Here is a 144,179-nt window from a genome sequence, read left to right on the forward strand (position 1 = left end):
GCATTAGCATTGATTTAAACACAGACTTCCCAGACTCCCTCAGGACAGAAGAAGAGCGCTGGTCGCCCACGACAGCAGCAAAGCAGAAGAGAAACTCATGCATGAATCTCAGGACAGTTTCAGAGACAGGAGCAGCGTTTCAGAGGGACAAATATTGTCTCATCTCTGTGAATACACGCCATAAAAACACAAGTATCCTCCGGTCCTTGGAGAGCAAAGAGCCAAACCAGCTCAGATTACTCAGACAGCAAGGGCACTTGTGTTCATCACAGGGACAGAGTGTGGATCAGGGCACCGTGTGAGCTGTTTGGACGGGATATTAGAGTGATATTTCACTCTCCTCCTCTTACTTTTACTTTTTAGTGCGATATGCAGGAGCACATCTCTCCAGGTGATGAAGTTTATGTCATTCTCTGCTATTACAGCCATCCGTATGAGCAGATTTCTGTTTCCTCAATAAAGGCTGCAATAAAATACAAGCTGTGGATGGAAAAGGATGCATCTGTCATCTGATTTACAGAGAATCTAAGTTTAAAACAAGAACCTGATTAAAAAGAATGATTGCATATTCTTGCATCTGCTAAACCTCTGAAATGAGTGTTAAAAATCATCCAGTTTGCAAAACGTGAATTATGGACTACATCTAAAAAGCCCTGCACTGCTTTTGCATGTGCTAAACCTGTGCAATCCACAGAGTGTGCAATCCACAGAGTGTGCATCCACAGAGTGCAATCCACAGAGTGCATCCACAGAGTGTGCAATCCACAGTGTGCATCCACAGAGTGTGCATTCCACAGTGTGCATCCACAGAGTGTGCAATCCACAGTGTGCAAACCACAGAGTGTGCAATCCACAGAGTGCAATCCACAGAGTGTGCATCCACAGAGTGTGCAATCCACAGTGTGCATCCACAGAGTGTGCATTCCACAGTGTGCATCCACAGAGTGTGCAATCCACAGTGTGCATCCACAGAGTGTGCAATCCACAGTGTGCAAACCACAGAGTGTGCAATCCACAGAGTGCATCCACAGAGTGTGCAAAGGGGAAATTGTCTCTCAGATCTGATGTCGTCAAACCTCTGCATTTGTTAATTAGTGACTTGTAAACTTCTTTTCCTCTGTAGTAGAGAAGTGGTTCCAGGACGAGGGAAAGGTCACATCAGCTATGACAGAGACCCCCATACTTCCCCTTGATCAGAGGTGATCGTGCACACGTACTGACATTTAAAAAGGAGAAGTGACCATTGGGCGAGTTCCTGGCATTTCTCTGCACACGTGGGGTCTGATTAAGCCGCCTGATGGACAGGTCATTTGGGTGTGAACAAATTGGAGGCTGAGGGTGGCATTAATGCTCCAAAGTCATGCAGAGAAGGTGACATGATGGGGATGGGTGAGGGGAGAAACCAGGCACCTGGAGACTAATTAGATATGACATCCAAAGCCTGCTATCAATTTACACCCTACACACAAGCTTCTCCAGGACCGACCCAGACCAAGGGCACGGCAGCCAGGTAGGAAGACGACGAAAGGAAGGACTATTGAAGTGTGAAAGAGAGGGAAATTAATTACTGTCCTGTGATAATGAAGACCACCGTACTTTAGAGAGGAAGTTAGATCTGAAAAAAACTCCACAAGGACAGAAAGTGCTGAGACAATCAGGACATGAATCAGGTCTTTTACTTTCTTTGATTGCAGCTTTTGAAGTTTGAGGATTTTCTATCTTTAATATCATTGAAAATTAAAAATCTGAGTTATGTTTGAAAATGAAAGGAGTAATAAAAGACAGAAACTACAGATGTTAGGAAGATTATCACAGAAATATTCAACAGAAAAGTGCCTTATAACCTGCAACAGATGCAGAAGTTTCAAACCCAACCATTTTTTAAGTTATGGCAAAGTTTCCCCTTCATTACACTGTTGTTTTTAAACATGCATCATGCATTCATAGTCAAAAGGGTCTTGTCACACCTGGTCCCAATCAGGATCGATCAGCAGCACACACCTGGCTCTGCTGTGGCTGAGTGACCATGCTGATCTCACACACACACACACACACACACACCCACCCCCACACACACACACACACACACGTCAGAATGTAGACGAGGCGTGGAAATATAAATGAGGTTTAATTCTGAATGCCTTTCCATCAGGTCATCAATCGGAGCATGTTTAATAGACATGTAGTCAGACATGGAGAACTGTCAGTCCAGTATCTGTTTGGTATAATTTTCCTCATATTTTAAAGCTTTCTCTAAAGATTTATTTCCTGTTTAAAAAAAAAGTCACATGAAAGTTTGCTGGTTTGACTCAGACTAAGAAGATCTACAAACCTGGGCTATGAAAACACCAGCGTTAGATCTTTGTCCTTAAAGGTGTTTAGTGTTGGATCTCCCATCTTTGGATGATTGGATCAGGTCAGCTATTGAACAAACCGGGCTTTTGATCACAACCCCAATTTCCAAAAAACCTGGGACACCGTGTAAAATACAAACAAATCATCCATCCATTACCTTTACCACTGATCCCACCCTGTTCATCAGGGTCATGGGGGGCTGGAGCCGATCCCAGCTGTCGTTTGGACTGGCTGCCTGTCAACAGGAAGTCTAAAGTCCCCGGTTTATCTAACAAGCCTGTTTTTCTTTCTTTCTTTGCCTGTGGGAGTAAACCTGAGTGCTCAGAGATTCCACTGATGCACTCCACAGAAAGGCTGTCTGACCAGGACTCAAACCTTCTTCTTATGAAGCCAAAGGTCTGCAGCACCAAGCAGCATTTAGTCTCCAAAAACAAAGAAAACTGAATTATCCCTCTCATGAGGAAGACAGCTATGCAGAACTTTGCTTGCTGCTTTGGTCTTTTTTGCATATACTGTATATTTGTTTTTTTTTGTTCTGAGTGGAGGACAGTAGATGGAGTTGGACAGGGATGAGGTCATAGAGCAGGGGTCATCAAGAACATCTGCACAAGGGCCAGATTTATTCTCCACAGACGCCCGGGGGGCCGGACTTTCAAATACACAAATATTAAAGAAATATTTAGGTCTGATTGAAATATTATTGTAGTAGTATTTGGATTTTCTTTCAAAACACAGGACATTTTTAGTCATTACCAGTGAGATCTATCCCTATCCATCCCCCATTTTTAAAACTTTTAACCCCTTTTGATACTTTTTGCCCTTTTTTTCCCCTTTTATCAATTTTTGCAAGATTTTAACCCCTCTTAAACCACTTTTCCTGCATGTTTTACCCACTCTTATCCATTTTTGCCACTTTTAAACCCCTTTTCATTACATTTTTCAACAATGCAACTTTTAAATCAATGTTCGCCACTTTTCAACCATCATGCAGCTTTGCCAGGTTTTTTCTGCTGTTTTTGCCACTTTTAACCTAGTTTTGATACTTTTTGCCTCTTTAGCTCATTTTTTGAATTCTTCAGCCCATTTTAATCCACTTTTTCTGCATGTTTTATCCTCTTTCTGCTACTCTTTTATCCATTTTTGCCACTTTTCTTCTATTTTCCACTTTTTAACCCCTTGTCATTAATTCTTTGCACTATTTTTTGCCATTTTTTCCTCTTTCACCAATTTTGCAAGATTTTAAACCCTCTTAACCCCTTTTCCTGTATACTTTACCCACTTGTACCCATTTTTGCCACTTTTTAATCCCTTTTCATTATTTATTTTTGCACTATTTTTGACACTTTTAATCCATTATTGTTAGTTTTTCCCCTTTTTTTCCTGTTTTCATCACTTTTTTTAATCAAATTTTGTCCCTTTGTGCCACTCCACAACCCATTTTACCATTTATCACCCATATTTTTGTAACACTGTTGCCAACCTTTCCCCTTTTTTAAAAACATATATTAATATGACTAAAAAGTAAATTTCTGTAAAAACAGATCAAATGTTGAGTCGTTCTAAAACTATTTCAATATTAACTGTTTGTTGGATGGATTTAACAGCTGCAGACATTTAAAGCCAAAGGATACTCTTAAAACCACAACATCTTCTTTTCCTCCTTTTCTGAATTTAATGATCTTGGGCCAGACAGGAAGCTCTGGGGGGCCTGATTTGGCCCCCAGGCCGCCAGTTGATGATCACTGCCTTAGAGGAAAGGAGCTGCCTGCATACATGGGGCCATCTGCAACCTGCAGGTTCTTTTTGAACCTGCAGCCACTCAGGCTAACTTTCCCAAACATAACTTTGGTGCATTTTGTGAGTCTATTTTCCAGACTTATCCCCTGCTGGAACCGACCGTCTTTGAGAATGCTAGCAGAAAATAAAGGTGACGATGTCCTTGAGCCTTCCCTCCCTCTCCTCCTTGTTTCTTACCCTCTTTTAGCCTCACACCAAGCTGTAGACCAGAGTTTTTCTAAAGGGTAAAAGCCTCAGGCCCTCAGAGAAACACCGGTATTTACAACAACAAAAGCAGAGTTTTGCTGCAAATGTGCACGGCTGGGGACGACGTCGGAGGCTGCAGCAGAGGAGGACGGAGGCTGGAGGGACAGATGGCTTCAGACGAAAGAGACGGGGGGTGTACAGTATGTCATCAATTCATTTGAACCGCAGCCTGAATCCCAAATGATGCTCCTGTAAAATTTCAAAGACGCAGCAACAGATTGAACACCGAGCCTGTGAGGAAATCCAGGCCGCCAGAGTTTAATTGGGAGCACAAACATGCAAATCCACAGCGGCATCAAAGGTGGCTCCAATTTCTACAAACTCCTCTGTTCACACTGTTGATGGTGGACCGCTGCAGAAGGTTGGATATGATCACTCTGACCAACATCACAGCAAACATCTCTGAGTAAAACAGCTTCTAAACTTCATTTTTAAATCTAAAGGCATCTTAAAGGGTGAATTCAACTAATTCAGAATGAGTTTGCTCTAACGGTGAGAAATATCTGTCTTTATATTCATGTAAACACTGACATTAATGGTATTTACCATGCTAATTAGTTCTTTAATTCTAGACTCTTTTCAAAGGTGTAAACGGTGAAATGTAATTCTGCTCTGTTATGATGTAAATATGAAACACTTAGCCCTCCTGGCCCAAAAGGAGCTGTATGAATAAAAATACATTTTGTTATTGCCAGCAGCAACGTTTCATCAGTTAACAAGCATCTGATGAAAAGAGAAGCAACGTGTCATGTCTCCTGCACTTCAAACATGCTTCTGTCTGCTCATTTCCTCCTGTGACGGCGCAGAGAGAGATCAGGACCGACTGACAGGATCGACACACCGAGCTCACACCTATTCTAAACCCAGCAGGACCTAGCTTTAAAAATAGAGGTTGTAAATACGCTGCCTGTCTCCTCCAGACTTCAGACATCATCATTTTCATTTCTGATTGATCCAGGAGAAACTAACGATGTCTGCGCTTCAAATTCCCAAAACCGGAATAGATTTCCAAACTAAAAGATAACATCCAAGCTTGTGTGTGTCTAAGGCCGGCCACACACTACACTGCACCATTTCTCATTTAAAACACTTGGAAATGTCTGCAAAACATGGGAACTTTGGGTGGTGGTTTGTCGTTAAGGATATGGTGGTGGGTCCTGATGCTAGACCAGCTGAGAACCACTTTGACCTAAGAGTAAGGGACGTAGCCGAGCCTGGAGTCAGCAGGGACAAGAGGAAGAAATGTGTTCATGATTTGGAGAGTTGGAAGAAAAAATCTAAATGAAAAGACCAAAAAAGGAAAAAAGTCCAAGCGAACCTCCCTTCTCAAACTCCCGCAGTTCAGAACAACAGCGAGTCAAACTGCAGCCAAGACGGACCAGTGGAAGTCCCAGGTTAGCGTCCATGCAGGCTGCATGGGCCGGGTCCTTCTGAGGATGCTGCCTCCAGCACGGGGACGTATCGGCAGTCCAGAGTGTAAAAGTAGAGTTTTTGGAGTCAGTGTGGGACCACGGCGGCCTCACGTCCCTCTGCCGTCCCTCTGCGCCCGTTTCAGCATCATCACTCTGCAGACGCTGACACTTTGCCCACTTTGCATTCTGACTGAGTCCTAATGAGGAGGTGACTCCCTGACCCCCTCCCTGCCTCGCTCTTCAACCACATCAATCCAAACTTTGTCACTGAACCCTCGGCGGGCGCTCTCACAGCAGAGCTGCATCCTGATGGAAGCTTCTGGATGGAGAGCAAAACAGAGGAGTGATGGACTCAAAACTCACAGAAAGCAGACGATAAAGAAGGACAGAGGTGAACCGACGGCCTGGGCCGGTTCACGGGTAATCGATCCACCAGGAGGACAAACATAGGAATGTAAACAGGAAATACGATGGCACTCAGAGGACCAATCACAGGGCACATCTGAGCCGGACTAACACGATGAACTTAGCGGACGTGAGCAGAACTTTGTCTGAAAGCATGACCCCCAGAACGAGAGCTGTGGTGAAATAACGTCACATTTATATTTCCGGAATCATTTTAATAAATCTTTGGACTGTTTTTCCAGTTTGACTCGACGCCATCTCTGCCTCCCAGCGGTACACGCGGCGCCCTGCTCCCCCATAATGAGGGAAGAAGACGCGGTGAATGAAGATTAGCCGTCGCCTCTGTAACCCTCAGGAGAGCAGCTAAATATTAAATCATTAACTCTGCCGACCTTCTCACAGGTTTCCTTCAGGTGTGGCGCACATCTCACCCCGGAGAGCAGACGGGCACGAGGACGAGAATTTTAACGACCATGCTGTTAATGACAGAGACTCAGAGAGCTGGACCATGAGCAGTGATCAGGTAACTCCCATAAACACTAACTGATAGCAGCATTAATGATTTATCAGCCTGATTAGAGCAGGATTTACGGACATTAAAGGCTCATTCAAATATTAAACGTTTGCAAAAATGTAATCGTCTGCACAACGTCACCCTGGGGCTCAAAAGTGCTGCAGATTTCATCTGTCAAACCTCTGCTTCATTACTGAAAAGGAAGTAAACATTTAAAACTCAGAATGCACCCATGATTTAGCAATGATTTAGAAATGCCTATTGAGTTGATACAAAATCAGATGAAAATAGAAATAAAATAACCCAAAAGAGCTGCAGCAGAGGAGAAGAGCACGGATGAATGAAAGAGGAGACAGAAAGGCTAAAATGCCGACATGTTTTTGCTGATTGCTTTGAGATTGAATGCAGAAACATTTAAGGAGAATGAGTTGAAAGTGTGGCATTAAGGCAGATCAGAATCAGATACAGGTGATCCTTTAGCCACGCCCCCTAATGAATATCAATGAAGTTCACCTGTTTCTGTGCTGAAGCCTACTTGTGGTGTTTTAAAGAGCCTGTAGTGAAAATAAATCTGTATTTAGGTTTGTTGTATGGCAGCTCACTGTGTTATGAACCTCCAGGTGAAATTTCAGTCAGATAAAACATCTCTAAGTTTGTAAAATTAAACTTCAAAATCATGAAAAATGAGGCAGCAAAGTCGTATCCAGGATGGTGTGGGCGTGTCTGTTGAATGAGCTGAAGCCACGCCCACTCAGGAGAAATACGGTCCTCTCTGATTTAAAAACAAAAACTCCAATCTGATTGGAGGAAAGCTCTCACACTATTAGCCCCGCTCCTTGACCTTACGTTGACCTCATGGTCAGAGCACAGCTGCCTGGCACTGTGCCAGCCTCCAACTTATGTGTTTGTAGCATTTCATTTAAAATCAACATTTGGCATGACATATATAATTAAATCCTTTTTTTGGTTTTATTTGGAGCAGCAACCAATTCAGAACTATCAAAATATTTCTGATTCTTGGAGTCCAGTTTTATTTTTCTGACTTTAACATTACGAACATCTTACTTCTCCTCTCACTCCTGTACAACTTTTGTGTTTGCACACAAGCCCTGCAGTCTCATGTCCTTATATGGGCATAAAATGGGCGTGTCTCTGGGCTACTTTGGAAGAATGGAGGTTGGAAGTTTCTCTGAGAAACTTCAAGAAAAAATGCAAGAAAAATACTGTGAACGAGGCCCATAAACTGAGCTGTAAAAGAATGCAACAGTGGCGTGAGGACACTTCCTGGTGTCTCTTTGAAGATATCGTTGGTTTCCACTGGAGGCAGACGGACCAGGGATCAGTTAAAATTCATGACTGTGATGTGAGTACCAGCCAAGCCTCAGATAAGGCGGCCCAGCCCTCCTCCACACGTATGACTGTTAACTCAGGGGACAAACTCAGGCTGAAAATCCTCGTCTATAGCAGCATTACTCAACCAAAGAGCCAAATCATTGAAAAAATACCTTTGCAAGAGCCACAACCTAAGTGGTGAAAAGTACAGTTCTGTCATCAAAGTAATTCCCCCTAGAAAATACGTTTCAACGGTTGGTTCCACAGTTTTTCCTCTGGTTGTCTTTGTACGGCGGTAGAGCCGTGTTGTAGAGCTCAGGATGTTCTGACACCAACATTATGAGCTCCTCCACTGTTTGCTTTGACCCGCGAAAGCCTGCTGTTTCCGGGTTCTCTCCCTCCTTCGATGTGATCGGCTGCTGCCGGAACGTTCAACACGCTGAACTCCAGCAGGGCAAAATCTGTGCACGTTCACGTGGGCGGCAACCGCTTCTGGGTCCTACCGCCACGCAGCGGTGTGAAAAAGACTTTAGGACAATGGATGAAATTTAGCCATTGTGCTAATGCCAGGATATTTACATTTGACGTGTATTGCTAAATGTTGATTGATGTTCACTGTCCTAATCGAATAAATAAAATAAATTAGAAAAAAAAATGGTCAAAAAGCAACAAAAAAGTGGCAGAAAATGGCATACGATGGAGAAAACTGGGTGAAAAGTGGCAAAATGGGTGCAAAGTCATGAAATATTGAGTTACAGGAGGTCAAAAAGCTGCAAAAAATGAGTGCAAAGTGACCAAAATGGGCAAAAAGCTGTAAAAAGGTGGGAACTTTGAAAAAATTTGCATTAAATAGCAGAAGGTAGCTTAAATGTGTGAAAAATTGCAAAGAAGCAGGATATAAGTGGCTGAAACTGATGAAAAAGGGCAAAAAAGGATAAAAATTACTACAAGAGGTGGTATCAATGGGATTAAAGCAGCAGAAATGGATTAAAAGTGGCAAAACGTGAAAAAAAGAGAGAGACAAAAAATTGCAAATAATGGCATGACATAGAGCAAAATCAAAAGCTGATAATTATGTTCGACCATTTAAACCTACTGTATAAGCATGGGAAACAAACTGATTAATGTGATGATTTATGGGTAATTTCTGAGGTCAAAGTTTCCATTTTTAAGATTTTCTGGGGAATATTTCAAATGAACACATTAAAGAGCCACACGTTGAGTTTCACTGATCTAAAGTCAGCCTTTGTAATAAAATCATGAATTTAACTAAAGAAATGTTTAAGTTTGGTCTTTTTAAACCGTTATAAACATATTTCTTGTATCTAGAGCACATTTCCTGCACAGCCAGAGTTTTTTTGTTTACTTCCCATTAAAATCAGAGTCTCTGACAGATCAGGTCTACATCCTGACTTTGTTTGCGGCCTGTTTGGCGTGTTGATAGCCTCTGAAGGAGCCATGATGAGTCTGTTTGTATGTGACGGAGTGACGGCTGACTGCGGCGTGTTTCACACATCAGAGAATCTGCTGATGGATTTGGAGGCTTCAGACGGCTCTGAGGGAGGAAACAAAGTCTTATCCCTGGGATCAGATTCTCAGCCCGTCTGATACCCACGCGGCGCCCTCATCCCCCGCCTCAGCGGCACGGCGCCGTCATGTTTCAACCATCTAAAAGTAAACAGCTCCTTATTTATGGACTACAGCGGAGTTTGATTGTGTTCAGTGAATTCTGCTGCATCAAACTGCCAACATTAACATCCTAATAATTTGATGTGATAACAGCAGCTGGCAGGAAGTCCTTAAAAGGTTAAAAATGAAATGACAGGAGCAGGAGAATAAAACATAATTCCTCTGACTGTTTGCATTTGTCTGGACGATGATCCCCTCTGAACAGTGAGAAAATACCAGCAGCAGGTCGATGACACCCGCTCTGTCTGCCACTGTTTGCTCTCTGTGATCCTCTGACCACCGAGGCTGCTATGAATTCTGGGTACATACAGGCAGAGAGAGTCAGTGTCGACTCAGAGCTCTGCAAACAGTCCGCACTGAGGAGACGAGGGCTGCAGGAACCTCACTGAGGGCTACCCACTGCTGTTAAACAATGCTGTTTATCCTCCACTCTTATATTTAAATAATCAAATCCTCACAGCACACATGGACACAGGACCACATCACAGACTCTGAGGACCATCACAGACTCTGAGGACCATCACAGACTCTGAGGACCACATCACAGACTCTGAGGACCATCACAGACTCTGAGGACCACATCACAGACTCTGAGGACCATCACAGACTCTGAGGACCATCACAGACTCTGAGGACCACATCACAGACTCTGAGGACCACATCACAGACTCTAAGGACCACGTCACAGACTCTGAGGACCACATCACAGACTCTGAGGACCACGTCACAGACTCTGAGGACCACGTCACAGACTCTGAGGACCACATCACAGACTCTGAGGACCATCACAGACTCTGAGGACCATCACAGACTCTGAGGACCACGTCACAGACTCTGAGGACCATCACAGACTCTGAGGACCATCACAGACTCTGAGGACCACATCACAGACTCTGAGGACCACGTCACAGACTCTGAGGACCATCACAGACTCTGAGGACCATGTCACAGACTCTGAGGACCACGTCACAGACTCTGAGGACCATCACAGACTCTGAGGACCATCACAGACTCTGAGGACCACATCACAGACTCTGAGGACCATCACAGACTCTGAGGACCATCACAGACTCTGAGGACAATCACAGACTCTGAGGACCACGTCACAGACTCTGAGGACCACGTCACAGACTCTGAGGACCATCACAGACTCTGAGGACCATGTCACAGACTCTGAGGACCACATCACAGACTCTGAGGACCATCACAGACTCTGAGGACCATCACAGACTCTGAGGACCACGTCACAGACTCTGAGGACCATCACAGACTCTGAGGACCATGTCACAGACTCTGAGGACCATCACAGACTCTGAGGACCATCACAGACTCTGAGGACCATCACAGACTCTGAGGACCATCACAGACTCTGAGGACCATCACAGACTCTGAGGACCACCTCACAGACTCTGAGGACCATCACAGACTCTGAGGACCATCACAGACTCTGAGGACCACATCACAGACTCTGAGGACCACATCACAGACTCTGAGGACCACGTCACAGACTCTGAGGACCATCACAGACTCTGAGGACCATCACAGACTCTGAGGACCACATCACAGACTCTGAGGACCATCACAGACTCTGAGGACCATCACAGACTCTGAGGACCACATCACAGACTCTGAGGACCATCACAGACTCTGAGGACCACATCACAGACTCTGAGGACCACATCACAGACTCTGAGGACCACATCACAGACTCTGAGGACCATCACAGACTCTGAGGACCACGTCACAGACTCTGAGGACCACATCACAGACTCTGAGGACCACATCACAGACTCTGAGGACCATCACAGACTCTGAGGACCACATCACAGACTCTGAGGACCACATCACAGACTCTGAGGACCACATCACAGACTCTGAGGACCATCACAGACTCTGAGGACCACATCACAGACTCTGAGGACCACATCACAGACTCTGAGGACCATCACAGACTCTGAGGACCATCACAGACTCTGAGGACCACATCACAGACTCTGAGGACCATCACAGACTCTGAGGACCATCACAGACTCTGAGGACCATCACAGACTCTGAGGACCATCACAGACTCTGAGGACCACGTCACAGACTCTGAGGACCATCACAGACTCTGAGGACCATGTCACAGACTCTGAGGACCATCACAGACTCTGAGGACCATCACAGACTCTGAGGACCATCACAGACTCTGAGGACCACATCACAGACTCTTAGAGCTACATCACAGACTCTGAGGGCCACCTCACAGACTCTGAGGACCACATCACAGACTCTGAGGACCACCTCACAGACTCTGAGGACCACATCACAGACTCTTAGAGCTACATCACAGACTCTGAGGGCCACCTCACAGACTCTGAGGACCACATCACAGACTCTGAGGACCACGTCACAGACTCTGAGGACCACATCACAGACTCTGAGGACCACGTCACAGGCTCTGAGGACCACATCACTGACTCTGAGGACCACATCACAGACTCTGGGGACCACATCACAGACTCTGAGGACCATCACAGACTCTGAGGACCACATCACAGACTCTGAGGACCACGTCACAGGCTCTGAGGACCACATCACAGACTCTGAGGACCACATCACTGACTCTGAGGACCATCACAGACTCTGAGGACCACGTCACAGACTCTGAGGACCATCACAGACTCTGAGGACCATGTCACAGACTCTGAGGACCATCACAGACTCTGAGGACCATCACAGACTCTGAGGACCATCACAGACTCTGAGGACCACATCACAGACTCTTAGAGCTACATCACAGACTCTGAGGGCCACCTCACAGACTCTGAGGACCACGTCACAGGCTCTGAGGACCACATCACAGACTCTGAGGGCCACCTCACAGACTCTGAGGACCACATCACAGACTCTGAGGACCACATCACAGACTCTGAGGACCACATCACAGACTCTGAGGACCACATCACAGACTCTGAGGACCACATCACTGACTCTGAGGACCATCACAGACTCTGAGGACCACGTCACAGACTCTGAGGACCACATCACAGACTCTGAGGACCATCACAGACTCTGAGGACCACGTCACAGACTCTGAGGACCACATCACAGACTCTGAGGACCACATCACTGACTCTGAGGACCATCACAGACTCTGAGGACCACGTCACAGACTCTGAGGACCACATCACAGACTCTCTGTCTCTCTTTTTCTCCATTGTGAGCTCCCAGGCCTTCCTCATGATGATCTGCACAGCTGTTCACCCGTTGACTCTGTCCGGTAGCCGCGGCCCGCTGTAGCTTCATGTCGGAGCAGTTCTGCTATGAATGAATGACAGAGATCTACGAGGCGAGGCCGCACGCTGACTGTCATGGACTGCATCTGTTAAGCAGACAGGTGTCGGGGTCTCCTGCTCCGGTAAAAAGGTTTCTCAGTGAAGCGGCGAGCAGCAGACAGCAGTCAGACGCTCGCTGACCCGGCGGCTGTAATGGAGAGCCGAGCAGAACCACAATCTCTCTTTGTCTGCAGAGCCAAACGTCTGTCCTCTCTCTGATCTCCTCTAAAGCAGGATTCCCAGTATTTACGGCTACGTTGTTGGACGTCTGTGGAGCTCATTTAGCTGCTGAAGGTTCAGAGACATAATGCTGCTGGATTAGGATTAGACAAATATGGCTTTTTGAAGGCTGATACAGATGCTAGAGTCAAAGTATTTAATATTAACATGCATCCTCCTGCCAAAAAAGTAAAAGGCTGCAGGGATTAGTGTTTCCCTCAGGATGGAAAAGCCTTTAAAGCAGAATGTAGACGATCACGTGACGATGAAGAGTCTCAGAAATAGGTTTTATTTTTAGGTAGAAGGGCATTTCCAGCAGGCAGAGGGATGGAAATATGCAGAATAAAACAGTTTAGAACTGGATACACATTTATAATGAAATAAAATCAGCTGTCTGTGTCCGTCCGAGCCGCGCTGATAGATGAACGTCTGCCGGGTCGATGGGGTCAAAGACAGAAGCCAACGCCTCCTGAATGTAAACGCCATGTTAGCGGCGACTCATCTGCATGTTTGGTGAAATGGTGATAAATCTTTGTGTGACACTCTCACCAGACATGACGTCTGCAGAATATTCAACCGCCGCTGCTGCCGTCGACACACCTGAGAGGAAGAGGAGAGAAGAGCGGGAATAAAAACCAGGCTGAGAATGTCAGACATGGTGGCAGAGAAAGAAAACGGCATCTAAGGCCAGAATAAAAGCAGTGTTTGAGAGCGAGATGACCTCAGCACTTCCTGTGTTAGCCATCGTTTAATCACGGCGCCGTATCCTCCGGGTGTATCGGATGGTTCTGCACCTGAAGATTTACGTCTCCTGCCAACATTAGGAGCCGATAGACAAAGTTTCTTTTCTGCAGAGCAGGGGAATAAAGGTTTGGAGCTGAGGGCGGCAGGTGATGGAGATGAATAAAGGAACATTACACCTATTTTAGATGACTTTAAAAGGCAGTAATAGCTGTGTATCCTGGCAACAGTGCAGAGTGTGTTTACCTCTAAAAGATGTTTTGGGTTCCTGATAACATGGGATGACATGAGCTCAGAGATGTATTAGTGCCTGCATTTTACATAATAAATCACTATGGCAGGTTTCTATCATGGAGTCCAGTCCCACCACTATGAAAGGCAAAATGTGAAAGGTAGGAAATCCTAAGGAAAATAAAGAAATAAACCATAAGTCATAACACTAATAAGATAAAAAGTGAAAATTATGAGATGAAAAGTCCCAATTATGAGATAAAACAGAAATTATGAGATAAAAAGTCAAATTTTGTGACAAAAATGTTAAAAGTATGGGATAAAAAGTTAAAATTGTGAGATTAAAAAAATCATAATAATGAAATGAAAAGTCATTGCTATGAGTTAAAATGTCAAATATATGAGATAAAAAGTCAATGAGACAAAAAGTCTAAATTATGAGGTAAAAAGTCAAACTTTTGAGATAAAATGTTAAAATAATGAGATAAAAGCCAAAATTATGAGACAAGAAGTAAAAATTTTGAGATAAAAAGTTGAAATTTTAAGATAAAAAGAATAAATAATGAGATAAAAAGACAAAAAATGAGATAAATCTAAATAATTAGATAAAATGAATAATTAATGAGATAAAAAGTCAAAATTATGAGAAAAAATCAAAATCATGAGATAAAAAGACAATGAGATGAGTTTAAATTATAAGATAAAAAGTCAAAATAATTAGATAAAAGTCCAAATTATTAGATAAAATGTTAAAATAATGAGATAAGTCTAAATTATCAGACAAAAAGACAAAATAATGAGATAAAAGCCAAAATTATTAGATACAAAGTTTAAATTATTAGATAAAAACTTGAAATTTTGACATAAAAAGAATAATGAGATATAAAGTCAAAATTTTTAGATAAAAAGTTAAAATTATGAGATAAAAAGACAAAATAATGGGAAAAAAAGTCATATTTATGAGCTGTTTTTCATTTCTTGACTTAGGATATTTTTTAAAGAAAGGCCTAAATTTCACATTTTTCTTTTTGTAGAGGCATTAATGGGCTTCCATATTTTATCTATCCTATTTTAAAGGTGAAGCCGGTGAATCATCTGCATAGAAAGATACTGTGCTTAAAGAAAGTAGAGTTTGACATGAAGGCGGTGTTTTAGTGGATATAAATGCAGGAATCAAGGCTTGGGGCATTTATGACAAAGGTGGTGTTAAATATAATCAAACCTGCAGTCTGACGGTCTGAGCTTCATCTTTCTATATAGCTGAGAATCAAGAGCAAACTACAGATAGTTAAAAATACTTTTACTATGATTTTTAGGAACATCCTTCTGAGCTTGTTTAGCAAGGAAAAATCATTTTATAGAGTTTAATACAAAGTAAAGTAACGAGTCTACAAGATAAAAGTCCCTGACGGCTCCATTAGGAAGGAAGGAGGACCAACACAACCCCAGCAGTGCTCTGGATGTCCGTGCACGTGCAGGGGTATGGGGAAATAGTAAAAAAAAAAAGTGCACACCTTTCGGGTGGAGTCAGGGTGGACGTGGTGAGTAAGCACGGTCTAGGGTACTGATAGAGCAGGTAGTACTGTTGCTATAAGCTCCTGGTCATGCTGTTGATGTCCTAAGGGCCTGAAAACCACTGAAGAGGAGAGGAGAGAAACCACTTTGACTCTGGCTGCCACCCCTCTCCTGCTCTGGGATGTGGTGAATCAGGCTGCAGGGTGAGTCCTTGGCACCCTACACTCCTAAAACTTTAGCACAGGACTGTAACTGCTCTCTTAGTTTCACCCAGTCTGAAAAGTTCTGGTGTTTTTGCTCCAGCTACCCCAGACTTCTCCTTTCCTCCTGCTGGAACTTTCCTGTGGCCTCTTTGTTTTTATCTGACTTTGCTGCTGCCGCCAGAGTCTGCTCCTAAAAAGTCAGGAAGTTGGTGTTTGTGGCGTCGTGCCCCTTCACTGAGAGTCTGTAAAAGCTGCAGGATGATCAGAGAACGACTCCCATGTTTGTCCTTGGGAGGAGACGGTAACTCACACTGAACCATCTGTGGTCAGAGCCATTCTGCTGCACGGCTTTATTACTCCATTTATTCACTCTGGCTGCTTCAGGAGCTTCTCTGAGACCTGCTGTCCCCCCCAGGTGAGCCCCGGCGGTGAGGGCGATTATGACTCTATCAGCCGGCCTTATTAAGTGTCAGCAGAAGCGGGACACGTTGAGCCGCTGCAGACCGGACTCACAGTCGACGCCGCTGAGGGAAACCGGACACGGCGTCCCATTTCAGGCCGCTCGGCGCTCATTAGCGGGTGGCGCGTTTCCTGTCTGCTGTGCACCCGTCCCGTCAGGGAGGTTGTGTTCACCTTGGTGATGGGAGTCATTCCAGGCAGCGGCGGTAAGCACAGCGGCTACGAGATAAGACGTGACCGCATTTATTTAAGCAGCGCCGGGGGCTTGTTTACTGGCAGTATCACTAAGTACCCCGAAGAATGAGCGAGATGGAAAAGAGGCATTAAAAGTTAGCATCCACGTCATCTGCCAACTGCCTTTGTCTGTTTCCAGCATCATTCACTGCGAATATTTCCCTGCCTGAGGTTTGCAGCACATTTGGATCTCATTAGCAGCCAGGTGTAGTCTCATCTTGTTCTGACAGATGGCTTTCTTTTAATTCCAGACAGATGCTTCCCTTTTTTTAATGACCTCCTTTTTCTCCGCTCGTGCCTCGGCGCTGAAAGGTTCATTAGCACAAACGGAGCTTAGGAGGAGTCGTGGGGAGAGATTAGGGTCACAGTATTTTAGGGATGGTGGCCAAGGCCCGACCGGGCGTCTCTGACAGCTCGCCGGGACAGAGGTGGACGTCCGTCTCTGCTGATACGGGACGGTTACTGGACTGAACAGACCGGTGTGGAGGAGGACGGAGCCGGTTTAGGCTTTCAGGGTTTCTCTACTTTTCATGAAGTCCTCTAATCCAGGGTTCTCAACCTTTTCGGCTCGCGACCCCAAAAATAAAAGTGCCAGAGACCGGGGACCCCCACTGGACCTGAAGGTGGCTCAACACAGACTTTCACAATCAAGAAGCTACTTGTGCAGACAAATCCACCCATATGAGGGAAAAATGGGGGCCCAGCCACACTGGGGGATCATGGTGTAAAGTTAGGCTGAGGTATCCATATCTTATATCGAACCTGAAAAATAACCACTATCAAAAAAGAAAAGGTCCTTTTTTTATTCATTTGTGTGGAAAAAACAGCCTTCTTAAAATGTAAACCCCCCCCCCCCAAAGAAAAAGAATTAAAATGAGGTTAAAAAATGGCTAAAATGGGAAAAAATGGTAGAAAAGACAGTGAAATTAGATTTTAAAAGTAGCAGAAGGGTGTGCTGGTAGTCGAGTGGTTAAGGCGCGCTCCATGTACGCCGGCAGCCTGGGTTCGAATCCGGCCTGAGGCCCTTTGCTGCATGTCTCTCCCCGACTCTTGTCCTTGTTTCTGAGTCCATCCACTGTCCTCCTTTATCTAATAAAGGCGAGAAAAGGCCCTAAAACAAATCTTTGAAAAAAAAAAAGTAGCAGAAATTGGATAACAGTGGCACGAAAAAGCAGAAAATGGCAAAAAAATGGGTATAAGTGGCAAAAACAGGCTCACACAGTGGTAAAATGGGATTTAAAAGTTGCTGGAATGTCTTTAAATTGGCAAAAATGGGTGGAAAATCTGGTGAAATGGAATGAAAAATTGATTTAAACTGGTAATAATGGGTCAACAGAGGTAACATTAGGAGTAAAATAAACAAAAATGGGTTTTAAGTGGCAAAAATGTGATTAAATGGGAAAAATTGTTGGGAAAAAGTGATAAAAACAGGTTAAAATTTGGCAAAATTGGTATAAAGTGGCAACAGTGTAATTTAAACTAGAAAAGCTTGGAGAGTGCAGACTTCTGCCATTAGCTCTATCTCCCAATAGTAAAGAATCCTTTAAAAAATTCCTGGATCCAGACAGTGATCCGGATCAGTCCCAAAATCTAATCTAATCTTCCTTATGCCATTTCTGACATTTCCTGAAAATTTCATCAAAATCTGTCCATAACTTTTTGAGTTATGTTGCTAACAAACTAACAAACAAACCCAACCAATCACAGAACCTGCTTGGCGGAGGTTAAAATTTTTAGGGCATCTGGAGACCCCCTCTCAGTGTATCATGACCCCCATGGGGGTCCTTTAAGAAGGACTCGCTGGTTGTACCGGTCAGGAAGCTAGAAACAGACGGGTACGGTTTCTCTGTAGAATTTAGTGAGTTTCTGGTAAAAATGGACCACAAAACAATCTTTGCTCAAACTTAGGCACTAACAAAAAAATGTTGAAGCATGTTATTTTATACCCAGAATGCCTCTGTGTTTTTGTCACTATTTTGCAATGCAAGCACATGTAACTGGTAGCCAAAGCCTGCAGCCCTCTGAGCCCTCAGACCATCGTGTCTCTCCTGGACTTTTTGTCTTAAAAGCCTGTCAACCCTGTGGTGAACAGTCAAGCTCTGAACATCCGTTTCTTCAGGACAACCTGGGTTTAAGAATCTGTGAGCTGCAGTAATGTCACTGGAGGTTAAAATAGTTATGGGACTATAAAGTCAAAAGAAAGAAGCTTGAAATTATTTTAAAGATTTTTACCTATTAAACTCAGTAAATGAGAACTACTAGGGTTTTTTCTTTTTTGCACAAACTTTTTCTACTTTCTCTTTGGGACCAAAAAATAATTTAAAAAAATCATTCAGTGACAAAAAGTCTTCAAAACATCCACAAAAAACCTCCTTGTACTTTTGGGAATTTGAGTCATTATTTGAAGCATTTCCTGTCTGCAGAGACGCTGAGGGACACGTCACGGCCTCTCTGTGTCTCTTTCTCTCTATTAAGAGTCATTCAGGCTCTCTTCTTCAGTTTCTGTGTCACATGCTCTGTGCAAATAGCATGTTGTGACAACAACATTGGTTGTCACAGCCCGTTGCAATGCATTCTGGGATACAAATAGACAACATAGCCATGGGCTAACACAGCTAGCTGCCAGACGATTAAAAAAAAGATTATAAATGGTTAAAAAAAGACTCCGATATTGGAGTTACTGGTGTGGATTTCATCTTTAGAGACCCTGGAAGGTCAGCCAAGTTCCAGGCTTGCTAGAAAATACTCTGTAAGAGATACGAAGGTATGGAGAGCGTCATTAGAACAGCACAACTGAGAGCTTTCAGAGGAAGAAAACAGTCGGGTTAAATAATAAACTCTTTCTACTTAAACTGGTGTAAACGTGGGCTGGTTCTCCAAAAAGCACCAAGGTTCTGAGACTCCAGAACGAAGGGAAGTCTGTGCACAGAGCGGTCTTCCATGTTTTATAACCGGTCAGGATTCCTGTTGAGCTCATTACTGAGAGATTAATTTCACTCATTATCTGATCAAGCTGAAGGTAGCTCATCTGTCTGATTACATTTTTATGAAAAAAAGACGAGTTTTGGAGAAAAATGTCTAATTTTCTCAGCAGGAGCTCAAATATGTGCAAACAAACATCAGGCAGCACCTGCTCTCTGTTGAAACCCAGCATCATTAAACACACACCAGATTAATTACCAATCCCAGTTTGTATTTCCCATTAAACCCCCCAAACACAGAGAAAGCCCCCGCCCCAACATCCATGCAGAGGGGGTATAAAATCACAGCAGAGCGAGAGAGCATCATAAAAACAGAGATCTGTGTGTCAATAAAAAACCACTCAGCTGCTTCAGCCAAGATTGAGGTGAGCGGAGGTGTTAGAATCAAAAAAGACGCCAATTACCTGGAGAGCAGGTAGAAATAGAGGCTGTGAGATAGTAAAGGGCTACGACTGAACACCAGGGTGTGAAAGCAGCGCCACTGATTCATGCATTCATCCCTCAGGAGACAGGTTTTCTCTTTATTGGCAGCAGACGGAGGGAGCCGGATGTGTTTCTGAAAACCAGCCAGACGATGATCCATCAGTGAGGAGGAGGAGGAGGAAGGATTTCCTCCTGTTGTTCAGCTGTCATCACAACTCTGACGTTAAACAGCAGCTCTGAGAGCCAGAATCAATTAGACAACAGAAGTCTGTGAACACAGTGACGAAGATTTCTGCAGGTGAGAGCGGCGGTGTAGCCGTTAGGAGAATACTCCAGCTCTCTGCCCAGCTTTAGGGTCACCTAAAGTTAGTCCAGTAACATCTAGGCGCTGCAGTACTCCACATCATCGCCATTATTCAAGTAATTTTATTTCTGCTGAGTGTGCACATTCTACTTTAGCCCACGATATTTCAACCAATTATGCATCACATTTTTACTTGGATTTCCACACTTGTCTCTCTGATCAAAGGCTGTTTGCAGTCTTGTCATCCTGACAACACATGAAAGTCATACATTATATTGCCAAAAGTATTTGCTCACCTGCCTTGACTCGGATTTGAACTTCAGTGACCTCCCATTCTTAATCCATAGGGTTTAATATGATGTCACTCCACCCTTTGCAGCTATAACAGCTTCAGCTCTTCTGGAAGGCTTTCCACAAGGTTCAGAAGCACATTTGTGAGGTCACACACTGATGTTGGACGAGAAGGCCTGGCTCTCAGTCTTCGCTCTAATTCATCCCAAAGGTGTTCTATGGGGTTGAGGTCAGGACTCTCTGCAGGCCAGTCAAGTTGATCCACACCAAACTCTCTCATCCATGTCTTTATGGACCTTGCTTTGTGCACTGGTGCACAGTCATGTTGGAACAGGAAGGGGCCATCCCCAAACTGTTCCCACAAAGTTGGGAGCATGGAATTGTCCAGAATCTCTTGGTATGCTGAAGCATTCAGAGTTCCTTTCACTGGAAGTAAGGGGCCAAGCCCAGCTCCTGAAAAACAAGCCCACACCATAATCCCCCTCCACCAGACTTTACACTTAGCACAATGCAGTCAGACAAGTACCGTTCTCCTGGCAACCGCCAAACCCAGACTGGTCCATCAGATTGCCAGATGGAGAAGCGTGATTGGTCACTCCAGAGAACGCATCTCCACTGCTCTAGAGTCCAGTGGTGGCGTGCTTTACACCACTGCATCCCATGCTTTGCATTGCACTTGGTGATGCAGCTGTTACCATGGAAACCCATTCCATGAAGCTCTCTACCACTGTTCTTGAGCTAATCTGAAGGCCACATGAAGTTTGGAGGTCTGTAGCAGAGCATGTGAGCAGAGTGGAGCGATGAGATTTCCCACTCCTCGCTCACAGAGCTGTTCCTTGCACCCGCTCGTCCGCTCAGAGGGGATTCACGCCGCTCCGCTCATTATCGCTCCACTTTCCACTCAAATTTCTACCCGCTCCACTCCAATCACTCACCGCTCACTCAACGAAAACACGGAAGCGCATTACCATCATTATCTTCTCGGTTTCAGACACTGGAAAATACTGATGTTTTTAAAAAATGACGATGGTGTTAATATTAGTATATCAACACTGTGCAGGCATCTCAAGTCTCTCGGATTATTCCGGCGGAAAGCCCAGTCTGACGTGCTGGATGTCGCTGTCTCTCTGCAGGAGCAGTGAAACCAACACGGGATGCTTCACGGATACAAATTCTTGCAGATGCATTCTGGGTGAGACATGCTGTGTGAGCGGTACCGGAGCGAAATTGGAGCAGGATGGAGCGCAAGATAAGGTGCCGGTCCAGCTTTTTAAAAAAAAAACGCTCCGCACTTTGGCCAAAATCCTTCCGCTCGCTCCCGCTCCACTCCGCTCACATGCTCTGGTCTGTAGCCATTGACTCTGCAGAAAATTGGCCACCTCTGCACACTATGACCTCAGCATCCGCTGATCCCGCTCCGTCATTTTACGTGGCCTACCACTTGGTGGCTGAGTTGCTGTCGTTCCCAACGGCTTCCACTTTGTTATAATACCACTGACAGTTGACTGTGGAATATTTAGGAGTCGGGAAATTTCACCACTGGACTTGTTGCACAGGTGGCATCCTATCACAGTACCACGCTGGAATTCACTGAGCTCCTGAGAGCGAGCCATTCTTTCACTAATGTTTGTAGAAACAGTCTGCATGCCTAGGTGATGATTTTATACACCTGTGGACATGGAAGTGACTGGAACATCTGATTTACATTATTCGGATGGGTGAGTGAATACTTTTGGCAATATATGTATGTGACGCAGGGAGTGAGGAACATTATATGTTGTGCATTTAAAACTATTTTCATTCTGAAAGCAGAAAACTGGAATCTGATTGTTGATTTTGATATTTAAAGTCTAAAAAAGTAAAAATGAAGAAGAAAAAAAAGTTCAGGAGACGTCCCAGGATTTTTAAGAACTCCAACATCCCTTTCAGTAACTGAGGATCAGAGTTTCAGATGAACATAAAGCTTTTATTCTTTTCTTTGTACATCATTAAAAATCAATCAGAACATCAATTAAAGCAGTAAACATCCAGAAAACAAAGGAGAACCACAGGCTGGCAGAGAGAGTGTAAACAGAAACAGGAAGAGAAAAGAAACAAAATTATAGAAAAACACAAAAATTATAACGCTTCACAGATTGTCAGTTGAAAAAAAAAATGGCCGACATGCAGAAGAAAGAAAGAACAGTAGAGTCGATAAATCCAGGGTAGAAAAATCCCCCCGTTCATTAATAAAGGCACATTTCAAAAAACTCCAAACAAGAGTCATCAGAATCAGAAAATTTCACATCCTATCATTCACTCACACACAAACACACACAAACACACGTCTTTGTCTCTGGACTACGTTATAAATAGAAAACCCAGGGTGGACGTGTTTGAGTCTTTACTTCAAATGTTCAGAAACATCAGAAAGAAAAAAAAGAGGGTGAGAACCAACGGCACACCTGCAGGAATGTAAACATGATAACTAATAATAATGATCGTTTAGATTTACACCAAGCAGCCACCTCTGCAGCTCAGAGAATGACTGCAGTACCGTTAACGGCCATTTGGGGCTGCCTCCAAAGGTGAGCTAATCCCCATAGAGCCCCATGTTAAAATGCAATACAGAAAGGCTCGTTTCCAACAGGACAGAGAAAAAGTTTAAGTCTAAAACAGAACAGGGAATTCAACGATTAGACCCACATCTTTTATTCTAACAAAGACTTTATTTATGAAAAATAAGGGGCGTGGTTTCTGATGGCGTTAGCTCAGACAATGTAGTCGCTAAACTTCAAACCATGCTTTTGGTTTTTGGTGTCTAGTAAAGAATTATCAGGGAAAATTTCAGACTAACAATACGACCTAACAGGCCATGCTAGCACTAATTAGCAGGTAGCTGGAATTGATATATCTTTTGCTAACCGCTTATTGGCTCTTATGTAGCGGCGCATCGCTCAGGACTGCACATGAACGATGACATCATGGCATCCTTTGCCTGTGGAGAATTTTAGGAGCTTCTGAAAGGACGACAGCAGAAAAAATGAATTCTAATATTTAAATTTGAGTCTAGAAAGCTCTGCATCTACGCCTGAGAGTTTCTGCTGTTCTGTCTCTAGTTTATTATTGTTTCTGCATCAGCGTTAAATCACCACAGCCTTATATAATTCCTGGTCTGTTACTGTCATAGCTGTGACTTGCTAACTCCTGTAGAACTCCCTACAGGCAGAGCCGAGCAGACACGAAGCTACATCCCCTCTGGCGTTCCTCCAGCGCTACATGGACGCTACAACACTCGGGCAGCAGTCCGACAGTACCTTTGAAACGCTGGAGTCACAGCACATTAGCTTTCAATCTAAACTGAATTCCAGCAGTTGATGAAAACGCCGCACAGCCTCACCAACCGCTTTACGACCCACTGAACTGCCGCCCGCCCGCATACCGCGTTTGCATTTTAATCGACCACAACAGTAGAAGCATTTAAATACAAATATGTGAAGAGCAGCGAGACACAGTAGCACAAAGCTTTCACTAGTTAAGGAGACATAAGAGGTTTGAAAGAGGGGCTGGTGAGAAATATGACATGAAGCCTAATCTTCACTTCCCCCCTCATGTTTCTAACTGATCTGTGTGCGGAGGTTTGCCTGCAATGATTAGAAATTAAAATAAAAACTGATTAACATTGGGTGTGCAGAACATTTGCAGAGGAAAGTGGGTGGAACAGCCAAGAAGCTCTTTGCCCGTCATCCACTTTTCCAAATGTTGGAAATGCAATTCAGTCAGAGCTCATTTTAGAGTTAAAATCTGAAATTTCTGCACTTTTTGGTACCACTGATGATTAAAATAATGCAGATTTGACCATTTACACCAGGAGTCATCAAGTACATTTGCACAAGGGCCAGATTTAGTCTCAACAGAAACTCTGGGGGCCAGGCTTTCAAATACACAAAAATTAAATAAATACTGTGGTCTGGATGACATATTATTGGATAAAACGCAGGACATTTTCAGGCATTACCAGTGAGATCTATCCCAGATCTATAAGCAGCAGGCCACAAAGAGACAGGCCTGAGAACAGAACTGGCGGGGGCCCTGAACATCCCAGAGAGCGCGCCCTCCACAATTGTGAATAAACACCAGCATTAACACATATTTTTGCCTCTTTAACCCCTTTAATCAACTTCTTCTGCATGCTTTATCCCCTTTGTGCTACTCTTATCTATTTTTGCCAATTTTTAACCTCTTTTCTTTATATTTTTTCAAAAATAGTTTCAACTTTTAACCAGTTTTCGCCACTTTTTACTTATTTTGCCACTCTTTAATCCCCTTTAGAAAATTTCCTGCCGACTATTTCTCTTGTGTGCCATTCTTGAACACCTGATCACTTATTTCCCAGGCCATTTTTACTGTATTTTGCCACTTTTAACCCATTTTTGATACGTTTTTGCCCCTCCTTGCTTCCTAAACCAAATTTCTGCCATTCTTTAACCCATTTAAACCACTTTTCCAGCATGTTTTATCCCTCTTTTATCCATTTTTTGCCACTTTTCTTATACTTTTGCCCATTTCTAAACTATTTTTGTTCTTTGTAACCAATTTATGATACTTTTTCCCCTTTTCCCCTCTTTAACTACTTTTTGCCATATTTTAACCTCTTTTCACCACTTTATCTGGTCTTTTCTTTTCTTTCTTTTTTGCAGCACTTCTGCCAACCTTAACTCTATTTTTTAAATATCTACTAATTATGACAGTAAATTTCAGTAAAAACAGTTCAAATGTTAAGTCATTCTCAAACTATTTCAATGTTAATTGTTTGTGGGATGGATTTAACAGCTGCAGACATTTAAAGCCAAAGGATAATCTTAAAATCATCTTTTCCTCCTCTGAATTTAATGATCTTTTGGGGGCCAGACAGGAAGCTCTGGGGGGCCTGATATGGCCCTTGAGCCACAGTTGATGATCAGTGATTTACACCATGCATTTGAAAGGACATCAACCTCAGTGTACAGAAATGTGGACAATGTTTTTGAATGACCTAAGCTGGGCTTGCACTGCAGCTTCGGAAACCATTTTCCACTCATACAAGCATGACTTTCAGCATGATAGTGCGCTGGTTGCTGTGCAGTGAAAAGGGGGATATGACGGCCAATCAGGGCCCGATCAGCTGCACTAGTCAGCAGACTTTTTTTGCAGTTTCGATCGTACGCCTGCAGAAAGTCAGTGAGAGCAGAAACATGAGCAGTTACCCTACTTCAGGGCTTTTGTTTCCTGTTTGATCCGTCAGACAGCGTCTAAAATCCCAGTGGCACCAGCACGCATGTCTCTTTGATGAGCAGGAAAAACCTGCAGACTTCCAGCTGATTGAAGTGATGCATGGTCTGCAAATGCATCACTTCTACATGCTGGCTCTTATGCACCGATGCAGGCTTTTTTTCCTGAAGGCTAGCCGTACGAACCGGCTCTTATTGCTGAGCTGAGCCAAATAATCACCAAAAGAGTCGGAGTTTCCTTCACGATAGCTGACAGAGGGAATCTGTCGATATTTAGCTGCTAGTTGTATTTGTTGGTGATGCTGAGTGTGTGTTTATGAGATAGCGAGAGCATATTTGTCTGCATTTGTGCTAAAATGAGACTTTGTTTGCATTTGCCACAGTCTTTTCTTAAGCTAAGCACTTTCCACCACATCTGTTAACAGTTTTAGCTCCGCTAAGACAATAAGCAGGCGTTTTTCTGCCATTTTTGCTAAATAAAAACTAAAATTGTCCATTATCGGGTGGGTAGGGCTTGTATTTTTGTGGCCGTGGTATCACACAGGTCTCTTAACGTCACATCCATTCCTTATTTTTTCACAGAGGAAAAATCCAGATCTATATTGAGTCAACATTCAGGTAAAACACATGATTTTGGTCCAACCCCAGGAGAGACGTGTGAGTAGAAGAAGCTCTGGGTTTCATAATGTTCACTACTATTCACTATGATACAGCGGCGCCTGAGCTGAAGGCGTGTAGATCACTGTTCCAGCGTCAGCTCGCAGTGATGGATACAGTATGAGGCTGACAGAGTCATGAACGGTGCTGAGCAGTAAAAGACAGGAGACATGCCCTGAGAGTGAACTACAGATGCGATGTGTCGGTGATAAACTGAGATGGAGCTCTTCCTGGAGGCCTATCTGTCAGAGGATCTGTCACGTCGGAGCTTCATTGTTCACCAGCGGGACGAGGAGATGGGAGGTGCTCGCTGCAATCCTGGAATGGATCCACGTCAGCGAGGAGAGAACGATCACCCCTGATTCTTTCTTCTGTTGGGTTTGTTTCCAATTGCATTATTGAGCGGTTTCACAACAGAGCACGAGGCTGGACGTGACAGGCTCTAATTCTCGCTGCTGCTCCGTGTTTGCAATCGGTTTAATATATTTCTGCTGCCCTGAAGCTCTGATGGATTCCTCGGAGTTTTAACTCCCTGCCCTGTCCAGAACTTTGACTGAGAAACGCTGAGAAACACATCAGACATCCTGGAGAATTCCTAAAGTGCAGTTAGCTTCAAACCTTGGACTGTATATAAGAAGTGGACGTAGCTTATGAACCGTTACTGTGTCCTAAAAGCATGTGAGCATCGTGCAGTGCTTTTATTTTGAAAGGGGAGAGCTTCTACACTTTACTGCAGTGATACTCGACGTGTGGCTCTTTTGTGATTATTTGTGGCTCTTTTATGTCTTAATTATAAGTTTTATTCCCCCAGAAAACCTTGGAAAAGGGAAAATTGTTTTCCCCTTTTTCACATTTTATGCCACTTTTCACCCATTTTAGCTACTATTTGTCATTAAATACCACATTTCTGCCACTTTTTCCCCATTTTTTCCCAATTTTGCCTTTTCTCACTTTTTTTTTTGCCATTTTTCACCCATTTAAGCTACCTTTTGCCATTAAATATCACTTGTTTCCTTTTTCCCCATTTTTGCCTCTTCTTTTTGCCACTTTTTTCTCATTTTTGTGCTTTTTTCACCCATTTAAGATACCTCTTGCTATTAAATACCCCTTTTTTCCCCATTTTTGGAACTTCTTTTTGCCATTTTTTTCCCATTTTTACCCCTTTCTCACCATTTTTTGCCAATTTTGGCCCATTTAAGCTACCTTTTGCCATTAAATACTACTTGTTTCCTATTTTTTGCCCATTTATACCACTGTTGGCTGCTTTTTGCCCATTTAAGTCACTTTTCACTCTTTTATTGCCCTGTTTTTGCCATTTTTTGCCACCTCTAACTCATTTTTTTTAAACTTCTCACCCATTTCTGCTACTTTCTAACTCTTCTTTCTTTCTTTTCATCCTTTTGGCTGCTTTTTAACCATTTTCTGCCATCTTTAACTTATTTCTTTTGCTACTTCAAGGTGTTTTTGCCACTTTCCACCTCTTAGATTGTGGCTCTTGCAAAGGTATTTTTCAACAATTTGGCTCTTTGGTTGAGTAACACTACGTTACAGGAGCAACAAGTCCTGACGTGTCCTGCTGTAATGAAGTGATTAGTCGGCTTTTTAGGAGAGCGTTGGTGCTCATGGGAAGTCCTGTGTCGCAACTAGAGACAGAAACAAAAATCAAAAATCGGCAATGAGTGTTAAAATGCACGTTGCACTGCTCACCTGCTGCTGAGACACTTCAACATAAAGAATAAACCCTCTTTCCTCTCCTGTGCTGCCATTTGTCCAAACAAAGCCAAGACAGCAGCATTAAAAAAGCCAGTCTTATGGCTATAACACATTTCCTGATGATATTGTCCAGTCCTTATAAACAGTCCATGCTCGCTACATTTCCAGAGTTTGGTTTGTCAGTGAGACGCGCTAACATAAATAACTACATGACAGTTAACCTGCAGAACTCTTGCTGCATCAGTTTGCTTCAAACAAAGAGGTGGGCTGGTTAACATTGTCTGACGACCTTATAGGGATGTGCATCTATAGGAAAAGCATGCTTCAAAAGTCACTGGGAATACTAAACCAAGAACACTTGTACTTATTTCAACTTAAATGATCATTTTCATTTGACAATGTTTGTTGAAAAACTGTAAAATCTGGTGAATAATGTTCACTTTTAATATTTGTTTGCTGCACCCTATAGACCAGTGCAACCAGTAAGGTGCACCAGTGCAGGTGCCACTATCATCGCTGTATGATTTAAAACTTTGTCCCAGTCCTGGGTATTGCAAGTGGCAGCTTCATAGCTTACAACTAGACAAAAACGACAGAGGTAGGTGACGCTTTTTAACCGCTTTTCTCCCTTTTAGATCAAAAACAAGCATTCAAAGAAAAAGGGGAGTATATGGTTAGCTTGTGGAGTTCTGGTTTGATTGAAAAGAGCAGTACGAGAGCATGACAGTCACTGTAGGCTAAGCGCTCAGCTACCGTTTTATAGCTAGTAGATGTGCTAACAGACCGGGCTAAATAGCAAAACAGCGGCAGATTAACAGCATGTGGTGACCATAACAGGCTCAAAAGGACAGTTTAAAGCAGTTTCACTTTTAAAAATGAGACTGCAGCTTCTATAGAGCTCAAAGAGCTCGCCCACATTATAGATGGGTCTGGGTCTGGCAGTAAAATTAGCCGATCAAGCCCCTCATTGACATTTCACAAAATCCTTACATCTACACTTTTAATCCAAGATCCATACCGACCCACTACCTGGCTGTAAAACATTAGATTTGGTGTAAAAACGGCATCAAAAACAGAGAAAATGGCAAAGGTACAAGACTGTAGTGCATGTTTTTATGAGGACAGGGGAACTACGTATCCCACAATCCACTGTGATCCTTCTGATTCATTGTTAGCGTCATCTTTAGAAACTTTCAAACCATTTCTGGACCTTCTTTCTACATTTACTCCTACTCTAGTATTTCATTTTTAATGTTAAGATTGTAATACACTGAAGGATTTGCAAAAATAATCTAATAGTGATTTGTTTCCAAAATATTGCGATTAAATATGAGGATATTCTGGGGTTAATCTATTGTATTTTTCAACAAATTCAAGCAATAAATAATTCCATAAATAAGACCATGTGTATTGAAAACAACATTAATCCAAAGTAGCATGAATCTGAATATGGGGGTCCAACAAGCTTCAAACTATGAAGGAGGTGGCTGGGGTGGAGGAGGTCAGGCTGGCTACCAGCTGATCGCAGCTGGGGTATGACTTTCATGAAGTAACGCGAGGCTTCATCACTTTTAGACAGAAACTATTTTTGCTCGTATTGTAAATGTGATGTCATTTGCTTTGTTTAAAGGGCGTTATCATTTTTATGTCATTTTGATTAAGAAAAACATACATAAAACAGTATTTTGACACATTTCAGGTTAAAGAAATATTGCAACTTCTGCGATTTGAAAATGGCATCAAGCCTTATTGCGATTTAATCTAATTTGGGATTAATTGCCCAGCCCTAGTGCAGTTTGGATAAATATGGTTTTAAACTTCAGCTTCACGGGCTAGGGGGCACAATAAACATCTCCATGTTTTTTTTTTAGCAAGCCTAACCAATAACAGATGTCACTGTGATACTCTAGCATTGTGGGTATTGTAGTTTTTATGCCTGAATTCACAGATTAACCATGCTTTTCTTTTAACATGGTGATATCATACTAAATTTTGCCCTTACAGGAGCATTTATCATCATTAAACGCTCAGGCAGCTTGTGCTGAGTCAAACTTGGATATTTCTGACATTATAGTTAGTGATCAAATCTGCTATGGAGAAAATAAATGAGAGCTTTACTTCCAGATGCATACTTTTGAGCTCTTCATCAGGCTGACTTATATCCTGGATTTTACGGTAGATCATTCAGTTGGTGTTTCACATAAAAATATTCACTAAAATCTTCATTTCTTAGGTTATGAGGGGTTTAGTTGCTGTCTTGTCATCTCTGTTATGTCACCGCATCTTCCTGCTTTCTTCTTCTTTTGATATTACATGTGCAAACAGATTTCAGATATGCAAAAATCACCATCTAGTGAGTACCACATTACAACCAGGGACTGGTAAAAATCATGGAAAAGCGTCAAAGTCTGCATGAAATCTTTCATTTTTTATCGATTTCCCATCCCTACCATAAACCTTCTTAACTCAGGGTTCAGAGATGCATCCAGCGTCTTTTTTGAAGCAAACTGAAACCTTAACATAAATCTCAAATATTCCTGTAAGTGCAAATCTGTAAAACCTCAGCATGTTGACAGAACATTTGAATAAATCACCCTTTTCCTTCCCTTTAGCTGTTCTTCATGCACTGTTCCAGCTGTTTTACTAGAACAAAAACACCTCACATTTGGTCCCTTTTAACAAAATTTGATAAATTACTCTTCATTACATTAATATATGCAACAAAAGTCCCATAAAAAGGCACACCGTCCAACCAGCAGCATGTAAGGCCTCGTGAACTGGACTAAACTGGCCAACAGGTTTTCCTACAGTCTCTGGATCGGCGAGTTCTCATTTCTTGGTGTCAGTCAGGATAATGTTGGCCGTGACAAACATGAGGCAGGAGGCGGCCCACAGCCAAACAAACCACACCCAGAACGTGTGGCGGAAAGGAGAGTGGTGCTTGTTAACTGCATCCCTGCCCATCACGGGCTCCAGGTGGCGCCGGGCGTAAAACACGAGACACGCTGGGATGATGTACTGGATCCCGGTGCCGGCGTACGCTCCTGTGATCCCCACCAGGGACTCCAGGTTGTGGGTGCAGAAGGCCACCAGAATCGGGGGCACCAGGGTGATGAGCGGAAACACGACGCGGTCCACCACCCACGGGTAGGTGCCCCCGTCCCGGTGGAACAGCGTCTTCCAGTTGTTCCGGAGTGTAACGGCGATGATTGGAAAGTTGGTGCTGATGGTGAAGACTGGGAAAAGGCCCAGGAAGTATCGCAGGAAGGGAATATTTAACACGTTGCAGTTGTCCGTGAAATTAAGGGTGTACATGTCATGCAGCAGCGAGCTGTCGAAGCAGAAGATGGCGGTGAAGGAGAGGAGTACGTAGAAGCCCAGGATCAGGGTGTAGTCAGCTAACACCAGTTTACCCACATGCTTCTTGTTGGAGATCGGCGTCACTAAGGAGGGCAGGGAGTGCTGACACATGAAGGAGTAGACACACACCCCAAACAGGTTGGGAACGCCGGAGAGGTTGGCGGCTGGTGGGTGACCCTCACCGGTGCCTTTGCCGATGCGGATCAGAGCCAGGATGATCATCATGGTGAACGCTGCAGATATGAACAAAGACAAGAGAGGAAATGTTTAACAGATATGATCAATTTAAACAAAAATATTCACAAATCATCAGAAATTTTCGTCGTCCTCCTCCTCAGAGCCTCGCTTGCCCTCATTAGCTTACAAAACGCCAAATGAAGACTGAGGTTTATCACGTCTATGATTCTCAATCAAAACAAAACACCCAAACAAAGATTTTTGGAAGGCATGTCCTTACATCTGAAATACATTTTCAGCTGCAGCCACATGCTCTTAGGACACACTGCAAGATTGAATCTTTAGAATTATTTATGCCCATCCTCAAAGAATGGACTGCACCCGCCAAGAGCACCAGAGTTTGCACAAAATTAGCATCCTTTCATGCCCCATTTCTGCACCACATCCTCAGAATAATCTAAATAAATCGTATGCTAGCACTGACATTCCTGCAAAGTTTGGCATAGAGAGGAAGAAAGCAATAGTGCCGGTTTAACATGTGGTGTTAAATTGCTCCTTTTTTAGTGCATATAGAAACTAGTGCTGACGCTGAATTAGCTGCTGTTTGCAACAAGGTTAATTTGTATTGGAGGTTACATACAAATTTGCATGCATACAGACGGGACAGGTGCAGGTTCCTGCAGAGCAGTGGTTTTCAAAGTGTGAGGCGGGCCTCCCCTGGGGGGGTGCCACAGAGCTTCAGGGGAGGCGCCGAACCATAAACCAGAAAAAAGAAAAAAGAGGAAACAAGTGGTATGTAATGGTAAAGGGTAGTTTAAATGGGCAAAAAGAGGTAAAAAATGTGAAATAGGGCAAAAATGGCAAAAAGACATTGCAAAAATATTGGAAAAAAAGGGATATTTAATGATGAAAGATAGCTTAAATGGGCAAAAAGATTAAAAAAGGCAAAAATGGGATAAAAGTGGAAAAAATGGGGAAAAAAAAAGAAAAAGGAAGTTGTAAAATGGCCCAAAAAATATGAAAAGGGGTATTTTTTAATGGCATTATAACTGAAAAAGAGGGAAAGGCAGATGTTGAAGGACATTTGCAAACCAAAATATCCTAAATATATTAATGTTAAAATGTTTAAAGATTAGACATAAATGTTTGAAATGTTGTTGTTTTATTTTATTTTAAAATTTGAATCCTTTTTGAGGGTGGGGGGTCCACCGAATGGATCAGTTCCTCTTAGGGGGGGCCCACTCTCACACACTTTGAAAACCCCTGCTGCAGAGCAATATGCTTTGAGCAAGCTCTGTAGATGTGATGCTATGTTGTTTTCTCATTTGCACAAGTTTAGCAGGGAAGAGCACCATAAAGCTTCTCGTAAAAACAGCAGCTTCACTTCTTTTTCATGTTTTTTCCCCGTCTGTTTAGAAGAGCATTTCTGGATGACCCTGTGTGGAGCATTTGCTATATACTGAAAATAAATTGCCATACCTTTCTTGAAGTTCATTTTATAGTGACATAAAAACAGAGCATCTGCTTTAGAGGGGGGGGGTAACTATAAGGCTCATTCTCTCAGAGTAGAAGCACCTTCAGCTGTTTGTCCCAGAAACATGAAGCGTAAAAAACTCAACCATGGATAATTTCTCTGCGCAGCACAAAATCAGTGGAACCAAGTGGAGAGAGAAAAGCCTCCTCCATGTGTCTCCACCTCCTGCTGCTCATATCCTTCCTCCAACGGTTGTGGAGGTGCTTCTTTGGTGAGCGTGTCTGAAGGACTCCCCTCAGCGTGGCGTGCAGAGTGGCGACCAGGTAAACCATCTCTCTGTCACACTCATTCCATCAGGCCGTGACACCAGGACTTAGTCATAGCCCGGTATGATGGCACGCAGCCAGCACCTCCATCACAGAGCTGTCCTTTAAACACATGGTGACATTTGGAATTAGTCGCACACGTGCAGAAAAGGATCCTATATCACAGACCTAACCGTGATGCCGCTACTCTGCTTTTGTTTCTAGTATAGAAATGCTCTCATCTTCATCACTTTCACATCTAAACAACAGTTACAAGGAGGAGACAAGAAAGTAATCACAAACTATAGTTTGCATTCACCCGGGGGTCTGCAGGCGATAAATGTACCTTTAAATATGCAGCACTCACTCGTTTCATTGTTTTTTTTATGGGACATAAATCTAGACGAGGGCTTCGTGACTACAGCAGAGGAATAAATCCTGAATTTAAACATTCACACCTGCATCCTTATCCTCGTTTCACACCACACACACAGGAGTGTAGGTGTAAGCGCTCACACGTATCAGCAGCCAAACTGAAAACCTGTCCCATAGGTGGTCAATATTTAATGCTTTTTTGGCTTTCATCCAATGTAATCTCTGGCAGAGAGAAGCTCTGGGAGTTGCAATCCTCCCCGGTTTGACCTCAGCCCCCCTTTTACACACGGAGGTTAAAGCGCCGGGCAGCGGACCAACCTGCAAGGACACGGACGCAGATGCACGGCTGCAACCACAGATTATTTCCATCATACTAAATCAGTGTTAGATTTTCTTCATGTGGACATTAAAACAATGACAACATGCAGTTTAGGACTCAGACCAGCAGACAAACATTCAGAGTTTAAGACATGATTAGAACCACCAAGGTCACGCTGCAGATTCTCCCATCTGAGCTGCTGAGACAAAAGAAAAGTACTAGTTATGCTGGGCGGGTAATTGAGTGTCAGCTTCAATTATGAATTGGCTTTCCACGATTATGAAAACAGGATAATTGAGATTAGACGATTGCTGCGGCTGCGTTATCCATCAGGGATGGAACAACTCTCAGTTTAATATCCAACTGTTGGTGCAGCGTCCTTGGTTCAGTGCGCATGTGTGAATAGCATTTATTATTTTGGTTTTGTGTTGAACCGCCTTCCATACACTTTATTTTTCTTTAAATTGGCTCAGCAAGTAGATTTGCAGTTATGTGAGTGAATATCAGTGGACCGTGTGCCACATGGTGGGTAGATGGGAAAAGAGCCAACTATTCAGAGGTTAAAGTGCGTTTTGGTGACCCTCTGTCTCTGCTCTTGTCTCGGAGTTCTGCTGCAGTACTGAGACATCTCTTTTTCTTCTGAATCAACCTGTTGGCTATTGCATTAAATATTTTAGGTTTTTTGTATTATTTCATTTTAAAATAGACCGGAGGTCTTCTCCCACAATATACAGTGCTTAACAAATGTATTAGACCACCTGTCATATTTGTCTCAGAGACCATCCAGCATCATGAAGTGCTTTAATGCGGACTCTTTCATTTTCAGTGAGCTCTTCACGTTTTACCATTTTGAACAGGAATGAGGAATTTGTCTGAGCTGAGCTGAGTCTGAGCTCTTCCCTGCTCAGGATGCTCCCTCTTTAGATCGTCAAAACTTTGTGCAGATTGTGCAAAAATATTTTGTGCAGCCAAATGGTTTAGAAAACCATAAAGCAGACCCACGTAGTCTGGTTAGATCTAAATGTGAAGATTAGTTTTTCAGCCATGAAGGATTGAATGAGCATAGAGATGCTGAGTTAGAGTGGGAAGTAAGGTGATTACACTATTCCTTCATGATCAGAGATCATCCTATGGTGCACCAATACATCACACTGTTAAATGAGCTATCATCTCTGCAGCTCCAAACAGAAGAAAGGAAAAAATCCACGAGCTTTCCCTTTAATAGAGGCGTCACTGCAGGTCATGCAAATGTCTAATCTTTTAGAGAAACACTGATTCCTCCCTGCATGACTCTCCTCTTCTCTGTCATAAAAAAACCTCCTTAATGTGTGAAAGAGCCATCACTACTCTCCATCTGTCTACTTCCTTTGCTCCTTCTGTCATTTTTCTCCTTCAAACTCTCGTCTCCATTCCACCTTTCTGTCTGCAGCCTTTGTAACGTGAGAACAACCGAGCGCGGCCACCTGTCTGCCTGCAGAAGACGAGGGAGGAAAAGGTGCCGGGCCGGAGAAAGAGAGCTTTCTTCCTCTCTGACACGGCGCTCTCAGGAAGGAAACTAGCATGGGGCTTTTAATTAAGACTGCCTCAGGGTGGTTCAGCACTAATACACTACCTAAAGAACCGTCCTGTAAGTCCAGCCAAGATTAGAATACTGCAGGAGAGGCTGTGAGAGAGGGCAATGGAGCTGATAGTATGCTCAGTGTCACCATCACAATCTTATCCTGAGCTTCACACAGTGGAGAGTTGTTTCTGATCTAGGCACATCCATCCATCCATGACCTACTCTGCTTGTCTCCTTCAGGGTCACGAGGGCTGGAGCCAATCACAGATGACAAAGGCACAGCACAGTGACGGACAGTTTCCAGTTTGGTGACCACAGATATTCATCTGCGCTTCTTTGCAGATGATGTTGTTCTGTTTGCATCTTCAGCTGTAAAGTCTACAGCAGTGATCATCAACTGGCAGCCCAGGGGCCACATCAGGCCCCCCAAAGCTTCCCGTCAGGCCCCCAAAAGATCATTAAATTCAGAAAAGGAGGAAAAGAAGATTTTAAGAGTATCCTTTTGCTTTAAACGTTTGCAGCTGTTAAATCCATCCCACAAACAATTAACACTGAAATAGTATCACATTTGATCTTTTTTTACAGAAATATACTGTCAAAATAAGTCGATATTTAAAAAATGGTTAAGGTTGGCAAGAAGTGTTGCAAAAATTGGCAGAAAAAAGTTGTAAAAGAGGTTAAATGTGTCAAAAAAATGGTAAAGAAGGAAAAAGGGGCAAAAGGTATCAAAAAGTGGTTACAAATGATAAAAAATAGTGGAAGAAAGTAAAGAGAGAAAAGGGGTTAAAAAGTGGCAATAATTGATAATAAGAGTGGCATAAAGGGGATAAAACATGTAGAAAAAGAAGTTTAAAGGGGATTCAAATCTTTCAATAAGGCAAAAAATATCGACAATGGGTTTAGAGTGGGAAAAATGCTTTTAAAGTTGCAAAAGTTGTTGAAAAAATGTCATAAAAGGGGTCCAAAAGTGGCAAAAATAGAAGAGAAGTGGCAAAAATGGATAGAAGAGCGGCACAAAGGGGATAAAACATGCAGGAAACATGGTTTAAAGGGGGTTAAAATCATGCAAAAATTGGGTTAAAGAGGCAAAAAGTATCAACAATAGGTTAAAAGTGGGAAAAATGGTTTTAAAGTTGCAAAAATTGTTGGAAAAAAATGTATCAAAAGGGATTAAAAAAGTAACAAAAAAGAAGAAAAGTGACAAAAAAATGATAAGAATGGCATAAAGGGGATAAAACATGCAGAAAAAGTGGTTAAAGGGGGTTCAAATCTTTCAATAATTGGGTTAATGAGGCAAAAAGGGTCAAAAAGTATCAACAATGGGTTAAAAGTGGGAAAAATGCTTTTAAAGTTTTTTTAAAGCTTTTAAAAATTATCAAAGGGGGTTACAAAGTGACAAAAATAGAAGAAAAGTGGCAAAAATGGATAAGAGTAGCACAAAGGGGATAAAACATGCAGGAAACATGGTTTAAAAGGGGTTAAAATCATGCAAAAAGTATCAAAAAGGGGTTAAATGTGTCAAAATGGGTTAATATTGGTGCTAAATGACCATTAGGGAGGGCCAATTCTCTTGGATTTTCAGGGGTCCATCTGATTCTTTTGTTCAGGCCTGCTGCATTATAGATAATAGGGATAGATCTCACTGGTAATGAATAAAAATGTCCTGCGTTTTGAAAGAAAATCCAAATACTACTACAATAATATTTCAATCACACCAAAATGTTCATTTAATCTTTGTGTATTTGAAAATTCGGCCCCCAGGGTCTCTGTGGAGAATAAATCTGGCCCTTGTGCAGATGTTCTTGAAGACCCCTGGTCTACAGGCACTGAGGCAGGCTGCAGCTGAGTATGAAGCGGCTGGGATGAGAGTCAACAGCTCCAAGTCTGAGGCCATGGATCAGACATGGAACACCACCCAGAAGCAGCTGGAAAAGGTTGCTGGGAAAAGTCTGGGCTCGTTTGCTTTTCCTGCTGCCACTCTGACCCAGCCTGTGATAATCGGAGGGAATTCAACCCTGATATCCGGAGCTTACATAGCTGGATTGGTGCGTCGTTAACCGTGACCCCAACACTGACATCTGGGTTTCAAAACAGCACATTTCCCTTTAACTGTTAATCAAGGTTAAGAACAAAATAATATCCAGCATCCCTCCAAATTGCAAATATTAAAGCATAACACATCTCCTTTTTCTTCCCAGGCATGATCCAAAAAGCTTTATGCTAATTAGAGGGAAGGACTCATTCGTCTTACTTAAGACACAGGAACTAATGCCTTAGTTTTCAAAGAAATTGAAAGTCAATCAGACGGTAGAAAGCAGCTGAACACCGAGAACAAAGCCAGCAGAATGAAGCTTTTCATAATGTGCTCATTTGTCACCGACTCTGCTGCACCGTGCTACACGAGGTGGGCCAATCACGTCTGCTCATGACAATTTTATCGCACTTATTGCACCCGCAGCTATGAATCTTAATGCTTGTGCAGCCCTGAAATAAAAGCACATTCTCTCTGATCACCTTGACGGGTTTGAAGGAGCGAGGAAACAGTGAGGTGTTTTATTTACACGGTAAATTCAGACCGGACTCTGGATGAGTGGAAGTCAGGTCTGATCCGCCTCTTCAGCGTGGGCCGTCTTTTTTCTTATTATGCATCGACAGATTGAAAAAGCCCCTCTAAGACAACAGCAGCAACCACCTCTGCACAGCCCGTCCTCACAGCTCAGTCATTCAGACAGGACGAGTCGAGCGCAGATATCTGTCAGGGTATTGTGATTACGTCTGCTCTCACACTGACACACCAATACTCCGACTACACTTGACATGTGACAACAGGAGCTGAGTAAATTGAAGAGGTGTCACCCGGCCACATAACTAGTAGGCGTCCATCCTACAGCCGGTGATTTATATTACCTAGATGGGAATGGCAATGACCTTGTGAGGAGTGCTGCGGCTTAACAACCCTCCAGAGGAGGCTCTAACAGCGGCGTTCTCACCGCGAGCAAACAAAGCTGTTGCTGTTAAGCCGAGGCTGGCACACACTCTCAAAGCTCTGAGGAGTCATTGACCACGTACAGAGAAGGATTCTTCAGAAGAGATGGGATTCCTGGACTCAATTAATGAGTAGAAAATGGTAGAAGGTGAGAGGGGATGATCAATCTTGTGCGCAGCGGAGCACGCGAAAGCTGCTAGTTGGGGGGTCTGGTTTCTCTGAGAGGATGGCTCGGACACTTAAGTGTGAGCAGTTCTCATTGATGATGGTGTAAAAGGTCAAGGGCTTCCCAGCTGTGCTCCAGATCGGAGGCCCTACTGTGGCTGCATTTCAAACACTGAGAGGAACACTAGGGCTGGGTGATACTGCCAAAAAGCAGATCTTTGTACTCCTTAGCTGAATGGAACATCTGTTCAGAAACATTGGCACATTTTCTCACAGTCATTTTGTCAAAATACTCTAACCTCTTAGATTCCATGTGCTTTAACATGCTAAAATCTCCATTTTTAATGAGCTGCTGTATTAAAAAGTACACTTTTTCAGCTGCAGTTCACTGTATATATGTTGATCAGTAAGAGCTCACATCTTAAATTTAAGCACAAAGACTGCAATTCCTCATTTTGTGTGATGAATAAGGCATAGTGATTGCTTTCTACAGGTTGAAACCAGAAACTGCAACTGAATTTTCCCATTGGCTACTCTGGTGATCTATGTGGTGGCAGAGCTCAACAGTAACTATCCACTATTTACACAACTGTTAATCAAAGACACTGCTGTGATACTCTAGCACTGTGGGAAGTGTAGTTAGTGTAGTCATACTGGCCCATAATAGTTGTAAATATAAGACTAAATCTGCAGTCATTATTGGCTTATATTACCCATTAATATCGACCTATAGCACCTGTAAATGTCAGTCTATATCAGCTGTAAATACCGACCTATAGTACCTGTAAATGTCAGTCTATATCAGCTGTAAATACCGACCTATAGTACCTGTAAATGTCAGTCTATATCAGCAGTAAATACCGACCTATAGCACCTGTAAATGTCAGTCTATATCAGCTGTAAATACCGACCTATAGCACCTGAATATGTATGTCTATATCAGCTGTAAATATCGACCTATAGCACCTGAATATGTATGTCTATATCAGCTGTAAATACCGACCTATAGCACCTGTAAATGTCAGTCTATATCAGCTGTAAATATCGACCTATAGCACCTGAATATGTATGTCTATATCAGCTGTAAATATCGACCTATAGCACCTGAATATGTATGTCTATATCAGCTGTAAATATCGACCTATAGCACCTGTAAATGTCAGTCTATATCAGCTGTAAATACCGACCTATAGTACCTGTAAATACCAGCATGATATCAGCTGTAAATATCGACCTATAGCACCTGAATATGTATGTCTATATCAGCTGTAAATACCGACCTATAGCACCTGTAAATGTCAGTCTATATCCGCTGTAAATATCGACCTATAGCACCTGTAAATGTTGGTCCATATCAGCTGTAAATATCGACTCACAGCACCTGTAAATGTCGGTCTTTTTCAGCAGTAAATACCAGCATGATTTAGCTGTAAATTTCAGTATATATTAGCTGTAACTTATTGCCTATTTCAGCTGTTAATATTCACTAACATCAGCTGTAAAACTGGCTTATATCAGTAATCCGTATTTGCCTGTATTAGTTGAAAATATTAGCCTTTATCAGCTGACTATATTAGACTATATCAACTGTAAAGTATTGGCCCATTTTCTTTGTGAATATCAGACTATATAAGCAGTTAATACTGGTCTTTATCAGCTGTAAATATCAGCTTATATCACCTGTAAATATTGGCCTTTTTCAACTTTAGATTTTCGCCTATATCAGCTTCTATTATTGCCCTAAATTATCTGTGCATACGGTCTATTTCAGCTGTTTATATTGGCTACAATGAGCTGTAAATATCAGCTTTTATCAGTGTAAGATTAGCTCATCTTAGCTATTTAAATTGATTTATATCAGTTGTAACTATCGTCCCATTTTAGCTGTAAATATCAGCCTATATCAGTATTAAAAAAGCTTGTCTTAGCTGTAAAAACTGGCTTACATTAGCTAAAGTAAATATTCCTCTTTTCTGTTATTATAAAGTATGTCTTACAGACTGAAGTTTATGTCTGAACTACATTTAGGCTAAGTATTGGTACTGATGTCAGTATTGGCAAAAATAAATTTGTAGATTTTGGCAAAAGGGATATTGGTAAAAATCAACTATCGTAAATCCCTAAAATAAAGCATGCTTTTCTCCAAACAAGCCTGAAACTCATGTTTTTTATGGGAGTATGTACCACCTAAACTGTGTGGAGTGAAAAACACAACTTTTGCTGGTTAAAGCCGTGTTCTTCTGTAAATATTGGACAAACTCTGAGTTCATTTGAAAATATACTGATTTATCTTAAAACTGGATGAACTGCCCATCCCTAAAGCCCAGTGATCTTCAGTCAAACAATGTTCTGGTCATGCAGCTCTTCTCTTTTCTCATCTGGTCTGCCAATCCAAACGTGTCCCCCCTCTGGTGGTTTTGGAGCGCAGCAATCATCCCATCGTTAATTAAGAGCGGCTCTTGAAGCGCTCTCGGATAATCTCTTAGGTAATTAGTCGAAGCGTTGGCTTTTCTCCCAGTTCTCACCAAGGTCTCCGGCTGTGGTGAAGCGTGAACGCTTCAATCATATCAGGTCGGAGCTAACGTGCAGCTGCTGAGTTTGGTGAGAGACTGAGTGATAAGTGGCTGCCTCGCCTCTTAACAAGTTGTGTAATCTGGGATCCGTGGATCAGTAAACAGAGCGCAGAGCGCCGCAGCGGTCGGTCTACTGTTTGGCACTCCTCGCTGCTGCAGGGATGAGCCAGCCAGACTCCATGACGCTATCTAACAGCTTCATGAAAACATCAATTAGCTCTCTCGCTCGGTCGGAGATCTGAAAATATGCACATTAACACAAAGATAAGAAGGTAATGCATCTGTCTGTGGAACCTGCCAGACAAGAAACAATCCAATTAGTGCTGCGTGATCTCTCCTAAATAGGAAGATCTGAATATCCAGGCTGTGCCCCACAATGGAAGAGGATCCTGCTGTGGGGGGGATCACATTGATTGACTGTACTACAGATAGTGTCATCAGAGATGCATCAGAAGAGACATTTATATTAGGTAAGAGAAGGATGTAAACTTTCACGTTCTCTGTGAGGTAATGGGATATTAAAGGAGAGAGATATTAGAGATATTATAGGAGATGATGAACTAAAAGTCTCAAAAGCAAATTATGAAGGAATGTATGCTGATTAGGGCTGGGTAATCAATCGCAAATGAGATAAAATCCTAATATGGCATGCTTCAATTTACAAATTGCATGAGGTGCAACAGTTCTTTAACTTGAAAAGTGTCAAAATACCAGTTAAATGCATTCTTTTTTGCAGGGGCAGACACTTTATGCACATTTTGCAAATAATGGAAATTTATTTTTTAGAATGGTTTACAAAAATCCTCCTTTTATGCATGTTTTTCTTCAGCACAATGAGAGTGATGTAAAAATGATAATGCCCTTCAATAAAGAAAACGATATCAAATTTTCAATAGGAGCAAGAACAGTTGCAGTGAGATTTTATTTATTGTTCTGCCCTGGTTTATTCTATCTATCAATGAAGTCTGGTGTAAGTTTACAGAAGTCGTACTCCCAGCTGACAGCTAGCTGACACCAATTATGACCTCCTGCTCCCACAGCAAGTCGCAGCTCTCTCAACACAGCAGCATTTTTAAATATGAAGTACATCTGACTAATCTCTGCCCGCATTAATGCTGATGTACTGCACTGCTGCTGGGAAAGCTTGACCTCCTCCACCCCAGCCTCCTCCGTTATAGCTTAAAGCTTATTGCACCCTCATATTGAGATTCATGCTACTATTGGTTCAATTGCTTGTGAAATTATTTTATTATTTTTAAAACACATTGCCATAAATGTATCTATATGGGGGTTTCTAGCAATGTGTCACAAAGTCACAACATTTGATCTGAGATTACACAACAGCTTTTGCAGAATTTTACATCAGGCCCAAAACAAAATCAACTTTTCAGCAACTGACAGTTACAGTTTTATAAAAGGCTACTATTACATTAATTATTTGTAAAACTCATGACTCACTGAATGCACTTTTACCTCTGCTCCACTACAAGAGAAGAATTCAGATTTTCAGAATTGAAGCTAAACAAACCCAGAATGACAACAGAGTTTCTTTAAAGACACACAGGAGAGGATGCACGTTTAATTCCTTCCTTCACTAAACTCGGGGCTGAAGCCAGCTTTGAGGTAAACAAGCCCTGGAGGTCAGCAGCCATAATTAAGAGCTTAGTTAGTGAGTATAGATCCCATTGATCACATCCTGAACCAAAGCAGACATCCACAAAAACATTCCCCTAATCACCCTGAAACTCATCTCAGCCCAAAGTTCATCCTCTGATTACGCACAAACATCGATAGCGAGCAGAGACGAAGACAGCGGGAGAAAGGTGGCGCTGATTGTGGCGCTCTAAATCTGTCTGATATTTATGTCCTTGGCTGACAGAGAGTGTGACAAACAGACACAAACACAGAGATATTTCCTAATCTCCCCTTAAGTGTGATTCTTTCTGGACCTCTGAACTGTGGTCGTGTTGGACGCTTCGTTACAACCTGCTCATATTTCTCACACTTCCCCCGTGAGCTGAGCGCCGTGGACGAACCCGGACTCTCCACTCAAGCGGCCTCCAGAGTCTGCCTGACCTTCAGAAACAATATCTTCATCCCTCACCCATTTATAACGGCGCTGGGCAGCGGTGAGCGTCCCTGCGGGTGTTTGCTCAGCTCTGTACTGCGTGTTGGAGTAAACTAAGAGCGTTAGATGGACGGTGAGACCGATGAAGCTGAAAACAGCTGCCTTTTTCTGAGAGCAGAGGGAGAAAATATGGAGCTGTTTTACTACAGTTCATATAAATATTCAGTTTATCACAGCAGGTTGAGTTGGTGTTAAAGTACTATTAAAATCTTTAGACTGTTTCATTTTGTTAGCTCTCAAATATAACTTCATAAAGCATTTTATTAACATTTTTCTATGTGAAACTATAAATTTAAACACAATGCCTGTAACAACAATATGCCCCCAGAAATATTCCATTTTTGGACTGTTTTTCTGCAAAACCACAAACCTGATGAGCAGAAAGAGTGCCTTTGTTAAATCCACTGATTGTCTGTTTAGGTCATCAATGCATGATTTAAAAAAACAGTTTTAGAAAAGGTCAAAGGTTAAGTTTAAGGTTTGGACGTCTTCATCTACATCATTGGAATTTTGCCCCATGTGAATGTAAAGACAAACTTTTAGTATTGGGACATGCATTAAAATGAATCTTTTAAGACAGAGGTGGGTTTTTCAGCAGGAGTCAATCATGTGATTTATAGAGTCTTATTGATGGGGAGATGCAGGGAGATTTGGGGGGATATCTTGTAATTCCACTGCTGATTATTTGCACTAATTGGAGGTCCGACAGTGTCACATTCTGCAGGTCTGTGGTCAGTTTATTTGATCACACTGATTGGTTTCCTAGGAGAGCATCATGGAGGACACTTATGCAAAAAGAAAGCTCAACTGTGCAGATTTAAGGGCACAAGCTGAACAGTGAGGATGTAAAGTTTGGGTTCGTCCTGTAGAAGTGGGATGTAGGGGGTTCATGGCAAGATCTGCAGGGATTCCTGAGAGAGCTGGGAGTGCAGGGGCCAAATAAACTGGTGACTAGCGTTTTGTCCTCCATAACTAGGATTTTGAGACATGCTGTCATTTTCTGAACTTTAGAAGAGGAAAGGAGATGTGGGATGAAGCAGTTCAAACTAGCCAGTGGACTGGGAAGAGGAGGAATGATGCCAGCTGGGGAGTAAAATAAAAGTAGACGACCCTCTTTTCTCTCCTTTATTTTCTCATGAAATGAGGGAGTAGGGGGAGGTAGAGCAGTGTTACCCACTTATAGACTATACATAGGCGGCCTGCCAAAGTAAGTTGATGGGCCATTTTGGCATTTTCATAATAAAACAGTCATAAAAAAGCCATTTTCCTGCTGTATAAACATCAGCATTAGAGGCTACTTCGCTCTACTCCTCATCTTAAGTACACTGCTTTATTTTCCTATTGCTGCACAGATCGACATCTAGAGGGAGATACTGAACGATCGCCTGATGTAGATTTGAAAGCAAATACTAGGTTCATTTCTGACGTGGATTTGAAAGCAAATACTAGGTTCATTTCTGATGTGGATTTGAAAGCAAATACTAGGTTCATTTCTGCATCACAGGCCTGAATTCAGCCATGGGAATCATGCACAAATTGTTACAGTACCACAAGAAAGTGGGCGGTTGCATGACCCATCGTGCATGCTGTAGTGTCTGATGAGCTCTGCATCATGCAATGTGACAATGCTGCCATTGCATTAATGCAACAGCACTTACTGCTGCAGCTCTTCAAGCTTACGATATGTGCAGAATTCTTTCGCCACATTTAAAATTGATGCATCAGAGAAACTGAATCAAATGGATTAATATAGATATAAATACTGCCGCCTAGTGGTGGGAGGATCATCCCCAGAACACAGGAACCAATGCCTTGAATTGTTGCATGATAATTTTGGACTGATAAAATATTTTATTTACCATATTCACACTCGGTGAGGATGCACAAGGGCAGCAACAGAAAATAGAACCTATAGTTTGTTGCATTGGTTAACTGTAACGGTAACCTCCATGCAGCAGTCTCCTGCAGAGAAAAGACCCTTCAGAATGAAACGAAGAGAGAAACACCATCAGTCTGCAGACTCTTTGAAGGAGGACCACCAGGTTTCAGTCTTTAGTCTCCTCTGACATCAAAGTGACAGTTCCTCTCAGAGAGAACATGATCCATATGTCAGTGAGTCCACAGTTAAAACAGACACTAACTCATCTGAGGCTCCATCTGTCCCAGGAGAGATGGACAGAAGTGATTAATACTCGTTTACTGAGAGAGGAGGCTGTTAACGGATTCTCCTCCGCTTATTCCACTCAATATCAATTAGAGGAGCTCTCTACTGTCGGAGGAAGAGGAGGAGGAGGAGAAGGTCTTCTGAAGAGCTGATAATGATCCTCGTTTGACGTGGGCAGGAAGCAGGAAATGAAGAGGTGGAGTACAACAGGTGAGTGAATTTACATAGATTAAATAATACAATGCCCAGAGATGATATTATACCGCAGAGGTGTGGACTCCAGTCACATGACCTGAACTTGAGTCACACACTCCAACTCTCAGAGCTCTTTGTGCAGGGCTGTTGATTTATGGCGGGAAACAAAAATTAGGTACGGTAAGTCCTGCACTATTGTCAACAATCCTCTCCTAAAGCAGAATCTAAGGGTGTTTTTTACCTACACTTACAAATCTATCTTTTTCTAAAGGGTAGCATGCTGAGCAATCTTGTGTTTGGGGAAGACAACAGTGGCATCACACCTGAATGCATCAGTCTGTTTAATTTAGCAGGAATAAAACCGTAGAACTCCAAGTTAAAATCACCAACCTGACTGTTCACAGATGGTCAGAGCCCTAAGTGTGCCCTTTACACTACTTTCATTTCTAATTACTGAACCATTAAGTGACATGGCAGGAGGGAGGAAAGCTACAAAATGACTGCGGCCCATTCCTGGTAGTACAGACGGTGTCACATTGTCCTGGTTTAATGGCCACTCCTTTAAAAATCACAGCGTGTCACCGGCAGCAGGAAGTCACAACATCACTCACGGCTGGTGTAAAAAAAAACAACAAGTCTCGGTGGAGGAGAAGGTTACTACAGTTGAGTGGCAGCAAAGCTGACAAGGCCGCGGCGAGGGCGGGAGGCAGGGCCCCGACACAGCAGCCAGCTGTGAACCCTGGCATTAAACACAGCCCGTCCAATCGGAGGGCAGCACAGGTGACTGCAGGTGAAGCTAGGGGGAGGTGAGTGACTGTCAGGAGGGGAGGGGAGGTCTGAGGTCTGCGGCATGACTGTGAGGGTACATGGAGAGACCATCAGAGCCAGAAAAACCAACATAACCAGACTGAGCTCAGAGGGTACATGGTGTGGTTAGAACACACCCCTACATCAAGAAAATATTATTTTTAACCTTAATAGAGTTAACTGAGAGAAGTTTTTGGTACAAAGGACCTATCTGAACGAAGCAGGACATGCTGCTAGAACAGGGGTGTCAAATTCAAGGCCTGTGGGCCAAATCCGGCCCCTGGTACAGTTACACCCAGCCTGTCCCACCACTATGAGGTCTGCAGAGCTCCTCCAGTATATAAATGTAAACTTAATTTTGTTTTCATTTCATATTTTCAATTTTGCATCTCACAATTATGACTTAAATTTAGGATTTTGACCTTTGTTCCATACTTTGACCTTTCTGATTCATATTGTTAAATTTTATCTCATATTTTGACCTCTAAAACTCAGAATTCTGACTATCCATGTAATATTTGGCCTTTAAAACTCATGATGTAGAATTATATCTAATATTTGGCATTTAAAACTCATTGTTTCATAATTTTATCTCATATTTTGCCTTTTTAAAAGTATGATTTTGTATTTTATGTCCTATTTCGGCCTTTAAAACTCAATTTTGAGTATCCATCTAATATTTTGGCCCTTTGAAACTCAATATTTTAAATTTTATCTCATATATTGGACTTTAAAACTCATGATTTTGAATTTTATGTCATATTTCAGCCTATTAAGCTAATTATTTTTTATACAATTTCAAAATGTATCTCATATTTTGACCTCTAAAACTCACAACTTGGACTATCCATCTCATATTTTAGCCTTTTAAGATCTTGATTTGGAATTTTATTTCTTATTTTGCCTCCTCAAACTCATGATGTTGAATTTACATCTTATAATTTGAATTTTAACAGTCATTGTTTTACTATCCATCTCATATTTTGGCCTTTAGAAACTCATGATTTTGAATTTTATCTCCTATATTCGCCTTTAAAAACATTACTTTAACTTTTATTAAATATTTGACCTGTTGAACTAAGATGTTTGACTTTTATCCTCAGATTTTGATCAATTAAACTCACTATTTTTACTCTGTTTGGATCTCAGAGTCATTTATCCTCAGCGCTAAGTTTTTTTTTTTTCCATAATCCATTACTGGTGAAAATAAAGTTGACAGTTTGTGGTTTAATGTTGACCCTGTTTGGCTCTCAGGTTAGAATCCGGTCCCTGCTGTGACTGAGTTTAACTCCCCTGATCTAGACTCTTATTGGTCATTTACGGGCATTTATTTCAGTCAGTAGTAGAACTCAGCTGTTCTCTGACATTAACTTTGAGTTTCTTCATGATTTAAAGCTAATTTCATTGGCTGTTGGACCTTGGTGTGACAGATCCTCTGATAGCTACATGGCGTAAACACAGAGTTCCTCTGGAGCCAGCCTGAACCATCAGCGGTGTTGTAAAGAGCTCTGCAAACACGACAACAGCACGTGAGGGGGAGGAGAGCGGGTAAAGAAGAGTGAAAGCAGCATCTTAAAGCTTCCAGTTTCTAAGCGGACACTGTGGATGTGTTTGTGTTGTTTATGCCATCGAGCACGCCGCCGCGCCGGGGCCGGGGAAGGCTGGAGCGCCATGATTCAGTGATGTTGTGATTTTACCAGCGGGCCGAGGGCGGGCGGTTTATTTTCACCCGTCGCCGTGTGAGTGACGGCCCAATCAAGCTTGGGACGGCCTGTCAGGCCTGTCACGCTGAGGAATGAGAGGAGATGGGAATCAAAGACACGGAGCAGGACCGAACCGTGATGGACGGACCTGAGCGGAGCCGCCGCACAGGAGGAAGAGAGGGCAGGAGGAAGAGAGGGAGGGGAGAGAGAAACGGAGGGGAGGAAATGGAAATATGTGTCAGAGGAGAAAGAGGAGGCAGAAACAGAGGGCTGGAGGAAACCCTCTCACTCACAGAGAGATCTGCTAGCTTTGAGTTTAAAATTGGAGCCTGCAGCCGCACACATTCTATCTGTGATAGAGTTCATTTTCAGCGGCGGGATTTAACCCTGGACAGGGACAAACAACCACCAGTCACATCTACGGGCAAGTTTAAGTCACCAGGTAACTTAGCAAGCATGTCTTTGGACTCTGAGAGACCAGGCCCTGTCTGACGGGGGTTCGAAGCAGGAACCTTCTCATGTTGATGGATTCTGTTTTTAGGAAGAATAATCTTACCGATCCAGCGCATGAGCGAGGTGAGGATCTGAAGATATTTGGTCTTCTGGGCGTTGAAGAAGGTGAAAGGCCCCAACAGGACGGTGAAGATGCTCTGCAGGGAAGAATAAACAAAAAGGATAAGGTTAATAGAGCAATATTCTAATTTATCCTTATTCTACACAAAGACAGCTCAAAAACCGCTGTGATGACAGGAGCAACACTGCCGTCTTATAAAATCAGCCTTTAAATGGAGAATTCTGTTTATAATCCACTAACAAGAGGCAGAAAATATCTGGACACAGAGGCAGCATCATGAAAACGTCAGCTCCGATGACTGATGTAGTAAACGTCAGAGCTCGTCAGTCAGTAAAAGTGATTTATAAAGGGAGGAGCATGATGAGCATCTGTTCTATCAACCTTCAAGATGCATGAAGATTCCTGAGGCTGTGTCGCGATCCTTCAGTTAACGCTCAAACATCTGATAAATGAAATCTCTGAATGAGAGCCCGTCTGATAAACTGCTCGTGTTTATTTCATTAGCTAAACAGCTGTTTTCAGTTTCTTTTATTTATTTATTCATTTATAAAACCTTTAATTCATCCGGGAAAATCGTTCAGAGCAGTGATACTCAATGTGTGGCTCTTCTGTGATGATTTGTGGCTCTTTTATGTCTTAATTTAAAAAATTATTCCCCTTAGAAAACCTTAAAAAAGGGAAACTTTGACCTCAGAAATTATTGTTTCCCACACTTATATAGTTGGCTTTAATTGTAAATGGGTTTTTTTTGTTTGTTTATTTATTTCCAATGCCCTTATTTGCCAATTTTTCCATTTTTTTCCACTTTTAATCCATTTTCACTGCTCTTAGCCCACTTTAGTCACTTCTTTTTGCATCTTTTCACCCATTTAAGCCACTTTTGCAACTCTTTGCTGCTTTGAGCCCATTTTTCCTGCCTTTGTGTCCATTTTCTTCACCAAGGCATTTTTCAACAGTTTGGCTCTTTTGTTGAGTAAACGCAGCTGTAGAGCAGTGGTTTTCAACCTTTTCAGCCCGTGACCCCCAAAATAAAGGTGCCAGAGACCGGGGACCCCCACTCGAGGTCAGGAAAACCATGGTCCATTGTAAAGTTAAGCTGTGAAAACCATATTTTATATTTGACCTGAATAATAACCACTCTTATCAACAAACAAATATCTTTATTTATTCATTTTGCCTTTTTTGATGAAAAAACTTTTGTTAAAAACATCATTTAAATTGGTTAAAAATTACTAAAATTTGTTCATAATGGCTAAAAATGGTAAAAAGGAGGTAAACTTGGATTTTTAAAGAACATAAATGGCCAAAATTTGATAAAAGTGGAAAAAAATGACCAAAAAATGCATTAAAGTGGTAAAGCGGGCAGGAAAATTGGTAAAAGCCTATTAAAAAATGGGTGAAATGGCTATAAAGTGCAAAAAAATGGTGGACAGTAGGTGGAATGGGATGAAAAATTGATATAAATGAGAATGGGTTAACTGTGGTTAAAACAGGCAAAAGGATGGAAAAAATCTGTTGATAGAGGCAGTGATGGGTGAACAGAGTCAACAACAGGCAGAAAGTGGCAAGAACTGGTTTGGAAGTGACAAAAACAGGCAGAAAAAGTGATGGAAAATTGACAAAAAAATGGGTTTTAAGTGAAAAAAATGTGCTAAAATTGGCAAAATTGGTGTAAAAAAATGATTAAAAAGGGTTAACATTTGGTAAAATTGGTGTAAATAGGCAACAGCATAATTAAAAAATATATTCTTAGTTTTTTTTAAGGCATCTGGGGACCCCCTCTCAGTGTCACCCCAAGGTTGAGAAACACTGCTGTAGAGTACGAGACTGGACAAAATCACAAGTTACTTAACTATATAGACCACAATCACTGATCAGGATACATCACTCAGACTGTCAGCCATCATCAGAGTTCAGGCAAACAAGGAAAAAACCCTGAACATTCTACCTCCTATCCCTCTTTTAGTGTGTATTTTAGCCAATCACATCCAAAATGTCCTATCTTATGCTTGTTTGACTGGTTAAATACTGTTTTTGACTAGCGATAGAAAACTCCCCTGACATTTCAGATACAGTTAAGCAGGTTCACTCTACAAGTGCTGTCAAAGTCCTATCAGCCCTCTCAGACATTGGTGACAGATAAACAGTCAGACCAATCCACAGTCCACCAAAAAATCCTCTGATTGCCTATCTGATACTTTTCTTTATCATGAGCTGCAATCAGGCGCAGCGGCTCAGCTACTGAAGCTCCAATTCCTTCAGCTCCCATCACTCCGTCTCCTCCCTCACACCTCAAGACTTGTTCCCTTCGTCCCTTCTCTCCCTTCGACCCCCCCCCCCCCCGTCCTCTCGGGTCGGACCGCACAGTTTGAGTGGCGTGTGATCTCAGAGGCAGTAACTTGTGTGCCGTTTTATCTGAAGAGCAGCCTGCAGGGTTTGAGGCAGGGACGTCGCCCTGCCGTCATCAGACACACAAACACAGACACCAACACGCCTCAGAGAGAGAACAAGACAGAGAGCAGGAGACAGAGGAGATACACACGTAAAAACAGGCTGGTACACGAGGTATGCCTGAAAAACAGAACCTAGAAAACAGATCCTTCAGTCTACCGAGCCTCAACTCAACATATCCTTACTCAGAGTTTCCCACAGCTATTTATCGTTCAAACAGAGACACATGGACGAACGGACTACACGGTTAAAATTGCCTTTACAGCTCTACTGCTGATGAGTACCCATACTCAAGCATGGCTGTGTCCTTGTCTCCCACAGGCTATATTCAAGTAAACAGGAATCATGGCCAAGACCATTCCTCCAAGCCCGTTAACTTAAACTTATGTTAACATTGGTCAGATATGATGCGATATGATATGGTACGTAAGGGATTTCAGTTGCCTTGGATGCAAAAATAACACACTGTAATGTTTAAAGACAGAGGGAGTCAACATCTAAATATTTTGCAAACTTGGATGCAATGCAATGTGATTGAATTTGATGCAATGCTAGGGAATGTGATGCCATGTGATGGGATACAACAGAACACAATGTAATGCAATGCAATGCTACGAGATGTGATGTTATGCAATGCAATGCAAGTTGTGAGGTGGGATACAATGGGATATAATGGGATGTGATGCGATCTGATGCAGCAGTGATATTAAAAATATTGGCTTCCAAATTGCCACATCATTTAAAGGTTATGATATTCATTATTTTAATGTTCGATATTAACCAAAGTACTGTGGATTCGAAGAAATAATGCAGTCTGTCCTCACTAACACATCCAAACTATCGCCCCCAGGACTTTCTAAGAACAAATCCACATCAGGGGTGGCCGGATGCACCTGGACGTACTGCACCATGGCACTTTACATAGCTCTGTTTGAGATCACAGAAGAAGAAATTTAGTGCCATCTTCTGTTCAAGGTCTAAAACAACTGTGAGAACTTGGCTGACAGTAAAAAGCACTGCTCTTAATGTCTTTTGTTGAAGTGGGGAGGTGGGCTCCTGCTTCAGGTATAAAACAACTGGCTCAGCAGCAGCTGGTGGAGAGTTCGACTATTGATGTGGTGCTGCACGTGTGTGCTTGGCCCTCATCATGTGACAGGACGCTGGGCTTTAGCATCTCTTCCAAATAGAAAGCAGAGCAGGGGGGACAGATGTCTCCTGGTCCATCAAAGTTTTTATTTACATCCCCACCTGCAGACTGATGACACCCTCACCCTGCACAAACGCTGCCTGCCATAAAATGATAAAAATAAAAACAAAATAGGAATTAGACTGAACAGAATCACTACAGACGATTCTTCTGGGTTATAAATAATCATTTAGAGGAAGTATTTGATTTTCAGTAGGACAAATACCTTATTTGAGGAAATTCTGATTCATTTTGTCTGTTATAACTATGAACAGTATGTCAGATTCTGGTATGGGTTTACTGTTTATGACAGGACAGGACAGGATATGATACGATACAGGGATGCAACCAACAATTACTTAGATAGTCAACCAGCTGTCGACTATTTAACTAATCGGCCAACCAGATTTTCAGCCCAAAAGTTCACTCCTCAGAGCAGAAGCAGCCAGATGGATGAATCTGTACTCTCTGATTCATCCTCCACTCTCAGCAGGAACTTTTACCATCTGGTAGACAATAAACCAAAGTCTGACCAAAGTGTGTTCTGACCTAGGCCTGGTGCCCTAACCAACCACAAGTCTCAAGGCACCAAATTCTGTCAACCTCAGCCATGAGTCAAAGAGATTAATGCACCAAACTATCCAGGAATATGTTAGAAGACCATGCCAAAGCTTTAATCACATCCTGTAAATGTTGACGAAGCACTGAGCCCAGTTATTGTTGAATGAACAGCTTCACCAGGAGACCCTTAACTTATTTATGATGTAAATTAATAAGCTAGTGTCGATGCAAAGCAGTGATTAAAAGTACCTGAAAGCACCCTGCTGGGTGTTTCCTTAAGCTGAAATAGTGAATGAGAAAACAAGGGAATCATTTCATAAAAGCTGGGTCAGCTTTTGTTTCCAGATGTACACACGGACAGCTTCAGTGTCAGAGAGGTGAGAGGGAAAGAGAAATACTCTCCTTTAATTCTGCTGAATAATGATGATGCCGGGGTGTCTCTATTAAAGAATTACCAGCTGTCTTCTTGGCAAAGTGTGGCTGAAGCTCAAGGCGAGCCAAAGCATAAATCCTAAACAACTATTGGAGGTAATAAATGAACCATTATGAAGAGAGATGTGTCTGCAGAAGGAAGTTAAATTAATGGCAGCTGGCGGTCTGTGAGCAAGGTTTAGCCCTAAATATGTCAGCATGGTCGGCCCCATCCCTCCACCTTTGGCTCCCGTCTGAAGAACACATAGTAATGGATTTACATACACACATATCTGCTCTTTATGGAGGTTTTTACAACCTCTTCTTCTTCATTTTGTCTATTTTGGCAAATGCTTTTAAGAGAATACCTTTATAATGCTTCCTAAATGATTTTTTAACACCTTCACATCACATTAGGAAACTCTCCCCTAGCCTATTTCCAAAGTTTTTTAACATCTGAGCTAAAGCACGGACAGATCTGGTCTGGGTCCAGCCCAGTGTTGCAGAGATAGTGATGTGCCGGAGGCGTACTAGCACTGAGCCGGTTCTTTATGCGGACACATGGCTGATGAACAGTTTCTCCACCACTCATGAATCAAGCCTGCACCTCCAACAGCTCCCAGCCTGCCATAAAACCCCACACCAAACAATGGCCCGAGGAGACCGGACTGCTGGACCGTATCTCAACAAACAAGAGAACAGCAAGAACACAAAACCACCACTCTGAGAGTATGTAACTGAGAAACTGCCTTCTGAATGGAGACAGCTGCATATGCACCAAACTAGATCACCGACAAAGACCATAATGTGGCCAAAAATACAGCCAAACATTTCTAGGTTGTAAAGCTGTTGCTCTGCAAATACGGGGCTGGTATCAAGATTTTCTGTTTTTACAAGAGACACAAATCTGCTATGAAAACAAATGGAATACTTTATAGAATCAGCCGTGGTTCTGAGAAACTGAACCTTCAGGAAAAAAAGCTTCCTGCACATGTACAAGGTTCTCAACAACAGATGCTGCTGCTCATTTCCCCCACAGTGCCGCTCTTTCAGTGTGCAGCCAATAAGCACATTATCGAGCTGAGAATATTTAATGACTGCTGTTGTACATGCTGCATGCATTTTACACGTCAGATTTACTGATGTGGCAAACGATCGAACAAATTCACAGCCCTTCTGGGATTTAAAACTTAAAGCTGCAGGGAGAAAGATGCAGTTCTACAGAGACTTGATCTTCTGTTCGATTAAAAACAAGGGAAACTGCTAGGGCTGACAGATTTCACTCAGTTGGTTAGTCCAGTGGTTCTCAACCTTTTCAGCCTGCAACCCCCAAAATAAAGGTGCCAGAGACCGGGGACCCCCACTGGACCTGAAGGTGGCTGAACAGCCAGGAACAAATTCAAGAACAGTCGTGTGCAGACAAGGCCGTCCAAAAGGAGTTATAAAGGGGGAGGTTTCTGGGACCCAGCCAAACTGGGGGGCCATGGAGGTCAGGAAAACCATGGTCCATTGTAAAGTTAAGCTGTGAAAACCATAATTTTATATTTGACCTGAATAATAACCACTCTTATCAACAAACAAATATCTTTATTTATTTATTTTGCCTTTTTTGATTAAAAAACTTAAATGGCCAAAATTTGATAAAAGTGGAAAAAAATGACCAAAAAATGCGTTAAAGTGGCAAAACGGGGTCAAAAAGTGGTAAAAGGCTATTTATAAGTGGATGAAATGGCTATAGAGTGCAAAAAATTGTGGAAATTAGGTGGAATGGGATGAAAAATTGATATAAATGGGAATGGGTTAACTGTGGTTAAAACAGGCAAAAGGATGGAAAAAATCTGTTGATAGAGGGAGTAAGGGGTGAACAGAGGCAACAACAGGCAGAAAGTGGCAAGAATTGGTTTAGAAGTGACAAAAACAGGCAGAAAAAGGTGATGGAAAATTGACAAAAAATGGGGTTTGATTGGAAAAAATGTACTAAAATTGGCAAAATTGATGTAAAAAAGTGATTAAAAAGGGTTAACATTTGGTAAAATTGGTGTAAATGGGCAAAAGCATAATTAAAAAAAATATTCTTAGTTTTTTTTAAGGCATCTGGGGACCCCCTCTCAGTGTCTCGCGACCCCCAAGGGATCCTGACCCCAAGTTTGAGAAACACTGAGCTAAATAATTACAAAATTTCCTATCAGCTGGAGGTCCACAGGTAGACCTAATTCCTGATCATCCATAGAGGTGTTCATTGCAGTAATAAAAGTGGTGAATATATCTATAATTCTATTTCTTGCATCCCTAGAAAGAATGCTCACGTTCAGGATCTGCTTGATTTGCTCAGATCGGACCAGTCAGGAGCAGCTGGTGGGACAGAGCTCGGCCATCCTGTCCCACTGAACACTGCATGACAGACGATGCACGATCAGGCTGAAAGTCAACCCAACGTCCAAGTGAGTTGTGTGACTCAAAGTTTGTGAATCAGCTGGAATGTGTACAGTGTGAACCCAGCTTAAGCTTGTTAGTGCTTAGTGCTGTCCCAGTGTGGAATCTTTAAGTGAATGGGGGCTCTGGTGTGGACTTATGTTCTGCAAATCATGCACTTTCCATGAGTCCAAAGCTTCAATGGGACCAGAGTTCACTGCAACCTTGATGACGTGAAGGTCGGGATCATCCAGCCGCTTGCTAAATGTAAACAAGCGCCGACTTTTAAAGCCGGAATGTCTGGGTTTGACCTCAGCCTTGGCCATCGCCAGCGAGGAGGCATAGCCGTCATGATTAATCAGCTTCCTCTGAGCTCCACGGTGTCGTATGTTCTAACAGGTGTACCTGTATTTTCCTAACACAGTAAAGCTTATCAGCAGCACGGTTTTCCTCTGCTTCAGCGGCGTCAGCTGGACAAATAAGAGCCAGACAGCAGAGACACCAGAGATGAATATAAGCAGAATTTCATAGCATGGACACATTGAATGACACTTGGTTCCGATGCATTTATTCATTTAATACTTTGTTCGGGCTGTTCCAGCAATTTCATCTCCCTTTAGCTGGCGAGGCAGACGTCCACATTTTGTCTGTGGTTTTTGCTCCCTCGCCACAGAAACTGCTTACGTTTCATGCTCACTTTAATAAATGTCTCCATAAACAAAAACAAACTGTCAGGAGAAAAGTGGCATGAATCAATTCTGGCTCGACCCCCACTCCCTCTCCATAGGCTGATAGCTTCTGCTCGTCCTCGGCAGCACACTCATCAACAGAAGCATTTCACTTCTGACAGGAAAGACATCCTTAAAATGTCTGCCATTTCTCCTCCTGAGTGTGAGGCAACGGTTCCAGAAACAGCCGGCAATGACACACTTCACTAAGACACAGAATAAAACAAGGATCCAATCCCAAAAACACAGGAAATAAACTAGAGAAAAACAGGAAAATAAACTGGAGATAAACAGAAGATAAAAAGGAAAAAAAAGTAAATAAACAAGGGCCCATTCTCTGGGTTTATCAGGGGCCATTCTCTGGGTTTATCAGGGTCCCTTCTCTGTGTTTATCAGGGTCCATTTTCTGGGTTTATCAGGGGCCATTCTCTGGTTTTATCGGGGTCCATTCTCTGGGTTATTCAGGGGCCATTCTCTAGGTTTACCGGGGTCCATTCTCTGGGTTTATCGGGGGCCATTCTGTGAGTTTATCAGGGTCCATTCTCTGGGTTTATCAGGGGCCATCCTCTGGGTTTATCGGGGGCCATTCTCTGGGGTTATCGGGGGCCATTCTCTGGGTTTATCAGGGGCCATTCTCTGGGTTTATCAGGGGCCATTCTCTGGGCTTATCAGGGGCCGTTCTCTGGGTTTATCAGGGGCCATTCTCTGGGTTTATCAGCGTCCCTTCTCTGGGTTTATCAGGGGCCATTCTCTGGGTTTATCAGGGGCCATTCTCTGGGCTTATCAGGGGCCGTTCTCTGGGTTTATCAGGGGCCATTCTCTGGGTTTATCAGCGTCCCTTCTCTGGGTTTATCAGGGGCCATTCTCTGGGTTTATCGGGGGCCCATCTCTGGGTTTATCAGGGTCCATTCTCTGGGTTTATCAGGGGCCATTCTCTGGGTTTATCAGGGGCCATTCCCTAGGTTTATCAGGGGCCATTCTCTGGGTTTATCAGGGGCCATTCTCTAGGTTTATCAGGGGCCATTCTCTGGGTTTATCAGGGGCCATTCTCTGGGTTTATCGGGGTCCCTTCTCTGGGTTTAACAGGGGCCATTCTCTGGGTTATTCAGGGGCCATTCTCTGGGATTATCGGGGGCCATTCTCTGGGTTTATCGGGGGCCATTCTCTGGGTTTATCGGGAGCCATTCTCTGGGTTTATCAGGGGCCATTCTCTGGGTTTATCAGGGGCCATTCTCTGGGTTTATCAGGGGCCATTCTCTGGGTTTATCAGGATTTATCTGGTGTAATCTTTTAGAAGCTGCATAAACACTTGATGCATGAGGACAAATCATTGATAAAATTCTAAAATTTGCATTTCTTTTCAGTCTCTATATTGTGAACACTCGTCAGTTAATGCTGAGTTATTAGTAGCAGTGTGACACACCTCAGCAGGAGAGAAATGAAACTTAAACTACGATAAGTATATATACCTAGATTTATCCAAAATAAAGTAGCAACATGTAGGTCACACTACCCAGAGAAGAGATGGAGCTTATTGTTGTTTTTTCCATTTAAAATGATTGGCTCAGTTAGTGGGTTCTCTAGACAGCTAATCATTTTAGCCGATAATTTGTGTCAATGATACAGACACACTTCTACAAACAATACAAATACAATAATTACATCCCTAAGGACCAATTTATCCCCCTATTCAACACAACATGTGTTTCATTCTTATTCAAATGCACATTAGGCTTTTTGCAGAGAAACAATCATTGTCTTGGCTGCTGACTTCACTTCTGCTGCCCGTCCTCAGCGCTACGCTGAGGTCTCATCACAAACAGTGACCTAAATCATGACAATGCTCAGAGGAAAACATTGTTTCATTATTACAGCATTGCCCCAGGGCCATTCAGTGAGCTGCTCACAGATCCCTTAACCTTAACCTTCTCTGTTTGGCATGTTTTTTAATGCAGAGGACACCTGAAAAGCCAGGGTCACTTCTCAGAGTTACTTCTTACTTTTTAGAGCATTGCAACCTTTACAGGTTTCCAAATAGGGAATAAAAGCAGCCGGGTTTTGGTTAAGATGTGGTACACATCTTTTATCTTAATTCTTTTGTGTAAAGTGGTCGCCAAAGAGATTTAAGAAAACCGGAAATGTCTGGTAGCCTATAAATCAAAAACAGAATTGTTAAAATATCCATTTCTACTGTGAAGAGATTTCTTCCCAAAATGTAATCCACAGATTCTGGAGTGCTGAGCTCCTGTCTCTTACAGCCTCTGATATAAAATTGTTTGTTTTAAAACACACACTCCAGGTTTACACAGTTAGTCTGTTAGGAAAATACACTCCTCTTCCTGGTAAATCCTTAACCCAGCCACTGTGGGGAAAATCGAAAAAGAAACGCTTGTTCATCAAAATTAACACTACAGGGAAATAAGCTGAAAGCTCACACTTTTAAACATCATTAACAAAGCAGTAATGGTCACAGGGATTGGCAGAAGTAGGGTGTAATGTTACACAGATTTTAAATGCAACGTCTTATGTAACACCCGCAGATCTACGCTGCACACCGAGTCCACACAGACCTGCGTGCACAAGCTCAGACCCAGCGTGGAATTTGAGCGTATCATACGTTCACGTTCAGACGGATAAACAGCGATCCGTGCATGGAGATGAGCATGCACCCAAATTTCTGCTGTATGCAAGTTTGACAAAAAAGTCCAGTGTGTTTGGCCAATGTGAGTGCCCTGTGTCATGCTCAGGCACGGTACACTTCTTTGGCTATGGCACCGATGAAACGAAATGAAGCTCAGACATCCTTATATTGAGTATCAGCAAAATTCAAATACTGTGTATCCCTAGTTTTTATGAGGTTACAGAAGCGGAGAATATCTGCCTCCATAACAAAAACTGGTGACTGCAGATATGTTGACATTAAGTTTAGTGGAAGGTAGAGATGTTCCAATACCAAAGTGTTGGGTATCAGCGGATTATGTACAACATCTCTGTGAGCCTAAAGTTGTTTTTCTGCTGAGTTTTACTGCTAAATATTAAAATAACAATAATACAGGGGGCTGCATCTCAATTTTTTTTAAATCCAAACTTTATTGCACTTTTCCAAATACAATATAAAACTTACAACTCGCATATTAACAATTGTTGTTTACAGATATGTACTAAATGTATACAGTCGTATAAATCATCAAGTGCGTTGAATTCTCTCTCTCCTTTCTGTTATTTTGTGCAGCATCATGTGATTACAGAACAGCCTGCTATTGGCTGACAGACGCTCACAGAGAGAAACAATATGTTGGTTAGCATTCGAGCTAGCGGCAATAATTGATCGTAATTTTATTAAAATGGATAAAAAGACATTCAATATCAGGTTTACTGGTGTGGATTTAATCATTAAAGTCCCCAAAACACACACGAATTCCAGGCTCACTGGAAACGCTGCCGCACAGGATTCACAGCATCAATAGTGTCAATGGGAAAACACAACAGCTAGATTCAAGAGGAAAACAAGAGGTAACGATTTATGGTTCAAAAGTTATTTAACTTTTTATAAACTGTGTCACTTCTTGTCTTGTATGACAGCGCTAGTCTGAAAGGCGTTTTAACAATCACATTCAGAGAAAAACTGTCACGCAGCCTCCGCTCTTTGCAGCTGCAGCGGGTCCCTTGGTTGTTCTCTGCTGCTGCTGCGCTAAAAACAGAAGCTCGGCGGCGAAGAAGAAACTACTTACGGTTTATAGCGCTAACAGTTAGCATGGCTAAATGAAGCAAACTATAAAGTTAAACCAAACGGTGTCAGATATGCATAAACTTGTGTACTCACCGATGCTGATACCTGCATTTTAAGCAGTATCGGATGTATTTTCGATACTGGTATCGGTATCAGAACAACCCTAGTACCCGCTGCTTTTCTCAGGTACATGAAGGGGGGGCTCTAGGGAAAAATGGTTGGGAAACGCTGGTCTGTCGTCTCTTTCTCTCTCAAAAAGGAAAAAATAACATCAGGAGGTTTTCCAGTGTTTGCCTTGAAAATGTCAGTTTTCATGAAAATCTGTCAAGAAGAGTTCTGAAAGTCTTTCTAAAATAATAATAAGGGGGTGTTGGACTTCAGTCTTTGAAAACCACTCTCCAAAAGTTTCCCGTCCTCTAGAATACAGTGTTGATTAAAGTCAACAGGCTTTTGAGAAGAAAGAAAGGCTTTTAGAGGAGATAAACAGTGACGTTCTTCTGTCTGATCCATTCAGAAAACTGACTAAACAATCCCAATAGCACTCACAGTGAAGTCGGGACCCTCTCCAGCAATCCTCCATCCCTTCCCCAATTTCAACTTTTCTCTGACCAACAAATTAAACTTTCAGAAAGTGACAAAAGCAGCATCCCTTTTCTAAGTTTCCCAGCCCTCCGTGTGATGCCACACAGTCATCATTTGTGAGAGGGAGATTAACGGGGCTTAGATATGGTGAATGATCTCAATAATGGCCAAAACCCGCCACCAACTGGCAACGCAGGCTGTCAATCACCTTCAAAGTCTATATAGGACCAGTGTTTTGGATTTGTGTGGATGAGAGGCTGCAGAGTATGGAAAGGCGTTTAATTGGCATTAGATTGCGTCAGACGGAGGCCGCGGGCCAATCCACTGGTCTCATTAATCTCCACATATGTGAGCGTTTCTCCTGGGCCACGTGTCGCCTCAGCTCTCCATCCATCACATTTGGGCTACATAAGTCCACCCCTGACCGTCCAACCCCATTTACGTAATTAATCAACATATTTCTGGTCTCTTCTGCGGGGTCGGCCAGCGTTGTGACGGGCGCAGATGTCTCGGAGCTCTTGGACGTCACCGTGGTGGAGTTTATTTCCAAGAGAGCCATCTGAGCTCGCCGTTTCTGCCGGCCAAGCTGTCAGACGTTCGACTACTGTCAAATCACTGTTTGGTTTGGTAAACCGGTTTGGCTGAAACAAAAGAGGGTTAACACAGAACGAGCCAGAGGTCGAGCAGAGATCACACGGGAGCAGAAAGACCAGCAAAGTGCCCAGGCTGGTCCATGTGGTGGTCCAGCCTGGACACTGATAATCCCCCCACAATCAAACACAGAGAGAGAGGAGGATTATGATGAACAATCCCAGCAGTCCCAAGATCCCAAACCATTTGTGTCCGACGTTAATCATAATCACGAACAGCAGATTCTGATTTTGCTCAATACCATCATCTTCAGCTTTGAGGAGGAATCACCTTTATTGTTATCCTGATTAAGAAAAGCGAGGGGAGTGAGGAGTGATTAAAGGGTTAAAGCTCATGTTTATACATCCTGGTCTTTTCCAGGATAAACTAACTCTACACAGACCACGCTGGATTAGGATCATGTGTTACCCATGTTGCACTTTATGGAGGTTTTTCTATACTCCAGCAGTTCAGATCAACAGCTGCTCTGATAAACAGAAGATTTAGAGACTGAAGCTTTATGCAGGCGCTGTAACCTGGTACAGGTCTGGTCCTACCTACATGTTATTGTTCCTAAATGATGGATAAAACACTCATTCAAACCATTTTAATGTGCCGTCTGTAGCATGGCTTCTTTACTGGCTTGAAAATGAAGATTAAAGGAGAAAAGAGAATAGCTAAAAATGTTTCAGGATTCAGATTATACCATTAAAAGAGATTAAACACCAACTACAGGAGTTAGTGATGCACAATAAGTATTTTTTTTTAAACCGATACCTATAACCAGAAATTTCCTACTCCTGATGGCCAATAACAGATAATAATCGATATATTTTTTTCAATTGTTGATTTAACAAAAGAAGTTTATTTGATGTGTTTATGCACATCTGGGGGTAAGAAGGGGTTAATATGTAGTGAGCAAAGATATTAACTAATAATAATAATTACTAATTTTAACTAATATCACTCGTGTTTTTCAAAAAACAAAGAACTATTCTGACTTTAAAACCGTTATTATAGTTAAATTTTTTTAGTTAAACATTTGTGTACAACACACAAACAACTGACAGACGGTTTTCCCCCATAAAACCAAATGATAACAGGCTGTTATGCTGAACAAATGGAGATATTTGGGGGTCTAACAGAGCAGGCAGGTATACGTCTATGAAAGCAGTGATGGATCAGGAGACTGTCAGACTGATTTTGTTATTATCATGTTGCACCTTTTGGCTCTGGCAAACTTTCTGCAGTTTTCAATGCCTGCTTAGGATCAGCGCTCTGCCTGGTATTAGCCGTTGACTCGGTCCTAATGCCCGCGGCTGAGGCTAGTGGCTGCTGCCGCTTCGTTTTAACGTCGTTAGGATGATGACTCTTAAGTGACTTATAAGATCCGTCGAGGACTTCTTTCCACTCTTTGTGACCTTTGCAGGGAAAATTCTTCACACATGGTCGTGTTATCCTCCCCGTAAATACTGAATAACGCCACCGTGTTGTTAGCATTTTAGCACAGGGGCTGCTTCCTCTTCTTCTCTGGTGCTTAACAGCGGGTCGTGTAATGCTGCACCACCTGCTGTTTCAGAATGTGTAGTCTCGTGAGAAAGAAAACAAACGCCAGCACTGCTGTGCTGACAAAAATATATATGTTATCGGGGCTTATCGTCATGGTATCGGACTTATCAGAATGATGTAATAATTTCCTGTTCCCGATAGTTATCGTGCACCCCTAGTTAAAAATGACAAATTTGCCCCAAACTGCAAAGTGGAGTGGCTTGAACACCGCTGCAGAGGTGTCCTTGTGCAAGGAATTGAACCCCCAACCTCAGCAGGTCCACCAAAAAAGTCACTGACACGTCTCCAGCCTGTGTGTGTGAAGCGTATCTAACAACAAAGTGTAAGAAAATGAATCATCCCCTAATGAATAAATCAAAGTATTTATTCGTCCTCTTCTTTTTAGCAGTCAGACCTGGAAAATCCACAATAACCTGCAGAAATGGACATGGCTGCTGCCCCTTGAGCCTACTTATTGACTTATTTGAAATGCATGTCCAAATGTTAAGTGTAATAATCCTGATCTCAAAGTCAATAATCTAATTAATCATGGGAATGGTTTTATTTAACCATAAATAGATTATCTGGATTCAAAGCTCCCTGTTTGTCTTAAAGCAGCAAAACTCAGCTGAACTCCACTGCAGCAAATGTTCACTTCATTTTGTCAACATCTAAGTCTACATAAATACCAGCAATAATTAACCGACTAATTACCAGATGGATATCAAGACAGAAACATGTGTAGCTGCACTGCAAACATCTCTGCAACACAGATCTTTGTGTTTGCTGCCACAAAACCACAACAATCCAGAGCCTCACGAAGCGCTCGCTTCATTTCACTTTCACTAAGAGTCAGAGTTGAGATCCTGACTGAGTAGTTCTGTTTCAGACCCTTTCCTAAACATAAAGCAGCTTGACATAATGAAGACATTGCTCACACTCGCAGCACAAAGGAGCCACTGTTCTCCTGAATAGATGCCGATTAGTCAACGTTTATTCCACATCCATTAAAACGGTCCGTGTTACACAAACTGACACTGTTCAGGACAATAATCGGCATCAATCTCTATTAAAAGACTGATTATTTTAGGGAGCTGATGGCGGTTTAGTCTCATTTACTGGGGGTTCAAATCTGATCTGTCGTTCCTTTCCTGCATGTCATTCCCCGCTCTCTATTTAACCAAAGGCACAACAAAGCTGGCATAAATCATATTATGTCAATTCGAGCATAATATTTCATCTTAATGAAGCCAAACGTAATAAAATGCTGAAAAAATCCACACTCCACACTACATCATATACATGCATGAGACCAGAGGATGTAATGGGGAAATTCACCGCCTTGTTGGTGACATGTAAGATGAAGGGCTTGAGGGTGGTCCGACCGTGGGGGTATGGAACGAAAATGGCATAAAATAGGCCATAAACGCCCAGGAGATACATACAAACCTTATGATCGCAATAACAAGTCAACTGATTCACTGAGCACCGGCAGCGGGGGGTTGGAAAGGCAAAGATGGTTGGGGGGGGCGCCTCGAAGGCAACGCAACGCAGGTGCAACCGTATAGGAAGGATAGGTATGTCAGGATGAGAGAGAGTCCACCTACAGCGTCATTAATCACCTGCAAACCTCTCCATCATGTGACACAAATGAATAAAAGACTGCTGATGATTTCACACGATACGTTATGTCTCCATCCTTCTTCAGATTTCCTGAAACAGAATCACCCAAACCAGCAGGTCTAATCTGGTCTATCCTCGGGACTCACCTCCTCCTTTAAAAAGAACTGGAAAACTGAATTTCTGTTTTTTGTTTTAACTATTCTAAGTATTTTTTTACAGAAAAAAAGCTCAGTTTGGACCCCAGGAAGAACACAGGCAGGAGCAACACTAAGGTACAAAATAAACCTAAAGTTTGAATTGAACATCGTGGACTTGCAAAATATCCAAACAGCAAATTCTCCAAATTGACTTTCTGGACAATTATCTCAAAAAATCCCACAGCAGAAATTATGAATATGTTGTAGGAAAGTAGAAAAAGTCATGTGCTCATATGTGCATGTAGCGTCTTGGTAATTAATCAAAAATTAGATTAAATTGCAATATTTCCTGCTGCAATTTTCAAATGGTTGAACTTGAAATATTTCTTTAACCTGAAATTTGTCTGAAAATATTGGTTTCAACTTATTTTGCAGCAGAGATGTTATGCATGACATATGCAATCATTCAAGTACCTTTTTTCAAGAACGGTCTGCAAAAAAATCCTACTTTCACTCATTTTGGTTAATTTTTCTGAGTAATTATGAGGGTGACATGGAAATGATCATTCCCTTCAATCCATAATTCATATCCAATTTGCAATACGAGTCAAAATCTTCACAATTAGAGATTTTCTCTAAATTGTTCAGCCCTAGTTTTATGTAATATTGCAGTGATACTCAACGCTCTTTAGAGCCACATGTGGCTCTTCTGTGATGATTTGTGGTTCTTTTATGTCTTAATCTGAAACATTATCCCCCCAGAAAACCTTAAAAAAGAAACTTCAACCCAGAAATTATCCCTTGCAAGTCACATTAATCAGTTTGTTTCCCACACTTACACAGTTGGCTTCAATTGTCACCCTCTATTTTTTGTCTGCATATTTCTGTTGCCCTTATTTGCAATTTTTGCTACTTTTATTTCATTTTTACTGCTTTTAGCCCATTTTTGACACTTTCATCCTGCTTTTTGCCACTTTAGACCATTTATGCTACTTTTCTCCCAGTGTTTGCCATTGTTTGACCACTTTTGCCACTTTCACCACTTAGATTGTGGCTCTTGCAAATGTATTTTTCAACAATTTGGCTCTTTGGTTGAGCAGGGTTGAGTAACTCTGAATATTGTGTTGGTTATAATATAGAATGATTTTCTGCTTGCATTGGAAAAATGCATACGATGAGGAACTAAAGGAATGATCGCACATCACAACATTGGGGGTAAAAATTGCAATTAGATTATTTTCCCTGACTAATACTGATCATCAGTTGATTGCACTGCAGTTATTGCACAGAAGAAAACAGTTTACAATGGAGAAGATGGAAACCGAGGCTGCTGAATCAGCTGTGCACTCTTTCAGCCATGGATGGAAAATTCACATTTCATAACTCATACTTTCAAATGCAAACAAGTAGATCTGACTGGTTGCATCCCTGTCTGCAGCCAGAGACTAGCCACACTATCCAGCAGATCCATGGTGCTTCTGAGGAGATGCACATCTGCTTCATGCGCAGGCCTCTTTTACAAACAGTTTTGGTTCAGGACTGTAGTTTGTAGGTGCAACAAGCTAAATATTTCAGACTAAACTTTATGGGTTTTCTCCCCTATAACTTTAAATTTCAGTAAATGCAAATACAAATGCCCCCAGCTGTGACAAACATTGATGAATTTTTGAAGCAGGCCTTGAAGTGCAGTGCTTCAGTGTTTTTCAGGGATAATTGGAATGAAATGGTTGTTACTGCGTTTTTGGTGAGCGAGAGGGAAGAGGAGGGTCAATGCAGGAAAGGAGGGTGGAGAGAAGCCTTTAAGTGAGAGTTAAACCTGCTCTCAGACGCCGTCTTTCTGTTTTTGCCAATGACTGTGCATCAAAAGCAGAGCCTGAATAAATAAACTCAAACTCTGCAGGACGCAGACATGTCACACGCCTGAGTTTCTCCAAAGTCCAGTTATAAATACTGCTGGCAGATTTAGAGTTGATGTTGTGCTTATTCCTCTGAGTGTGTTTGCTTATTTTGGGGTTTTATGAGATGGACATAAAGGCTGTAAACTCCAGGCTTATCTGCTGCCAACAGAAGCCTCTCCATCCATCTCTAATGTGACCGTCTCTGTCAGCTCTGGACGCTGCTCCCATCCCTCTGGGTCTCTGGGTCACCATCAAGCGACATAAATTAAACATACAGAGAGACACACTACGGAAAAACGCTCACGAACACACATGTATCGATGAATAAATAATGCCGTCACTCTCTGAGCATGCCTCGAATCTAAAATACAACTGAGGCTGACTTCAGGAAACCAGCGAACCGGGTGGTGATGGACGATCGGGGCCGAGGGGGAGACGATACAAATCACAGGAGGTCCTTTGGACAGTTTGTCCAAGTCTTTGTAAAATCACCAAGAACCAAAGCACATAAAACCTACTGCTCTTACTTTCTGCTATCAGTCAAACAAGATCTAACAGAGAAAGATGTTTCTCCATCCATCCATCTATCCATCTTCCACTGATTCAGGGTCGGGTGGTGGCAGCAGGCTAAGCAAGTCAACCCAGACATCTCTCTCCCCAGAAACATTTTCCAGCTCCTCCTGGGGGATTCTGAGATGTTCCCAGGCCAGATGAGATATATAATCCCTCCAGGGAGTTCTGGGTCTACCCTTGGGTCTCCTTCCTGTTGGACGTGCCCAGAAGACCTCCACAGAGAGGCAACCAGGAGGCATCCTGATCAGATGCCCGAACCACCTCAGCTGGCTCGTTTCAACTTTGAGATCATTCTGGGTGTCTGAGTTTCTCACCCTATCTCTAAGGTCATTTTCAAACCTGATAGTCCGGGGGACTTGGTCCGTTTTGGAACAGAAATGGCAACATTGTTGCACTTTCCTTTGGTTTGGTTTGCATTCACACTGCTCTCTTGGTCAAGCGGACCAAACCCTCTGAACACCTACAACCTCTGCCCACTAGGGGCGCTGTCACCACAAACAAACGGCGACCAAGAAGAAAAGAAGGCGTAGAAGAAGACAAAACTCCTTCCGTCTGTCTTTTTTCCACATAAACAATGAAAAACACAAATTTTATGCTGTGCTGGGATTTTTGCTCTTGCATTGGAGCATTATGAGCAGCCAGCGAGGCGGTGAGCTGTCCAACATGTTGATCTTAACATGAGATGAATAAATAAGCACAGACTACGACGTGTTGCTATGGTTACCCAGACGCCAAGCAAGGTACCGAAATGTGTTTAAGTGTATTAAACCACATATAAATATGTAAATCATTACACTTTATGCCACTTCCTGCCTTTGGTTCACAAGTTGGTCCGCTTCCCTTTCACACCTCAAACGAACTACACCAGGATTCGTTTGGAAGCGGACCGAGACCCCGTTTTCAAGTGGGCCAGAGTCCACTTGTTTGGTCCACACCAGAGTCCATGTGGGCTTTCACAGCACTCCAAATGAACCGGACTATCCAGGAAACCGGACCAGAGTTTGTTTAAAGCGGACCAAACAGCTCTGGTGTGAATGCGCCCTAAGGCTGAGCCCAGCCACTATCCTGAGGAATCTTGAATCACTTGAATGCAGGATCTTGTTCTTTCAGTCATTACCCAGAGTTCATGACCACAGGTGAGGGTCGGGACAAAGATCGACAGGTAAATTGAGAGTTTTGCCTTCTGACTCAGCCCTGCAATTCTGCAGATGCTGCACCGATCCGCCTGTTGATCTTGCGGCGCCTTCTACCCTCACTTGTGAACAAGACCCCAAGGTACTTAAACTCCTTCACTTGGGGCAAAGACACTCCCCCATCCAGGAGCAACCCATGTTTCTGTTCAGTTTAAGACAGATCTGGGACTTTCAATGAAGAAAACATGCCTAGCCATTGCCTCCGCAAGCTTTACTTTTTTTGCAGAAGAGCGAAAGTACAGTGGTGGGTCAGTGAGAAGGCCTTAGGTAGGTATGACCTTTGACCTTTCAAATGCAAAATGTTCAGAGTTTATGCTTAAGTGGAAGGGGAAATAAGTGCAAAGTTTGAAGAAACCTCCTTTAAGTGTTCTTGCATATTTGGAGGTACAGCTGGGCGGATGGTCCACCTGAAAACAGAAATCCTCCGCCCTCAGCTACCTCTGGTGCAGAAGCAAAACTAGCAGAGCTGAGCTAAGGGTTAAAAAGGGCCATATTTTAAAAACACCAGAAAATGCTCCATGTTTTTTACCTCAGCTGATGCCAGGTAGGTTTTAGCTCCACATTTAATCTCACAGATGTGCTAGAGTTTATCATTTAGCATAGACAGAGTGTGAGAACAGACTGTGAAAACACCAATACCTACGTGAGCAGACTTTCAATAATCACATAAAACAAATCCAGACAAACTCTCAAGCAGCTTTCATCTCATCTGCAGTGGTTGAAAGCGAAACACATCCAGCGCTGAAGCCTGTACTGTTAATTAGGTATTTGGCCCCGGGGACTTCCACGTCTCCACGCGATTAAAGATCGGACTCTAATGAGGGAAAGGAAGACAACTTAGACAAAAGGAGAGGTGGAGGAGGGATTAGGCGAGGGCGGAGATGCGAGGAGAATGTATCATGGAGTTTCCTGAGACGGAGCAGGACAGGTCAGTGTTCTCTAAACTGTGAGTAAAGATAAAACACTGAGAGGAGCTGGAGATTAACCAAAGGATTACTTTGTTTTGATAAAAATGTCTGCAGCTCTTTGGATTATATTCTCCAAGACTGGGATTAACAAGTGTGACATTCAACTTTGGACCTAAACAAATAGAGAACAAACACCCTGATATCACTGCAGCATTATTAAATCTCACCAGCAGCCAGGACCTTTACAGTCCACATAAACAAGGTGATTCTTTATTCATGTTTGTGGCAGATCTCATGTTCAGCTGGATCAAACCGTGGTCATCCAGAACCAGGGGTAGGTCAGGACCAGGAAGTGGGTCACAGAGCCTTTCTGTTCTGCTGTGATCACTGTAAAGATTCTTTTGCATGTGTTCCTGGAATTAGAGGGACTTTTTATGGCACTTCAACACCATGGCTGAAGTCACCCATTTAGTTTGTGGCGTCCCGCCTCTGGGGCGCCATTAGAGCGTAGCATGAATGGTGCGCTGAACTTAATGAAGAGGAGTTTCCTGGTTAAGGGTTTACCTTTCTGTTATTTTACATGTAGATACACTTATAGTGGCTTTGGGTGGAATACACAAATATGTGAAACCAGTGAGTAAAAATTATTGTAGATTACTGGAGGAACATGTCGCTCAAAAAAAAACTAGAAATATAAACAGACAATATAGGCCGATATTTTCAAGCCAATAAAAACCAATACTTACGGTCAATAAAGGCTGAAATTTACAGCCAATACAGGACAATATTTACTGACAGTGTAGACTGATACTTACAGATGATAAAGGTTGATAAATACAGCAGATATAGGCTTAAATTTATAGCCTATAATAGCCAGTATTTACAGCTGATGAATGCTTATATTTACAGACAATATAGGCTAATAATTGGAGCAGATAAAGACCGATAATTAAAGTCAATACAGACAAATATTCACAGCCGACAGAGGCCAACATTTAAGGCCAACAAAGACTGACAGCTAATAAAGGCCAAAGCAGTTTTGACCAACATTTACAAAGCTGAATTACGACCATATGTACAGGTGATAAAGGCCCACATTTTCAGCCAATAAATGCTGATGTTTACAGCCGATATAGACTTATATTTACAGTTGAAAAAAGTCGAAAAAAAAAAAAATACAGCAGATATAGGCTGATATTTATAGCCTATGAAGACTACTATTTACAGCTGATGAAGACTTATATTTACAGCCCATGTGGGTCGATATTCACAGCCAATAAAGGCCTGATTATTCTAGCTGATGAAGGCCAATACTTGAAGTCAATATAGGCAGATTTTTTTAGCTGACATAGGATAGCATTTAAGGCCAATCAAGACTGATATTTTCTGCTAATAAAGACCAGAATTTGCAGCGGTTCAAGGCTTATATTTAAAGCTGAAATTTGCCCATATTTACAGCTGATTTAGGCTGATGTTTAAGGTTTATAAAGGACGACATTTAAAGCTGATAGCCACATTTTTACAGCCATTAAAAGACAATAATTACAGCTGACATAGGTCGATATTTACAACCAATCAAAACCCACTATAATTAACATATTTCTCTGAATTACAAAATTGCTGTTATCTACAAAAATCTTTATTGTAAACTTAATGGTCCTTTTTTCTCATGAGCTTTTGGAAGGTACTTAAATACAGCACATCCCATTCATTTAACAGCTATGTATGATCTGCCTGCATCATGTGAGCCCATTATAACATAAAAGGACCGATCGTTAGGGACTACGCCTCCAGTTTTTAGAGTGAACACAGTGCTATGCAGCATATTTTTGTTTAGCTTGGTTTACAGAGAGAGAGTGTAGTGAAGGCTGTAATGGTACTAAAGTTAAGTTCTTCTGGTTAATCATCGTCTTTGTGACTTTGAAGAAGCTCCTGTTTTATCTAATTAACACCCACAATGCACAAGTTCTTCAAAAAGAAACCATTTAACATCTCGCCAGGTAAAAATAACGAGCAACAGCACGCGGTGAAGATTTATGACTTTATAGCTGGGGACATGTGAGGGGAGGAAATGAGAAAGGATAATTTGCAGCAGCTTTAATAGGAAAGCAGCCATTTCACCCCGCCCATCAACGTCCCAGGTATTGTAAAAAGGGAGAAAAGAGGGGAAGGAGGAGGGGAGGAGGCATTACAGTACAGGACTTTGTAAATGACACTGATGATAGACCTGAGGAGAAAATAAAAGATACACCAACACGGTGGACGTCTCGTGAACGTGCCATGCATCACAGTCTAATTGAAAAAGGCAATGATTGGATATTTTATTTTTCACTTTGGGGGAGGGCACCACGGGTCAGTGGACAGCACTTAAGCTGAGCTCCGTGAGTTAACTACCTAATCCATTCAGTAGCTTTCTGAAGGTGGAGCCTGCAGCGTAGATATCCTCACATCCGCAGCCCTGCACATAATGAGCTAAAGGTTACCCTGGGTCTCCATGTGGACAGCTTTTGTTAACCTGTTTGCATTTTAAGCATGCTGGAGAACCGCGGAAGGCTGCATAGAAATCAGGTTAATTTGCCTTCAGTGAGTGTGACCATTACGTCGCTCCAAAACGTCCTTGAAGCAGATAAACAGCTTTACTCCTCCTCACATTTGGGATGTAGATTTGACTCCCCTCTCTGCCTCCCTGTTCCAAAAATTAAAGAATAAAAATCACGATAAAAGGACCTTGTTTACTGCACTAGAAGGGACAAATGAAACAGATTTGTGTTATCGTTCTCTCAAGGACAAAAACTCACAAACAACATGAAAAACTCGTTTTTAAATTTATGTATCTGAATGCTTTGATTTGGTTATTTTTCCTCACAGAGCAAGTGTTTCTGTAACTCAGACTACCTTCAAAAGTCTTAATTGGCATCAAGTCCTCGTTAAACATGAAGACCACAGAGCTTTATTTAAAGGGGGCAGACTAATTACTGGAAGATTACGTGGCCCTGAGATGCCTTCTTGGTATTTTATAAGGTCAAATCTTTGATTTAATCACTAATGGCTTCACACATGTCAAGAATTGCCCACCAATATCTGCCATTAAAGTCATTAGGAGGGAATTTTCCGAATTAGGTATTAATAGGACTAATGATTCCGAGGCATATGCCTGATTAACCTTCCAAAGTCGATGGATCCTCCAGATTCATGACTGTCAGCAGGTGGATGCATCATGCAAAGCTTCCAGCTGATACCCGGCCAGAGAATGAACCAATCAGCAGCATTTAGGGGGAAGAGGCGGTACCTACAGGTGTGGTTTAGTTTAAGTCTGTGAACAACGACGGCTGATGAAGAGGTTAGCATGGGTGCAGCTTTATCTATAAATGCGATCAAGTCCTTTATTTTGATGTTAAATCACCGTTAATCCCAGTTTTACATAACCTTTTATTTAGATTTAATCATCCTGCATTACAAAACAGGTTGATTATGCAGGAGTGCATGTTCAAAATGACTCACTGGTGCACATGTTAGCAAGTGATCAGATAATATGACAGCTTTAACATCCCAGGAGTTCATCTTTGCTTTCTTTAATTGTAATTAAAGCCCAAAAACACCGGCGCCACAGTGGCATGAGGCATCATCTGATGTGGAATTTTATTTCCATCATGTGTGTCATTTATCTACGCTAGTTTCCAACAGCAAAGGAAGAGGAGGGAGAATCAGTGTCTTTTTAACTAGTTACCAGATAAGTTTTCCACCTGAACAATTCATCTTTCTTTCTCCATTTTTAAAGAAACAGAAACAGGAACAGAAGATGGCACAGTGCTCTTAAACTGAGCTGCTACTACAGCAGCAGAGATGTAACAAAAAAAACGCAGTTCTCTCAGGAAAAATCTTCCCTGCCACAGCCAGCCACGCTGGAAACAGAGCAGTGGATTGGACCGCCACGGTGGGTTGCTCCAGCTGCATATGACCGCCACCATCAAGGGTCGGTGCATAGAGGATAGGCCAGGCGTCTGGACGCCTGTTGGATGACACCAGTGTTTGTGAAGTTTAACCAAGCCAAGTGATTTTCTCTCTAAAACTTTTTGTTATGCTTTTACTTTGGAATTTGTACTAACCTAAGATAGGGTACTCTACTTTCTATGCGGATGAAACTTGTTTTTATTTTGAATTTCTGATAGAGGTTTGGTGTCCTATTTTTCTGTCACTGTGAGCACAAGAAGGCGTTAGCTTCCAAGCTAACAACGGCTTTCATGCCCCAAATTTGCAGCCCGCCACTGGGGGCTGCAGCTCTAGTTCATGGCTGCTGCTACACTGTCATACTACTAAATGGATGGCATCAAGCAGTTTGGCTGTACTTTTATCCAGAAAACAAGTTGTTAAGCTGTGCAACGTTAAACTGGTCTAAGACTCATAGTGTGATGCATACCCAGCAGAGCCATGTGGATGTAACCTGCAGGGAGGATGGCTGGTGGTGGCATGAGCACTCAGCGACCAATTTAACATTGTTTATGAACAGATGATATACACCTATGTTAAATAGAAGGCTGAAAGATGGCAGACAAGATGAAACAGAACAAAGTCGTTAACTTTATCTGTTGCAATGCAAAGATAAATTTCTAGAGATGGTCTGACAGTGAGCTAACACTTGGAAGCATGCACTCTGCAGGAAAGATGCAGAAAAGAGCCTATAAGTGTCAAAAATGTTGAAAAAAAAAACTGCAGCCAACACGGCCAGTTATTGCCCTTGTGTGTCATGGCCTGTGTTTGTTAAATGTTCATGTTTAACTTCAACAATCCTGCAGTAGAAAGACAGTAGGAGGCTTCAGTGAGCAACTGATATAACATTGTTTACCTGCAGATGATATATACTCATGTTAAATAGGTAAAATGGATAAAAAACAAGATTAAAATCTTGTGCACACCAGAGTGAGGTTTAAAAGCAGCCTCTTTGGACCATTTTGCCTGTTTATCTTTAAAAAAAAAAAACACATTCAAACCTAATTTCCCATTAGTTCGACCAGTTTTTTCACCCTTTAATGCAAGCATGGTTTTGCCTAAAATGACTATGTTAAGGTTTGAAAATAGGATGGTAATTGTTAAAAGAGTGCTGCATTGATTTATTTGCAGGAAAGAGGAAACAAACATTGATTTCCAAGTCAAAGTTAATCATTGTGATGACCGCCTCAGACCTCTCAGCTCTCTAACACCACACTCCTTCCTCCCATCCTCCACAGGAGTTTAATCAATGGCTCATCTCCAGTGTTTTGTCACTTGAAAGTAAACACTTGTCACTTTAGGGCAAAGCTGAAATGACAGATGTTTTTCCAGGGAGGACAGCAGAAAGCTGAGAGCTGATAAAAAATGAGATTGACTGGAAACTTCAGACACTAAATAATGATTTATCATGAGGAGGTAGGTGAGTTTAAACATTCATCTGTCAGTTTCTGGTAAATATTCACATTAAACAGATAATTTTCCATCATGGAGGGCAGTCTCATCAGAGACACATGCTGTCCTTGGAGCTGGAGACATCTGATAAGGCTTTAGTGAGAAAAAGGCTCCCACTGTTTCAGAACAGCATGATGCATGAGTACGTTTAGTACAAACAAGCCCGGGGATGAATCAATGAATCACTCAAAACAATCTACAAAATAAGAAATCCACAGGGCTCATCAGCTATCGCTCCGTGACCTCCGTGTCTCCTTTACATCCTGTCGTTCAAGTATGACACGCCCCCAAACGCTCCTCATCGCCGCTCTGATGCAGCACCCTGCTGCTGAGTGGAGTGGACTCCCCCCGTGTGGATCTCAGCATAAACACTTCTTCCTGCTGGGATAATCTCCATTAAACCATCTGTACTGTCGTTTCCTCCCACAGCTACGGCGCCGTATAAGGACTTCCCTGTCGCTCTGTGGCTGTATAGACCGCTCTCTCTTTACTGTTCAGGAGATTTTAAGGCATGTAAAGCTGGTCCATAAGGCTGCAAAAGATGACTTTACCATCTATCTGGTAAAGTTATAGTGAAATCAGCAATGTATCAAAGTGATGCATGGTATTATCAAGATAATACCAGCTTGACAAGTTGTATACTGGTGTCAGCAGGTATCTAAATGTCTGCTGATATTCACAGCCAACATTTCAGCCATGCATTTCAGCAGCATACCAAAGAACCACAGCATTTAACGTCACTAGATGAAGCCTAAAGTTTGTGGTATTTTAAGCAAAACCAACAGCTCTACCTCAGCTGGAGTCTGTCGAAAAATTAAATAATCTCCCCCTTTAGTTGGAAAAAAATCCACTATATTTTGCATTTAAAACTGAATTTTTCATTGTCTTAAAATGAGGCAAAATGGAAAACTGTTCTGTGGTCAAATAAAAAGTTAGAGTCTTTCAAAGTGAAATGAGACACTAAGGAGTAGTGGTGGACTTATTTTGCATCACTGTGGCTGCAGGGAATGTGCTCAAAGGGAAAACTGAGCATGCAGTTAATACAATTAAAGAAAATTAATGCACTAATTATGGACACTGGTTATTTGATTTATGTAATCATGCTACCTGCCTTAACCTGATACTAAACAGGTCATTCTGCAGAGCTCAGTGACTTCAAGCGTGGTACTGTGATGATGCCACCTTTGCAATAAGATGATTCTTGTTGCAACCTGCTGGATATTCCAAAGTCAAATGTCAGTGAAATTATTAGAAAGTGGGAGAGTTTAGGAACAACAGCAACTCAGCCAGGAAACCAAAGAGTGGGGTCAACGACTGCTAATGCATATGGAGCGAAAAAAGTCTGCTGATTCCATAGCTGGAGAGTTCTGAACTTCCACTGGCATTAATGTAAACACTAAAACTACAGCAGGAGCTTCATGAATGAGTTGACCAATCACACTTTGTTTGGCAGCTTGATGGGCAAATGGTGTGAATATCCGAGAATGTTTGGTGGAGGAGGGATCATGGTATGGGGCTGTTTTTCAGGGTCAGGGACTAGATCCTGTAAAACAGTGGTTCTCAACCTTGGGGTCACAAGACACTGAGAGGGGGTCTCCAGATGCCTTAAAAAATGGAGAATATTTCTCAAATGATATCAAACTGTATATTTTAGCCATTTTAATGAAAATACAGTGCTTAACAAATTTATTAGACCACCTGTCATATTTGTCTCAGAGACCATCCAGCATCATGAAGTGCTTTAATGTGGACTCTTTCACTTTCAGTGAACTCTCCACATTTTACCATTGTAAACAGGAATGAGGAATTTCAAACTGAATTCACCTTTTTATACCCAAATTTGAGCAGGCTCACTGGGCTTCTCTGAGAAGTCAGAAATGAATCAAGCATAACATTCAACCACTTAAACCCATTTTTCTGTTCAGGAATGACAGTAAATAACTATAATTTGACATATTAATCATGAAATAATAATGTGCTTTAAAAAAAAAAGCAAAAAATTCATGGATAACAATAATAATTATATTTTGGCATTAAAAATATCATTTGAGTTAAAGAGCTTCTACATATTGGTTTATTAACCATTGCAGAAACATAAAAAAATGATTCTGGTAATTACCAATGCTGTTAATTTAGGGCAGCTGTGGCATAAACCTTACTTTAGGTGGTGGCCTAATAAATTTGTTAAGCACTGTATATGCATGAAATTAGTTAAATGTAAAATAAAAGTTTTATCAGTCGCCTCCTGAATAACTTCTGCCTATTGTTGCTTCTGTTGACCCATTATCAGAACTTTTAGCCCCTTTTTACCAATTTTAACACCCATTTCACTATTTGTGATGCCCATTTTTGCCTGTTTAACCAATTTTTGCCTCTTTTTCTGCCTCAGTTAACCCATTTTTGCCAGTTCCAACCACTTTCTTCCACTTTTAAATCCCATTTCAACAACTTCGTCCACCAATTCTTGCCATTTTTAAACCCTTTTATGTAATTTTGTACCCACTTTAATTCTGTTTTTAAGAAAATGGGTTTACATTTTCAGGAAGGCAATATACTAATGCACAAAGTAACAAAAAGAGATATTTGCAGCTTTGATAAGAGTGGTTATTATTCAGGTTAAATGTAAGGATATCACAGCTTAACGTAAAAATGGGCCCAAAGTTTGAATGGATCCCAGAATGCTCACCCCTTATAAGCGGCATTATCTGCACATGACTATTCTTGAATGTGCATGGCTGTGTTGAGCCACCTTCAAATACACCGGGGGTCCCCGGTCTCTGGCACCTTTATTTTGGGGGTCGTGGGCTGAAGAGTTTGAGAACCACTGCTTTAAAGAACATGGATTTGTATTAAATAACATTACAGTCCCTGTTGGTGACTTTTACAACTAGCAGTTATGCAAAGCTGTTTATTCGAGGGATGGTGGCAGAACAACATTTAACAAAGAAGGCAGACAGGATGAAACGGGACAAGGTCGTTAACTTTGTCTGTTGCGATGCAAAGACACATATTTCTCGAGATGGTCTGACATTGACCAGACACTTGGGAGCATGCACTCTGCAGGAAAGATGCAGAAAAGAGCAGACAAGTGTCAGAAATGTGCAAAAAACTAGAGCCAACAATGGCCAGTCATTGCCCTGGTGTATCAGGGACTTTGCTTGTTTCATTTGTGCATGCTTAACTTCAACAACTCTGCAGTAAAAACACTGTATGAGGCTTCAGCGAGCAACAAGTATGAAGGGAGTGCAGTATCTTTTAGAATAAATCTTTATTAGTCAGTTAATTACTCAATCTGCTCTCTATAGAGGAAAGTGGCAGAGTTAGTTGTTTCTAAACTCTAACTTTAAATTAACTTTATCTCCATTCATGACACAGTGAGTGGCTTAATAGAAACATACTATAATTGAAACATCTACATAAAGATAAGCAATGAACAGTGCAGTGTAAGCACAAACTGTCTCTAAGCTCATATACGCTCATTGATTTTCCATCACTTTGCACACACTGGGAGAACAATAAATCAGTTTTTAGATTGTCCCGGCCGTCCAGCAGGGTGGATCGTACCAACCGCTGCTTGGCCAGCCACTGTGACAAAGCCCCGGCAGGATATTCAAAGAGAAAACCAGGCAGGGGACAATCAAGGACAGACGAGTTTAATTGAGGTCTCAGGAATCTCTGCTGGAGCTGAAAAACAAACCGGTGAAGACCTCGATGCTGTACGGCTGCTTAATCTTTTCAATCACAGCTGTGTAAAAGAGCCAGGATCAACAGCCAGCGCTCCGTTATGCAACATCCTCCGTTGTCTTTCTTTCACACCCTCAAAGCCAACAAATATTGAAGACATGGGAGGAAAAGCCCTCGGCCGTCAACTCCAGCAGCGAACATGGGAATCAATCAGCAGCAGAGCAAATCAAGTTCAATTGATCTTCTTAAGAGCTTTCAGAGGCTCAGATGAGAGAAAATGGTCGTGGTGACGTGTCGACAGCTGATAGTGTTGACGTGTGAAGTCAATACTGATTAAGTCCAAGATGTGATGTGATGAAATAACAACCAGGCAGCTCGGGGCCGTGGCATTTCGGAGTAATTAGGGCGTCTCTTTGTGAATTCAGCACTTCTGTCTCTATTAATAATGCTGATGTACAATACGGCGACAGTCTGGTGCTCAGGGCTGGGGATAAGGACCAAATATCACAGCTTACCATTTCTTAGCTACATAGTTTTGGATTTACTTTTTTTATATTGGTAAAGAAATGTGAAAGGTTGTCACACCACCAGAATTATGTTTGATATTAAATACTATTACACCTGGTAACTGTTTAATACCACAACCACCAAAACAAAGTCCTTCAGAGCCTATTTTTGTTTCTTACTTTCAAATACTACGTACACTCCTACACTCTCATCTAAATTGTGTAAACCCTCAGTGTTTTTATAGAGCACAAGTGAGACAAGATTGTAACCTTAGGATAGGATTGATACCTTGGCTCAGTACTATTTCTTAGTTCAGTATCAAAAAGTACAGAAACTTCTAGATCTTAAGTCACCAGAGGATGCTGACAACACTTAGGACAAAAAAGGACAGACGGATGGTCAGATAGACAGATGTATATTTAGACAGATGGACGGGCAGACGGATGGATAGGGGACAAATGGATGGATGGATGGATGGATGGATGGATGGATGGATGGATGGATGGATGGATGGATGGATGGATGCCTAGCTTGGCTGATGAATGGATGGACAGGCTGAAATTCCTCAATCCTCACCAGCTCCAAGCACTACTCAAAATGTAAACAGCACCTTAGTGCAATCTAGGCAGGGTGCAAAAGTTTGTTGTAGTTTTAAAATCAAAACTATACAGTGCTTTTTATTGGACCAGGGTTTTTTTAGCTGCTGTAGTTTGTAGAAGTAGGGAAATCAAACTGATGGTCCTGGTGTGAATTAGCATTTTACTGTTAAAGGATCTTATCATTGTCTTTTTACTGAGCATTTTTTATCACCATTACTATAAACTATACTGATATAAACTACATTTTCTCTCAGTGCATCTTATTTGTAAATATAGTGTCATATCTTAAAAAACTGGCCTTTTTTACACTCTTAGAAAGCAGAGCTAAAGTGACAGCACTGGACAGATCTCTGCGTAGATCATGCAGAATTTAACTCTCTTGAACCCACACATATCTGCCATTTCCCCACAGGCTGAGTGTCAAAGTCAGGCCTGACGCTCAGTCGATGTGACTGACACATGATGAAGGAAAGGGCCCGAGGTGTGAATCTGAAAAAAGGAGAATTTGCTGCCTGAAAACACATCGAGTTCAAACACGCCCTCCAAGTGGTGAAGTGAGAAACGAGGGTCAGGCAATCTGCAGAAAACAACAAACAGTTCAAGAACCTGGAGGCGAAAGGTTAAATAAAAACACCGGCCTGTTGAAATTCATTCTGGAGACACTAGGAGAGGGTTTGAATTAGAATCAAGCCACTGACTGGAAATAACAATCGATTTTATCCACAGTGATTTGGGCTTCAGTGTCACTGTCTGGCATCAGGAATGATGTTCAATCCCCAGCCTTCCTTAGGCAAGATCAGGGAACATCATTTTCTAATTCTACGTCTATTTTTGAAAGTCCGATCCCAAGCTAACTTCTTTTCCTCGCTTTCCCTCCTCACCGCCACCGTCTCGACCAGGACTGCTGTTGGTAAAGGTCTAGTCATCTGCACAGGGACAGCTGTTCTCAAACCTAAAAATAACCCACAGTCTGTTGTCCACTGTGAACAAAGCAGCCCGATTGCAACCGAGCAGCCATCTGGGAGAAACCTGCCAAAACTGCTGAAAAGATTCACGTATAAAATCTAGAAGGACCCAGAGATCAGACAGAAGGGAGACCAAGCAAGCAAGGTCAATGGAAAGAAACTGTTAGGCATAAAACAGCTGTTAAACAGCTTTTAAGGATGATGAAACAGACTGATGCTGGAGGTGTAAGTCTACCAAACCACTGTCATTATAGAAGAATAAAAGTATACTGATTTATGGCGATACCCAGCCATACTATCCACACTTGGATCTCAACGTTTAAAGCCTAAAAGCCCAAAGAGAAATCTTAAACAACAAATAACAATAACAATTTATGTCACAGTTCCCCATTATAGTCTTCCCAGGTGAATTAAATAAAACTGAGGACTAAAAATGCCGTCTGAGCCCAGCGATCGTTATGAAACTTTTCTTTATGCACCTTTATTGAGCCATGACGGTTCACTGCTCCCGAGAAGTGCCCCCATTTTCAATCTATACTTTTTCAGGTGGTAATTTTGGGCCTGGCTTCACAGACTGACCCCTCCAGAGCTCTTTAGGACCTGAATGAAAATAGTCTGGTACAAAAACAGAAATTCAGTCCAGTACTTCGGCTGAAGGGCACTCTGTCCTTGCAGCTCCACTCACAACACCGAGAATACAAAGAAGTCCAGGTGGGTCCTGGGCGGGGCAGCTTTTGATCGCTCTTTCCACAGGGTAAAGGATCACTGATGAGAAATAGTCAATTATTTAGACTCATCATTCAGAGTCTGGGCAGCGACTTCAGGCCAGAGCCCCCGGCCCCGAGAAGAGACAGAGGAGTGAGAAGGCTGTCCACTCGCTCCACCAAACACTGCTGAATGTTTCATCACAGCTCAATAACCTTTGGTTTATTCAACTAAAGGTCAATACAAACATATAGAAAAGGGCTTTTAGTAGAAAATAAACATCAAGCTGGAAAATATTACAAAAACAGCCAAAAACTATATGAAACTTATTTGTCATTAAAGCTGTTTCTGTCCAAGAGGCTCATCCTTTTGGCAGCAGCATAAACAGACGTGGTCTGATCTTTGGCCATCTATGAGCCCTCTTGTGCAGACACAGTGTGTGTTTTATGAACAAGCTGAAGTTGTGTCCTGATGTTGTGTCCTGTTAAAAGTTAAATGCAGTGATATTTCAGTTTCCTAGTCCTTATGAATGATGCAAACTAAATTTTTAAAGGTCCAAAATTGACTTTTGTGTACGAAGACTTTCAGAATTCATAAACTAAGGTGACAGGTGGATGAAAATTACACCACAGATTTGTTTCCCAAAACAAACAAAAAAAATATTTTCTTGTATGATTTGTCTTTTTCAGAGCATTCCTTTCCTTTGAGCCAAAAAGTAGGGGTTATAACATTAAAGCTAGTGTATCATGCAGTTAATGTGACGTTTTAATCAGGTCAAACCGACGCCTAACTGCATGGATTATGGACAAATGGATGGATGCATGGATAGACAGATGGATGGATGGATGGATGGATGGATGGATGGATGGATAAAACCCAGGATGGAGGGATGATGGATGGATGCATAGATCGATGGATAGATTGATGGATGCATGGGTGGATGGATGAATGGATGGATGGATGATGCATGCAAGGATGCATGACAGATGTATGGATGGATGGACAAATGAATGGATGCACGATAGATGGATGGACTGAAGAACAGTCAGACTGCTATCTAACTAGATGGATGGACAGATGAATGGATGCGTGGATGGATGGATGGATGGATGGACAGATGGATGGATGCATGGATGGATGGATGGACAGATGGTTGGCCAAAGAGATGGATGGTTTGATAGATAGCTGGATACATGGATGGCTGTCTGGATGGAAAAGCGATGGATGAATGGATGGATGGATGGATGGATGTATGCATATTAGATGAATGATGCATGCATGAATGCATGATTGCATGAAGGATCCATGGATGGATGGATGGATGAATGGATGCATGGATGGATGCATTTAAGATGAATGATGCATGCATGAATGCATGATGGATCCATGGATGGATGGATGCATGGATGGATGCATTTAAGATGAATGATGCATGCATGAATGCATGATTGCATGACGGATCCATGGATGGATGGATGGATGAATGGATGCATGGATGGATGCATTTAAGATGAATGATGCATGCATGAATGCATGATGGATCCATGCATGGATGGATGGATGGATGGATGTATGCATATTAGATGAATGATGCATGCATGAATGCATGATTGCATGACGGATCCATGGATGGATGGATGGATGAATGGATGCATGGATGGATGCATTTAAGATGAATGATGCATGCATGAATGCATGACGGATCCATGCATGGATGGATGGATGGATGGATGGATGGATGGATGCATGGATTGACGGATGGAACCCTTACTTCCCACAAGCTCCACCCAAAAGTCAAGAAGTGGATGACATATTTCTGCAAGTAAGACGTTAAACACAAACGTCAAAGTTGATGCATCAACTAATTTGTTTAAGATATTTACAGAGCTCCACAGACTCAGATCTTTGACAGCGATGTGATTCAGATTATTTTATCTTTACATCACTTGCTTTTTTATCACAAAACAAATTTAGAGAGTCAGACAGAGTAAAGTCGGCTGCAAAAAATGTTTACTTATAGATTATCAATCAACTTAAGCCTTACCATAAAATCCAGTGAATAAGACATAATTCAATGTACATTTTTATGGTATAACAGATGGATGTATTCTATAAACTAGTGGGACCAATGTGCCGGTATAAAACGATGACATGCACCTGCCTTAACCCTGCAGAGGTCTGATCATGGTGTATACATGCAGGGGTAAATCTTGTTGTGTTCCTCCAACTTTGACAAACTCAATTCAGTGTGATTTCACTCTGGCCAGATTATTTAAATTCATTTTAAAGTCCAGTTTTAGCCAGACAGACACAATAATTCAACTTCAGCACGCTGACAGCTCCTTTTGTTTATGTGTACCGTTAAATATACTCCATGTTTTGTTTCTGCTCCCCTGAGTGGACAGGATGAAACAGGGGAATTAGTTTGAAAAACTGCCAGTGTGTAAAAACCAGCCAGAGAGAAGGGATCAGCATTGGTTCTATTTGGCTCCTGTTCAGTAAGAGGCTCACCCCAGAAAAGATAAAAGAGGAAAAGTTCATTTATCGTCAAATTATTTTCTCATTCTGTTACAACATAAGCAAGGACAGGAAACGGAGTGTGAGTAAGGAGGGAGGCTGAGAGATTATACAGGAGGAGATCAGCGCATCTATCACTGTCGCCGTGCAAAGTTAAAGCTCCAGACCAAATCACAGAGTTTGGCTCGCTCAAGACTTCAAGGACACACACTTTCTATAGACTGCAGAGGGGGGAGTGTCCAAGGAAGTTTAAGCAAAGGAGGGACTCAGAGGACATAAAAAAGTTATCAGAGCAGCGCCCAACAGAGATAGAGGCAAAGTTTAGTCAGACTTTAGTCCCACATTCTGTCAGGCTGATTCATCACCGAAGTAAAACTTTAAAAGAGGAGAAATCCCCTCTGAAAACAAGCTGCAGACATTTTTCAACAATCCTCGTCAATGTTAACAGTTTAAAGCAGAAACAAGACGTACTTTCCATCTTCTAGCGTGAGCGCTCCATACCATGCTCAGGCATGGCCCACTTTCTTAGTTCTGGCACAGATGGAAGAGGTGGGCTTCAGCATGGCACAGAATGGTGCAAGAGTTCATGCACGTGCAAAAGCACAGTTGTGAAATGATACGAGTGCTCTTCTCCACAATCATTTTAAAGAATGGCACAATATTAGAGGTCTGTATCTCACGAAGGACTCAAAATAAGTCACAGAGTGAGTAAACTGCATGCAGGGATGGATGGATGGATGGATGGATGGATGGATGGATGCCGTGATGGATGACTCTGTGAGACGGTGCTAGGGCTGGGCAATTAATTGCAAATTAGATTAAATCGCAATATGGCATGCTGCAATATTCAAATCACAGACAGTGCAATATTTCTTTAACCTGAAAAGTGTCAAAATACCAGTTTGATACAATCCTTTTTTCTTTTATTATGCTTTATACCAGTGTTACTCAACCCTGCTCAACAAAAGAGCCAAATAGTTGAAAAATACCTTTGCAACAGCGACAATCTAAGCAGTGAAAAGTGGCAAAAACAGCTTAAGTTGCAATAACAATATGTTACAGGTGGCAAAAATGGTCAAAAAGCAACAAAAATGAGTGAAAAGAGGCAAAAACGGGGAGGAAAGTTGGAAAAAGGGTCAGAAAGTAGCAAAAATGGGTGAGAAGTGACAAAAAAATGAGTTACTGTTGGCATAAAATGGTACAAAAGTGGAAAAACCATGGAAAAAAATGAGTGAAAAGTGACTAAAATGGGCAGCAAAAAGCAGTCAAGATTGGCAAAAATGGGCAAAAACTAGGAAAAAGGTGCTATTTAATGGCAGTAAGTAGCTTAAATGGGTGAAAATACAGAGAAAAAAGGGTGAAAAGGGGCAGAAATGAGTTAACAGTAGCAAAAAATGGGATAAAAGTGGCAAAAATGGGCAAAAAGTAGGAAAAAAGTGGTATTCAATGGTAAAAGGTAGCTTAAATTGGTGAAAAAGTGCACAAAAGTGTCCTTTTTTAAGGTTTTATGGGGGAATAATATTTAAAATTCAGACATAAAAGAGCCACATGTGGCTCTAGAGCCCCGCGTTGAGTATCACTGCTTTATACATTATTCAAACCTTTAAGTATCTTTTTTATTTATTTTTTTTTTTTTTCACTAAAATCTTACTTCTCTTGCTCATGCACTTTATTTTTCTTCATCAAAATGAGAAGAATATGAGAAATGATCAACCCCTTCAATAAAGCAGCTGATATCAAATTTGCTATGTGAGCCAAAATGGAAGATATTTTTTTCTAAATTTAGCCCTAGTTTAACTTATCTAATATTGTACTTGTTATAATATAGAATGATTTCTTGCTGATGTTTGTTAAACAACAGAAAAACTGAGGAACCTAAACAATCGCATTTCAAATTACAATTGCAGTATTGCAGGAAAAAATTGCAATTAGATTATTTTCGCATATCGTTCAGCCCTAGACGGTGCATCTTTGATTGATGTTATAACTTGATGCTGTATCCATGCTCAGACCAGATTGGCATGGAGAAATGTAAGTGTAGGCCAGCATGGTAGCCCCTGTGTCAGTGTGCCCATAAAGAACTTCTCTGCAAGAAAACGGGCGTCAAAACTTACCAGAAAAACCCGGTATGCATCTTTCCTTGTGACTGATCCCCAGCACGGATCTGTGTCGTTGTACTTCACACTGCCAGCGCTGCAGGAGTGGTTTCCACTGCACAGGACAGAAAACAAACAAAGAAACAAATGTTAACCCAAAACCTTACGGGCTCTGACACCGATGCACGCAGCGGACCATCACCCCAGTCAAACTTCGTCCTAAGGTCATGGCGTTTCATGTTAAATAGCGTTGAAATATTATCAAAGACACGGCTGGATGAGTCAGATGCCTGAGCTAATGTCTGCGGCAGAGGTCGTGGAAACCTAAAGAGTATCTCTTAGAAGAAATCATGGACTCCATCGCTGCTGCGTGACAGATGGAGTTTTAGTAAAATCATCCGGCTCTGCTCATGCTACTTAGAAGTCTTTGGCTTTCCTGCCTTTGGGCACAGCAAACTGCTTTTGAAGTCTTAGTTACATCTCGCACTTGTTCTCGCTGGAAGGTTAGCGAGTGTCAGACCAGAGCGGAGGAGAGTTTAACAGGATGAGACAGCGTCAGTGCCGTGACTCAGGACGAGAGGCTTTCTTTATTAAATCAACAATTAAAGGGACAGACTTTAGACTGTGGATCTTATGAAATACTGCGTCAGAATTCTGATTGAGTTTTTGTAATAAATAAAGTCTATTCAGTGGAGGAAGAAGAACCGAAGGAAACAAAGGGTGAGGAGAAGTCCTTTAAATGCTGGTTGTTTTTGTGCCTTTTTTTGCAGATTTAAAAAGCAACAAGTGAACATCAGCGACAAAATTAACTTATTTCCATTGATGTGTACAGACATAAGCTAAATGCTAAGGAAGAACATGCTAACTCCATACATGAAGGCCCTGTCTGATGGGGATTGAAACCAGGGACCTTCTCAGTGAGGTGACACAGCTCCTACACTGCAGTCAGCTTTTATAAAGTTGGAGAAAAGTTCACCTGGATCAATAGTGGCCGTCTATCAAAGGTCATTCCTCAGTCACTTTCTGAAATGACTTGAAATGAGCAGAAACTTTATACGCCACCATTCTGGAATCATCTGGCTAAAACAACTCTAAAAATGGAAAGGCTATTTCTGTGCTCCAGGATCTGAAGGGCAGAGCCTGCAACTATATGAAATACCTCATTCTCACCCCGTCTTGCCAAAGGACTTCCAATAAAAATCTATCTGGAAGCGAGTCAACAGCGCTCAGACGCCAAGAGCAGCGGTACGGGGTCAGCCTCTGTCACTAGAGCTTTATTGTCTTAATCTAGAGTTCAGGAGGTGACGACGGGACCAAAGTGAGGAGGCAGAGGAGTCAATGAAATGAAGATGGAAGAGCTCCATCTTGCCAAAACGGAAAGTGGTGAATGTTCTTGAAGGAGAACGTCCATAAAATCTTTATAATAGAGTTTGATTTCACACTAAAACTAAGAATAAATGTGATGAATCTTACCAGGCTACTTCCATTAGAGAGATAGGCACAGCCGCGGCGTAGATGGCCAGGTCTCCGTACAGATAGACGATGATGCAGATGTAGAACATGTTGACCCCAACTGGAAGACAAAGAGGAAAAAGATCCACATATCAGTTAACAGGACATTTGTGTTAATAAAAAGGAAATCAACAGCCTAAAAAAAGGATCATTAAACCCCTAAACTTCAATTAAAACACTTAGCTCGTTGAAAAGCGTGCATTAGTTCCTGAAAAGGGAAAGGGAACACAGGCTCTGAGCACAGCAGCATACGAGTGAATCAAATAAACTGAAAATGCTCAGACTCGTGTGTTACAGGACAGCACTCTCGAACTCTATCCTGAAGGCAAACTGTTACGATGTACTTAGAAAACATTTTTTCAGTCTTATGTTAGCCCTTCGTTCATGGGATACGTAGATCATCAATCACTGATAGTTTGTAGGGCTGGGAAACTAATGGCCAATGATATTTAATCACAATATGGCATGCTGCGATGTACAAATCACAGCTGTGCAATATTACTTTAACTTAAAATGTGTCAAAATACCAGTTTTATATATTTATTTTTGCAGTAGCAGAGATCTTATGCACATGTTGCAAAAATTCATGTGTTTTGTTTTAATGGTTTAAGAAAATTGTCCATTCTGTACAGAAAAAGATTAGTGTAAATAAAAAAATTAATTTGAGACTCGTATTTTTTTTTTACTTGTTAGAGGAAAAGTCAGACTTCTGACTTTTTTCTCAAGTAAACAAACTTGCATTCCAAATTCTTTTTCGGTTGCCCTTATCCATTTCCATCTTTCCTCGTTTTATGTACATTTTTATTAATTTAAATGAGCAACATAAAAACAATAATCCCCATCAATAAAGCATTTGATATCAAATTCACAACATGAGCAACAATAGTAGCAGTCAGATATACAGTGCTTAACAAATTTATTAGACCAACATCCAAAGTAAGGTTTATGCCACAGCTGCCCTAAATTAACAGCTTTGGTAATTACCAAAATTATTTTTTATGTTTCTGCAATGGTTAATACACCAAAATGTAGAAGCTCTTTAACCCAAATGATATTTTTAGTGCTAAAATATAATTATTATTGTTATCCATGAATTTTCAAATTTACTGATTTACAAAAAACTGAAAAAATAGTAAAACACATTAATATTTCTTGATTAATATGTCAAATTATAGTTATTTACTGTCAGTCCTGAAGACCTCCTCCACCCCAGCCTCCTCCTTTATAGCTTAAAACTTGTTGCACCCTCATATTCAGATTCTCTATGGTGCTGTATTATGCTGCTATGGATATTAATTGCTTCTAAATAATTTTATTGTTTTCAATTCACATTGTCATAAATGTATATCTATATATGTTGGGGTTTATAGCCGAGCACTCCCTGGACAGTCAAAGCTGCTGACTAGCGAGAAGCGTCTCTAGAGCAGAGCTTTCTCCGCCAAGTAAAACTGTAGATCCATTTTGCAATAAAATGTTTAAATGTATGATGAGAGTGTTCCTGCATAAATGTAGTTTGTAATATAGAATGATTTATTGCTTGAATTGGAGTCTCTGAAAAATGGCTGCAGGCATGTTGTGTGTACCGAGTTGTGAGATCAACAGCAGCCGACAGTAATACACCTCGTCCAATCTACCTGCAAACATCCAAAAAAATCAGCCATCCATTTCCTCATCAATGCATCTCTTAGTGCAGAAAAATTCCCCATCCTCTACCTCATGTGATTCAGCAGTGTGCAGGGTATTATAGAACCACAAAAACCAGTGCACAACTATGTAGAGCATAGATTTACCACAGAGGTATAAACTAGACTTTAAGGACACTCTTTGTCCAGTCTGCCATCCACAGCTGTGTCAAAAAAGAGGATATCTTCCTCCAACCCTAGAACAGACCTTGCCCTGATTAACTTCCTTAAAACAAGATGAATCACTGTGTATAAGCCCTCCTCCTCCTGTTTAAACTTCTGTCCCAGCTTAGTTTAACTGTTGGTAGGCATCCTCAGCCCTTAATTCATAAAAGAATTAGTCCAGCCCGTGCAGCTGTAAATCTGTCTTGTTTTACTCCTCTTTAATGGACTCCATGCTCTAATTTCCTTGTCAGTAATGTATTAGCTGAAGGGTCCAGTTGGACGTCTGAACCTCCCTGGGAGAATTCGACAGTGTGATGGATGTGCGGTGCACCGGGACGATCCGTCTGCTGGTTAAAGCTCTCGATCTTGTCTTGGCAAAGGCGGCCAGGCCAGACCGGGTCGAGCCTGCCAGGCGACTGTGATGAAAAGAAGAAGTGAGACGTTTAAGAGCTCATGGCTGCGGAAAGCAAAGGCTGATGATGGAAATTTCCTTCATGGACTGATTAGTTTTTTAATTAATGCTATTAATATTTTTCATTGGAACAATAGGACGTGCTTGGGCTGAGCTGTCCCAGAAAAGAGACAGAGGGATGAAGGGAGGGGAGGTGAAAGAGCGCTTTAATAGAGATGCAGCATGGCTGGTAAAGCTTGACACACACGCTCGATTAAATATTTTTGGATGAAGTACTCGGATGACTGTGTTTTTTTTATCTTAAAGAGGAATCATTTTAGAGGGAACAACGTCAAGAGTTTAGGTTGAAATCCTGTTTTTGAAGGCTGTAGTGTTTCCTGGTTCAAGTCCGTCCTCTGCCGTCTTTCCCCCATGTCACCCCTCACTCTTTCTCCCTGATTTCCTCCTCTGTCCTCACCAAAATAAAAGCATTAAATATCCCAAAATAAACCTTTATACTTGTATACTTTAGGGCTGAATATGTCTATGGCAACTAAAAGTTTTAACCACTAAGAGGCCAAAAGTTGTCTTTCTTTACTTCCTTTACAGCAGTGAGACTCCACAAACAAAAACAGTAAGAACAGCCGTGCAAACCACAGGGGTCGCAGGTCAACTACTGCCTGAATTAGTTTATCTGATACATTTTCCAACTCTGTTGCTTAAATATCGCCTCAAAAACACCAAAATAATGGCGTAGCAGAAGAATAACCCCAACGAATGGATTTTCGAAGCACTAATTGACCAAAGATCCGACTTATCTGTGAGGTAAAATCTCTGTTGTATCGATGAAGTCCACTGGCTTTGAAACGAAGGCTGCGTGGATATTTCTGGCCTAAAACCCTTCCTATGCAACATGAGGTCTAGGATTTCACCAGAAGATCAGCGGAAATTTAGTTTTGAATTAGGGTTGTTTTGAATTAACCTAAAATTAGATTAAATCATAATATAGCCTGCTGCAATTTTCAAACCGCAAAAGGTGCAATATTTCTTGGACCTGAAATTTGTGTCAAAATATCAGTTTTACTTTTTTTGCAGCAGAGTTGTTATTCATGACATATCATGCAATCATTCAGGTGCCATTTTCTTTTAGAATAGTTGACAGAAAATGCTACCATCTTCATTTTTGTGTTTTTTTCTCCTAAAATATAAGAATAACAAAACCCCTTCAATGCAATAATTTATATCCAATTTGCAATAGGAGTCAAAATAATCAGAATTTGACACTTTTAAAGAATTGTTCAGCCCTTGTTTAGGGATAAAATAAAGTTAGGGAATAATGGCATATCAAATTGCAATTGCATATTGGGGGAAAAAAATCACAGTAAGATTATTTTCCAAAACCATTCAGCCTTATTTTAAATAGCTTTAAACCTTACCTAGATTTTACCACCAGGGACTCCTCAACACTTATGTTGTGTTCAAACCAAATGCCAAGCATCAAGTGGGTAAAGGAAGTTTACTCGCTTCATTTTTAAGAATTTCACATGAACAACCTGCATAAATTGTTTGCTGTGGCATGAAATAAATGATATGCAGCCAGTAAAGAACTACGATTAGGAATGATTGGGAGCAGAGTAAAGTTAAAGCTTGAGATAGACCTGCATGCTCTGGCTATGATCCAGTGTTAATTTTGGCAGCTATTTTTAACTTTAGCCTTAGTTTTAGTCTTTAAATGAAATGCATTTTAGTTTTAGTCACATTTTAGTCATTTCTATCCTTTTCAGTTTTAGTCTAGTTTTAGTCCATAAAAAGTCCTCATATTTTAGTCTTTACTTTTAGTCCAAGCATTTATTCTATTGCCTAAATCTGGTACCAAATCATGGTAGTGTGTTCTCTGTATAACCTGGGGTCCCTGCTTTCTACAGCTGAAAGGCAGAAGAGATACAGATGCGTGCATTTTGACAGATTTACCCACAGTGAAGAAATATCACAGATTTTGAATGTCATTCAAAAACTAGGTTACATTTTAGTCTAGTTTTAGTCATCACAGATCTATTTTTGTTAGTCTCAGTCTAGTTTTAGTCATCACAGATCTATTTTTGTTAGTCTCAGTCTAGTTTTAGTCATCACAGATCTATTTTTGTTAGTCTCAGTCTAGTTTTAGTCATCACAGATCTATTTTTGTTAGTCTTAGTCTAGTTTCAGTCATCACAGATCTATTTTTGTTAGTCTGAGTCTAGTTTTAGTCATCACAGATCTATTTTTGTTAGTCTCAGTCTAGTTTTAGTCATCACAGATCTATTTTTGTTAGTCTGAGTCTAGTTTTAGTCATCACAGATCTATTTTTGTTAGTCTGAGTCTAGTTTTAGTCATCACAGATCTATTTTTGTTAGTCTCAGTCTAGTTTTAGTCATCACAGATCTATTTTTGTTAGTCTCAGTCTAGTTTTAGTCATCACAGATCTATTTTTGTTAGTCTGAGTCTAGTTTTAGTCATCACAGATCTATTTTTGTTAGTCTCAGTCTAGTTTTAGTCATCACAGATCTATTTTTGTTAGTCTCAGTCTAGTTTTAGTCATCACAGATCTATTTTTGTTAGTCTCAGTCTAGTTTTAGTCATCACAGATCTATTTTTGTTAGTCTCAGTCTAGTTTTAGTCATCACAGATCTATTTTTGTTAGTCTCAGTCTAGTTCTAGACATCACAGATCTATTTTTGTTAGTCTAGTTTTAGTCATCACAGATCTATTTTTGTTAGTCTCAGTCTAGTTTTAGTCATCACAGATCTATTTTTGTTAGTCTCAGTCTAGTTTTAGTCATCACAGATCTATTTTTGTTAGTCTCAGTCTAGTTTTAGTCATCACAGATCTATTTTGTTAGTCTCAGTCTAGTTTTAGTCATCACAGATCTATTTTTGTTAGTCTCAGTCTAGTTTTAGTCATCACAGATCTATTTTTGTTAGTCTCAGTCTAGTTTTAGTCATCACAGATCTATTTTTGTTAGTCTCAGTCTAGTTTTAGTCATCACAGATCTATTTTTGTTAGTCTAGTTTTAGTCATCACAGATCTATTTTTGTTAGTCTCAGTCTAGTTTTAGTCATCACAGATCTATTTTTGTTAGTCTCAGTCTAGTTTCAGTCATAACAGATCTATTTTTGTTAGTCTCAGTCTAGTTTTAGTCATCACAGATCTATTTTTGTTAGTCTCAGTCTAGTTTTAGTCATCACAGATCTATTTTTGTTAGTCTCAGTCTAGTTTTAGTCATAACAGATCTATTTTTGTTAGTCTCAGTCTAGTTTTAGTCATAACAGATCTATTTTTGTTAGTCTCAGTCTAGTTTTAGTCATCACAGATCTATTTTTGTTAGTCTCAGTCTAGTTTTAGTCATCACAGATCTATTTTTGTTAGTCTCAGTCTAGTTTTAGTCACCACAGATCTATTTTTTTTAGTCTCAGTCTAGTTTTAGTCATCACAGATCTATTTTTTTAGTCTTAGTCTAGTTTTTGTCACGGGAAAAAGGCTGTCGAACAGTTTTAGTCATAGTTTTAGTCGACGCTGACATAATAAGAAAATAAACCTTGTGAGGTAAGAGAGGATCAATGATGCACTTTGTTCCATTTAACGCTCACAGGAGCTGGTTCCTGTTTGAGAAAGAGTTTCCTTTTACCACGCTTGTACCAAATGAAGGGTTGTTTAGGGGCCAAAAGACCGGCTCTTACTCCTGAGCTGATCCAGATCTCCAAAAGGAGGCAGATTTTACATCAACAAGTGAGGCTGTATGAACATCCACTATGGAAACACAAGAAAGACCAGGGTTTACTGAAACAAACTGGACTGAACTAAACCAGACAACTCGGTGGACATGGACCATAAGTGAGCGATATGACCCTCCAGACTTTAGAAGGAGGCTTTTAATCGCAGTCTGCTGCCATTTCTCAGTTTTCAACACTTTTAGGACAGAAAAATGGCTAAACAGTTTTTCTTAATCTGAGCCATTGGCATTGTTGTAAAAAGCACAAATCTTTGGCATTTTCACACCCCAAAACACAGCATTGGTATTAACATTATGGACAGACATTGTTTCTTTATTTATTTGTATTTTAACCAATAATCAGCCAGAGTGATGAGCAGATCTGTAGTTAATCCTTGGGAAAGAAACTGGACTTTAAAATCCATTTGTCACTAGGAAGAGAGCATTAAAACACCCACATGGAGCATTATTTTTAGGAGTGACCTTGGGATGATTCAACTATATTCTGCTTTATTGTAGCAGTGAAAAATCACAGACTCTGGTTCTTTTCATGCCCCTCTAAATGCAAACTACAGCAGAAGCTGCTCCATACTGAATACTGGTCAGACTACAACAGAATGATGCAATATGATATTAAATAAAGCCAAGGTTCACTCTGTGAAGCTCATGAATTATGGTCGAGGAGAAGGAGGGGAAATTCAGAGTCTTGTCACAGAAACAAATCCTTCTCCGGCTGAATAACATCTCCTGTGGCACGACGCTGGACGAGGCGTATTAGGGTCCCAGCGGCAGATAGCCGAAACGGGACGTACTGTACTCTGCTGTCGCTGTCAGCGAGCGATAGCCGAGGCGAGAGCGCTGCATGACCACAGGGATGCAGGCCTTCACGGCTCTGTAACTAATATTTCCCAATTACTCCGAGCCATGGGGAGAAAAGCCTGCAAAATGGCTCTTTCAAGCAGGAGCCCAGTCTTTCATGTAGCTGTGAAATGCATCACTATCCATCAACGCCCTGCCTGCCTGACTGACAGAAGGTCTGACAACATCCTCCGTGTGCCGCCACGGGAAAAAGCAGGCCCTGTTTAGAAAAGTGCAAAACACAGGAAGGCACTCTTTTACTTCATAAGGGTTTAACACAGGGGGTTTGATATTTTTGAATGAAATGAGGTCAACAATTACTCCTCAGAAAAAAAATGCCGCTGGAATAAAAAAGGAGGACGGTGAGTGAGTTTTAACCCTGAATCTCACCTCATTAATCCGCCTCTCCTTAGACCCAAATCCTTCTGGGACAATCAGAGATGAAGAGTGATCTCAGATTTTCACAAATCAAGTCTAAATTGAGCCAACACCCGAGGCAACAACACCATTAACAGTAAATAGGACAGAAGAGGGTGGGAAGTGGCGGATTTAGGTCCAGCTTGTCAACACGACTCCTGCTCGATGCAGGTAAAAGGGCTGTTATCTAATGCAGTGGTTCTCAACCTTTTCAGCCCGCGACCCTCAAATAAAGGTGCCAGAGACCAGGGACCCCCTTTGGACCTGAAGGTGGTTGAACAGCTAGGAACATTCAAGAACAGTCGTGTGCAGACAAGGCCGTCCATAAGGAGTTATAAAGGGGGAGGTTTCTGGGACCCAGCCAAACTGGGGGTCCATGGAGGTCAGGAAAACCATGGTCCATTGTAAAGTTAAGCTGTGAAAACCATATTTTATATTTTACCTGAACAATAACCACTCTTATCAACAAAAAATATCTTTATTTATTCATTTAGCCTTCTTTAGATGAACAAACTTTTGTTAAAAACATCATTTAAATGGGTTAAAAAATGCTAAAATCTGTTCATAATGGATAAAACTGGTAACAAGGTAGTGAAAATGGATTTTTAAAGAACATAAATGGCCAAAACTTGATAAAAGTGGAAAATGTGACCAAAAAATGGTGGATGAAATGGCTATGAAGTGCAAAAAAAAGAATAAAAAACTGATATAAAAGGGGAAAAATGGGCTAACTGTGGTTAAAACGGACAAAAGGATTGAAAAAATTGGTTGATAGAAGCAATAATGGGTCAACAGAGGCAACAACGGGCAGAAAGTGGCAAGAATTGGTTTAGAAGTGACAAAAACAGGCAGAAAAAGGTGATGGAAAATTGACAAAAAATGGGTTTTAAGTGAAAAAAATGTGCTAAAATTGGCAAAATTGGTGTAAAAAAATGAGGAAAAATGGTTAACATTTGATAAATTAGTGTAAATAGGCAACAGCATAATTTTAAAAAAAAAATCTTCGTTTTTTTAAGGCATCTGGCGACCCCCTCTCAGTGTCTCGCGACCCCCAAGCGGGTCCCGACCCCAAGGTTGAGAAACACTGCTGTAATGAGGGTCATTTAATCTCTGTAAATTGTTTGCACAATTACCTTAATGGTGACGTATTTGACCCCTTTAACTCTTTAAGCACCAAAGTCACAAAATTGCAACAAGCAACATTGCTGAATCAAACAGGCTGTAGCTGCAAGTATGGTGCCTAATGTTGTTACCACTTTACACCAGGAGATGGCGGACATGAGTAACTTCAATCCCAGCAGTAATTGTGGGTGTGTTTCTATTCAAAGTTTTGGAGTATATAGAGTTTGAAAGACGCACCCATGGTCAAGGACACGAGGAAGTGGTAGTAGTGGTTGTAGTCAGAGCGAGAAGAGAGAAAGAGAGCGAATTGTAGCGAAAATACTGAAAAATGCCAGGAGGTCTGTTCACCGCTGAGGTATATTCACTGAAAAGAGAATATTTACCCTCTGACGATGACGTTCAGTCATCCAGTGAGACAGAAACTGACGGTGCATCTGCGAGCAGCAACAGTGAGTCTGTGCGCCATGACAGTCCACAAGCAGCCCATACCAAAGTCGATGCTTTGCCTCACCATGGCCGGGGTGGGAGTGATTGGCGAATGCTGAGGAGGGGATGTGGTGGGGGTCTCAGGGGTGCCCCTTGTTTTTCACTCATTTTCCCCCAACTTTTTGCTGTTTTTTTCCAATTTTAGTCACTTTTCACTCATTTTCCACCACCTTTTTTGCAGCTTTTTGCCAATTTGAGTTGTTTTTCATACATTTCCATCACCTTTTTCCTGCTTTTTGCCGATTCAGGTCACTTTTCACTAATTTTTCCCTAATTTTTTGCTCCTATTTGCCAATTTTAGTCACTTTGCACTCATTTTTCACCACCTTTTTTGCAGCTTTTTGCCAATTTGAGTTGTTTTTCACTCATTTCCATAACCTTTTTGCTCCTATTTGCCAATTCTAGTCACCTTTTACTCATTTTCCCCACCTTTTTGCCAATTTTAGTCACTTTTCACTCATTATCCCCAAGTTTTTTTTTCGTTGCCGTTTGCCAATTTGAGTTATTTTTCACTCATTTGCCAATTTTAGTTGTTATTCACGCATTTTCCCAACCTTTTTGCTGCTTTTGCCAATTTTAGTTGTTTTTCACTCATTTTCCACCAACTTTTTGCAGCTTTTTGACAATTTGAGTTATTTTTCCATTCATTTGCCAATTTTAGTCACCTTTGACTCATTTTCCCCAACCTTTTTGCCGAGGTTGCAGAGGTCGAGGAACTCTCAGAAGTTTGGTGCGTGTGTTACAGGGTTGTTTAACCTCAGAGAGAGGAGCTGTCTGAGAGGATGGAGTAAAAATAACAGCCCTCACTTGGTTCCATTCTGAGTAACAAATAAAGCTTTCATGGAGCAAGCTTCTCTCCTTGGACTCGACTTGTCATATCGATCTGTTGGCCTGATCACAGTCGGCCGTTACAACCCTGGAATTAAAGTTCATCTCTTACAAAGCCGGCGCAGGAAACTATCGTAGCGGAGACTCATGGAGAATGACCACACTGCAGCCGTTAGCAAACACCTCCATTTATCTTCCACGTAGCTCTGAGAGTCGTAGATTTCATTTTAATTTGCTCAAGTTTGACATTTAAGTAAAAGGCAGTGAAGTGTTCAGAATTGATGTGGCCATGTTTGACTCTCATTAAAACACCAGCCACACAGTGAATTACTATTCCCCACCATGGTCCTCCGTATGTCGGAGCAGTCCTGCTGTTAACCAACACATCACGCCGCAGAGGAAAGAGGAGCGGAGACAAGATGCTGATGCAAGGCCGGCGCTCTGTTAGTCTCTCCCTTTGTGACTTTAGCCAAAGTCGTCTCCTAATCAACTTTGAAACCATCGATGTGAAGGTTAGAGTCACACCTTTCCTCAGTGGTGCAGATAAACCCGCCCCCATCAACATTCCTGTCAGCGGCTGCAGGTCAGCCTGATACGATACCCGTGGCCTTATTCCAAGCTCGCCTTCGCTCTGCTGCCGCTGCCACGTCAATTTCAGTCCAGGAGGAAGTCAAACGCCCTCTAAGAGACTCCTGATCAGCGGGGGAGAAACCTTTTAATTGGCTGTAAAAGGAGCAGGAAGAAGAGGCGGTGCACAGCATGGCTCTGGTTTATGAAGGTGTGTTAGAGCAGTTTAACGCCACTTTTCTTCACCGCCTCCTCCTTGGTATTGACCTGCTTGAATACTCAAAAAAGAGCAAAACACATCTGCTGGTTTTCAGACATTTTTAATAAAACTGAACATGCTTTACCATAATAACCAGCATCACAGCCTTACTTCATCCTACTGATTGTTGTTGCTGCTTTATTAGCATGTCTCTACCTGTCTCTCTCTTCGTGCATCTCTCTCTTATCATATCCTAACAGCATGAGATGCAAGCGTCGGTAACATCAGCTTGATTGCACTGATTATTAACAGCCTGAAAACGATGCAGGGCAATAGTTGCAGAGAAATGCAAAGCAGCATGTAGTTTAACTCTGCTTCTGTTTTCCTCTCCATTGCTAGCGCTGACACAGACGAAGAGCAAGGAAAAAGGGAGATGACATGGCACCAGGAGTGTATAACTGGGCTACTTTCTTTAATTTCCTTGTACTTGCTTGTTAGCTTGTTTTATGAACTGGTGTGTAGTCAGGTCAGGTATGGGAGCATATGCTCTGGCCTCCTGATGGCCTGCACCAGACCCATGTCCCATCTCTCCAGGTATCCTCCCAGCTGACCCCTCCATGATGCACAGGGTCACCCCTGGCGTCTGGACCAGTCCACCTGGTCCTGGGTGCCCCATATGTGGTAAGCTGAATCAGGCCTGTAAAAGCGCAGCTGCTGGTTCGCAGATGGCCTAGTGGTTTAAGGCGCGCCCATGAATGCAGGCCTCATGGGTTGGAGTCTGTGGCCCTTTCCCGCATGTCTCTCCTCAACTCTCTCTTCCTGTTTCAGATTCTGTCCATTGTTCTCCTTTATCAATGAAGGCACAAAAAGCTCAAAAATAAATGTTAAAAAAAAGAATAACACAGCTGCTGTTCCCGTATCCATCAGCTGACCCTTCCCCCTCTCCTGAACACGCTGGCATTAGACACACAGTCTTGCAACGATTCCAAAAAATACACCAAGAGAAGCTCTGTAAGTTATCAGCAATCTCTCTGATTGATTACCCAATTCTCTCTCTCTGCAGCTTCAGGTTGAAAATTTATGAATATATAATCATCGAGCATCTTCAGCTATATAATAAACAACCTAATGATTTCATTTCAGGTGCAAAAGGTTAAAATAATAATAACATGGTGGCTCGTGTAGAGCTCAGACGTGCTGTACTGCAGCTTCATTTGTGTATTCAGATGGCCGAGCTGGCTGGAGCATGTTTAACATAAATTATCATTAGTTTTATCATGCAGGGGTCAGCATGAGTCTGTCCTTTCTACTCCAGCTCTCACCTCACACAAAGGCTACGGTTTCATTAGCATACTTAAATCAAACAACAGTTTATCACTGAGGAACACAGCTCTAGGAGGAGCTGTAACACAGACACGGGCATTAGTGGTATGAGTTCACTATTGTTTATATCTGGATTAAAGAGCATCGCTGCATAATAACAGATTTTAACTGGAGCTACAGTGTCAACACATGTGCTACAGTTTAGACAGAGCATTGTACCGGGACTGTGGGCTCGAGAATGATAAGAACTACGTCACCAAACTAGTAGGGGTGTAGCAAAACAAACATTTTAGTTTGGTACATGCCTTCAGTTTTTAAGTCAAAGTTCAGTGCATTTTTGTCCAACTTTAAACAATCCTAATAAAACAGACAGTGAGCTTGTTGAGACATGACGGAGCCCTTCCTTCCTCTGCTGCCTCCAAGCGGACATTCAAAGGTAGCCAACCACATTTAGGTTTAGGTTTTATAACAAAGCAGTGTTATAACATGGAGATTTCAGTTCATAGAGGGCCGGTGAGACTGCTGAGTTGAAAGGAAGAGAAGGAGAATCATTAAAATCCTGTATTCTCAACAGCTTCTATGGTTGTAGATCGGTCATATTTATTGCTTTTGTCCCGTTAAAATGGCCTGCAGGGGAATATGTTAGCTCTACTTTTCCTCCTAGTCACAGTGACGCTCTTGTTTGTGTGGTGCCATTTAGAATGCTTTAATCGTAGCCGGTGGATCTACAGTCAATTACTACACAATGTCCACACTACCTCTGCCTTGTCCTCGTCGTTGTCCACTGTTGTACCTCACTGGGAAACAAAATGTGATGGTGATGGTCTCACTCCAGTTTCACCTGTTTACTTTTGAGACGTCCCAATACAGTTTCTTCCATCCTGATTCTGATACTAACGTGTTGAGTATCGGCCGATGCCGAGCACCGATCCCATACCAGCATGAACTTTCTGGACTGACTGTGCAGACTAGCAGCGTATTTTACACCTATATTTGACTCAGAACATGGCTCAACAAATAGAATCATAATAAACAGCATCTCTGTGAGCCTGAAGTTGTTTTCCTGCTGATTATTGAGCTTTACTGCTAAATATTAAAATAACATTAATACAAGGGGCTGCAGCACAGACTCTCTCTCTCTCTCCTTTATACTCTATTCAGGCAGCATCACATGATCACAGAACAGCCTGCCATTGGCTGACAGACCCTCACAAAGGTTAAACAATATGGCCGTTAGCATTCAAGCTAGCAGTAATAATTGGATCAAAGTGGATAAAAAGACGTTCAGTATCAGGTTTACTGGTTTGGATTTAATCATTAAAGTCCCCAAAAGTCACACGAGTCCCAGGCTCGCTGAAAACGCTGCTGTAAGGGATGTGTCAATGTGAAGGCACAACAGCTAGCTTTAAAAGGAAAAACAAGTAAGAGGCAACGATCTATGGTTCTAGAGTTATATAACTTTAGATAAACTGGGTCACTTCCTGACGAGTACGACAGCGCCGGTCTGGAAGGCGTTTTAACAATGACATTCAGAGAAAAACTGTCACACAGCCTCCATTCTTTGCTGCTGCAGTGGCTCTTTGCTTCTTCTTCTCTGCTCTAAAACGGTAGCCCGTGCATGACGTGTTTTTTTGTGGCAGCAAAGAAGAATTGATTTCTGGTTCATAGCACTAACAGTTAGCATGGCTACACCAAGCAAAATATAAAGCTAAACCAAAGGGTATCGGATCGGTGCATAAACTTGTGTACTTGCCGATACCAATACCTGAATTTTAAGTAGTATCAGACGTATTTCTGATACTGGTACAGGAATCAAAACAACCTTAGTTCACCTGCTTAACTCCAATGGCAGAAGCTGATGATGCCGGAGCTGATGTCTCTCACACATCGCTCTGTCACACTAACAGTGGCGGCGGTTTTACCTCATGTGTGCACTACAACACACATGCATTTAAACCAGTGATGCAGAAACCCATTCCACGGCATAAACTATACCAGAGTGTCATACTTGAATGTAGTGATTTTGACCATGAATGCATCAAAACCTGTTAAATAAAGGAATAAATTAAAAGAAGGAGTACATTTCTGCAGATGTACCTGACTTTCTCTCTGACTTTCATTTCTAATGAGGCTGAAGAAATGCATGTAAATAAAACGCATTAAGCATCCAAAGCATTTAAAGTTAGCATAGCAGGCCTCTGGTTTTCAGACATTAAATATTTGAGAAGCTAAGCATTTTGGTATTTGTTCTGGTGCTTCCTGACCCCTTTTTCCTTTGCTGAATGTCTCACTTTAGAAGAATCAGAAAACCAGGAAGCGTGTGGTCTCTGTCCAGACAGACAGAAGAGCAGCGTTCCCCTTCTCCTGGTCTAACATGTGCTGGGACGCGTGCCTGACTAATTCATTCCTGATTAGAGACACCGGGCAGCTTTCCCGAAGCGTGTGGAGAGAGCGGCAAGGAGAGAAAACTCATTTCCTTATTACCAATCGATACCTCCACGTGCCTCACCTGCACATTATCATGGTGAGAGAGGTCACTTCTCCTTCCACGGGCAGGACAGACGTTCTGAGTGGCAGAGGCTGAATGGATGGGAGAACACTGCAGCTTTAACAGCAGGAGCTGCATGACGGCATGCATGAGTGCGTTCACACGTGTGGGTGTGAACACGGGCCGGGTGGATGTGTGTGACGGCGTGCGTGCGTGCCGAGTGCTCCACCTAGTGTCGAGAGGCTGAAGGACGGAGCGTGTCGGCACAGATGATGCTGTCAGAGCTTTGACCTTTTTGTTGTTCTTTTATTCCTGCGACAACGGGGACGCCGCAGACTGTTGAGTCACTCACATCTGTTTAAGGAGAGCCTCTGGGAGTAATGAAGGAGGAGGAGGAGGAGCTGGGACTCAAACAGGACGATGGACCGATAGGAATATGAAAATGTTCTGGTTGAATCAAAGTGAAGTCCTGCGATAACTTTGGCAGATATTTTACATTTAGTCTGAGGCTTTAGACAAAAACACTCCCCAGTTTTAGTCACATTTTACTCTTTTTAACCCTTTAAAGCACTGATCATCAACTGGTGGTCCAGGGGCCATATCAGGCCCCCCAAAGCTTCCTGTCCGGCCCCCAACAAATCATTAAATTCAGAAAAGGAGGAAAAGAAGATGTTGTGGTTTGAGGAGTATCCCTTGGCTTTAAATGTCTGCAGCTGTTAAATCAATTCCACAAACAATTAATATTGAAATAACATTAGGATGACTCAACATTTGTTCTGTTTTTGCTGAAATTTACTCTCATAACTAGTAGATATTTTAAAAAGGGTTAAGGTTGGCAGAATGCTGCAAAATGACCAGATAACGTGGGAAAAGAGTTAGAGAGCAGCAAAAATAGGTAATAAGTGGCGAAATGGGTTGTGAAGAGGCACAAAGGGACAAAAATTGGCAGAAAATGTTGTAAAAAGAGGTTAAAATGTTGCAAAATGTTGCATAAAAGGGGCAAAAAGTATCAAAATTTGGTTACAAATGATAAAAAATAATGCAAAATAGTGAGGAAAAGGGATTTGAAAAGTTGCAAAAATGGATAAAAGAGTGGCACAAAAGGGATAAAACATGCAGGAAAAGTGGTTTAAATGGGTTAAAGAATTGCAAAAATTCGGTTAAAGAGGCAAAGAGTATCAAAAATTGGTTACAAATAGGGCTGGGCAATTGATCGAAAATTAGATTAAATCGCAATATGGCCTGCTGCAATTATCAAATCACAGAAGGAGCAATGTTTCTTTAACCTGAAATTTGTGTAAAAATGCCAGTTAAAAACTTTGTTCTTAAAACATGTTTTTCAACTCAATAAGCAGATTTGTAAAAAATCAATTTCTCATGAGACACTTCAGTTTTTTATTTTGACTTTACTGAGCTCTAAACTGAAACTGGTGATGCTTATATATGCAAGCTTAGTGTATGTGCATTTTTACAGTAAACATGACTAATTATGAATGTGATTAAATGATGGAGCAGAAGTATTGTCCATATTTGGCCTTGCACAGAACCTTGTTTTTGTTTGTGTGGTTTTAGTTGTGCTGTGCCTGATGAGAGGACAACATTTATGTACCAAATAAACCTTTTTCCTTATATTTGTCAGTGCCTATAACAAAGGTGAATCCGGCTCTCTGTTTAACTAACAAAAGCTTCATTAAAGCTCCGATCATTCAGACTGAAGCCTCACAGTCCTGTCCAGGTTGTGCCCCCTCACACACACATTCACACACACTCACAGTAAGGAGATTAACAACCTTGATGGGGTCTCACACAGGTAATTACAACCAAAGGCAATTTATCCATATATAATTACTTCCAATTAAGCAGCCATCAGCCTTCCTTTGTGAAAGTGAAGATTGGACAGAAAAGGCGTTTAAAAAAAACCTGAATTATCCCACACAACCTTCACTCCTCCTCCACGCAGCGTCCGCCGTTAATTGAATAAATGGAAGTGAGATTAGAGGCTGGAGGACAGAAGAATATTACCTTTGTTGAAGAACATGGAGGCCATCTGACCCATCTCTACCCGCTCCACGATGTCGAAATGATCGACGTGACCTCCAGATCTCTCTGAGGAAACAAAGACATCATTTTAAACAAATGTCAAGAACAGCAAAGGGAGTGTGCAGTGATGTTCCATCTCTGCAGAAACAGGATTAGCTCTCACTCAGGAAAAACAGGGGCAAAGATTTAAGGTGTTTTTAACCTGAACTTTGAATGTCTGAATAGTTCATTTATCTTAAAAAGTCAAGGGTTTCATACGACTATAACACTTAAAACTACTGACCTCAATCCAAAAAAGTTAGGATGTTGTGTAAAATATGAATGGAATCAGAATACTGTGATTGGCAAATTTTTAACAGATATTCAAATGAATGTAAGATGAAAGGATATTTAAGGGTCGAACTGATCAACTTTTGTAGGAAATATTAGGGCCGGGCGATATTATTATACAGTGTGTGTATATTAAAAAAAAAAAAAAAAGGGGCATCCCTACCACAGAGATTTGTAATGCCTTGGATACTCACGGACAGACAGGATGGGCTTTGCCTCCATCTCTGATCGACCACGGCCCATGACATCATCATCTGAGTACTCGGAGGTGGAGTCGCTGTCATCGACCTGTGGAGATAACACGAGCGTGTGAGGAACATCTGGAAATAACAAGCAGCAGCTGGAGAGAACGACGGCTCCACAATTCACACCAATCCTCTCCATCGTTCACTAAACTCTCTGCTGATTAACGTCAATTAGCTGTCGATGATCGTCAGCTATGAGTGCCATCAGCTGAATTAATGCTCGACAGGCTGGCAGGAGTTCAGAGAGGAGATGAGGAGCGACAGGAGCTCATTTATCTATGACAAACCCACAGCAAACACAAACCACCCAGCAGAAACAGCAGATTCACCAGAAGAGAGGAGTCTTCATGCTTTAAGGCAACAAAACCACACATTATACTAACTTTGAAAAAAGACAGCCAAACACCGAGATGAATGAAAACCTGTGAATCATCAGTGAGGCTGGCTTCATGAACTGGTACTCCAAGATTTAGGACATCATCTCAGCATCAGATATAAAATAATGAAAGCACAAACAATCTGATATACAGTTTTCAGTCATGCTTCCTTTCCTTCTTTTGGTGTTTTTATCATAGCCATAGCTTTCAGTCATGTGAATATGCAGAGGCCTGGAGGGCAAAAAGAGTTTAGAGAAGAAGCAGATAACATTGACCACTACATGGAGCTGCAGCTCCGGGCCTATTATCCTCCATCTCTCCACATTTACATCACCTGACAACCACAGAAAAACTAAGGTGGCTTTCACACCAGGGGCCCGGTCCCAGATCCGAGTGCACTTGAGCCCAAAGTCCGGCTCGTTTTGATTAGTGTGAATGCAAATGAAGCGCGCCTGAGCACCGGGTCCAGGCCCACTTGGGGAGGTGGTCTCAGGCGGACTACGTGGACTGTGGCACGGTTCGGATGAGATGTGAATGCAACCACGCCCGGATAAGCCTTATGACGTCGTCGCAAAAACCAAGAGCTCCATTTAACACTACAAATCTGATTCGTCAGCTCCGATCAAAACATGCAGCGGAATACGGAGACTTTAAAAGAGCAACAGGCAGCTTCACCGAAGATACACACTCTGGACTTTAAGAGAACAGATAAGTACCCTCGAGGGAGCAATAAGGCAAAATAGATGACAGAAAAAGTGGTTCATCGCGTTGGACAACCAGCCTGTCTCGTGGTGGATAATTTGGACCCACGCTACGCCCTGCCGTCTCCAGGTTACATTACTGACACCGCTTTACTGGAGCTTTAACAAAGTACATGATAGCATACTAGAGAAAGGCAACTTCACTGCCGTTAGCTTCACTGCAGACGTTTGGAGCTCAGATGTTTGCCCCATGTCCCTGCTGAGTCTCTGACAAATAAAAGTGTAGCAGCTCTAGTTGAACTTTAGAAACCGCACTGAAACTACAAGAGTGCCTTGTGTTTGATATTTGGGTTTTATTCCAGTGTTAATGTTTTGGTTCATGTCTCAGATTAAGCTGCTACATTTTAATAAGGATTGTTGTTGTGAATCTGTGTGATTCATATGTTTTTGATCCTATTCAAGTTAAACTGTTAACCAGTGTTAATTTTGACAGCACTTTTTAATTTAAAGTTATAGTCTTTTGTCAAAAATATCTTTTAGTTTCAGTCATAATGTAGTCATCTAAATTGTTTTAGTTTTAGTCTAGTTTTAGTCGACGAAAATTCCCAACATTTTAGTCGACGAAATTTACAGTAAATTTAGTCGACTGATTGGATCTCTCCCCAATTACCCCGCCACCACGCAGCCAAAGTAGCTGTGATTGGATATATGCCTAACTTGCCCCTACTTTCTACATGGCGAAATTAGGTCTGATTGGATAAAGTCCAACATTTCATCTACTTTTTATTTTTTGACTAAAATGTCAATTAATTTAGTTTTAGTTTTTGTCTATGTGAACTTGTTTTTATTAGTTACTGTCTCATTTTCATCAGGGTAAAAAAGGCTGTTAACAAAAACTATAACAAAAATAATTAGTCAACAAAACTAACACTGCTGTTAACACCACTTTAACGTGGAGTTAGGATGTTTTAATTCATTTTTTAGTTCAGTTTTTTGTTGTGACTAAAAGAGTCAAGTTCACTTCTGAGTGGAATTATAATATTTAAAATTCATTTGTTGAACTGATATGTTATTGTGACTATTGACTCTGTTACTCCACCTCTAAGTGAACCTGAGGTTATTTGAGTTCACTTTTTGACTGCTCAGGTCGTTCAGCTGACCACTTTAAGTGGATTTTGATTGTTTGAATACTGAACACTGCACTAAGTGAACATGTACATTTATTTTTGACAGATAATTAAAGTGAAACAGCTATTACACCATTCTGAGCAGAAATGTGATTTTATGTTTTTTACAACAATATTGGCTGTACTGAGTTAAATGGAATAAGTCTGAGATATCTATCTATTGGCAGATATTCAATATTAAAAAATCAGATCAAGATCAGAGGCCAAAAGTGCTCATCAGGACAACCCTGATGATAATATTATACTGTGGTCAGTAGGCACATTAACATGAGTGGTTCTTACTGTAGACTCTCATTTTACTGAGCATTAGGCCTGATTAGGCCTTGTGGTTCTGTTTGCTCCGTGTAAAGAGGCTGTTGTCTTCTCAGCAGACATCCTGGGTTGATATCCAGCCTTTGGAGCATCGATTCCTCTCTGCCTCTTTCTAGTTTCCACTTCTATCTACTACACTATCTGAATAAAAGCCCACAAATACTCCTTTGAATAAAAATACTGTCCAAATATTCACTATTATAAACTTTTACAGCTTACACCCTTTAAAACAGAGGGACAAAGTCTAAGTTGGGGCTTTAAAATGAGAAAAAATGTAGACAGTCTGGGTGTAATTCATAACAGAATCCAGCAGAGGGCAGTATTATCTCCTACAGCCTGAATTGTTTAATGAGAGCATCACTGAGCTTAGAATCAGAATGAGCAGATATTAGATATTTAAGTCTTTTTATAATAAATTTAACTGTTCTAGGGGTTGATGAAGCAGACAGAAGAGCGTTCTCTAACTCTCAGATTAATTTCACACCTTCTACACCTCAATGAGGTTTTCTTGGCAAACATATATGATGCATCGCTGTGAGAGAGTGCTTTACTTTCAGAAATGTACCTCACTCTAGCAGAGAGAAATAAAAAGCATTCAGCTGCAAACATTTCCAGTTGTTTTCCATTACGGGGGAGGAAAAAGGCTGCGGAGAGAGCAGGAGCCATGAATCAGGGCCGAGTGTTTGGGGCTCGGTTCGAGTCGGGCTATTGTCCTCAGGCTCATAACTCCTCAAGTGGAAACCCACAAAATGACTTCTGTACCGCGGGGAGAAACACAAAGCAGAGTCCGGGCCATTGGAAGAGGGCAGAGTCTTTTCCTGTAGTCAAAGTAAAAATGATGGACGAGGCAGATGGTAATGGAGTACAGTCCTTTATCGACAAATTCATCCACATTGGGCTCCTGATGGATGGAGGCAGGAGACACATTTCACTTCAGCTCTGATTGGACAATAAAACAACAGCAGCCCCCAAATAAAAATGAGCTCAGGGTGGAAATGGAGTAAATGTCCTATTATGTTAGTTATTTTACTGGCCCACTAATGTAAGGAGTATCTGGGTCTACTCAGAAAGTCTTTGGCCTCTGGTTCAGCTCCTAACTGCTTTTTCTTCAGCTCAATAAGAAACAGCACAGGGTCAAGGAAAGGTGAGAATAATGGTGCTGCTTGTTTGGCACAGAAAACCCTGATCTCACTCTTAATTCTACTGTCAGTGTCCTTCTATACTCACACATAGGCCATAGAGTTCTAGTGGGCTACCCGCTGTTCTAAGAACCAGACAGCAGCTTCTCAAACACGCTGTTTACTGTCTGAATCATCAGGGGTGGAGCTTAAGGCCCTGACTGGGCTTTACATCCTCTTTATAGAGCAAAAGGTAGTGTCCTAACCAAGGTTATTATAGTTATCTAAAACCAACTAAATAAAAATTATCTTTTTAGTTAACTGAAACTAAAACTCAGCTTTACCAAAAACAAAAACTAACTAAAACTGTATAGTGCGCTTACAAAACTGACTACAAAATTAAAAAGAGAGACAAATCTCCTCAGTTTTAGTTTTTGACACAAATGAGTCGTTTCCACCAAGTGGTCCGGCTCAGTTCGGTGCAGAACAACACGCAATTTTGGGCGTTTCCATAGAGCAAAAGTTGGAAAGGGTCCCAAAAAGCCGATCAATACTGTCCAACTTTTCGGCACCCTTCCGTAGTGGTGCCAATATTACCTATCCATCCCAAATAGGTGGAGCTACACACACAAATATAGGGGGTTGTACTGACGTCACACCAGCGCCCGACGAGACGGCTCGGCTCCAGGCTGCAAAACACGGAAGTCTGCACTGTGAGGAGCGGGCAAAAACAGGAGCAAAACGGACTAATGTCTGCTTAAATCTGGGATTTTTTTTTTGTACCTGTATGAATGAGGAACTGCAGGTGGGATGCCGACATGTAGATTTGACTAGTTGGACGATTTGCAGTCATTTATCTCACAGCAGAGTACACATTATGCTTGCAGACATTAGCAGACTAGCAGCCATCCAGTGCTACCCAGCAGACCAATCACAGGGCTGAAGGTCTGCATCATTTGATGCATGGTCACATTTTCATCTTACTCTGACCTATGGGGTATGAAGCTTCAATCAGCTAGTTTTAGGGCTTCATCTCTTCTCCAACAGGATGTGTTCAGTCTGTTTTTAAGAAGCAGTGAGCAAAGCAAATCTGCTCCACTCCACAAAGAGAAGCCTTAATAATTTGTCTTGTTTAGTGGCTCTACATGAGCCCAGTGGCACTCTTAAAATAAATCTGGCGTGGTGTTTACTCTAAAGCTTATTATCCCTACAGTGTATTTGTGTATGAAAAAACATGACGTACATCTTGTTATTAGCTTCCTAAGCATGCCTCAGCATGTCAGAACAAGAGCAGAGAGCACATTAAACCAGAGCTAAGGAGTGGAAACGTCCCGACGCTGCATTTCTACCAACATTAGTTCCACTTTTACGCCTACAGGGTGTAAATCGTGTTTGGCTTAATGTCTTATTAGACAAACTCCCCCTAACACAGAGGAACACGGACTTCTTTAATGTTTGGTGTGTCTGACATACATCCTAACAGCTAACAGAAAGCCATCAGTCCAGCCAGCATCCTATTAAAGATATTTACATATAGAGTAACAGAGTTCATCTTCTCACCTCCTCCTGCTCTCTCCTCTTCCAGCGCAGCTGAGCGTTTGCCGCCGCCATCGCCTCAATCACAAACGTGGTGGTCATGTAGCTGAAAAGACAAAGATAAGACAGTAAGCAGCTGGTGATGGCACTAAAGTTCAAATAAAACGTACTTCAGCTTGGTGCTTGTTCTCTCTACTGTTTTAACTTTAACAGCAGTGATGATAACAGCTTATATTCACTTCCAGCTTCCTCCTCTTTGATTCTCATTATGCCTGAAGGATTTGTTCAACACTGCAATGATGATAAGGCTTACAATAACGCTGCACAGTCGTGCATAAATTATCTGTGTGTCTTTCAGACATTCAGTCTTCTTGCTGCAGTTACAGCTCCATCATCTTTCAGCTCATAGCGTACTTGTTTACAGCGCTGTAAGGCTTCTCCACAGGTTAACGTCCACATTCCTGAGCTGAAGTCACCACTCTTTACTTCAGCTGGAGCACAGCCTGGCACAGCCCAAGTACATCTTCATCCCCACTTTCTAGAAAAACGTCCTGCTCAACCACGCTTCCTATGAAACCCTAGCCATAGAGATGCACCAATGAGGGCTGATAGCAGCATTTAACATAACATTTAAGCTGATGCACTGATGTTTTTGACGCTGTTTGACTTCTGGTGCAGAGCTTCTGCCCTCCTCGGGCATTTTTGGCCATTTTTCTCAAGTTTCTTTTTTTTTTTAATTTGTGATCATTTTGTCAGTTTTGCAGCTTGTGGCATGAATTTTAACAGGAACTTTTCTTTCTAGTTAAATTTTTGAAATCCAACATGTTTTACTCTTAAATGTCATTCAGACTCTCTCAGTGAATTTTGTACCCTTTGGACACCTTCGAGGCAAAAATATACACGTACAAAAAAACTGCTATTAAATCACCAAACATCAATATCTTTTTCTACTTTTTTTCATAAATCTCTTTAACAACTTCAGATTTGCTCAAAACTACCAAATGTTCAATAATTTTCAAGATTTTAATGCTTTAAATAACAGTTTGATTATATGAAATATTTTATTTTTTACTACAAAAAACAAAAAAATGTGAATTATTTTCCACAAAATTAATAGTAGAAAGATGGGGCTTTGGTGCTGATGAGAGTTTTGGATGGGTCAAAGATCAGCAACAAAATTGATTTCATTTCCCTTGTATTTTTTATAATATTTCATAATATAACAGGCAAAAATACAAGAATTTGGTGCATGGTCCTACAATGAGTAAATGGTTGAATCTGGTGGAATATGGTAAAAATGTCAAATTTCACTAGATTTCTTCACATTGAAATGCTGACATTAAAGAATGCAGGATTTTACACTGCAAAGACAGTGAGATTAAAAAACCTGGTTTTAATGGAAGTCAATGGGGCATTTTTGCCTCAAGATGTCCAGAGGGTATTTCTGACATTACATAAAAAATATTGATGTAATCAAATCAATTTTGTTGCTAATCTTTGACCCATCCAAGACTCTTATCACCCCCAAAGCCCCATCTTTCTATTTATTATATGAAAAATAATTCACTTTCCTGTTTCTTAAGAAAAAAATAAAATATTTCAAATCATCAAACTGGCATTTAAAGGGTTAAAATCTTAAAAATTATTGACTGTTTGGTAGATTCGAGCTGGTCTGAAGTTCTTAAAGAGATATATGGAAAAAAAGTAGAAGAAATATTGACATATGGTGATTTAATGGCAATTTTTCTGTATGTGTACATTTTTGCCTCGAAGGTGAAAAGAGGGTAGTAAATTTGAGGAGGGCAGGAGGGTTAAGGACAACCGAGCATGCTCAGAACTCCCAGTCCAGTTTGGGTCTAATTGAGGCATATACATGTGAGTATCAGAAGATTACAATAGCATGTAAAAGTTCTTTTTTTGTCTGATTTACTACAGAAAGTCACATTTACAACTTCATCTCATACAAAGGGAAATATATCAAGACTTTTTAAAGATTATTTTGGTTCCAATGATTATGGCTTACAGTTTCAGAAAATAGAAAAAAATCCACAATCTCAAGATCTAAAACTGTTGTGGAAAAGTTCAATTTGCAAAGGTTTTCTTAGCTTTTGTTCCACACAACCACAACCATGAGGAAGACCGCTGACTTAAAAGTCCAGAAGACGATCACTGACAACCTCCAAATGGAGGGTAAACCACAGAAGGTGAAAGGTCATGCTGTTCTCAGAGAATGTAGCAAAGCAGAGTCATGAAAGTTACATGACAGGAAAACTGTGGTTAGGAAAGGAGACCAAGCAACAGGGACGAGCTCAGCCTTCAGAGGACTGTCAAAGAAAGCAGATTCAAGAATGTAGTGGGGCTTCACAAGGACTGGACTGAGACTGGAGTCAGAGGAGCAAGAGAAACCACACAGACGGGTCCAGGAACTAGACTACAAGTGCCGTGTTCTTAGTGTGGAGCCAATCCTGAACCACCGACATCAGAGTCTGACCTGGACTAAGGAGAAGAAGAACTGGACCATTGTGGTCTCAGTGGTCCAAAGTTTCCAGATGAACGAGTAAATTTTGAATTCCATTCATAAATCCAGGCCCCAGAGTCTGGAGGAGGATCAGAGAGGTCCAGAATCTTCCATATCTTGTAGTCCAGTGTTTCCAGTCTCCACAGTCAGTGATGGTCTGAGGGTCCATGTCATCTGCTGCTGTTGGTCCACTGGTCTTTATAAAGTCCAGATCAACGCTGTCCGCCGTCTACCAGGAGATTTCAGAGTCCTTCAGGCTTCCATCTGCTGAGAAGCTTTATGGAGATCCTGACCTCCTGTCCACCATCCCACAGTGAAACCAGAAACTGGTTTACCGACCCTGGCATTACTGGGTTTGACTGGCCAGCCAACTATTCTTAGCTGACCCCCAAAGAGGATCTCTGAAAGATGAGAGACTCGGCCCCATGACATGAGAAATATGCAGAAATTCATGAAGAAGGAGCCCAGACCAAGTACTGAATTATAAATGAGCAGAATTTTCCAGAAGGTCAACATTTCTGAATCATAAATCCTTTTTGGACTGGTGTTTGTAATATTCTAATATTTAGGAAGAGTGAGTTTTAGATTTTTGTGAGCTGTAAACCCTGATCCTCAGGATAAAAACAGAAAAAAATCCTTGAATGAGTCGCTTTTTATAGGATGTATTTAGAATATAAAGAAGTTTGACTTAAATTAAATCACAGGAAAAATCAAACTTATTTGTGATATTTTAATTTGTTAAGATTTACGTGTATATACCAGTATTAAGTGCTAAAAATTCATTCCCATAATGTGTGTCATGTTATTGGCTGTTTTAGTTTCACTGCTCAGAACAATACAGACCACACCAGCGAGGGTTGGCGTCACTTTTTACCCGCTTTTCTCCCTCGTTAGATCACAACCATGCATTTAAAGAAAACGGGGGGTATCTATGGAGTGAATAAAGCATGTGGTGCTGGTTTGACTGAGAATACTCCTCAGTAATTTGGAGAGGAGAGAGCTGTGAGTCTGTCTCATCACTGCAGGACGAGAGCTCCACTACCGTATTATAGTTAGTAGATGTGCAGACTCCATACCATGAAAACAGATGGAGCAAACCAGCTGCACAGAAGCTGCACGGTGTGGATTCTCCTGCTTTAAAACAGAAGCGTATATTCCAGATTTCACAGTGCATGGTCAGACTGGTTTTTCTAACTGCATGTAAGCGCACCAGATGACCTTCCTGAATCACATCTTAACATTAAAAGAAGTGCTATTCTTTGAGGTATCTGTCCACCATATTGTCCTTGCTCTTCTTTAGTACTCTCACAGTCGCTGCAAACCTAAGTTTCTCCTTCAGTGAGCTGGTGCAGGTCTTCACATGTGACAGGAGAAACCACTTTACCGCCTGTCAGCTGACAAAGCAAACAAGAATCTCGGTCAACAGGGCAATCACGGAGGCTCTTCTAGTTAATAAATGCTAGGATGGAGATAAATGCTAAAAACACGATTTTACACGAGACACTTTCAGCCTGTATAGTTTGAATTGGTATGACAGACACAGTCAGTAGCAGCCTCTCATGTCCCTTCATGTGCTCAGACATCTGAAAGAGTTTGCATCCCTTATTCAAAGCATTTCATGCTGTCTTTTGCAATTAGTTTATCGCCTACTTCTGCATTAACGATGAAATGGCCATTTATTGGTCAGGACTATTTCCAGTTCCAGCTCTGTTTCATCATTAAAAACACATCAGTGGTTGCTTTTATATCAGAAAATACACTGTAATTAATTTTGAAGCCCAGCCTGCATCCTCAGTTTTCATGTAACACAGCTGACCTTTTACAGCTGTGATATTTATGCCACTGTCACAGCCATGAAAACTCTCTTCATCAGTAAATCCCATGCTTTAAGAAGTGTTTCAAGAATAGGGAAAACCTTCTGATGCTAATTTGTCTGTGCAATAAAATCTTCATTCCAGGCTTTCAAACACACCAAAGAGTAAAACGCCAACATCACTTTAGAGGGAATCACATGACTGTCCATGCATGTACCACAGGAAGTGTTATCACTCTTGTCTCAGCTCTGAGTTCACATGAAGATGTTGTGATGTTTAACCCAGACAGAATGTAAACTTTAAGATGAGGGTGAATCTGTAGCAGACAAAGCCTCTTTTGTACGCAGGATGTGAGGTTTAAGTCTCACATGTCAGACATGAGAACGAGCCGGAGCAGCGAGCAGCAGAGTTTATGTTTACTAAAGCTGGAGTAGAACTTACCTCATGAATCCTAAGAAAGAGATGAGAGCTATGCTGACGACCCAGCCGGCTGTAGCGAAGGCTTTGGGCATCGTCAGAGCTCCTGTTCCAACGATCAGGTTGAACATGTAGATCAGCCCCACCTGGAGAAGACACGGAACAATGGGCAATTCATGCACAAGTCCAGATTCATCTCTAATGTAATGTCTGTAGCTACTGCATTTTGTACATCCCTAGATATCCCAGGATTTCTGGTACATTTGAAACTGAAATGAGGAAGCGTAGCTACATTACTCTGCTCCAGCTTGCTAACACTGAAACAGCATAATTACTGCAACTTATGGTGCTTTTCCACTACTTGATACATGCTCGACTCTTTTCATTTCTCCTCATTTTCAGTTTTCATGAGGGACAGAACCTGGGAATCATTATCAGTTATTTTGATTATTTCAATCTATATTTAGATAGCATGTATTGAGCCCTCTGGGTCCACCAATAGTTTTTCAGGGCTGCATAGGGCTGGGAAATTAATCAAAATTTAGAGTAAATCGCAGTATGTTACCGCAATTTTCAAATCCCAAAAGGAGCAATAGTTCTTTGAAAGGAAAAATGTGTTCAAATACCAGTTTAATTTTAAAAATGTGTGCAGCAGAGATATGTTACGCCCGTTATGCAAACATCTATGTGTCAATTTTTTTCAGAATAGTTTTCAAAAATCCTACTTTCCTGATTTTTCTAGGTTTTTCTCAACCAAAATGAGAATGGCATGAAAACGATCATTACTTTCAATACAACAATTCACACTGAATTTGCAGTAGAGTCAAAATAGTTCAATCTATTTAATGTTGCAGTGGTTGAATATAGAATGATTTGTAGCTCGTGTTTGTTGAAAATACATAAGATGAGGAACTTAAACAATAATCGCGCATTAAATTGCCATAGCAATATTGGAAAAAATGATCACAAATTAGATTAAATCGCAGTACGTCCTGCTGCAATTTACAAATCGCAGAAGTTGCAATTTTCTTAAACTTGACTAAAGTCAAAAAAACACTTTAACACACTCATTTCTGCAGCAGCAGATATTTTATGCACATTATGCAATAATTCAAGTGTCAATTTTTTTATGGTTTTCAAGAATCCTCCTTTTCGTGTTTTATAGGGGTGGGAAACACCAGTGGCCCCACGATATGATATTATCACGATACTTGGGTCACAATTCGATATTATTGCAATTTTAAACATTTTGCAATACAGTGAGTATTGTGATATATTGGGTTCTATACCATTTTTTAACTGTTTAGCTGATTTAGCATTAGTCTTGCCCTCATGTTTGTCGTATTTCTGCAGTATTTTATTTTCATGCAGCACTTCTTGCTAACCTCATGTGTCATGTCCATCTCGACAATTGATTTTATTTTTCCATTATCACAGACTTGGAAAAAATCAATACTTGGTAGATAAGGCGATATGATATATCACCAGACAAAATACCGCGACACTAGGCTGTATCGATTATTTTCCCACTCCTAGTGTTTTATGTATGTTTTGTCTGTTTATGATAAATAACAACAACTCTGAAATTGCACAAGAAAATAGTCAATCAAGGCAACTACGAACCAGCATCTCCAAGGTTAGAGAGTGTTTCTGTCAGTGGAGTTGGGGAGATTGAAGAAAAAGCTGTTAAAAGAGAATTGTTTGCTCTCACATAGAGTATTCTGTCTGCTAGGATTCATTTCTTCTTTCACAGCATTATATAAGTTCATCACTATGTTTATTTTTAATATCAGGTTGCAGCTATTAGATCAATTAAAGAAGGTCAAAAAGCCTTTTAGAGTCATTTTGACCCCCCAAAATTAAAAATAATAATACAAATAATCATAATATCTAAGTTTCAACACCAGAGTGATCCTAAATCCCCCTCCTGCCATGTGAAACATCTCCCTTTGCTTCTTCACTGACTCGATCAATTTTCATCAAATATTTATCATTTACATTAAATAGTTTTCTGCAGTGGAAAATCTCTCTCCAGACAGTGTCAGGTTCTCCTTAGCAGCCTGCTGAATAAGGACAAGGCTGTTTGTTGAGGACTGGGCCATTGTTGAGGAGGATAACTGGGCTAATTGAGCAGCAGTTCCTCCATATCAGGTAGCAAAGAGCTTTAATGATTCAGAGCTTCACGCTCACTGAGAAAAACACTCTATGGGCAGAACTTCATCTTTGTGGTGAAGTCATGAGGATTCAGATGAGCGTTAAGCTCCATCCAGACCATGGAGAGGAAGATGTGTAAGCAGTTTAGCTTCCTCTTTATTTTTCACAGCTCTTTTATTTGAACCATCGCCTACTTCCAGGGACATTACTCACCAACCCAAAGAAAGTGTCTGAAACTTCCTTCATCTGAACACTCCTTACATCATATTTCACTAAAATCCACCACATGAAGCATCTTAAAGTCTCCACAGCTAAATACTGAGGCTGAAGTCAACCAAAGAAAGAATGGACAACTGAAATCCCCACCACTCTCCACCCACTTTAGCTGGTTGGTGATGCTGCATCAAGAGCTCATCAACCAACAAATCAACCAGCCGACTGGATGGTGCCAACTCTACTGAATACTACAACCTCTTAACCCAGATTTTCAGGTCTGCAGGGTTTAACTTTTCATATCCTCTGGTCTTGTGGACTTTGCTTTCTGCAGCCTGTATTTTTACAGACCTCTCTAAAGTATTTAAAATGTCCCTGGCCTTAAATGTCTTAAAATGATGAATTATTAACTCAAACATTCTGCAGAATACTCACAAATGGAGAGTAGGGTTCTCCGGTCTCTGTAATACCACCAGCCATGGTTGACGCCGGTCTCTTCACCTGCAGGAAAAACAACAAACAGGAAGTTTAAGTTGTTTATTTTACAGTGAAAATCAGAACCTGTTCAAATCTAGGGTTTGCCAGATTGTAGACAGGCTTACAATTAAAGGGTAGAAACAAAAGACCAAACATGTTTCTAAAATCAGTAGGAGCAGTAATGGCATGAAAACATGCTGATTAAACTCTCAAGATAAAATAGGAACGCAGAAAAGGAGAATTAAGCGTGTTGATGTCAGCCTTTCATTGTTTGAACTGGAAACTGCAGATATGAATGCAGCTGAAGCTGAGACTGAAGTTTTTATTCACCTCAGCAAAAGGTGGATGTCACAAACATGTTCAATCAGCCACTTCAACAACTCTTTTTACTGTAAAATCCAAGTTTGATATGGAGAACTGACTTTTTGAAAAGAATGTAAAACTTCTATGCCCAAATATTCAAAATTTAGCAGGTTTCTTTTGTTTGTCTGTAAGAGGTCACAACAGTGGAATTATGTCGATATCTCATAGGCTAATGTTTATCAAATTACTTCAGCCAATGGTAAAAAATAAAATAAATATAGTTAAGACCTTAAACTTCAGTCCTTAAAACAAACTTTATGGTTTAAGGGCTGAGGATGAAAAAAAAAGGTGACTGCCTGAAACTCCACAATCTTATTTGTACATGGGCCAATATTTACAGTCAATATAATCCAATATTTACAACAAACATAGGCTGATAATTGCAGCCCATATATGCTTTTATTTACAGCCTATATAGGCTGACATTTACAGCCCATTCAGACTGATATAAGACGAGATTTACAGCTGATAAAAGCTGATATTTACAGCCAATATTGGCTGATATCTACGGAAGATATAAGCTGATATAGGCAAATATTTACAGTCAATATAAGCCATAAATAACAGCCATTACAGCTGATATTTCCAACCAATGTAGGCTGATATTCAGCCTACTTACAGCCTATACAGGCTGAGATGAGCGGATATTTACAGCTAGTATTTACAGCCCATATATGTCAACATGTACAGTCGATATTTATAAACCGTTCCAGCTGATACAAGCCAATATTTACGGCTGATAAAGGCTGGTATTTACAGCCAATAGTGGTTGATTTATGCAGAAGAAATACCCTGATATAAGCCAATATTTACAGCTGATAAAGGCTGATATTTACAGCCAATATAAGACACAAATTACAGCCATTACAGCTGATATTTCCAACCAATGTAGGCTGATATTCACAGCCCATAAAGGACAAAACTTACAGCCTAGATAGGCTGAGATGAGCTGTTATTTACAGCCAATATTTACAGCCAACATAGCCTTATATTTACAGCCCATATAGGTCAACATGTACAGTCGATATTTACAGCCCATTACAGCTGATACAAGCCGATATTGACAGCTGATAAAGGCTGGTATTTACAGCCAATATTGGCTGATATTTACAGAAGATATAAGCTGTTATAGGCCAATAGTTACAGTCGATATAAGCCATAAATTACAGCCATTACAGCTGATATTTCCAACCAATGTAGGCTGATATTCACAGCCTATATAGGCTGAGATGAGCTGATATTTACAGCCAATATTTACAGCCAACATAGCCTAAATATATTTTTCAATTGCTGTGAATTGTACAGTGAGATAAGCCTATTGCTCACATATACAGACCTCAGCTTTGATTTAAAAAAAAAAAAACTACCATCTGTTCAAAGACAAGGCTTAGGTTTTAGACTTTTCAGGTCCCACTAATCCCAAATAAGAGGGAAAGAGTAAAAAAAACTTTCCAAATAAAAGCTTCGGTCTCAGGAGGATATATTCAATCAAAAGGACAGCTTTATTATATTTATTTCAGCCTTTCCATGATGTGAGAGCAAAAACACTTTTACTAAAAGTTCCTGTCAGCAGAAAGAGAGGAAGTGACAACTCCAGCTTCAGACTTCCACGGCCACTTGATGAAGACATAAGAAAACTTTAGCTCTGGCATTTGCAGGCATTTTAATTCTTTTTAAAAAAACACTGTTAAAGCCAAAGTCACACACAGACTCAGATGCATTTATTCAACCAGAATAAACGGGAGCCAGAGTAAAAGTCTGTTTATGTAAGAATAATTCAACAATAAAGGAACCCCTGTTAAATTTACTGCTATAACCATGATAGTTAATGTAAAAGAGTGCTCAAATCTTTCTCATTTCCTATAAAATAACACATGTAAACCTCATAAACATGGTGTTGGAGGTGACTAACGTCTACATGTAAACGTGTCTGTTCCCATATGTCGCTGTGTAGTCGTCTGAAGCACTTTCTTTACTTCATAATCCTTAGATTATCTCAGTAAAACCAACACCACAGAGTTCCTGGCTATCTGTGACAGCTGTAGAAGTTACAGTAAAGTTGTTTTGGTCTAAAGTCACTGCTGAGGTCCTGACCTGAGCTAGCATCGCAGCCCCCAGTAAACTAGATACAACCATTTATGGGACATGGTTTAAATTTCGTGACATTTGATTAATCATACAGACAAAAACAGCCTCCAACGTGGCAGGTTAGAGGGGTGTCACTGCCGTAAACAGGAATTGAAACATCTCACCTCACTTCTCCCCGGAGTGTTATGCTAGCTCCTTTAGCTGCTATGCTAGCAGGATGCTCCTCACCAGCTAGCGGGATGAACGCAGACCCCTCGCCTCCCAGCTAGCATTAGCTTGTTCCGTCGTTTGACAGTTTGGGGGGAGCCCGTTTAAAACTAAAGCTGAGGGGAAAACACTTTCCCATTGGCTAACACGGCTCTAACACTCCGCTAAATGAAGCAGTGAACCAAACAGCCAGCTGACCTGCCCCTGTGAATATCCGCTAAACTAGCGCGGAGAGAAACCTCCTCTTCCGGTTAAGACTTTCAGAATAAAAGCACCTTATACGTCTCTCTGCTGTTTTGCATCATTAATAATAACTAAAACTCTTATTTTGAAAGATGAATGAAGTTGTAGTCATTGAGTGTTTAGTTAATGTCGATGCTTCTTTTTTAGGTTTACTAGGTCAGTCATTGGTTCATATAATCACATGAGATACTTTTTTATTCCTTTACAGTCACGTGACCACTGTTGGCTGTTTTACCCAGATAAATTTAATGTTATATGACTGAACCTTGGTAGAATTATAATTCCCATCGGCCCTGTGATGGTTTAAGTCATCAAAACAATCAACCAACAGTCAGGACACCTTAAAAACATGTTCCTGTCATGTGACTTGCATACCTGTCAGTGCTTGCTTCTCTCCTGTGCAGTATCATTTTCACTTTTGTGCAATTTTAGGTGCTTTCAAGTTGGTGAAATCTGTGTTGTTGTTTTTGACCCTTACAGCTTTTTGGCACCTGTGAGGGACTTTTTTTCTCTTTTGGCTCCTCCTGTAGACAGAGCAGAAGCTCAATGTTCAATATGATGGTCTGGAATATGCAGTTTGTTGAGTTTATCAGTAGAATATGCTCATTGTTAACGTTTGTAATATGGTGAAGTTCAATAATAAACCCTCCTCTGGTTTCCTACCTAACCAGCACAATTCTGCTCATACTCATTCCCTGTAAATCACTGATCATCAACTGGTGGCCCAGGGGCCACATCAGGCCCCCCAAAGCTTCCTGTCCGGCCCCCAAAAGAAGAAAAGGGGGAAAAGAAGATGTTTTGGTTTTAAGAGTATCCTTTGGTGTTAAATGTCTGCAGCTGTTAAATCCATCACAAAAATGACTATTAATGAAACAGTTTTGGACTGACTTAACATTTGATTTGTTTTTATGGTAAATATAAAAGCCATTTTTAGTAAATATAAAAAGGGGATCAAGGTTTGCAGAAATGTTGCCAAAATGTCCAGATGAAGTGATGAAAAGGGGTCAGACAATATCAAAAATGGATGCTAAGTGGCAAAATGGGTTGTAGAGTGACATAAACAGACTAAAATTGGCAGGAAAATGTGCAGGAATGTGCCAAAAATTGGTAAAAGAGGGGGAAAAAAAGGGCAAAGAGTAACAAGTATGGGCAAAAGTGGCAAAAATGATGCAAAAAGTAATAAAAAGTGGTCAAAAAGTTGCAAAAATTGATTAAAGTGTGCCACAAAAGGGACAAACCATGCAGGGAAAGTGGTTTAAAAGGGGTTAAAGAATAGCAAAAATTGGGTTAAAGAGGCAAAAATGGGAGAAAGTATCAAAAATTGGTTAAAATTGGCAAAAAAAAATATATAGCTATAATAAGTAGTGAAAATGTGTAAAAGAGTGGCACAAAGGGGCAATAACTGACAGGAATGATGCAAAAAGAGATCGAAGAGTGGTAAAATGGGTAAAAAGTGGCAAAAATTGGTATTAAAGTGGCAACAGTGCTGCAAAAAAGCAATGAAAAGGGTTAAAAGAGTGGCAAAAATAGAAGAAAAGTGGCAAAAAGTGAAAAAAGAGAGACACAAAGGGGGTTAAACATGCAGTAAAAGTGGTTTAAAAGGGTTAAAGAATGGCAATAAATTGTTTAAAGGGGAAAAAAGTATAAAAAAAAAGGGGTTAACAGTGTAAAAAAAGAGTTAATGTTGGTGCTAAATCACAATCGGGGAGGGCCCAGCCAGTTCTGTTGTCAGGCCTGCTGCATTATAGATAATCAGCATAGATCTCACTGGTAAAGACTAAAAATGTTCTGATCCAAATACTACTGCAATAATATTTCAGTCAGACCAAAATATTGATTTAATTTTTGTTTATGTGAAAGTCCGGCCTCCAGAGTTCCTGTCGAGACTAAATCTGGCCCTTGTGCAGATGAGCCCTGCTGTAAAGGTTGTATAAATGGGTTGAATAATTGCATGTTTCAGGTACAAACAATGAATAAATGAAAATGAATTACTTATTTTTGAGCAGCTAATATTGTCAGCTAACAAATATAACGTGAGCAGTATGTGAATGCCAAAGTCCCCCAAGAATCTCATTGTATCATACTGTATTATATCATATCTTACCATAGCATATTGTATCCTATCCTAATGTATCATATCATTTTTTAATAGGGTTGTATTGTTATGTGACACATATCATATTTATTTTCTATTATTATCATTCATTATTTTCCATTTTTTAGTATTTATTCATCTATTAATTTTTGCATTGTTATTTTGGCCACACTATTTTTAATTCTACAATTTTTACCCCTTTATAACACTATGTTGCCAAAAGTATTCACTCACCCATCCACATAATGTAAATCAGGTGTTCCAGTCACTTCCATGTCCACAGGTGTATAAAATCATCACCTAGGCATGCAGACTGTTTCTACAAACATTTGTGAAAGAATGGCTCGCTCTCAGGAGCTCAGTGAATTCCAGCGTGGTACTGTGATAGGATGACACCTGTGAAACAAGTCCAGTGGTGAAATTTCCTGGCCCCTAAATATTCCACAGTCAACTGTCAGTGGCATTATAACAAAGTGGAAGCCATTGGGAACGACGCTTCGCAAAACGACGGAGCGGGGTCAGCGGATGCCGAGGTCATAGTGCACAGAGGTCGCCAACTTTCTGCAGAGTCAATGGCTACAGACCTCCAAACTTCATGTGGCCTTCAGATTAACTCAAGAACAGTGGTAGAGAGATTCATGGAATGGGTTTCCATGGTAACAGCTGCATCCAAGCCATACATCACCAAGTGCAATGCAAAGCGTGGGATGCAGTGGTGTAAAGCACGCCACCACTGGACTCTAGAGCAGTGGAGACGCGTTCTCTGGAGTGACCAATCACACTTCTCCATCTGGCAATCTGATGGATGAGTCTGGGTTTGGTGGTTGCCAGGAGAACGGTACTTGTCTGACTGCATTGTGCTAAGTGTAAAGTCTGGTGGAGGGGGATTATGGTGTGGGCTTGTTTTTCAGGAGCTGGGCTTGGCCCCTTACTTCCAGTGAAAGGAACTCTGAATGCTTCAGCATACCAAGAGATTTTGGACAATTCCATGCTCCCAACTTTGTGGGAACAGTTTGGGGATGGCCCCTTCCTGTTCCAACGTAACTGTGCACCAGTGCACAAAGCAAGGTCCATAAAGACATGGATGAGAGAGTTTGGTGTGGATGAACTTGACTGGCCTGCACAGAGTCCTGACCTCAACCCCATAGAACACCTTTGGGATGAATTAGAGCGGAGACTGAGAGCCAGGCCTTCTGGTCCAACATCAGTGTGTGACCTTACAAATGTGCTCCTGGAAGAATGGTCAAAAATTCCCATAAACACACTCCTAAACCTTGTGGAAAGCTTTCCCAGAAGAGTTGAAGCTGTTATAGCTGCAAAGGGTGGACCAACGTCATATTAAACCCTATGGACTAAGAATGGGATGTAACTTAAATTCATATGTGAGTCAAGGCAGGTGAGTGAATACTTTTATATTATTTTCATCATATTGTATCAGGTCTTATCATGAGAACAGTATTGTGTCATTATATCATATCTTACTGCATCATTTCATATTGAATTAAATTATCTCATTGTATTTTATGATGTCATAATTTATGGCTCGTATCATGCCATCTTATCACACCATTTTGTTATGTTTCATTAATAGTTGTTTTGGTCTCATACAGTTTTTAAACACCAACCCTGCAGCATCAGTCTCAGGCATCAAAGGTGAATCAGTAAAAACGACACAGTCCAGGGTTTGAGTTGGAGGGTTATAGAGGCTGGAGAGCAAAGGAAAGAGCAGCATTTACAATCTGACCAGAAATGTGCAGAAAAGCGCTGGTATGCAGGGATTATGTTAAAAGAGTCATATATAAGAGGGAGGATAGTGCAGCTGAGCCTGCAGGGCTTTTGCAGAAAAGTAAACAGTCATGTTTGTTTCTTTCTGTGCTGTTGTATGTAAAATATCAAAAGAAATGAACAAAAAACAACTTTATTTTAATTCAGTAAACATCAAATTTATTAAATGCAGTCATTTTGTATGTAGTTTATATGTAGTTCTTTAATATTTGACTAAGAAGTCATTAATGATGAAAATGTAGTACTCACGGCTTAAGAAGACTAAATTGACATGTTTTTTCCCTGTATATGCTCACCAATATTAACCCCGCTGATGTCTAATAACTAGATTATACAGCCATCACTGAAACATCCTGATGAACCAATAAGAGCACATGTACGCCAGAAAGACAATAACAGTTAGAAAGTAGAAATAAAAGAACGTGTGGTCGATTATCTCTGATGCTCTTCTGTAGCGTTCAGGCTTTTTTACCTCCCTCATTTGTCTCATGACTTCCTGTCGAGCTGTCTTCACTTCTTCAAGGATTTTTTTCAGCAGGTTGTGGCCGACAGGGCCGTCCAGAGGAAGACGGTCTTTATCCTGCTTCTCCTGGGCATCTTCTTCCACTCCTGGAGACTCTGTGTCGGAAAGAAACTTTAGCAGAGGAAGCGCTACAATGACAGAGCCAGTGATAACCAAGTCTCTGGTACCACAGAGCAGGGGTTCTCAACCTTTTCAGCCCACGACCCCCAAACAAAGGTGCCAGAGACCGGGGACCCCCACTAGACCTGAAGGTGGTTGAACAGCCAGGAACATTCAAGAATAGTCATGTGCAGACAAGGCTGTCCATAAGGGGGATAAAGAGGGAGGTTTCTTGGGACCCAGTCAAACTAGGGGCCCTTGGAGGTCAGCAAAACCATGGTCCATTGTAAAATTAAGCTGTGAAAACCACATTTTATATTCGACCTGAATAATAACCACTCTTATCAACAAACAAATATCTTTATTTATTCATTTAGCCTTCTTTTAATGAAAAACCTTTGTTAAAAACATCATTTAAATGGGTTAAAAATTGCTAAAAATGTGTAAATAATGACTAAAAATGGTAACAAGGTGATGAAATTGAATTTTTAAAGAACATAAATGGCCAAAATTTGATAAAAGTGGCAAAAATGACCAAAACATGGGTTAAATTGGCAAAAACGGGCACAAAAAGTGGTAAAAGGCTATTAAAAAGTGGGTGAAATGGCTATAAAGTGCAAAAAAAAGGTGTAAATTAGGTGGAATGGGATGAAAAATTGATATAAATGAGCAAAAATGGGTTAATTGTTGTTAAAATAGGCAGAAGGATGGAAAAAAAATCAGTTGATAGAGGCAGTGATGGGTGAACAGAGGCAACAACAGGCAGAAAGTGGCAAGAATTGGTTTTGAAGTGACAAAAACAGGCAGAAAAAGTGATGGAAAGGGTTTAAAATTGACAAAAAAATGGGTTTTAAGTGGAAAAAATTGGCTAAAATTGGCAAATTGGTGTTAAAAAGTGATGAAAAAGGGTTAACATTTGGTAAAATTGGTGTTAATAGGTAACAGTATAATTAAAAATATATACTCTTATTTTTTTTTAAGGCATCTGGCGACCCCCTTTCAGTGTCTCGCAATCCCCAAGGGGGTCCTGACCCCAAGGTTGAGAAACACTGCGTTTGCATATCAAGCTTTATAAAAAAGGAGAACTGCAGCCGGGTGCAGGCTGGACTGATGTAAAACATGGGTGTGTCTGTAGTAAAAGCTAATTACCCACTGTAGTTTGTCCTCAGCAGTCATTTTGGACGTGTCGTTCTTTATTCCTGTTCTTTAGGTGTTTATGTGGGTACAGAGAAATGATAGAGGGGTATCTTTACTAACAGAAACACAGACCTCTGTGGTAGCCTTCTTCCAACTCTATCTCCTCCTGGGTTTCAGCAAAGCATCGCGGCTTATTGGCACAGTAATTATCCAGGTCGTACAGGAAGCTCACCAGCATGGCCTCCAGGACGCTGATCCCGACCAGAGCGAAGACGGCGACACAGTAAATGGCTGAAACGAAGAAGAAAGTCACATTCAGGCACAAAAACAACGGTTTCTGAACAGTCAGTCCCTAAAACAGACGTCTGCTGGTCTATAAGCTGCATCCTTTTACATGTAGTCATCCTTCCAGTGTGTTTTTCCTCTCAGCGTTCCCACCAAGTTTACTTGTTTAACACAACCAAATGTTTAGAACAGTGGTACTCAACATGTGGCTCTTTTGGGATTATTTGTGGCTCGTTTATGTCTTAATTTGAAATTTTATTCTTTTAAACTTTGACCTCTGAAATCTATTATTGCAAGTTACGTTAACCAGTTTATTTCCCACACCGATACAGTAGGTTTTAATGGTCAAACTTAATTGTCAAACTTTATCTTTGCCCTTTATTACATGTTTTTCCACTCTTAATCCATTTTTGCCTACTTTAGTCACTTTTCACTCATTCTTTGCCGCTTTTTGACCACCTGTATCTCAATTTTTTGTGACTTTGCACCCATTTTTGCCACTCTACACCCAGTTTTCTCCATTGTATGCCTATTTTGCCCCTGTCCCCCCCATTTTTTGCTACTTTTAATCCATTTCTGCTGCTTTCCGACCATTTTTACCAATTCTTTTAGCCATTTTTTTCAACCATTTTTGCAACTTTTATCTCATCTTTGCCCCTTTTCATCAGATTTAACTACTTTTAACGAGCTTCTTTGAAATTTTTGGCCCATTTAAGCTGCCTTTTGTCATTAAATGCCACTTTCCCCCATTTTCCAGCCTTTTTACAGCTTTTTTTTGCCCATTTTAGTCACTTTTTACCATTTAGATTGTGGCTCTTGCGATGGCATTTTTCAACAATTTGGCTCTTCGGTTGAGTAACACTGGTTTAGAACATCTCTAAACTACAACCCTAAAAATGTGTAAAATGGTCTCATGAACCCAAATTAACCCAAACAGAGATGATCAGATGGAGTGTTTTCATGGATGCTGATTTAAATGACTATCAGGATAAAGACCCCTCTTGATAGGAATGAAATTTCTTTCCAAATGAGCCAGATTGGAGGATTTTCTTCTGAAGGAAGTGTTTATATAGAGTAGTCTTATTGAGATCAGACATTTATTCTGTTGTCCATGTAAACATAGCAATGATTTCTGGAAGTGTTCCTGAGCCCATGCAGTGATATCAGTACAGAATCATGCCTGTTTTTAATGCAGTGGCCCCTGAGGGCCCCTTCAGTCTTGTCCCTTGCTCTCAGAGATTTCTCCAGATTCTCTGAATCTGTTGATGATATAACGGACTGCAGATGGAGGGAGATTCAAATTTTTTTTCTGAAATTTTTCCACAAATTTTTCACAGATTGGTGAACCTCTGCCCATCTTTACACTGCCTCTCTAAAATGCTTCTTTTATACTCAGTCATGTTACTGACTTGTTATCAATAAACCTCATTAGCATCAACATACTCCTTCAGCTGTTTTTTATCAGTACCACTTACTTTTCCAGCTTTTTGATGCCCCGTCCCTACATTTTTGAGATGTGTTGCTGCTATCAAATTCAAAATCAGTTAATATTTTTCCTGTAAAGGTAAAATGTCTCAGTTCTAACATCTGATATGTTGTTTCGGTTCTATTATGGAAAAAAAAATGGGTTTATGTGAGTTAACAATCATTAAGATCTGTTTATTTACACCTCACACAGCGCCCCAGCTTTTTTGGAATCAGGACTGTAATGAACTCCCTGCATTTCCTCAGTGCTGGCCAGTGTTAATTTTGGCAACTATTTTTCATTTTAGTCTTAGTTTTAGTCTTTGAATGAAATGCATTTTAGTTTTAGTCACATTTTAGTCATTTCTATCCTTTTTAGTTTTAGTCTAGTTGTAGTCGATGAAAACTTAAAACATTTTAGTCTAGTTTTAGTCCATAAAAAGTCCCCCCTGCATTTATTCTCTTGCCTAAATCTGGTACCAAATCATGGTAGTGTGTTCTCTGCCAAACCTGGGGTCCCTGCTTTCTACAGCTGAGATGCAGAATAGATACAGATGCATTGTTTTTGACAGATTTACCCACAGTGGAGAAATATCACAGATTTAGAATGTCCGACAAAAACTAAATTACATTTTAGTCCAGTTTTAGTCATCTTGACGAAAACTAAACTTAGTGTTTGTCAGTTTTAGTCATCACAGATCTACTTTTGTTAGTTTTAGTCAACAAAATTAACACTGGTGCTGGCCTATATGCACATACGCAGCTCACCGATAAACGGCATCCTGGACTCGGTGGACGGCAGCATGTCCTGCAGGATGAGCAGCAGGACGGAGATGGAGAGCAGGATGGTCACTTTGAAGCTCAGCTTCTCTCCTCTGGACTCACTGATGAAGAAAGAGGCCAGATCCAGGACCAGCAGGTAGAATAGCGGTATGATGAAGTTGACCACATAAAGCATGGGCTTCCTGGAGATAGTTATCTGAAAAAGGACAGTTTCATAGAGAGAAGTATGCTTAAATGATGAATAAATGCTGTAAAAACGTGATGACAATGATATCTTACCTTGTATATCAGCTTGGCTTGATTCAAATTGTACCTAATGACAGAATCACTCATTGTCTCAATATAATCCAGTTCCCATTCTCCTCGTGTGATCATGAGCTGATCAGAGGCTTTATAAAGCATAGAGTCATTGGTGAATGTCCCCAGAGTTATTTCTGAGTCTGTGGAAGATAAAAAAGTCAGAATAAATCAAATCCAACATGCTGTAAAGTAGATTTGATTGTAAATAAAATGGGTAAAAATGCAGAGCATCTGATTTACCAAAGTGGTTCATGGATGCAAATGTCATATTACATATTTGAGTGTCGAAGGGGAAAATCTGGAGGTCGAGCTCACAGGTGGAGGTCAGCCGCTGGCGTAAGTTGGCCACAACAAAACCATTGTGTACCAGAGTGAGATAGGGGCTGTAGTAAACGCTCCCAGTGTCTGAAGCACTGGAAACGTAAAGACACATTTGATCAGCTGTTTAAATAATGCAGAAATATTGTTTAAGGGGAGGAAACTTGCAGTGTTACGTAAAAAATAAAAGTTCGGTTAAGCTAACACGGTTTCTACTCAGAATTCAGCACTGATCTCTGCCTGTAAATGCTCGAGTATTTCTTCTCTTTACAGTGACATTTGTTCTTGTTTGATGCCTCAATGTATAGTTCAATCACCAGCATCAGCCTTGTAAAAGACATCAGCCAATCTGCAAATAATGAGGCATGCAGCGCTGTTGCATTGCATCAGTTTAATGTCAGAGAGTTACAGAAGTGTGCAGAACTTTCAGGCATGTTTGGACCAAAAATTCAGCTGCAGATGTGACGAGTAAGCTGCCTGAGGGTGCCGTCAGTTGGGAAGGAGGATCGACTCAACCCCTGGCATGCTCTGGATGTCCTTGTATATTACCAAGGGCATGGGAAATAATAAAAAATAAAAAAGTAAAGTGGTGGATGTGGGAGATAAGCATGGCCTAGGGCAGTCATTCCCCCCACCTTGGGGGGCACCAAAGATCTCAGGGGGGTGCGGGCCCTGTCTGCTCTCATGTCTCAAAATTAGTTGTTTATATGTTTTTTAAAAATCATGATTGGAAACAAAATGACAATGTATTAGTACCACTGCCTCTCTAGAATATGAAAAAATAAGGAGGACAAAAAAGGAGAATTTTTTAGGGGAAAAAATCACTATATATTTGAGATTATTAAGTTAAGTTTACAAGAAAACTAACTCAGAGTCTAAAGAGTAAGTCAATTTAATCTAACCCTGGTTAGATAACCAGAAACCACCAGTGTTTTTCCAGCCCCTGGAGCATTTAAAGTATGACTGTAGGCCTGTGGCAATCCAACTATCGACCCCAACGGTACCCTAGGCCAGTGTTCCCCAACCATTTTTCCTTGGAGGCGAATTTGGTTATATGTCTGTACGTGTTAGACCCAGAGTCTGACCCTGATAATTTGGAGAGAGAGGGGGAAGAAAACCAGCAGTAGCAAAGGATAGAGCAGGACGGATCTGTTTGGTAAGTGTTTAATTACTGTGTTACTAAATGGCTAAATGGCTAAATGGCCTTGTGGGGGCGGTCTGTTCTGCTTTGCCGGCAGCACGGACAAACCAGTCAGGAGATCCTATTGCGATGACCTCATCGGTTCGCTCCATCGAAACCTCGATCTCGGAGAGATTCCCAACAAACCGTATTCATCAGTTTACACTCTAATTACAAGATTACTGCCACATACGTTTATCTTGCGGTTTGAAAATTTGCATACGTGAAGAATGGACACCCAATATTGTGACTTTATGTTTTAAAAATCAGAAAAGTATAATACCCCCTTTTCAAGCATTAATTTAGTTTCTCATCCATCACAGATGGATCAGGCTGATGTGAGCCTTTGGGCTCTGCTTTGTGTTCCTAAAATCAGGTCCAGATAAACGTCAGGAAACTTGATTTGTGTCCAGATACCAATATCCATAGACTAGGAAACAGTTTGGATCTCCATCGAGTCCAAATATTTCCCATTTAGGCAAATATTAGTCAGTTTTTCTCCCGTTTTCGCCACTCATTCACAGTGCAGACTTCCATGTTTTAAAGCCTGGAGGCGAGCAGCTGAGTGGCACACTGACATGAAGTCAGTGCAGCCCCTATTGTTGTGTGTATAGCTCCACCTTTTTGGTACGGATAGGTAAGATTGGCACCCCTGCGGAAGGGTAAAGATCCAGGATAGGAACAATTCAAACAGAGTCCCTCTGACAAACTCAAAAACACAATCCAGGACGGTAAACAAAGCTGAATAAAAGCTTGATATCTATGATCAGTGACTGGTGATCAAATATTAATGATTATATCATGACTCAGATGGAGAGCCTCGTATTTCTGAGGACAACAGATGCTAAAGTCAACACTGACAGCTACAATAGGAGTTATTGCTTTAGTCTGAATACACAGGGGAAAAACAGCTGAACTATTGTGTAGTATAATAGGTCTGGTGCTTATTCTGCTGTGTAATGAGACTCGGTCTTTACAAACATCAATACGACCAATTAACCAGCGCTTAACCTTCAGAAGAACTGAGCAAATTCACCAGATCTGCTGTGGTGATTAGATCAATATTCAGACTTTAAATCGTGTCACATAAGGGTGCGGCAGTCACGCAACTAAACCAGCGATGGTGAGTTTTCAGAGTTATCTACCTGTCCGACCATTCCTTCAGGCCTTTAATGCAAATGCCAGATCTCAAGAACACTTTGAGGGACTTTATTTAAATTTGCACAAATGTCTGCTCCACTCAAGGATGATCTGACTACATTTAGGAGGTCAAAGGTCACTGGAAACTTAGATCTTGTTGGCACAATATTTCAAGAGGGCATTCAGGCTTTTTTGTTAGCACCCTCAGACTAAATCAGCGCTAGTACAGAGGCATAGACGACGATATTCAGTTTTGCATTGATAAAGTTTAAAAGACTGTTCCCGTCTGAGCCTCCTCCTCCCATGTAAAGAGCAGTTCTGTCATTAGGAAATACATACTCCTCTTGGATGTAGATGTCCGGGACCCACAGTCGGGATCTGGGAATGTTTATCATTTCAATCCCACAAAACTTTGAAGAATTCCAGGCCAGAAATTCATTCACCCAAGTCTGAGAAGGGGAAAATCTTGGTGTTAAAAATGAATGCTGATTTTTGCTGATCTGTTGCTAAAGGAATCCTTATGGTCTAAAAATGTGGTGATGTTGTGATCTCTTACCATCTGTGTCCAGATGCTGCTCTCAACAGTTTGAGACTTTTCATCCTGAAACACGAGTAGCACCAAGGTCATAAAATATCAACTTCAACTAAAATAATCAATCACAAAAAAACTAAACTTACAAGACATGAAAAACTTTCTCTGTCAGACTGAAAAAGACTGTCCTCCAGGACTTGCATATATTTTTCATTTTACCCCCTACCTTTACAAGCCTTCCAGGGCCGGCTGCTGAGAAGCATCCCAACAGCGAGATGCTGCTAAGAAGAATCTCCACACCTTGATTCTGCTAAGGAGCATCCCCACAACATGATGCTGAGCAGTGTTAATTTTGGCAGCTTTTTTTAATTTCAGCCTTAGTTTTAGTCTTTAGATGAGTTTTAGTCACATTTTAGTCATTTCCACCCTTTTTAGCTTTAGTCAATGAAAACTCAAAAACATTTTAGTCTAGTTTTAGTCCATAAAAAGTCTTCACTTTTAGTCCAAGCATTTATTCTCTTACTTAAATCTGGTACCAAGTCATGGTAGTGTGTTCTCTGCACCCTGCCAAACCTGGGGTCCCTGCTGAGAAGCATCCCTACAGCATGATGCTGCCACCACCGTGCTCCACAGTGGGGATGGTGTGTTTGTGGTGATGTCAGTGTTTGGAATCTTGTCTGATGGTCAAAAATCTCCATTTTGAAGGACTTTCTTCCTCTTGGCCATGGAGTCTCCCACATGCCTTTTGGTGAACTCTAGTCCAGATTGAATCTGAGTTTTCTGCAACACAGTGTCTTTCTCTTTGCCACTCTCCCATTAAGCTCTGACTGGTGAAGAACCCGGCCAACAGTTGTTGTCTGCAGAGTCTCTCCATCTCAGCTGCTGAAGCTTGGAACTCCTTCAGAGTAGTCATAGGTGTCTTGGTGGCCTCCCTCGCTAGTCTCCTAACACGCTCGCTCAGTGTGAGAGGACAGTCTGATCTAGGCAGATTTACACATGTGACATATTCCCTCATTTCTTCATGATGGATTTAACTGAACTCCGGGGGATGTTCAAAGTCTTGGGAATGTTTTTGCCCCCATCTCCTGACTTATACCTTTCAATCACTTTTTCCTCTTGGAGTGTTCTTTTGTCTTCATGGTGTAATGGTAGCCAGGAATACTGATTAACCAGTGACTGGACCTTCCAAACACAGGTGTCTTTATACGACAAACACTGAGTCACATTCACTGCACTATTGCTTGTTATTTGATCACCTGGGTGGCAATTTTCCTATCAGGGTAGCAGTTTGCTATTTAAAAGCTCCCTATTAATTATTCATTCCCTGTTTAAAAAGCGCTTATTTATTCATTTATTGTGGACTAACTCTGCCAGTTCAGATGTCTCTTATTGCTAAAAATCGCTCTGACTTATTCACTGATTATTGTTCCACATCTTTCCTCTAAAAATGGAGATTTTTGTCACTCACCACGTGTAAAATCCCGAATACCAACATGTCCATCCCGACGTAGGTGGGCCTGGTCCAGTTCTTCACAGGTCTCATGACCTTCAGAGCATCATTAGCAGGCGTCAGCTGCAGGTGAGTCAGCAGACTGAAGTATGAGCAGTCTGGAGTCTGACTGCTGGAAACACCTGGAGAGAGAACGAGAAAACCCATTTATACATGAGAGAAACACAGAACCCTACATCTTCATTGGAAAAGCTTTAAAAACAGAATGTAGACTCACCATTGAGAGAGAGACAAGTGAGAACAAGAAGGGCGAGAGTCCTCAGAGCGTCCATGGCTGGGTTTCCTCATTTCTATCTGAACAAACCCTTTTAAATGTGAAAGCTGCGTTAAATAAACATGACAATACAAAAGAGGAGACATCAATAGATCTGACTCACTGCATTGTAAATGTCAAAGGGCTTCACATACACTTCTATTGTTAAAGACAAGAGTCAACATGAGAGGAGCTCAGCATTACATCAGGAGGGAGAACTCTGGTTCCTCTGTGCTTTAAGCACCTGTGGTATAAAAAAAAAAAAACAAAAACAAAAGATTTAAGGGATTGAGTTACAATATTAAAGAGTGAAAAGTGCAGCTCAGAGGGCTGCAGCCTCAACGGTGGCAGAAGCAAAAGCCTGGGTGTGGGAGGTGGTCTCTTCAGTGTAGCGTGGAGGTCTGGATTGGCTGACTGAAGGTGGTGTTTCCCATTTCTAAAAAAAGGGACTGGAGGGTGTGCTCCCTACTCCCTGAAGTCGACTCTGGGATGCTGGAGGAGACCCCAGTTGGACCTTAGACACAGAAAGAACAATGCCGATTTCATCCCAGCCGTGGGACGGTGGACCAGCTCTTTACCCTTGCAGGGCTTCTTGTGGGAGCATTGGAGTTTGCTCATGTAGTCTACATGGGTTTTGTGGACCTGGAGAAGCCTTTTGATCGTGCCCCATAGTGGGTTGATGTGTGGAGTACTGCAGGAATATAGGGTTCTGGGGCCGTTGTGGCGAGTCAGGTCCCTGTACACCAAAGAGTGATTTGTGTTTTCATGCTAGGAACAAAGTCAGACAAGTTTACAGCGCAAACGTGGCTTCTGCCAGGGCTTCCCCGTATCTATGACTCTGTTTGTGATCTTCATGGACAGGATCTCATGGTGCTGTCAGAGGGAAGAGGGTTCCCGGTTCAGTGGCCTCAGAATTTCATCTCTGCTTTTTGCAGATGATGTGGTTCTGCTGGCTTCTGCCAGGGATCTCCAGCAAACACTGGAAATCCTCCAAGTCCAAGGTTCTCTGCCAGAAAACAATGGATTGCATCCTCCGGGGGGGAGTGAGTCTCTGCCTCAGGTGAAGGAGTTCAAGTATGTTGGGGTTTGATTCATGACTGAGGGTAGAATGGACAGGCGGATTGGTGCAGCATCGGCAGTATTGATGACAGTGTACCAGGTGTTATCAGGGGCCATTCTCTGGGTTTATCAGGGGCCAATTATCTGGGTTTGTCAGGGGCCATTCTCTGGGTTTATCAGGGCCCATTCTCTGGGTTTTTTGGTCATTTTGGTGCTAACACAGGAGTTGAGCACTTGTCATGATTGAGTCTTAAAGAAGAATTAGTCCAGACTTTTAGATTTAGTGTTTTTAAGGCATTGTTTATTTAAAAATGGGAGTGCAGTGCATCAAACCTTCAACAACCTGTAAATGTGCTGTTTGACTGTGGCCTGCTGCCAAAGGAGAAGGAAGATTAACCCATATTTTCATAAAAAGCAGGAATTTTTGTTACATTATCATTCACTTCACTGTGCAAAATTTAGAGTGATCAAACTTTGGCACCTTTTAGAGGTAGAATCAAAAAATAACAAAAAAGGATGCAGGATCTTCCAAAACATCACTCCTCTGTACTGAAACTTCTGCACTAAAGACTTTAGTGAGTAAATGGCATGATTTATATAGAGGAATTCTGATGTGTTTTTGTTTGAATAAGGAGAGACACAGCTTTCTGACTGATTAGAAGCAGATAGAACACTAGAACAGATGATAAAATTAAGCTTTTGTCCCTTTTTCCTCCTGATCCATGTGTAATGGCCTTGTCAATGGCTACGTTTCCTTTTCGTAAGTCCAGCCGGGCCACAGCTTCATCTACAAGTCCACAGAGGAGTTTATAAAGTGATGCTTAAGAGCGGTGAGGTGTTAGGGATAAACATCAGTGGGCAGCTGGAAGTCTTTAAAGGTGTAGAAGGAGATGTCGCCGTAGTCGACAACGGCACAAACCACCTGGATGTCTCCGCTCTGCTGGGCCAGCAGCTTGATGGCTCGAAGGTCCGGCACGGGGTCGTTGAAACTGAGACACAAGAGGGAGGAAATGGAACAAGTGAGGCAAAAAGGTTCATCTCCTGAGGGATCTATTCTGTAATGTTGTATAAGGACGAGAATCAGAGCCTGTCAGAGGAGAGAACAAGCACTTCAGGAGTACTTACCCTAAAGAGTTACACTGAAGCTGGCTAAAGCAAAACCTAATGCATCTTAAAATCACTTAAGTCCATTAATATGTAAAAATGTGGCTGAAAAACACCAGAATTGCCCTTTAAATTAATGATTTATCAAACTAATGAACCGATCAAAATGTTAATTGCAGCTGTAAATGAAACATGAAATAACAGAGGTATTTACGACCAACCACTGTGACTGCTGATTCTCCCTTTTCCTGTAACCTATCTTCAGTAAACACGTTTAATCAGGCGATGAGTGTGTGTCTGAGTGTTTGCTTACCTGCACACACACATGCGGGAGTACGGTTTCCCTGGCTTGCTCTTCTTGAAGTCAGCCACTGTGTCGGGCTGGTAAACATTAAAACAAATCCTCCACTTGTCTGAACCTTTTAACCTGAGAGGACAAAGAAGACGTCAGAGCCTGTGCAACGGACTCATCACTGCACACATCAGGAGGAGACACCTCGCTCTTTTGTTCGCTCGTCTTTATGGATTTATTCATGAATGATCACAAGCCTCTATATACAGGACACGTCTACAAAGGGTCACTCTTTTATTGTTGAATAATTCATGTTTGACTGCAGCAGGCCAGTAAAAATACTTGCTTGGTTATGCAGTCTGGATTTATTATCATTTATTATAATAATAAACTATCTGCAGAGATAGCGACAGCAGTCTACCACCTATCCATGACCTGTGCACCCCCAGGACCAAAACCTTCTACCACAAGAACTGATTCTTTCCCTCTGCGGTCAGCCTCATGAACAGTACTCCTGCCCTCCACCCACATGACAGGCTCTCATTTACGCTGTGAGCCAACAGACAGAAACCTATATAATTCTGTCATCATTATTATTCTATTCTATATCTACATTCTTCTACTACATTTTTTCAACAATAACTTTTCTAAGTTTTCAGCCTCTGTTGTCAGTCTTGTGAACAGTACTCTGTCCCTCACCCCACATAATGCACTTTTATTGACTCTTTGAGCCAGCAGACAGAAATGTAAATAATTATGTGAAAATAATATTCTGTTTTTGTTCTGCTACTATATTTTTACCATAATATTTTTTTAAAGTTTTGAGCCACTGTTGTCAGCCTCATGAACACTACTCTGGCCCTCCCCCCATATTACTGTCTTTTTGACTCTTAGAGCCCTCAGAAATATGTAATTAATTTTGTGCTAATTTATATTCTATTTTATATTGTTATTCAGCCACTATATTTTTTCTTTAATTCTTTTAAGTTTGTAGCCACTGTTGTCAGTCTCATGAACAGTACTTCTGCCCTCCCCCCACATAATACACTCTTGTGGGCTCTTAGAGCCAGCCGAAATATGTAAATAATTTTTATGATGTTTATATTCTTTTTTAATATTTTCATTCTGTTACTATATTTCTTCTATAATAATTGAAGTTTAAAGCCACTGTTGTCAGCCTCATGAACAGTACTTCAGCCCTCCTCTACATAACAGGCTCTCATTTAATCTTAGAACCAGAAGACAGAAATATAAATAATTATGTTATACTCATATTCTACTTTATATTTTCAGTCAGCGATTAATCTTTTCTTTAATATATTTTTTTTTTAGTTTTGAGCCATTGTTGTCAGCCTCGTGAGCAGTACTCCAGCCCTCCCCCCACATAATAAACTCTTATGGACTAGGTAGCAGACAGAAATGTGAATAATTATGTGATATTAATATTCCATTTTATATTTTCATTCTGCTACTATGTTTTTTCTATAGCCCCTGTTGTCAGCCTTATGAACAGTACTCCAGCCCTCCTCCAAATAAAACACACTCATTGACTCTTAAGACCAGCAGACAGAAACATAAATAATTATGTGATATTCAAATTCTATTTTATATTTTCATTCAGCCACTAAATTTTTTCTATCACATTTTTACAAGTTTTGAGCCTCTGTTGTCAGCCTCATGAACAGTACTCTGGCCCTCCTCCCACATAATACAGTCTTTTTGACTCTTAGAGCCAGCAGAAATATGTAATTAATTTTGTGCTAATTATATATATTTTCATTCAGCCACTAAAGTTATTCTATAGTTTTTAAGTTTTCAGCCACTGTTGTCAGTCTCATGAACAGTACTCCTGCCCTCCCCCAACAAAATACACTCTTACTGACTCTTTGAGCCAGCAGTCGGAATTGTAAATTATTTTGTGACATATTTTTATTCTATTTTAGAGTTTCATTCTACTACTATATATTTTCTACAATAATTTCCGTTTATAGCTCTGTTGTCAGTCTCATGAACAGTACTCTAGTCCTGCCCCCACATGACAGACTTTCATTGACTCTTAGAACCAAAAGACAGAAATTTAAAAATGTATTTATCATTTATATTCTATTTAATATTTTATTCTGCAACCATATTTTTCCTTTTATATTCTTTTAAGTTTTTAGCTTCTGTTGTCAGCTTCATGAACAGCACTCTGGCCCTCTCCCCACATAATGTAGTCTTACTGATTCTTTGAGCCAGCAGACAGAATTGTAAATTATTATGTGATATTAATATTCAATTTTATATTTTCATTGAGCCACTATATTTCTTCTATAGTTTTTTTTTTAAGTTTTGAGCCACTGTTGTCAGCCTCATGAACAGTACTCCGGCCCTCCTCTACATAACAGACTCTCATTGACTCTTAAACAAGCGGAAAGAAATGTAAATAATTTTGTGCTATTTATATTCTATTTTATATTTTTCTCTGATATTATATTTTTCAATAATAATCTATTTAAGTTTCTAGACTTAATCATTTTTATCTTCTTCTTTGTTATCTGATTTTGTGCTAATTTAACTTTCTTGTTTGTAAAAAATGTACTTGGTAATAAATCTTATCCTGATGATAAGGGAGAAAAGCTGTTAAAGAGGCATTGCGAATGCTGCAAGCCATTTTCGTAGCTTTCTTTGATAAGAAAAAATGATGAATGCCAAAATATTCCTGTAAAGAGGATTTTATGAAGAAAATTTATTCTTAACCCCCAATTTCCACATACTCAGGCAATGCCAGCAACACACAGGCAGTGGTTTTGCTTGAAAGTTAGTCAGCGAGGTCAGATAATTTCTAAAACGTTTATTTTAGAGGCATAAAGAAAAACAGAAGGTACCTGGATGCTCCTTCAAGTAAATTTGTAGGTTGAATCACTCTGATTTTTTCCAAAAGATCAGCTGAAAAACAAAAATGAGAATCAGATAAACCTGATTAAGGTGAGATAAATGAAGAACCAATGTCGATGTGATCTCACCGGTGGAGATTTGTTCTCTCGGGTCGTGTAAAGGAGTCACCTCCGTGTTCCATAAATGTGCTGGTCGGCCTTTACGTTCCTCCTGCCGCTTCGCCATGAGCTCACGATACTCCGCCCAGTTCCTGCAGCGTTGAACCTGGAGGAAATTCAGGATGTAAATAAGATAAAACACAATAATACTTACTTAAATATCCATGTGATTACCTCTTTGTCAATGTTGATATCAGACTGCCGTCTCCGTCTCTCTTCCTCCCTCTGCTGCTCCTTTGCAGACAGCTTCACCTCCCGCAGGTTTATCCTCCCCCTCCAGGTGGCGACATCACACACTCCCACAGCCAGAGACCCCGGGAGCAGAGAGGGGTCTGGAGGGGCCAGGCAGCCGGGGAGGCTCTCCGTGGAGCCCAGGTCCGGGAAACAGATAGAGCTGAAGAGCCAGCGTGAGGAAGCAGAGACAGGCTGGCGATCTGATTGGTCCTCCTGAGGATCCGTCGTCCACCAGGTCCTGACTCCTGAGTCTTTCTCTGCTGGACTTGCAGCCACAGTCTCAGAGGTCAGAGGAGCAGTCTTTAGTTCTGGTTTAGGGAGCTTTTGATCCTTGTCGTCCTCCTGGCTACACTGATCCACCTCCATTCTGTCAGCTGAAGAGTCGTCTTTTGATTCAGTTTGACTAAAGAAAAATAAACAGAGAATCACTCCACTGTGGAGCGATGGACAATCTCATACATCTCTATGGGGGCTTTTTGACCACTCATAGGCTAAATCGTTGGCATATCCCATTTATAAGGCTGAACTAAATTTGCTCCCATACTGAAAAGTTCTCAAAGTCACAGTCTTCACTCTGTGACTCAGTCACAAGGTTTACTTTTTCTGTTTGTTTGCTTTCCAATTTTGGAGCTAATACCCGGAAAGTTCTATTGCTACTAGGGCTGAACCATTTGCAAAAATAATCTAATTGCAATTTTTTCCTGTAATATTGCGATTGCGATTTGAAATGCGATTATTTAGGTTCCTCATTTTTTCTGTTGTTTAACAAACATAAGCAAGAAAACATTCTGTATTATAACAAGTACAATATTGGATAAGTTAAACTAGGGCTAAATTTAGAAAAAAGTATCTTATTGCGATTTTGGCTCATAAAGCAAATTTGATATCAATTGATTTCTCATACTCTTCTCATTTTAGTGAAGAAAAATGAATGCATGAGCAAGAAAAGTAAGATTTTTGTAAAAAAAAAAATAGAATAGAATAAAAAAGATACTTGAAGGTTTGAATAATGTATAAAGTAGTGATATTCAACACGTGGCTCCTTTATGTCTGAATTTTAAATATTATTCCCCTAGAAACCTTAAAAAAGGAAACTTTTTTGCAGTTTTCACCAATTTTTTTCACTTTTCACCTATTTGAGCTACCTTTTGCCATTGAAAACCACCTTTTTCCTACTTTTTTGCCCATTTTGCCACTTTTATCCCATTTTTGCCCCTTTTCACCCATTTTTCTCTGCATTTTCACCCATTCAAGCTACCTATTGTCATTAAATACCACTTTTTTCATAGTTTTTGCCCATTTTAGCAAATCTTGACTGATTTTGCCCATAAAGTCACTTATAACTCATTTTTTTCATGGTTTTGGACCATTTTATGCCAACAGTAACTCATTTTTGTCACTTCTCACCCATTTCTGCTACTTTCTGACCCTTTTTCCAACTTTCCTACCCATTTTCACCCATTTTAATTGCTTTTTGACCATTTTTGCCACCTTTACCTTATTGTTATTGCTACTTAAGCTGTTTTTGCCACTTTTCACCTCTTAGATTGTGGCTCTTGCAAAGGTATTTTTCAACTATTCGGCTCTTAGGTTGAGCAGGGTTGAGTAACACTGGTATAAAGCATAATTAAAGATTGTATCAAACTGGTATTTTGACACTTTTCAGGTTAAAGAAATATTGCACTGTCTGCAATTTGAAAATTGCAGCATGCCAAATTGTGATTTAGTCTAATTTGCGATTAATTGCCCAGTCCGAATTGCTACAAGTTTAAGGTGTTGAAGAGGAACAAGGAGTTGTGGTGGGACTACTACAGACAAACTGCAGCTGTTTACCTGTTTGATTCCAGTAATAGTTTGTACTCCTAATGTTCAGTTTTTAGAGTAAAGTTAATACAATCAGAAAAATCATACCTGGATGTTGTTGTAGGGGTAGGGGTGGGGCTGGCGCTGCGTTTCCTCTTCAGTTGCCTTGATGCTTTGTCCCGTGACGTAGGAAGATTGAGCTGCCTCACATAAGGCGATGGCTCTGAGCTATAACAAGCCAAATACATTACTTTAATATTGAATTCTACATGTGCATTAACAGAATCCTTCAAACTGTGCCGCAAAGTGCATCTTAACTGGAGCTTAAAATGTGGTAATTATCTTTTTGATCAAAATTTTATCTTATATTTCTAATCCTAAGGGAAATAAAGCCTCAGTTACCTTGGATTGAATCTGTGCACCACATAGCCAAGCCTCTTCAGATGTGCAAACACCTTAGTGATAGAAAAGAGCTGTTAGAGGCAGGTTTATCAGAGTAGTTAATGCCTACAGAATGGCAAAATCTCTCCAAAATATCCACAATTTAAGTCAGTTCTGTTTGCATCAGTCACACCAGCATTCACGCCTGTTCTGCTGTTTTGCCAACTTTCAAACAGAGATTTTTGTTGCGTCTGCTGCCACGATTTTCACCCCAAATTTATCAGATTGCATTCACGTAACGCAAAAAGGCTTTTGGAAATTATGGCATGGATACTCATGTTTCCTATTTGACTGGATCTGACCAGTTTGGGTCTGACTTTACAGCAGCATGAAATTTAAGAGACATTTTGAAAGTCTAAATTTAGAAATCCCTGTTTTACACTGCTCCCCTTTTTGTCAGTTCATACATTATCACTCTCTCACTGAGCATGCACAAATATATGGGTGCTTTCTTATTGTCTTGTTAAGTTTGTTAGGTTCAAATGCATGCACTTGGACAGATTTTTCCCATGTCAAACTTTAAATACAATTAAAAAAAAAACATGGATCCCCTGATGTGTAATGGTATTTTTCTGCTGTATTTTTTGTTCTTAGTCATTTCTGCATCAACCAAACAGAGCGTTCAGGAACGCTAAAATCGCTGTAGAGGCTAAAAGAAAATTTAAACCCCCATTTGGAAGGAGAACATTTCAGATAAAACCCCGAGTGTGGATGTTTCTACCTGATACTGCTGGAGGCTCACTGTGCTCGAGGACAGAAACATCTCATAGCCATCCTGGATGGACAGTGGAAGGCCTCGATAAAACACCTGAAGGTTTCCCTGTGAGCACAAACATCACCAGTCAGTGGAGCTCTAAAACGTTACATAAGAGAAAACACAAAGGATCACGTAAAACCACACCCTAGCAAACACTCACACACTCCATGAGGTAGAGAGCCTCTTCAGGGAGGAGACGCTGCTTTCCATCCCAGGAGAAACCCATCGTCTGCCAAAACTTTCCCTTTGTGGATAAATAAACGTTCACAAATACTGTAAAATACAGTAGCACTTTATAACTGAAATAAAAGTGATTTACTCACAGCTGGAGTCTGAAGCTCCACGATCTGCTCACTAGGAATCCATGTCGCCCTCACCAGGTTTCCTCTGTGTTAAAAAAGAAAGTACTGTTACCATATCCATTATTTATGTCGGTGCATTTACAGCCCCAAGTCCTAAAAAGTCTAGGTGCTCCATGTCCCCTCAGTCCATTTCGAATGAGCTTTGGCATGGACATTTAAAATAAAGGATGCTACTCACAGCCTCTCCACCCTCTCCTCTGATATAAGGTCCCAATGCTCCTCCAGGCTCTGCTCCAGACGCCGTCTCTGCTCCTCTGAGTCGTTGGGGAAGAAATCTTTCTGACCGCGAACTGGGATCTTGTGACTCCTGGACCGCGCTGCAAACAGCTCAGATGGACTGGAAATTTAAAGAAGGACAACAATAATGCTCATAATGATACTGATAATCATGGCATAATGTATCTGAAATAAAGAGCCACAAAGGTTAGGACAGCTAAAAGTCAAGCTGATTGGAAAGGTTAGGGCAGTGATACTCAATGTGTGGCTCTTGAGCCACATGTGGCTCTGTTGTGATGATGTGTGGCTCTTTTATTTCTAAATTTGAAACATTATTCCTCTAGAAAACCTTAACAAAGGGAAACTTTGACCTCAGAAATTATCCATTGTAAGTCACATTAATCAGTTTGTTTCCCACACTTATACAGTTGGCTTTAATTGTCCCCCTTAAATTTTGTCTGTAAATTTCCATTGCCCTTAATTGCCATTTTTGCCCTTTGTTTCAATTCTGTGCCACTTTGATAAATTTTTACTGCTTTAAGCCCACTTTTTACCACTTCTTTTTTGCAACTTTAATCCTGTTTTTGCCCTTTTACACCAGGTTTTACCTCTTTTATCCAGCTTATTGCTATTTCTTTCCCCTTTCTTGCCATTTTTGGCCCATTTAAGATGCTGTTTGCCATTAAATGCCACCTTTTTTCCCTTTATGCCACTCTTTGCTGCTTTTAGCCAATTGATTCCCACCTTTTTACTGCTTTTTGCCTATTTTAGTCACTTTTCACTAATTTTTTACCATGTTTTTAACGCCTTTTCGGCCATTTTTGCCATCCTTTACTAATTTTTTGTCACTTCTCACCCATTTCTGACACTTTCCTCTCAGTTTCTGCCACTCCCCTCTCAGATTTGCCATTTCATGCAGATATTTTACCAATTTTTGCGACTTCTCTCCCAGTTTTTGACCATTTTTGCCACCTTTAACAAATTCTTAGTGCCACTTTAACCCATTTTTTTGACACTTTTCAACACTTAGATTGTGGCTCTTGCAAAGGTATTTTTCAACCGTTTGGCTCTTTGGTTGAGTAACACTGGGTTAGGGCATTTTGGGTCAAC

General features: G+C 41.2%; 3 protein-coding genes across 3 annotated transcripts in view; all 3 read right to left on the minus strand.

Moving 5' to 3' along the window:
* Positions 1-28,000: 28,000 nt before the first annotated feature.
* tmem104 (transmembrane protein 104) lies at positions 28,001-120,331 on the minus strand. Its single transcript, XM_041778616.1, has 10 exons — positions 120,077-120,331; positions 117,420-117,485; positions 114,642-114,763; positions 109,893-109,974; positions 104,587-104,680; positions 104,045-104,128; positions 87,710-87,809; positions 86,255-86,351; positions 49,136-49,229; positions 28,001-31,880 (listed from the first exon to the last, which is right to left on the minus strand). Exons 2-10 carry the CDS (start codon positions 117,462-117,464, stop codon positions 31,117-31,119), a joined length of 1,482 nt encoding a protein of 493 aa, XP_041634550.1. The 5' UTR covers positions 117,465-117,485; positions 120,077-120,331; the 3' UTR covers positions 28,001-31,116.
* Positions 120,332-124,154: 3,823 nt separating this feature from the next.
* LOC121529522 (5-hydroxytryptamine receptor 3A-like) lies at positions 124,155-133,785 on the minus strand. The gene is made up of 10 exons (XM_041817443.1): positions 133,731-133,785; positions 133,472-133,635; positions 132,028-132,072; positions 131,811-131,920; positions 129,107-129,246; positions 128,813-128,973; positions 128,519-128,729; positions 126,134-126,292; positions 124,715-124,860; positions 124,155-124,163 (listed from the first exon to the last, which is right to left on the minus strand). The coding sequence occupies exons 1-10, from the start codon at positions 133,783-133,785 to the stop codon at positions 124,155-124,157; spliced, it is 1,200 nt and encodes a 399-aa protein (XP_041673377.1).
* Positions 133,786-135,114: 1,329 nt separating this feature from the next.
* Positions 135,115-144,179, minus strand: part of tsen54 (TSEN54 tRNA splicing endonuclease subunit) — a 9,593-nt gene continuing 528 nt past the window's right edge. The window contains exons 2-12 of the mRNA XM_041816959.1: positions 143,032-143,190; positions 142,815-142,878; positions 142,652-142,735; positions 142,456-142,554; positions 141,696-141,748; positions 141,402-141,521; positions 139,431-139,893; positions 139,227-139,362; positions 139,089-139,149; positions 136,243-136,356; positions 135,115-135,814 (exon numbers count right to left, since the gene is read on the minus strand). Of these exons, the coding sequence (XP_041672893.1) occupies positions 135,664-135,814; positions 136,243-136,356; positions 139,089-139,149; positions 139,227-139,362; positions 139,431-139,893; positions 141,402-141,521; positions 141,696-141,748; positions 142,456-142,554; positions 142,652-142,735; positions 142,815-142,878; positions 143,032-143,190 (1,504 nt within the window). The 3' untranslated portion in view covers positions 135,115-135,663. The remainder of the gene's footprint in view (positions 135,815-136,242; positions 136,357-139,088; positions 139,150-139,226; positions 139,363-139,430; positions 139,894-141,401; positions 141,522-141,695; positions 141,749-142,455; positions 142,555-142,651; positions 142,736-142,814; positions 142,879-143,031; positions 143,191-144,179) is intronic.

This window comes from Cheilinus undulatus, linkage group 21 (assembly GCF_018320785.1).
Source record: "Cheilinus undulatus linkage group 21, ASM1832078v1, whole genome shotgun sequence".
Lineage (NCBI taxonomy): Eukaryota > Metazoa > Chordata > Actinopteri > Labriformes > Labridae > Cheilinus > Cheilinus undulatus.

Bases quoted from the DNA above. Each gene is read 5' to 3' on its own strand.
- LOC121529522 (XM_041817443.1), bottom strand. From the start codon at position 133,785: ATGGACGCTCTGAGGACTCTCGCCCTTCTTGTTCTCACTTGTCTCTCT. The intron at 128,730-128,812 runs GTAAGATATCAT...GTCCTTTTTCAG, and splicing joins AAGCCAAGCTGATATACAAG to ATAACTATCTCCAGGAAGCC. The intron at 124,861-126,133 runs GTCTGTGTTTCT...TTTCCGACACAG, and splicing joins GGAAGAAGGCTACCACAGAG to AGTCTCCAGGAGTGGAAGAA.
- tmem104 (XM_041778616.1), bottom strand. From the start codon at position 117,464: ATGGCTGGTGGTATTACAGAGACCGGAGAACCCTACTCTCCATTT. The intron at 114,764-117,419 runs GTGAGTATTCTG...TGTCTTCTCCAG, and splicing joins GAGAACCCTACTCTCCATTT to GTGGGGCTGATCTACATGTT. The intron at 86,352-87,709 runs GTAAGATTCATC...TGTCCTGTGCAG, and splicing joins TCTCTAATGGAAGTAGCCTG to TGGAAACCACTCCTGCAGCG.